This window comes from Dromaius novaehollandiae, chromosome 5 (assembly GCF_036370855.1).
Source record: "Dromaius novaehollandiae isolate bDroNov1 chromosome 5, bDroNov1.hap1, whole genome shotgun sequence".
Taxonomy (NCBI): domain Eukaryota; kingdom Metazoa; phylum Chordata; class Aves; order Casuariiformes; family Dromaiidae; genus Dromaius; species Dromaius novaehollandiae.
Genome location: NC_088102.1, coordinates 47,654,305 through 47,798,483, shown reverse-complemented (window position 1 = coordinate 47,798,483; position 144,179 = coordinate 47,654,305). Strand labels below are relative to the sequence as shown.

General features: G+C 40.5%; 2 protein-coding genes and 1 long non-coding RNA gene across 3 annotated transcripts; 2 read left to right on the top strand and 1 right to left on the bottom strand.

Moving 5' to 3' along the window:
• Positions 1-63,615: 63,615 nt before the first annotated feature.
• Positions 63,616-80,592, top strand: API5 (apoptosis inhibitor 5). Its single transcript, XM_026093227.2, has 14 exons — positions 63,616-63,882; positions 67,434-67,595; positions 68,538-68,631; positions 69,658-69,723; positions 70,083-70,234; positions 71,595-71,801; positions 72,313-72,417; positions 73,109-73,198; positions 73,817-73,998; positions 74,220-74,313; positions 75,780-75,836; positions 76,264-76,340; positions 76,694-76,830; positions 78,473-80,592. The coding sequence occupies exons 1-14, from the start codon at positions 63,814-63,816 to the stop codon at positions 78,550-78,552; spliced, it is 1,572 nt and encodes a 523-aa protein (XP_025949012.1). The 5' UTR covers positions 63,616-63,813; the 3' UTR covers positions 78,553-80,592.
• Positions 80,593-80,979: 387 nt separating this feature from the next.
• On the bottom strand, positions 80,980-81,963 carry LOC112979232 (uncharacterized). Its single transcript, XR_003258133.2, has 2 exons — positions 81,763-81,963; positions 80,980-81,427 (listed from the first exon to the last, which is right to left on the bottom strand). It is a non-coding gene; the product is annotated as an uncharacterized LOC112979232 (long non-coding RNA).
• Positions 81,964-81,971: 8 nt separating this feature from the next.
• On the top strand, positions 81,972-143,896 carry TTC17 (tetratricopeptide repeat domain 17). Its single transcript, XM_026093214.2, has 25 exons — positions 81,972-82,179; positions 95,513-95,602; positions 97,209-97,378; positions 98,391-98,502; positions 99,684-99,815; positions 100,507-100,616; positions 102,330-102,474; positions 102,845-102,984; positions 103,228-103,388; positions 103,685-103,797; positions 105,428-105,568; positions 106,017-106,132; positions 107,310-107,484; positions 108,010-108,087; positions 110,359-110,583; positions 112,704-112,890; positions 130,248-130,421; positions 131,680-131,933; positions 132,732-132,894; positions 135,306-135,426; positions 135,766-135,925; positions 136,409-136,492; positions 138,318-138,437; positions 140,656-140,799; positions 142,838-143,896. Exons 1-25 carry the CDS (start codon positions 82,021-82,023, stop codon positions 142,967-142,969), a joined length of 3,606 nt encoding a protein of 1,201 aa, XP_025948999.2. The 5' UTR covers positions 81,972-82,020; the 3' UTR covers positions 142,970-143,896.
• The last annotated feature ends 283 nt before the right edge of the window (positions 143,897-144,179 follow it).

Sequence of the window (144,179 nt, the reverse complement as noted above, 5' to 3'; positions counted from 1 at the left end):
GCTGGTTAATAATACCCCATGAGGAATGAAAAAGCACCCATGTTTCTAAACTCAGAGTATTTATTCTGAGAATCTCGATACTGTTAGTAGAATTTTGTGTCTAGCCACTGCTCTGAAATGTCAATAGATGACTTTTTTAATGGTAACTGATTGCTGCATGTCATAAAACATGCAATACAGCTAATAGTAATTTTAGTCCTGAGATTCTTCACAAGAGAGACTGGGGAATGCAGAATGAAACTTGCTCTATTGGCTTATCTTCCTTCTGAATCCTCATGTACTGAGCAGTTATTTAGGCAGCTCCAATAGCTTAAGTATTATTTATTTCCTACATTTAAATAACATGATTTTGGCAACTGCCTTTTGCTGAATCCTTGCCTAATGACTTAAAATACACCTCCATGTCTTTTTATACGATTTATATATGCGTATTCTACAATTTATATATAAATGCACACATGTTAAATACATCCATACACACCCTCACAGAGGCATGGTACAAATGTCGGAGGATGGTAAAGACTCAAAAGTGGGATTGCTGACTGTTGACTCTAAAACTGAAGTGAAAATTTCATCCAAATCTTTCAGCTTTTAGTATTTCCTAATTCTGGTTGGCAAGAAAGATGGCAAAATATCTAGTGTTATATGCTCAGGGCTACAAAAGACAGAGCATCAAATAGGCCAATAAGCCCAAAATTCAGACAGCTGCTGTTGCAGCTGCTACTGCTATCATCCAAAAAGATGGACAGTGGCTGGGCTGCTTCGAGGCTCTGTGCCGCTTCGAGGCTCTGTGCCTCTGCAGGTGTAATGGGACCAGCCTGTCCCACCTCCACCCTCCCCAACAGGCCTCTGCTTGCCCCCTTCCAACCGGTGGAAGAGGAAAGAGATAGCAGAGGGCAGCAGTGGCTCGGAGGAGCTTGAGAGTGGGCCTGAGGGCTGGAAGAGACACCTGGAGAGGTTAAGGAAGATGGGCTACTTGCCAAAATGACATAGACTCTAATTTCCCAATGTAATAGCTTTGGTTACAATTTCATTTGTAAGAATTGCTGCCCTTACCCTCACATCCCATTGTGCCACCCCTGATTACACTGACACACCTTTTTGGGTGCCTGCACTGTAAACCAGATCTACAAAACCCATCTGATATAAAATAACCCACTGGGACAGCATCATAGGCCTCCAGCCCAGAAACGGGAGGGCTCCTGAAAACCTGTGCGCAGTGATTCCAGTCAAGGCACCTCTGTGCAGGGCACTGCACCTGGAAGGCAGGATTGGGAAGAACTAGTCAGGCAGCAAAAGTTCCTTCCAAAATTTCTAAGGAAGGTTAGAGAGGGTAATTTATCTGTGATATCAGTCAGGGAAAATAGTCCCTTGGTCACCCTAACCTTGGGTCCCGGTACTGAATAAACTTAGCGCAATCAAAAGGACTTTTGTGGAGCAACACTGAGTGTCAGAATGGGGATTTTGTTAAGATTTTTTTCAAATTATACTCAGGCTAGAAGTTCAGTTTATATCTTTATATCTTTTTTGATCATCTCCTAATACAAAAAGCTATCTAACATAAACAGTTTGTACAGCTATGACACAGGAAAAACTGCTGATGTGTTATGCTCATGCCACACTGTATGTGGCCATATACACATCTGTAGACCCCAAATTTGAAATTCACTCAACTCCCTAACACAAGCATTTTTTTCCCTCTCTTACCTTTGCAGAGTTCTTTTTAATTTTAAGGTAATATTTATCTTTTAACCAATTTCCCCAGCTTAAGCTTTTCCGATGACATAAAAAGTAGTTAATAAAGTGATAGTCAGAAGCTATTGAGTAATCTGCCCAAGGCATTTAGCAATAATTTGCTTGTTCTATAACCTAATAACCATTTTAGCTTCAGGGTACAATAAAAAAGAAGTGATAATTCAGTAGTGTTAAAGGAAGACTAATTATACTGAGGAGGACACAACCTCCTCTGAGCTTAGTCACTTGTGACCTATTGTGAAGCTACCAGGGAAGAGCCAGGCACTCTCCTGTGCTGAATTATTCATGGCCTTATCAGCTTCCAGGGGTTGATGGCAGCATTGCTCACGCAGTTACATGCAGCAGACTCCAGCTGCACTCTCCTCACAACACTTTAAGAGGAAGAAGTATTCCAGTCAGGAACATTCAGACAGGGGGACGCAGATTCGTGTTCTATGTCATGTTCATCTGATTTTCCAGCAAGTCAGAACATCTCCCTGTAAATGAGAAAGAGTGTGTGAGAAAACAATGAGAAGGAAAGCCTCATGAAGGAGTGGGTCTCTAGGTTATAACTGGAGGCTGGTAAGAGGAAACAACCTGTTCAGCTACAATGGGGAACCGAAACCCCTCCTCACACCACGATCTACCAGTGTGTAATAGTCCCTTCACTTTAGGAGCCAATTGCCATCAGCATTACAGGAATACAAGGACTGTACAAACCAAACAAATTTCTGCTGATATTGGGTTCCATACAAAAAAAAATCATGACCATCATGCAGATGAAAATCCTTTTAGTTGAGTCAGCAGCAGGACAAGATTCCTCCACATACCACCTCCAGATGGTGCACTGCAGGTCTTACTTAAGACATGAGAGGGAAATTCAGTCTCTGCGTGTTCAGTTCTTGACTTGGGAGCTGAAAATGCTAAGATATGTGCAGTTTTGATTTATTTTTAAGAGATGTGAGCTCCCATCAACATCATTTCAGATGGTACCAAATGGCCACAATTCAATAACAAACTTAATTACTATGAGCCTTAGATGAAGTTGAACCAGCAGCAATGAGAAAGAAGGCTCTGTTGTATTACACTGTGTTTAAGCCATCCAGACTCAATTATGCAACTTTATTCCCTGTAAAAATTGAAGCATAAGAAAGAAAGGAACAGTTATACCCCGATGTGTCATAAATCGCTGTACAGGACTTTCAGTTTTGGAGTGACTGGATTTAAGGTCTTGACCGTGCAGGATGATTTAAAACTAGTGAGCTGCATCACATTTTTATACACGCTTGCATTTGAACAGGATGAAAAGTGCGGGGCATATGCAGATTTTACATTCTAAACCTGTTAACACATTGCATACAAGGATTTATTGGTGCTGCCATCTCAGGCATCACACTCCAGTACAATCAATTCTTACCACAGACAGCCTGAAGTGAGAGCTAGGCAGGAGGAATGGCCTGTTCCTTTCAAAGCTCACGTGCTTCATTGAGCTGTTGCAATGAAAGAGCCATGTGTTTTAATACATGCACAATTCTTTTACAAAAATATCAGCCCCAGCCATGGGGATAAAGCTACAGAGTCATTTCTGAAGAGAGCTCCAAATTGAATGGAAAACCAGTGATCAAAAATACTGTGACTGAGCCAGCGCTTCAGAATAAACTTTCAATGTTGTGACACAGAGCAGAGGAGAAGACACAAAATGGTTAGAGAGCTTTCTACAGTGCATCAGCATAGTTCTGAACTGGGGAGAAGTAGTGGGGAATGGAAAGCAAGAAGGAAGAAAGTGTTAGCATTGCAGAACACTGTGGCACATGCTGGGAACCATTCCTGCTTCCCTGGACTTCCTTCTATGACTGTGGGTATTTCTGCAGCAGCATCAATACAAGCTTACTGAATTCTTAAATAAGGCTTTAAAATCACAATTAATAAATAAACAGAGAAGCACTGAAGTTATCTGTATTCTGGTACTTGAGTTTAAAAAGATCGTGTTTTCCTGGTACTAACTGGAATGAAAGGAGAAGGAAAGAAGGACTCTGAGACTCTCATATAATCACCTAGTCCCAACAGCTGTATATGCTTATACACAGAGGCATAATATTTATATACCACAGTGCTAGATTTGGCAACACCTTGTCTGGGTTGGGCAAATTTGGTCTAAGACATCCCTCATCTCTAACAAAAGAGATGAACTCCTGAGCAGTTGTATATGCTTATACACAGAGGCATAATATTTATATACCACAGTGCTAGATTTGGCAACACCTTGTCTGGGTTGGGCAAATTTGGTCTAAGACATCCCTCATCTCTAACAAAAGAGATGAACTCCTGAGCAGTTGTAATCATACAAATTCAACATTTTGAGTGTCACCTCATGTTCCAAATATGAACATTTGGACTTACTGTTAGATCAGAAAAAAAGCTCAAAAAAAAAAGGGATTTCTACTAGGTATTGATGTGGCCTAATACGCACCGGTGCAGCAAGCCAATACATACATACCAGTTTGACATACCTGTCTGTCAGAGCTTACCTGCACTCCACTGTAAAAGCATTAGAATTCTTCCTTGTTGATTTGATTTATTAGTTTTGAATTTGTCCTATTAATGGATTCTCTGTCAGCCTCATGATGAAAAGCTCTCACTAAGACAACCAGTGGAGAGTTTCTCTGTAAATTTGTCAGAGCAATGGAGAAAGTGGTATTGCAGCGAAGAGCTGCTTTCAAATGATGAGAGAGGAGAGCAGGTGCTTCCTTATGCACGTAACTCTCATGAGCGAAGGCAATGGTGTTTTATGAGGAGATCAATAAAGAAGCCGTGGTACAGAATAAGGCAGGGAATGGAGACCTCATTGTTAATCTGTTTTTGTCCACCTCGAGTGACAAAATGCCATCTTCATTCCTGGACATTTGTGTCAGGGGTAACAAACCAATGTTATGGCTTTGTATCTTGATGCCATACCGTTACAAATAAACACAGCGTCATAAAACGTGGATGCTACTGCATTGTATTATTTCTCTGCACAGTGAGACTTGCAAGGCTGAAGCTCTGCCATTACCACAAAAGTGGGGTGAGTGAAACATGAGGGTCAGAATAGAAAACCAGAGATACATGGTTCATGCTTCAGTGAGTGATGCATATCCCCTTCCTTTGAAGCATCCAGTGTTGGGTATTGCAAGGTACAGATTTACCTGAGAGGATAGGCTATACAGAGATTGCCATCCCATCTGTAAGCAGCAGTATAGCAGATACTCACATGTTACATAATGCTGTCACAGCCCTGTAGTCCCTTACTTAATCAGAGGAAGAAAACACAATGGACAGAAGCATGAAGGGACATGATAAAGTCTGTCTTGCTTCAGCCTCTTTTAATGCAGAATCTCTTGAAAAACTAGTTAGCACAAATATTCACCCTTATTATGAAAATCCTAATGAAAATTCCACAGAAAAGTACCTATATACAGGGATAATATAAAAGCTTCAGATCAATAGTCCTCATGTGAGGGAAGAGACCCATGAGATCTACCTTGCAACTGAAAGGATGCTATGATTAGAAATCTTTTGTAGTCTTATTTGATCTGTGTACGAGTTTACGTCCCTTTCATCTCTTCCCCTAGATGAGCGCTCTGCAGCTGGAAGCTTATCTATCCATCTGTTTCAGTAAACACAAAATTAACTTTATGGCCAGAAAGTGCCAAGCACTGCACATTTAGAACGAAGGTAATGAAAAGCATACTAATGCTTCCTCTGTCCACATTGGATATTTAACTACCACTGTCAAAATTCATCTGTCATGATTAGTGAATGGTCTCCCACATACTCATGGTTTTGAGGTTCCTACTTCCAGCACCAAATATTTTGTCTTTAACTGTTATGGATATTTCCAGCATGGTATTGCACCTTGGTTGACTCTTTATGTTGCTATGTTATAGCCCTTTAGAGTAGGTCAGTTCTGAGTATTTGGGCAAATAGTCTATCAGATTCCTAGATTTCCTCTGTTTCTGCCACTCCTGTTCTGCCATTGTATCTTAATGGTTGCACCTGCATTGAAGAGTAGGTTGCTGTGTAGTCTGAATGTCCAGACGAAGGATCTTATTGGAGTAACCTGAAGAGCCTTCTCTACCTTTAAGCATGAGTTTCCTTCCAAGGAAACAAGGGCCCAGGGTGAGTTCGTGTCCCATGTCCCTCCCTGGCAGGCAGAGAGGCTATAACTGCAGTGCACGCTAGGGACCAGATTCGGGCTGTGCTGCAGAAAGCATCACAGTGTAGGTAGTATCTTCTGATACCATCAGAGCTCATATTCAATTCCCCACATGCCTCTGAGGTACCTCAGCCTCTCCAGGGACCTGCACCTCCCGCAGGTCCCTGTGCAGCTCTTACAAAGCATCTCTCCTTGACCTTGCTGTGCCTTTGCTGTCCTAACCCTGCTGCCACCACATAGTCAGTCCTGCAAATGTACACCTGAGAGAGCTGTGAGGACGTGTGAATCGTTCTGAGCGTTCGTTCCACTTCACTCCTGTGAAGACTTGAACAGCTGAATTTTGTTTGCTTTGTTAGGAATTTATATTTTTCTAAATATGGACAATTTTGCATGAATGAAAATACTGATATGTGAAAAGCTGCAGCTGTATAACAATTTCTTGTTCTAGATATCCCACAGAAAATAGAAACCATATCATATAACTCAGCTGACCAGTCAGGCAGTGGAAATTGTGAGCTCTCTGTAGTGAATACTCTAAGGAGCACTTGTTATGAACAACCTAAGCAGCTCGCCAGCTGAATTATGTCCATTAAGACAACTCCTCCTCAGAAAGAACAGCTGAAAAGAACAAAAGCCAATCAGTGAAGAAAAAACATCTGGCTATGTGCAATTTGTAAAAGAAGAGAGAACAAATCTAGCATCTCACTTCTGCAACTTTTCCACTTCCTTCCTAGACAGGCTGATCTGTCTTGACTTGCACATTGTGCCAGTCAAACCCTGTTCAAAATGTAGCTAATGGTCTTCAGTCCTGAGCCCTGACTTGCCTTGTGGGCATTTATATTGCAGTATATGCAAAGAAACAAACTGTTGTTGTTGTTGTTGTTGTTGTTGTTGTTGTTGTTGTTGTTGTTGTTATCAAATGAACTACCATTTGTTTGTACCGCCATTGCTTTTAGGAGCTGTCGCCATGTATTACGACCCCATTGTGCTAGCTTTATCGGGTCACCCAAAGCCCACAGTGATAATCTCCTTGGCTTGTGGCCCTATTTACACCTGTGCCTACCTCTGCGGGAGTGGGATATCGGGGGATGGCTGCCTTCCATACTTGGTTCCCCAGAGAAACAATGTTTTCCTACTTGATTCGAGAGTCAAGGGGGCTCTAAATGTTGGTGAATGGATCTGGAATGAATACCACGTGAAAATCTCGCTGTAAATCCTTCACAGTGATGAACAGACCAGTATTTTAAAATGTCTGCGCTAACTGCAACCCTTAATAAATTACAAAAGGGCTGAACTATCCAGAGTTGTCACTGCCAACCTGCACACTAGCAGAAGAAAGTGTTTTATTGCCAGATAAATGCTTCTGTGGCTGTATTTATGTAAGGGGACCATGGCACCCTGTGAGAAGTAAATCAGCCATGTCTATCCCACTCCCTTCTCTGTTTACTCTAAGACAAGAATAAAAGGAGTCTCAGAGCACCAAGTGGGATGTCAGTCCCTGTCAAACTAAGAAGGCTTTGGGGTTGCCCAGCACCGAAGTTAAACAGAGTAACTCGTATCAGAGAAGACTATAAAGATGAAGCCTCTTCCCAGAGGCCCTTCATCTTATGCCATCAGTTGTAGTCCAGGCCCAAAGTCTTTCCCTGAAGCCTAAGACTGTGCTGTGAAACAAGGAGTTCCCACTCGTCTTGTTAGGCTGTGCTTCACAGGTGTTGGTGGCCTACACTTTCACTGCTGCTGACAGTCCAGAAAATGGAGGCCAGCCCTATTGCACACAAACCTGGGAACCTCTCAGTGAGAGAGAATATGTTAAATTTCTCTGTGATTACAGCAAAGTTTGCTGTTGCAAATGCCAGATCTCTGGGATCAACAAATTAAAATGGGAGTTTTCTTGTATGTTTCCCGAATTCATCTTAGCCATTCTGCTCAATTTTGACCTAAAGGACAAATGCACCAGTTACAGGGTGTGACATAAACCTACAGTTAGCAATTCGCTGAAGGGTGACCAACTTCAAAGTACCTCACATATACTTTGGGCTTAGGCATGCATGTGCATAGCTACTGGAGAAAAGCTAACAAGCTTTTGTAAATTGTGAATCCACATCATAGAATTATAGGCCCATAGGATAACACAGGTTGGAATGGACCACAGGAGATCTCTAGAACAGCCTCGTGCTCAAAGCCAGGTCAGCTATGGGGTCAGACCAGGTTGCTCAGGGCTTTACCCATTCAGATCTTGAAAGCCTCCAAGACAGACACAGCACAACGTCTCTGGGCAACCTGTTCCATGACTTGACTGTTCTCGTGGAGAAAAAGGTTTTCCTTATATCTAGTCTTAATTCCTCTTGTTTCAGTTTATATTCCATTCCGAGCCCAATCATCCAACTAGTTTTTCACCCATGCTGTGGTCCACCCATTCAGACTGTAACATCCCAACTTAGCTACAAGAATATTATGGGATATCTAGGCTTTAACCTTGCTGAATCTGAGGTAATGACATCCACTGCTCTCCCTTCATCTATAAATCCAGTCATTTGATCATAAAAGGCAAACAGGTTGATCAGACATGATTTACCCTTGGTAAATCCATGCTGACTGTTTGCAGTCACCTTCTGCTCCTTCATGTGCCCAGAAATGTGTTTCAAGAGGACTCACTCCATCGTTTTCCTAGGGACTGAAAATCTGAAAATCCCAAACTGAAAAGATCCTTTTGCTTTCCAGCAATTTGTCCATGAGGCTGTATACTTCTAGACTCCCAGGATTTCACTCTCCTAGGAGATTCTTAAGCATTCTTTGGCCTGGTTATTCTGGAACACAGATGAAATACGTCTGCGTTCAATCTCATGAGAAGTAAATCATTCTGAATGCATGGATACAGCAGAGGAAGCAGCATACCAATTAAGATGCTAGTTAAATGTTTTACATTTGGATTCTTATCCCACATGGACAAAAGTAAAACTACAGAGATCACAGTAAATTAAACTGAATGTTCAAGAAGTTTTCCCATATCATATATTGTCATGCAGTTCTGAACTTTCTGTAAGTCTGCACATTGACAGCATTCAGCAAGGATCCATAGCCAAAGAAGCTGAGAGTATAAATCAGCAGAGGCAGAACATGATTCTTCTTATCCTGAATCCTATCATAAGGATTTGGTACACTAATTATAATGAGTGTAGCCCAAAACATACCCAGTACACTAACTCTGCTGTTCTTCAGAACAGGAAAATCAAAGGAATTGGGAATCTTACAGCAGAAAACTCTCCCTGCATGGCCCCGTGAGCTCCCTGGCCCAATTCTTTCAAATGTGCCATCAACCTGACACTTTCCTACTTCACGTCATAAGCCATAATAAATGTTTAGTGTGCTCACACCCTTAAATGAAAGCACTGTAGAGATATAGTACTGCTGATACAGTTTGGGGAATGGAGCGGGGCTGGGACAAAGACTGATTTTGTTATGGAAGAAAAACACAGCCACAACACTAGGAAAAACCTGAAAGAAAACAGAGAAAGAAACAGACACGTTCATCTATCATGGTGGCCTGGCCTGTCTCCATTTGGAAATGATGTACTTCGCAGGCATGTATTTGACTCCACTTTCTAGGATATGCACTAGCAACAAAATCTTTTTCCCTATTAAATGACTGCGAATTTATGCTTCTCTACAAAATGCTTCAATAACATAAACCATCAGCTCAGAGAATCTGTGACCAGGATACCTAAACACCCTCCTCTTTGATCTTCATAATAACTTCAAAGCTCTCTCCTGCAGCTCTTGATAAGCAAGAAAAGGGCCATATGGCTTTACCAGTGGCCGCTTACAAAGATTAGGAATAGACAAGGGGAGACAAGTAGCCTGTTCATAACATGCCACGCACACTGGGGCAACATTTCTACCATGAGAGGGGAACAGCTAGGTTATATGACACAAACACCTTCCTTTCTCTTCTTTCTGGATGCAGAACACTAGGTAGCCTGGTACCAGCCTGGTAGGTATTGCATAAAACCACCTGGGCAACAGTGAGCATGTAAAAGTCAACTAGTGATAAAGCGCAGAGGTGACATTGCTTACTTTCCTCAAGAAAGTCCATATTACAGGATACATTTCACTTCTTTCTTCTCAGTGATCCTGTTGGATATTTTGAAATACCTCAGTTTTAGTTTTTATGATGTCTTTCATCCCAAATGATCTTCAAAGGCACATCCGGCTGCAGAAATTTTTGCATCTTTGTAAATGCATCTTCGTTTGGTCTGAGATTCTGCAACTATTAAACAATATGTACAAATGATGCGACTGCTCAAGGCAGGAAGCCATGTCCTGTAATAATTGCCAACAAAGTGTGATTAGGCAGTTTAGCTATTTCTTTAAAAGTTTAGAAGTTCTTTCTGCAACATCTTCAAAAGAAACCTTTGACTTTTGCTTTATTAGCAAAGTAACCTTCTATTAAAATCCCTTCTCTGACTTTGACTTTAAAAGGTGTGGAGTAGGTCGTGGATGGACAGTAAATATGGATTTAAGTCTTTATACAAAGGTAAATTTCTTTAACTTCAACATCTGGTAATACAAAAAGGCATCGTGTTAAGTATTTGTTAAACCACATGGGCTAATCTTGTAGAATAATGCAGTTTCTGTCTGGATCTCAGTTAAGGGACCTCCCTGACTATCTCCAGCCTGGCAGATCAGACCCCTCAGAGTGCCCACATGAAAGCTAATTCACATCGCAGATACCTGAGAGATGAGTCAGCTGGGTCTCCCATATCGTATCACTTAACCCATTGATACCTCTATGACCAGGCTGTGTATTGCTGTTTGGGTTGAAAGGCTTTTTCCTCATAACTCAGTAATCAAGCATTTTACCCACATATTATCTTCTCTCTGTATGTACATATGTATTGTATGTCTATTAAAATAGACTAAAAATATCTTATACTGATAAGACTTCGATGTTTCTGAAAAATCCCAGTTAGCCCTCATGTACATCTTTAGGCATTTAAGCATCTGGACTCTAGACACCAACACACAGAGATACCAAAACCAGGTAGGAAGGATTTAACAGTACTCGTAAAACCTATTCCACATCACACTTGTTAGATTTGTGTTCTGATAATCAGAACATTTGCTGCCATTATGTAAATAAGATAATGAATATTCATTGCTATGCAAATTAGGGCAGCCATCATTTGCATTAGAGTTCCACATTTCTGCACCTTTCGCATGGATATGTATCTTTTTGCTGATTTTGTGAACTGAAACAGTTTGTTATATTTTATTCTTGGTAATCATGCAAGACTAAAACAGTTTGTGAAGATCATTCATAATAGTGCTCTACATATACTGTAGAATTGTTCTGGTTAGCAGCACGCAGGCAAGCACCAGCTTGATTATCAGATCTAAGACTTAGCTTTAAAGCAGAGAATTTTAAAATAATAATATGGATTTGTCAGCTGAGAAGATTTAATTTGGAGTTACAGAGATGTAATAAATATAGAACTCCAAGGTGATGTTTTAGGACATTTTTTGGGACTGTATACTAAAAGAGAATATTTTCTAAGCACCTAAGTGTATCATAATATTTCTTTTTTCACTGAGTTACAGACAAAGAGCAAGTATTTTGCTATTTAGCAAAGTATTAGTCTTGAGCAGCCTTAGCAATTTTTTCTTTGTTCAGTTCATGCAGAGTTGGTACACCCAGAAAGTGTCATTTGTAGGTTCTAAAAGCAAAGCAGAGCCAGAAATATCAAATGTTGCAGTCTGAACCCACATTTCCTCAGTTTCTCCCAAAAGTCTAACTTTTCAGTTCAGTTCACAAAATAAGGGAGTATGAAGAGAAGGAATGTGTCTACAAGAGAGGCCAGAAGACTTAGCAAGTGGGTCTCCGAAACATGGGTGATTGTGTTAGGAACATAATTATCCTTTTAAAGGTTATCAAGTAATTACAACTCTAATTTTGTTTGAATGTAGATTAATTCACTCTGCTGAGATCCACGAGAAGAGAGAGATCCCTGGAGTTCTGTAAAAACTGTTGGAAGAATTTTAATTGCAACAGATCATGTGCAGATTTTTCTTCCCACAGAATAAATAAAACAGTGAAAAGTTAGTACAAATTTTCATGCTCGTTTAGAAGGATATCAAAGGTTTGCCCCAAGAGAGTCACTTTGGTAGTTATAAATGCAAAAAAAGATACAGGTTTTTCTAAGTAGGTTGTTGTATACATATATAGCCAAAGAGAACAATCTTACATATCCTAAGAATAAACAAGACAGAGATACTGGAAAGAAAAAAACTGTTCTCATGAGCAGTCCAACACAAATGTACATGCTTGAGAAGTTAAAATGAAGATCCAGACCAAGCGATCCCACCTTTAGGTTGAATATAATCCATAATTACCTGGGAATCAGTTGTCTCTGATTTCAGTGAATTAGAATAAATAATTCATCACAGATACATCTGTCTCTAGCAATGAAGTCCATAACATTTGACTGTGGAAAGTAAGAAGAAAGTACAACAAAAAAAATCATTTTTTTCATTTAGACAGTTAACCTTCAGTATACTTTTTAAAGATTTTCCCAGAACCAGTAAATATCTTAAGGAAAGAAAACTAGTCAACATGTATTTCATTTTAGCATCACTGAAATTCTCTTGGTTTTCTTTCTTGAATGAATCTGGGAAACCCCCTGACAGAGAAGTCAGACACTTTGGTTGTGCATTTTTAAAGACCTGAGCTATTTCATTACCAGCTCTGTCATTTGTAGACCAGCATGTTGCAAATAATCCGATCTCCAGTGTGTAGAGTACAGATCAGTCACCAAAAGAATTTCCAAACTCTGGTACAGGGTCTTATAAATTACTACTTGTCTTGAATGAAGTGAAAAAAATTTTGTGTGTTGATTTTTTTAGTTGGTTTTGTTTAGTTGCTTTTTCCTCGTGTTAAAGAATTAAACATTTGTCATTGCTAAAATTAGCATATGTGGCCTCTCAGGGCAATGATCACACAAGCTATTCCTATCCTGAAGAGGGAAAGAGTGACAAGTAGGTCTTTTCTTATTATACAAGAAGAAAATATTTCCCCTCTGTAGTGGCAAGAAAATTCCTTCTCCCTTAAAAAAAAAAAAAAAAAAAAATGCTGGTTGGGATTTCCCATGCATAAGAGTATACAAAAAAAGGAGTCTCTATTTCTGAAACATTTCAAGTAGTTCTTCAGACATCCAAGTAACAAAAAAGATGCTCTGTCTGTTAATAATCCGATTCTAATTAGACACTCAATTCGCAACACTGGAATTGCACAAAACATGTATAAATGAAGCAGCAATTAACCTTTAGTTCTGAGCTTGTTTTCTTCCACTCAACATGGGTCAGTTACCATAGAGATTATACCTACATGATCAGCAGATGTGACTCAAAAACGGCTGGAGTTTCCATCCCAGCCACATCTCAGTATGGCACCAGGATAATTAAAAATCTGCTAAAAGAAAAATGAAAGTTTATCTGAAACACTAAGAAAAAAAGCCAGTGAAAAGGAAAAGAGCTCTTGGGGAAAGGACTTTGAAACTCTAGGAAATAAGACTCCTTTCATCAAGAGAAAATGTGCTGGCCAAACCCTGAGAGTCTCCTCTGGAAGTCGACGTGCTGAGAGCGTTCAGCATCTTGAGTGGTTCAGGGGCAGTTTAGACCCCAGCATATAACGGTCACCTGGTCCACTCACTTGCTGAATTCGGTGTTCAGCACTTTATAGCACCAGATGCTGCACCACACACCGACCAGTTCCAGCTGCCTCTGATGTACAATTCTCTACAACTGTCCAGGAGCACATTGAGGCTCTAAATTAACTGCTGTAGTCAATGCCTTATAAAGAACATATTAAAATTAGTTGGGAAGGGACATCATCCTTTCCAGATGAGATTCCTTCAAGGGCTTTTCAACAGGCTCCAGAAGCAGCTGAAAAGGGGCAAAATTGTTATAGGAATGTGATGCAAGAAATCAAAGAGAAAAGGAAGCTTCAAATTTTTTATTAACCTACTCATTTTCAGTAGGGTTACATTTTGATTACACTTCCAGAGTTACCTATATAAGCATTCGCATGACGCACTTGCCACAGATCAGCCATGATTTTGTACATCTTCTAAATGGAATAGCTTTGTGCATAACTTCTTTTAGACCTCATCTGAGAGGCTTTGTGAAAAGTTCTTTCTGCACTGTGTTCTCAAGGAACTTTGGCTGCACAGCTTTCACCTATCTTGCGTGAATATTTTGTTGAGATAAGTAATCTGGGCCTTCAAAGAGTGAAGAGTGCACAGACGGTTGGAAAACACATGTGGCCTTTCCCTCTGTAAAAAAAATGCACACACGTATATGAAATGAAAAGTAGTGTTCAGATCCCCACAGTCTGGACCATGTAGTAATGCATGTCATATTTTTATTGAAATCATCTTCATAAACTTTATGTAGCATCACTCATGTCAATGTATCACAAAAAGCTTTACAGATGGAAGAATGTCTAGAGAATTAAATAAATCATGATAATGGTAACAGGAACAAGTCAGTAGAATATTTATGGAGCCCTCTAGGAGAGCTGTGGATAATGCTACTTGGTATCTACACAGTGCCTTTTCCCTGACAATTGCCCCTTTGCATGGACCGTGAAACTGAGGCATGGACACCTTACTGCTTTCACTCCAAAATAACTCAGTGAGAAGTACAATCCACATTACCTAATACAGCCAGTGCTTCTAACCAATGTATTTTATTGCCTTGAAGTCAGAACAGGAGAGAGGAGGGGAAAAAAAGAACTGAAGAGATAAAAGCATAGAAGAAGCAGAGGATTTTCATCTGAAATATGAACAAAGATATCAACTCAATTAGACAGAAAGACACAAAGCAGAATCTTTGAGAAAAAGCCTGATATATTTGGCTTTTGGGGAGAGAAGATGAGATAATAGTGTATCAGAAACCCAGAACTCCAGAAATGTTGTTTGGTATCTTGAGGAGCAGGAGGCAGTGGAGCATCCCTGCAGCATTCTGTAACTGCTCAGGTGATTCTTTCACTGTGAACTAGTATTTAGAGCCACCAGAGAGCAACACGGAAAGGACTGATTACATGGAGCCTAACAGATCCTTCCTCAGTTTGATTTCTGAGATTATGATGAAACAAACTCTTAAGACTTAATGTTTGTACAGTACTTGGGAGAGGTAAATCACTGTTCCTTTATAAATACCGTGCATTATTAATTGTATCATCCCATGAAACTAAACATCTTCATTATACTGGGCAAAATGTGTGGAAATTAATAACCAAAAGGGTAGCATTTCTATAACACAACAGCACAGTTCTCTCTCTCTTTGAAATGAGGCCAGGAAGTCATCCCAGATGGAGCTGAAGTACATGATATGGGAGGGTGAATATCACTTGTGCTACCATGCTATGTCTGTGAGCAAGACAGAAAATGCCATTATCTCCACTTGTGTGTGAAATCCTATCCAGAATGTTTCAGTGATATGGATAGGAAGGGCAAACCTGCCACCCTGGATCCCTTAATGAATGCTGTAATTAACATCACCTATTAACTAATTGTTAACTTGTCAGAAGACAATGAGAAGCAGCTAACCAGCTTGCCCGTGTTGTCCCAGATGACATTTTGAAGCTGGAGGATCTTCCAGCGTAAGTGTTAGGACTTCTTTACTTTATGGTTTGAAACTGATGGCTTGATGTTTTTCCTAATACATCTGTTCTTAACTGAGTACCAGTCCAGTACCAAATCCCCATCTCCCTAGCATCAGAAGAAGCACTGCTGTGAAAGACTTCCAACGAAGAAATCTTTGGTCTGAAATTGCCAGAGTTCCAACCCTGATGACACTTCTGATTTAGCTTGACATTTTTCTTCCAACCTCCTACTTTCCCACAGAAAAAAAACAAGTTGAAAGAAATTGAGATGAAGAAGAGATTTTAGAAAGGCTGGTCCAGGTGGAGCTTCGGGGAAGTCCTATATCCTAAAAGTGATGATGTCTTTCAGGAGCAACAGATTGTCAGACAGTTCTAGACTATGAAATCAGCTGCTATGAAATTATGACCTGCCCAAGGTGCAAAGAAGGAAGCTGTGATCCGCAGGTCACCCATGAAACTGCTGAAAGAGCCTGCTAACTCTTTGACTGTACTGGTAACAGGCTAACTGCAGAAGGGTGCTGAGCACCCACTACTGCCGCACCACCGAGACCAGCCTGCTCCTAGGGACCTGCTCCAGCTCCCTGGAGTCCAGGGGAATCTCCCAGGCCCTCTGATATTTATTGCTTCTTAGACCCCAGTCCAAATTATACACACGCATTGTAAATGTAAATGTTCTCCAACGTTCTTGTAACAGATGGGTTTACTTTAACTACAGCTAAGCACAAGTAAATTTCACAGTAGCAATTGCCACAATATGTAGTAATCTGGACCTTTGCCATGAAGGTATTAAGGGAGACAGCACTTTATGAGAAAATCATTAGGATTTGCACCTTATTTCCTTCAGATTTTCAGCAAAATGCACATTTATTTCTGAACGAATAAATCATAAAACGCTGGTGGAAGTAAGGAAATGCAGTATTAGTAGATAGAATTAGATACTCTTCCTTCAGCCCCTAAATCTTTCTTCCTTACATTTTACTCTGGCACACAAGTCAATCAAGGAGCCTGATCCTGCCCTCCACAACTTGGCTTTTTAATCCTGAAACACCTCCACTGCTCTGCTAATCTCTTCACAGCAGCCTCCAATGCTGCGGGCCTCATGTCCCTCCCAGAAGGCTGTCAGTTTTAACAGTCTGGATGACTCTGCCTGGAAGTGTTTATTTATTTCTATGCCAATAGTCCTTCAACACTTCCATGAGGAATTCCAATGGTTCTAGACTCCCTGCATTTATGTCACACAAAAAAGATAACTTCTCTCCCAAAATACTTACAAGCAGAAAGATGTATATCTCTGAGAAGCAAAGGAAATTTAGAAAATGGTCTAAAATGTTAATTACATTCTCTCAACCAGCCTATTTAGATTATTTCTAACTTACTAACTCTGTGCAATGGAGTGGACTAACATTAAGTTTAAATTTGGCAAACCTTCAGTGATACAGTGGACAAAAATCAACGTCCCAGAATGTTCAATACGTTTTGATATGCTGAATCTAGTTCTAATTATGTGGCAGGGATATTTGCTGTCTGCAGAAATCAGTGTAGCATACAGAAACCTGAGCTAGCTTTAAAACAGCTACATTAAGTACCAAAAATAGCCTAGCTATGGCAATACAGATCTCCATTTGTGCCAACTTGCACTTTACCCAGGCAAACCTTGCTGCAACAGGATCACCCTTTCTGATGCAGCAAGCTTACAGCAACACCGAAAGTTGCAGTCTTAGGGAAGAATAACTAGGGCCAGGGAGAGCTAGAACAAAATGCATGTTTGAGAGTCCTGACCAGGCAAGACTTTGCCTCTGAAGTGATGGAGGCACAGGCTACTGGTGGAGAGTCACCATCCTTCACCCTCGACAGCAGGAGCCACCAACTGCAGCCCAGCTGCCCCTCTGGCAACAGCCGCAGCCTGCCCGCTTTCTGGGGCTCTTTGCCTTTGCAAAGGAAGGCAGTGGGGGACGTAGCTACTGCTAGTTCCAGCTGTTTGCAACCTAGGCCACAGCCTGTCCTGCTGGCCTTACCTTTTGGTTCCTGATCCCTTACTGCCTCTATTTAAAACCCTGTCAAGTTCTTTGTGCTACACTACAGTCTGACCATAGTCTTGTCTGAGTCAAAGTCTGGCCCGCTGGGCCCCAGCTCATTCAGCACTGGAACTTCCTGACATTGCTGCCAACAAGTCTTATCCTGAACATATTTGATGTTTGCACTGAATCATCAAAACAAGGTGACACTAGTTGATTCCCCTGCTGGCAGTTATGCTGGAGATTTCTACTTTGGAGCGGGCCATACAGCACAAACAGCCTCTCCTCTAGTGGTGGCTCTCCCAGGCATGCTGGCAGGCAAGTTCCCCTGATCGCTTCCAGCTCTGCTGTATCCACACTCTGAAAAACTGCACATGTGAGTCTTCAGGGATATCAGATAAGCTAGTACCTTCAATTAGCATCACAGTTGCTCAAAGCAGTATACAGTAAATGCCTTTTGTAGGATTTATTCTTAAGGGCAATGAGTTTTACAGACTTTAGAATTCTGTTATCTACCCTTCAGCATCTCTGTGTGACCTATATTAGCAATTTCTATTAGAGAATGCACATTCTGATGTTACCTGATTTTTACTCCACAATTATAATAATAAATAAAAATCCAAACCACCTAGCTGTGTGCCAAGAGCACGTCATCACTTATCTTTTCTATTTCTCAGTGTAAGACTGGCATTTTTTCATTGCCTTAAGTACTTTTGCAGCTTATCTAACTTCAAATGTGCTTTGAAATACAAACCTACAGTTTCACAGTAATAACTTTGTCACATATTCTGATTACTTTGGGGAAACCAAAACTGAAAATCATTAACATTTTTGAATTACATCTTTGGGTCTTGTGCTCATGCAGTGGAATTTTTAGCTGGGTCTTCAGGAGGTTTGAATGGGACAGGACACAGGCGAGCTGTTCCATGCTGTAAGATACACGTGGAGGACAAGAAAGTAGGAATCGGCATAAGACACTTATCCGAGGGAAACTGATAAGAGGTTGTAGGAAGGAAAGGTAACAAAGTTTAATATAAAAGGTTATGAAGGGAGACAAGATTCAAAAGGCAACAAAGTTTAATATAAAAGATTATGAAGGGAGACAAGATTCTTAAAGTTCTTATCCTTTGCATTCTGAGCATCTCAGATCAACAGATCCCAAAGTATCTCAGATGATGGAGATTATTATTCCTTATTCATACTCAGAAAGGGCAAGCAGTCACATGTAATTTGGCTAAGATTGCACAACTAATAACAAAGGCAAAAAGGAACTCAGCAAAGAAGAATCTATAGCAAAGACATCAAGTGTGAGGGAGTTACGGGCAGAATTTCCTGACTCCAAATCAGGTGTTGTATTCACTAGGTCTCTCTTTGTTCCCAAAACTCTTCTGTTTCCTGAAAAAAATAGCTGCTAGTTGGTAAGTAGCAACAGGTGACCTTGAGACAATTGAGACCTGTTTCAGAGAAACAGCTCCTGTAGGAGTGGGATTCTCCTGAAAATGTTTGCAGATATTCTAATACTGAGATATCAGAGCTCAGATATTAGGTGATGAGTGTTGGTTAACTAAAATGGATATGTAGGTACTGAACAACTTAAGTAGCCAGCCCTTTAACTTCCATTCATGGCTAAAATGCAAAAAAAAAAAAAAAAAAAAAAAAAAAGTCCCATTTTTAAATGCAAAAGTGAATGGCAGCTTTTGTAAGTAACCTTATTAAGTTTTCTCCATTCTTCCTTTGGGCATCCAAGTACAGTAGATCACTCTAGGTTTGTGCATACAGTCAGTATAGCATAGCTGAACAGTCTTTATTTTCAGCTTCTTCACTGGGAACTATCAAGGTCAATCTACTAATCAGTTTATTTTTCTCTGAGATCCACAAGGGTCGATTACCCCAAGGACATCACTAATTAATACTCAGGGTTGAAACGGAAGCCAGTTAAGCTTGATGCTAATTAAAGCTGGAGCCTTTCATCCCCAGGAACCCACAATGAAGTCGGTTTTAGTGTTAGGATATGTATTGTACGAGCTATTCCTATTACCTTTCACCATTTCAGAAATTTCTTCTGGAATCAAATGTGCCAGACTTTTTCTTTGCCCAGTTTAATGCTCTGAGCCACATTTGGTTAGCTTTAACTATTTCAAAGGTCATCAGATACCTTATGTATCTTTCCCTTCATGCAATGCAGAGGGAAATTGGTGAGCACCCAGCAAACTCCATGTCATAAAGCATCCAAGACACACACATTCTGCTTCCTCTTGCAGCTTCCTCCTTCACAAGCAATCTGGGTTGGTATGAGTGAATCTGGAGGATCAGAAAACTTTTCTTTTGCCTCACCCCCTAAGAACTGGCAGTGATATCCCAAATACACATACCAAGTTCACTGAAGGCCTCTTCTAAACCCTGTGAAATTACTGGGAAAACTCCCACCTATTTAAAGGGACTTTGGATCACACCTTTAAAAGCCATGAAAAATGGAAGTTTGATGTGTCCCTAATGTATATTCATATTTTCAGATCTCTTTACCTTATGGAGTTCCTGCCATTCCTCATTTACCCCCAGATATATAGAATAATTACTGTCAATACACTTCAGGAACTATCAATAGCCTATTAACTTGTCATTTCCAGCTGTATACACAGGGCGCTGCACCCTCTGTGCCACTGACATCTGATGTCCTGCTGTTTGCTTTTTTTGATGGGGCCAGGGTCTCTGGAGTCAAAGGATTGGAATTAATGTGCTGCTCCCATTAAAATTAATTGCATGCAAACATTAGAAACCAGCCACCCATTTCAGTCATGAAATATGGATAAGGATTTGCTGAAAGCCATTTATATTAAATTACTTTTATGATAATATTTAACTTTTCAGTATTAAATATTTAGTGCACCTTTACTTCCCCAATGTGATGAACCTTCAAGCTCCCACCTTTATGACAGAACTGCAGAAATTGGCTCACTAGTACCTTCAGCTCTTGTCTTTGCACCTACAATGTGATTCTTAAGAGCAGGGATAGACCAATAAGCCCAGACCCACGAGCACCTGCACAATCCAGCATCTGGACTAGGTGCCAACCGGTCTGGATTAGTATAATGCATACATTACTTGTATACACTTCATCCTTCCTCAGAGGATCTCAAAGAACATCACTAACATACTAAGTTATCTTGCACAACCTATCCAAAAGGTAATTAATATCTCTCATGTCCGTGCGGGTAGACCTTTATCAGCAAATAAACCTTTTCCTGATAGTGACGGAGTCAAGAGCAGACCCAGAGCCCAGTTCTGCTTCCCCAGATCCACCCTCAGTCGCAGGGCAGGACCACAGTCTCTGGCTGTACTCATGTGTCCGTAGCACTACTCCCACAGTTGCTCACAGCCCAGGAGTTCTGCTCAAAGCTCACTGAGGGGATTTGCCTTCTTTTGGAGCATGAGATATCTGTGGCCAAATGCAGGACATCAAACATCAGAGACCAGCTCCAGTCTCACCTCCAAGCCTAACCACAGCCAAGAAGCTGATACAACAATGGCGCCATCTAACTCAATGGGGAGCTCTTGCTATACTGGAGCCAAGGGTGGGCTCCTCCTTACAGCAGAAAGATTTCCCTCATTGCTTTTTTCCCCCTTTCTGTTCCACAGTAATTCAAAGAAAAACATTCATCAAAGGCAGTTGTGCATCTCCACTGCACTCCTCTTCCCAGAATGTACGCAAACTTGGTGTTGACTTGAACTTCTTGGTTAGTTAGCATGTTAGCTCTCTGTGTGCCAGCTGCCTCTGCTAATACGATGATCAGAACCAGTAGCTCAAGTTATGTTTCACTAAGAGCAAAAGGAATACTTCAGCTGCTCATAAGGGAAAGACTAGAGTGGGATCAGCATTTATGATGTTGAAATATTGGCCTCCGAACAGCCTGGAGTGATAATATGATGCACAAAAAAGCACCCAGCTGCTGGTTGTGAACAGAACCTCAAGTGATAGACCATGCAAATAAAACCCAGCTTACCACAGGCTGTATCAAAGATTATAGAAGGAACATTCACTGTGCTACATAAAAGCTGCTCAGTCCTGGGGATGCAGAGGAATTAAATGTAGTAATATTAACTGACTGGAGGAGCTAAGAGTACTTGTTCTCTTGCTAAAGTGTATTTGACTAGGTGGCGGAAAAGCAGGCCAGAGCAGTTTAATCATGCCTGTGGCAAATGTATCGTCCATAGATGTCTATGCTGTAGTTCACATTTAATTTCATTTAAATGAGAAACTACTGTACAGTATTCAAATACTAATTTAATATTTATAGGTGTTTACCTAGCATTAACAGCAAGCAACGGTGTGGAGTATATATCATGTGAATATAATGTGGTGCTGTGAAATTAGAGGTGAAGCCAGACTCGGTATGGGTAAAGCCATCTCAAAGTGGAGTCCTTCTTCTATTTTGTGCCTTTAGGGCCTCAAGTAAAGAAAGAACCCCTCCAGCTGTATTGCACAAGCAGGCTGTAAGCTCCTCTTTTCAGTCTCAGAGAGAAGCCACCTCCATTGCTTGCATCAGAATTAGTAGTCTGCTCCCCCATCTACTCGTACTGAAATAAAGCATCAGATTCCTTCTTCTTCTTTCCAAGGATTAGGAAAAGCTGGGTACAGCACTAGTGAGTGCTGTACTACTTGTTTCAAAGTATCCAGCATGTTTCTTTCATTTGCTCAAGTGCTTCAAGGAGAAGTTAGACAACACATAGAGACCAGTTGCTGTCAGCAATAATCAGAGGATCAGCTCTATTCTCTCTTTGCCACGTCCAACCAAAGCTCGTGGATGAAAAACAGGTGGTTGAAACTGTATTCAAGCAAATTAGGCCAACTGGCAAACAGCGCTGTTCATGGAGCTCACAGTTATGGTGCAGGCTCCTTAGGCTATTGATGTAAAAGCACATTTGGTCAATGCTGTGCATAGATAAAAGGACTTCCTCAGTCTCAGATGCCAAACTCTCACAGAGCTCCTCAGGAATATCCAGTTAGTGAAGAACGTTCCAGTACATTACCTCAGCGACAGGGACTGTGGCAAGTGCATCTACCAGTCTTCAGCTCTGTACACTCGCATCTCAGAGGACATGGAATTAAGTTCTTAGTCTCAGTCTCTATCCACAAGATGTTCAGTGGCTTGAGGCCAGAATAGGCTAGAAGCTAGGCACCCAGAAAATGAGAAACACACGCATGCTGCATTTGAAAAAAATGGTTTAAATGACTTGTCAGCTTCATAATAGAAGTCTCTTATGAAGATCTTTTCACAGTAGATGAGGAAATGCAGAAACAAGCATACAGTCTACGTCTCCACTATTTCAGTCAGCTGCTATTCATAAGAATTTCCTTCTCTTCCTCATACTCCTTCTCTTATTGACTGCACATTTTTAACTTTTCCAACATATGACAGAGAGATCTTACATGAAATGGTCGCATACCCCATCTAATCCTGACTCAGTTACCAGGCAGGGCATTCACGCTGTGAATGAGGCACAGTTACATGAGAAAAAGTATGCAATTGCATCACCAGAGAGTTACATTGTAAAATGTAAACAAACAGCTAAGATTTCAAGGGCAACTTTGGTCACATCTACATTGCTTTCTGGGGCCAAGACTTCACTATCCAAGCTGTCCTACTTACATTGCCAGGTGGTTTAAGGAATTTGAATAAAGGAGTCAGTGAACACAACTAGTTTGGGCTGCAGTGTCATCTAAACCCCTGATCTAATGTAGAAACATAATCTTAATACACCATTTACTGTTCTTTGGCTAGTTGAGTTCACAGTCTTTATGTTCTTTCCTGTTTTGTGTAAAATCTCAGGCTTTTCTCAAAACACTGTTACCCAAGTGTGTCAGCTGAAAACCAAATTCTCACTGATACCTTTGGAGACAAGGCCAGGTTCTAGATGAGACTGATGACCCATCAAGCCTGCTAACCTGCTCCTAAGACATGAAGCATGCACCTTGACCTAATCCATTCAGTCATTACTCTTGTTCTCCTGCAGATGCCTCTTCAGGCATCACTTTGCACAGTATAGAAAGTATATTGTTTGCTTGAATTTTTTTAAATTATCTTGAAAGGTACAAACTCTGCTTGCTGCTAGTGGATAGACTCAGAGGTTCCTGTTCCTTCTATCCTCTGTCACTTGTTTTCCTTTGTACCTTCTCTGGCGCATGTCAGTGCGTTCATAGAGCAGAGAGCCCAGAATGGCCTCAGTTCAGGCTGCGATATCTCCAAATTCTTATCACAGAAATAGGAGATATTTTTACACCTCTGTACTCACTGGGGCAACTGAGTCCAGGGAGATCCACTCATGGAGAAAAAAAGAAAGTGCTTTGCTCCACCCTGTAAAGAGTTTTGTAGTACAGTGACATTAGAGACATTTACGAGAGAGGCTGTTTGTACCAAATCAGAGTATAGAGTAAGCACCATTTTTCCAGCCACTGGGCTCAGGTGTTGACCTGTCATTCAGCTTGCTATTGGTAAAATACAGCAATACTCATGTACAAAGTCCCACTCTCAGAAACTTTCAGGTTATGACCAGCTGTTCTGCCTAAACTCTGCCAGATCCTAGCAGCTTCTTAACTCTACTACTGCATGGTATTTCCTCATCAGATGAGTGCAAAGGTGCTGTAATTCCCCGGTCCTAGACTACTAACATCCATTGTTAGACTGAGAGCAAATGTTCCAGTGTATGCCCAGCACTTGCAAAAACATAACCTTTGCTTGTAATACAGTAGATCACTTTGGCTGTATGTGGCATGTCTTGGCAGAGAAAATGCCAGTCATTGGAGGGTAGTGACATTTGCCTGCCACTAGGTACAGATGCTCACTTGTTACAAGTGCATGTTGCAGTTGTCTCACGCTTTGTGGTAATCAGCCCTTTGCTTGGATTTCAGTGAAATGGTCTGAAAGGAACAAGGGTTCATGGCATGGGAGCAGCAGCTTAAGAAGTGCTTTTGATGTCTGCCCAAATAGCCATTAGAAGCAAAAGAAATGCCAATCCAGAGCTGGCATAGTGCTTTGAGTGCACACGGCTGCATGATAGAAGTGACAATCAGGTGATGCCCAAAATATGATTTCTTATTGGGAAAAGCTTAAGTGCAGAGTCATTCTCTAGGAGAAAAAACTATCCTATGGTAAGAACAGTTCTGTCTGAGGGCTTGAGGGGGTACTGAACAAGTCAAAACTTACTTTAAAGAAATCATTCATAACCAGTGCTTTCATTAAAAATTTCTAGGGGAAAACGAAGCACATCAGGAAGGCATTAAAAGCACAGACATGAGTTTAAAATCTCTATTGGGGGGATAAAACAAACATTTAAAGATTTTCATACCTAATATAATTCCATCTTTTCATGTAATCCAGCCCCTAAATCACATTGGTTATCCCAGACTCCAGAAATGGATGAGAGAAATAATTTTTTACTCTTAGAATAAAATGGTGTTTTCTAATCAACCTATGGACCTTGCAGAGCAGAACGTTCCAATTACTATTGTTATGATTAATTGTTCTAGAACAACTCATCATTTGACCTGGTTATCCAGAAAGGCTACTTCTTGAGCGAGTCTTGTCAAATCAAGGCCTTGTACAACTATTTCAGCTCTTCCGTTGAATCTGGCAAGCTGTTCCTGGAATTGTTGCCATCTCCACTGAACTCCTCCAGTTGTCACTGTGGAGCCCTCCACAGTTAATGGCAAAGGAAAAAAGGCCCACACAGATCCTTTCTCTGTCTGAGGGAAGAACTATGTTGCTATAGGCACAGCTGTGGATGGAACATACAGGAGGGATGGGGATGCTCTGACTTGATTTAATATTGCATTTTACTGGGCAGAAAAATATCTCAGTGAAAAATGTCTCTGGCAGAACCTCACTCTGCAATGACAATCTCCCCTTCCATCCCCCACAATCTCAAATAGCTGTAGTGCTCTCTCTGGTGTTACTGTAATGCCAAAATGCTTGCTCACGTCACAGAGAAAAAAGCATGTGTGTGTGTGTCTGTGTGTCTGTGTGTAACGATTCTTGGATTATCTCCCCTACTCTCAATGGAAAGGCACCAGAAAGGGAAGGATCCAGAATGTCTGCAAGAACTGGTGATTTAATCATCTCTACAGAAGAAATGTATCTGCCAGAAATTCTATTCTTTTACACTCCACAGCCCTCTCCTTCCCGTCTCATGTCAGCAAAATGTGCTTAATGGATCATACTGAACCTTTGCAGAATAGCAGCTGCTCATTTTACAGAATATAAGAAATTAAAGGCCAGATTCAATGGGATATGAGTCTCTTAGTGCCAGAAATGAATTGCTCCAAAAACACGTACTAGAGCAGGGCTGTTCTGTGATCTTCTTTTTCCCAGACTGTAGGCCAAGAACTCAAGTTAAATAACCAGCCATGGCAACAGTGAAATGAGAATTTGTCAAAATCAATACAGAAGGTGCAACATTTGTGAGCCAAGGTCAATAATATCATTTTATGATTCCATGGATAGTCCAATTTAGAAAAAAAGATATTTGCACTTACTCAACAGAGGACTTGTAATTGTATTATGGCCAGTGGATTTCAAAAAAATAAACATTGCCTGAGAATTGTCTGAGGCTCTCTGATTATCCACTATTGAGCTAAGTTCTTAGCCATACAAGTCGAGGTGAAGTATTAATGGTCTTAGTTAAAGGAAGCACTCAATCACATCCCTATCTTTGATACTGTAACTAGTCCCATTGGAATTAATTGCACAGCTCAAATGCTTAAAGGTAGTGACATGTCTAAGTACTTTCCTGCCAAAGTCTTCCAAATGAAGAGCTGACATGTATAAACAGGAGACAAGGCTGAGCAAAAAGCAGCAAGTGATCCAGGGCAGACAAAAATGAAGATGAGTAAATGCAATTCCAAAGTGTTTCCAATTAAAGAAGAAAACAGGTATAGATTTAAGTGATGCAGGATGTAGCTCTAGATATATACATCAGATATTGTACATGAATTGTAATACTGAGTAATAATGCAGCAGAAGGACAGCTTTCCCCAAATGCTTGGCCATGACGCTGCTGCTGAGGAAATTGATTCAATTAGATGAATAAGAATATGAAAGTCCCCTTCGCAAACATAACTGCTCATATACACACAAATGCAATTATTTTGTGTTTAACTGACAGGATAAATTTGTGCTTGAAATTAGTAGAGAGAAGAACTATTGCAAAATAAACAAATAGCACAGGAAAGTGCTAACTGCACAGTCAATGCAGCAAAGAGCCTACGTTCTGTCTGTGACTCAAGGAATGAAATGGAAAAGTTAAGAGCTCACACTATGAGCTCCCAGCAGCGTGACTGTTTATGTGCAACAAAAGGACTAAATAAATACAAGGAAATGGGAAGAAAAAAGTTCCATCAGCAATTTTTAACCATATGTTTTCTAAAGAAATAACCTCTCATGGAGCTTTAGCTCCACTTACTGGCTGTAAACTAAAGTCCTTATATATATGCAAAGGGCAGCTCTCAAATGATTTTACTGCTGTCCATCCGATATCCCTCACCATCCAGCTGAGCTATCGTGACTGACATTGGTGCAGCATAAATGAGGCCCAGCAGTCAGCAGAAGTCAGTGAGGTCCACATGTCCAGCCAAACCAGAATTCATTATCTTCGCAGTGCTCTGAGCTCCCCTGCGCACTGCTACCAAGTGGATCCACACCAGGAAAGGCAAAAGAGGGTGCCTGGGTATGTAACAGCAAAAGCAAGGCAGGGTGCATGTAAGTGTGATTCATGAAGCGGAGACATTGTGTACAAGTCCTCATTCAGTGGCAGGACTTGAGAGTTTATCTGTAAGAAGTGGTGGCCCTACCATCTCACCACAACCAATGTCTTTTAAAACACACTACAAAAGGTGCATGCCTCAGATTACAAAGCAGCAGAGACACTGCAGTGCTGCGTGCTTATATGGCTCACCTCCTCAGCATCACAGCCGGATCTGCAGGTTGAATTACATTAATCCTCCTCAGTCTTGCCATGGAGCATCTCTGTAGCATGTCAGTAGAAACACTTACAAAGAATCAGTTATGCCAGACATAAAATAGGCTCCTGTAGCCTGCAGTGGATAAGGCATCAGTAGACAGCCACTGAGTCATCCATACTCTAAGGCCAATGGCAGACCTTTAGTAGGAATAGGTGGTGTTAGCTCATCAGAGAAGAGCGGGATAGTCTGAATTTATAGCAGCAATAATTGAGTAATCCCATCAGTTAACCCATTATTTAGGCATAGGAAGCACACATGGTCCAAAGAGCTTGAGAGGAGCTCACCAGCAGAAAGAAGACAAGTCCTTTTGTGAATTAGGGAGACGTTCATGTGGTACCAGTGGTCTAGGTATGAGCATTGCATTGTCCTAATTAACCCTGAACAACAAATGGCAAAAAAATCCCTTCAGAGCCAGAAAACAATGTAAGGTGGCCTCAGAAACCCACAAGAAAACAGTCTGCCAAAAAAGATACCTTCATGATACCTGTAACATCAGACCATCTTCAAGAATGGAAGCAATGTGCTTAGCCAGCCTCCTGCTCTTCAGTAGCATATACTCTGGATGTGTATAGCTTTACAGTTGCCAATTTTCATAAACTTTTTCTTGTCTTCAGTGGGGTGAAAGAGCCCAGGGATTTCCTTACAGACACACAAGTCATGCCCCAATTCCCACGGGAGATATCTAGTGTGAATTAACCACCTGCTGTTCTTGCTCACAGTCATATACTTCCCTCAAGTGCCTGACACCCATCCTGATCTGACATGCTGTGGTGGTACGTGCAGGCAGTGGTAAGGCAGGAGCACAGGCAGCAGAAAACACTGCTGCTATGAACACTCTGAGTCTGCAGGGAATCCAGGCTACCTCTTGACCTGATCAATTGAGGTAAAAAAACATTGCAACACAGCTATACAAGCGAAGCAGTCATCTTTAGGTCAGAGTTAACTGAACACAACATGACCTTACTTCTGCTCATTTTTCTAGCCTAGAAAAACCCAAAGGCGTCATGCAAAGTAACACGTATTAAGAGGGACTACCTTAGAAAGGTTACCTCTTCATTTAATCATACATTTCAGTTACTGCTTAATTAACATATCATGTGCATTTTCATCCCTCTATTACAGCTGCTGTATCTTTAGACATGGAGCTGTAATGCTCTGTGCCAGGCATTTACTGTTATCTGTTCGGATAGGTAAATAATTTTCTTTAATGCAGACTGTCAGCATGTATCCTTCCAAAGCAGAGGATAATTTCTGTGGTCTTTTAGGAGGGAGTGTGCCAGGCACATACTACAGTGAGAGTGCCCTTGCTTCTCCCCAGCTCCCTATATGCACTAGGGCTGGTAGTATGCCAGGTGCAGGACCCAAGATGACACTGCAAGATCCCCACTTCTCGGGTGTCCTGCTCATCAAGAACTTTGGTCTCTGTATACCAGGTGGCACCTAACTTCTCTGCCATGTCCACCAATTAGCATCCAATACAGCACTTCAGAAGTCTGGCAAGAATGATCAGGAATTTCACAAGCAGACTATCTCTATAATAGATCAAATTATCTCTGAGCAGAGGGTGCAAGGTTTTATTCATTTATTCAACAGCTTGTCACTATGACTCCATTTCACCATACATTAGAGCAAACACATGCAAAGAGCTCCCCCAGGCAGGACAGTCCAGCACAGCTCCAGAGAGAATTAGCTACAAGTCATACTGAGTTTCTTGCTAAGCTGATTATGCTGCTTTTAGGACAAAAGCCAGCATCTGCACACAGAGCTGTACTGCCCTAGGTATACATACCAGCTTACTCACGGGTAATGCAGAGATTTTTGCCCCATGCTCCAGTGCAGTGTAGATGAGCCTTGTGTTGTGCAAGTTCCCAATGAAAAGCATTTACAAGCACAGCAAGTGAGTCAGTTTTTGTCCAAAGTGGACTCTGGCAACATAGACTGCTTTTAGTGCATCTCTCTTTTGCCCCTCCAGATGACGCCACTTCAGATTCAAGCTTTACAAGGTCATACTACAGCTACTGCACTGGCTGCTTATCACTGTAAACTGCTGAATCTTAAAATAAGTGTTACAGAAAAGCTGAATCAGGTTCAAAACAGGAATTCCTCTATATACTGTTGTGTCCTTTCTCTGGCACAAGTGCATAGGGAAGAAGCTGCATGTTAAATAATGGATGCACACTGGTGTAACTACTTTGTACAAGCAACTACCAGGTTCAGACTTGCAAAGCGGTTGTTTAACGCAGTTGATAAAGTTGAGATTTTGCTGTTCTGGGGAATGGAAGACTAAAGTTCATGTTTTCATGGCTCCATTGCAGAGCTCGAGGCCTATGTCTTACTTCATTTTTCAAGATGGGGCACAGAGGTTTTACGCTAGCTATCTCCACAGGAAAGAACTCCTGGCAACAAAAGCCATGAGAAAAAAAACCACAATCATAAAAGCCCTTTGAACAGAAATATATTGCCATAAAGGAGAAGGAGAAAAAACTTTGAAAATGAAGGCTTTGCTTGGCCAGAAACATTTAGCCATTTAATATAAGCCCTCAGGAAGGAAATGCAATAATCTCCCATATTATCACTGAACTGCTATATTATCTAAAGTGTACATTTAAAAAGTCACCCTGCTGTGAGACAAGAAATGATTAACTTCCTGATCTTTAGAGTAGCCAAGTCCTTCAAGGGATACTTACTATCAAAGCATAGCATATCTCACTTCTTTCAGCTGAAATGGCTCTGTACAAACTATAAAAGAAAAACAGGCCTTACTTCCATTAAGCATGAAAGCTGAAGACCAGAACAGAAATTTTTGATCCTCCCATACCTCTGAAATGGAATAATTAGAGAGACAGAGCAGCTTCATCAAGAAGTTGTTCATCATTTTTCACAAGATCTACTTTCAAACTGTTTGGAATATCAGTTTCTATGATTTTTCATTTTCCCTTTTTTCCCCTCATTCTCTCTACACTCCTGCTGGTGTTTCAGATAAAGTTAATAGCAATGAAAATACACCCAATAGCCAGAACAGCTCCTGAAATGAATGGATATGCGCTTCCCTAGGTGAAAAGTGAGTGAAAAAGATTGTGGGACACACAGCTCACAACTTGGAATCCATCAGAGCCAGGGTGTCATTATTTAGAGTAGGATACATCTTGTCTGGAAATTGAGCTCAACATCTTTGTATTGCTTAAGTCCTTCAATGAGTTTTACAATGGTGTAGAGGCCTTGATGTGGCCAAATGTACAGCTGTTCATTTTAAGTAGTGAGCATTTTCTAAAAGCAAATGATCCACTGGACTAATGGCAAATCCAGCTGAGATCTGTAAAGTTTAAGGGGTTAAAAATCAGTTGGTCCAGCCTAACATTTAAAAGCAAATTTAAAAGTAATTCTTATCTGGTCCAGAGTCTGAGTGGAGGAATAGTAGCTGTGGTATCAGGAGTCACAATCCTTTTCTACTTGCCAAGCATGGAAAGAAAAATGCTTACTGCAAATCAGTGGCAGTGCTACTGGCATCTCTCTTCAAGAGCAGGTAAAGATACAAAGATTATGGGAGAATACCTAGTCCCTATCTTTTATCAAACAGATATATTCCCTTATGAGTGGGGAAGAGTGAAGGACACAGACTTCTGAATGTGCCTTCCTCTAAACATTAGATTTCTCACCGGCTTCCCTATCCCAGCACCAGGGGCTGCACCTGTGCTTTAACCACTAGGCACACTTCTCCCATGAAACAACCTAATGCATATGAACGGAAAGGAGAAAACAGGATCTAGTATGAACTGAGGTCACTATTCCATGAGGGTTGTTTAAAAATGTCACGATTCATAAAAGGATATTGGTGTTGTCTTGATTATTACTACTCATGTGGGAAACACTGCATGAGATAATTCACTAGCACACATCTCAGATAGTCCAATTACAAACTGACTGAAACCTTAAATCAGATTTGCAAACATATTACTGTTTTCACAGAAAACCCTCCTCCAGCATGATAGTAAGAGATATCCATTAAAACCAGCAATGCAGTTTGAATACAGGGAGTAATACAAAGGCAGCTTGAAAGGAGGATTCCCACAGCTCAGCAGCTGGCATGAAGGAAGCCTGGACCATGTTTGGGTCCCACCTGACAGTGCAGCGGCTGGCAGCCACGTTCCAGACTCACCATGGCATCAGGAGTGGCATTAGCTAAACGTGGAGGATCTTTTTCTTTCTGAATGCTTCATCGTGCTTACGGCTACTGTGTACCTCTTGCTTCTGCAGGCTGAGATCTGCCAGCCAAAAAGGGCTATTGGGTGCATTTCACTGCTCCGTCTGCTTAAGTCTCAGCTAATTCTTCAGCTGTGTCAAGTGGTACTTGACTTGAGTGGTACATAAAGTTTGTAGTGGCTCTCTGTAAAAGAATGAATTTTACTCTTTGGTACTGTATAGTTCACAGTGGCTGATCTTACCATTAATCTGAGAGATTTGTAACAGAAATATTAATACTGGAAATACTAATATTGGTATGAACGAGGTATGAATGGAAATGTGGGTATATGAAAGTACCAGAAAAAAAGGGCAGAGCAAGGGTCAAAGGAACAGTGGGGGTTAACTGCTGCAGAACACCGTATGTGTGATTTTATGCAAATGAACAAAGAAAGGAAGAAAAAATTGACCAAAACATAAGGTGAAGACAGAGAACAGGCCTGGAGCCATAAAATACTCAGATAAGGACAACAAAAGAAAGGTGAAATTCATGAGTTTTACCTAACACCTGTAAGGGGGGAAGACAAAATGTGAGGCAAAAGGTCCAAACAGCATGCACTCCATATAAAAGGCATATGTATTTCTTACATTCCTCATTTTTAACTGCAATAATCTATAGCTACAAAAAGGTTTCAGAATGAGTCTGTATATATTTACTTCCTTCTTCATAAATAGATCAGTTTCTCCATCCCTTTATTGTCTGGTCTCAGCCTGATTTATCTGCATCTTCTCTTCCTGGGATGTCGAACAGTGAAAGAAGTATTTGCAGAGTTCTTCAAAAGTTGTGCCTTCTGACCTACTTGGATAGGTGCTAAGTTTGTTGTATGAGTCATATAACAAGCCATGTGGTTCGCAGCAAACAGTGCAGAGGGGCTTTGTTTGCAGGTGTAATATTTCTTTTAAAAAAAAAAAAGTTGTGCTGTAATAGAAGAGTTGATAGGTTCTTGCAACTCTGTAAAACATACTGCATAGCCTCCAGAGTGACAGGCACTTTTGCACTACATATGAAACTTGCATTTCATATTTTAACACTGGAGAGACACCTAGGACCGCTACTGGTCTTTACAGTATTTGCTCTCCAAACAGTAGCAAAAGACTTTGGCTGCTGCTATGGGAGGATTTATGGGGGCTCTCCCTGGCCCTGCCACAGCTCACCGTGAGGTTTTAGGTGAGCTATGGACCAGATCGAAGCACAGAGTAGACCCCTGTCACGAGAGCTGACTGATGATAGCCGGACTGCACTGTGGGCGATGAGGCCCAGTTTAACTGTGCCAGAGTAAAGCATGTAACGTACAGCTCCTAGCTGTGACAAGTTTAGAATAAACACCGTTGATCCAAGAGGAGTGAGTCTTCCTTTGGTTCACATGGCAGGACAAATGTCCTAAATCCAAGTTTCAACTGGGGTGAAAAGGAAAAAGTACACATGATTGGTGGGTTATGCTGACCAGCTGGCAGGGACAATGCGTTTTCATGACTTTTATGACTCTAGTTTAGTAATAGCAAACGGGTTTTTCTCACCTCAGTCTCATCTAATCAACAGACTAGCAGCCAGCTGCCAAAAAGGTGGAGGGAGGAAAAGCAGTCTGTTTTCCAGCCTCATGCTCTCCGGGCATGTTGAACTACGCAGGAACAAATGTGCACATGTAGCTCGGTGCAATTCGCTGCCCAGTCCTTTGCTGTCTTTGGCTAGCACTGGAGCAGCTGAAGAATTAGGTCCCCTTAAAACAGTCAAGTAATGGAAGGCATACTTGAGTTTCTTTTAAAGATGTAATTGAAGACAGAGTGGGCTTGGCTGCCACATGAAACAAGGTTCATGTAGGAGAGGAACTACTTACCTCCTAAATGTCACATTATTCTGGGCTGTGAAGGAAGCCACTTACTAACTTAATGAAAGAACAGAGGGAAAGCAATGGGTTAGGAGCAAGACAGAGCATGGAGGAAAAAGCAGGAGAGATTAAATAGAACAAGCAAGTACAAGTCCTGAGCTCTCTCGGCCGCCACCGCATAATGTCCCATTACTGCGCCTGATCGATTGAACATAATGTCGTAATGCTAATGAACAGACAGCCGAGGCACCCAGGCCCTTTCACTCGCTGCGGCTGCTGCCGTAAATCAAGTTTCAACGTTGCGGTTTTCTTTCCTCTTTCTCCGCCCAGACTAAGCCAATGCAGAGCCAGGATGTTCCTGCAAACTAGCAGGGGGCAAAGCAGCAGATGGGGACAGGACTGTTCATCACTAGTCCTGCTATCCCCTGCATGAAATCATCTCCTGCGCTTTGCCGTGTGCTGCTAACAGTCCTGCAGGCAAGGGAGAGAGGATTGCTTGTGACAGGAGCACAGTATGCGAGTCATAACTTTTGTCTTTATTTCTAGCCCAGATCTCTGAATCACAGAATATGTGTTAATTCCAAAATGAGAAGATATTCCTCAACTGCTTCAACGGTCACACTTTTTAAAAATGAATCTTTTATTTCCTCCATCAGTTCACGGCTTCAGTCTGCTTTTAGTTTTTCTAATATTCTTGTTATTGTTCAAATCAAGGCACCAGATTTATCAGCATCATAAAATGGAAAATCGACAGACAGACTCACACAGAGTATGCGTCTCCTACGTTCTGCAGTGCCTGGGCTGGACTGACTGCAGCCTCTCAGGAATAAAGGCTGGATTTCTTGCTTTTTTCAGACCTTCTCCAGTGCAAGGTTATACAAAGTGATACGCACCACCCTGTTGCAGTCGTTCTCATGAAGAAAGCCCACGTTGCATACTGTGGCACGATCTCTGTAGCAATTATCGATGCTGCTTCCACATCTCTGCACATTTTTGGTGACACTAATAAGATGGTAAATCAAATGCGACTACCTTAGCTTCTGATGCATTCGAAACACGAGAGTTTTGCTGCCTAAGCTTGCTCCTTTTGTACACTTGAAGATAGTTTCTTCTATTTTATTCTGGGATATGCAACAGATGGGAGAACACCAGATGATTTGCCAAATGGAGAGGAATGAAACTGTGCCAAGTGCTATCCGGAGTTTACTCACAGACACATATGCCCATATAACTGTCTCTCTGCAGTATTTTTTCCACCAAAACTAAAAATGGTGTTAGATGCATTATTGTGCATTTCTTCATCAGCTACAGGCTTCCTATGTATTCAAATGCCCCTGTATTGATAATTTGTGCCCGGCCGGTTTCCCTTTGAAAAACATGGTGGCATGGCAGAACCCAGCTGATACCTATCAGCAGCGGAAGTGTTAACACATCAGATACAGTAAAGCTTCAGGAAAAACAGCACCTCCACCAACTAAGGCTTATTCCTTGGAAGGCAAATAACTATGTTTTCTTATCATTTTAACTTAACTCCTCGCAGTTCTCCTACAGTTCTGCTGATTTTTTACCCCACATCCCTGGGCCAGTGGTTCATATGCAGTGGGCACCCCTGTGTCCTGCAAACAAAGCGCATTTGCAGGTCCATAAGTATATTAGGGATGGCTGGGCTTTCAAAGCTGGGCTTGTTCGAATACATTGTCCACTTCATAATTGACTGTCAGCTTGATTTACAGTGGCAGTCATGATGGGTTTGGAGATTTCAATCCAAAAGGCTCTGAAATAAATGAGGGGAAAAGTCAATCCAGTGAGGCAACTCGATTTGCTAATATCATCAAAGAACAGGGAAGGGTTTAGGCAACGCATCAGCCCCAAACAAAATGCACTCAGGACAGAAGCAGCCCAGACGGAGGCAGTTTATAAAACAAATCACAACAGCTGTAGGAATTATAGAAGCAGATGGAGGAAAGAAGGTCAGAAAGGGGAATAAAAAATCAGTCTATTCAGACGTGGAGCAAGGAATGGGCAATAGCAGTTAAGTCCTGAAGCTTTTGACCTTTGAAATATTTTATATCATTTGTAGAAAAATAAATCAGAAACAAAATCTTATACTCTGGGCTTAATTGATAGCATTCTGAATCTTTCACCACAGTTTGCTTCAGAAATACTGTGCCCTAGATTTTAGTTAAAAATAAAAATAAAAAGGAGAGAAAGGAGAGAGAAAGAAGATGCTGATGGAGACCTCCATGTTCCTTACTTGCTCTCTGGAACAACAGCCCCTTGTCTTCGCTTCCAGGGCTCTGAACGCCTTGCATTTTGCAGCCATTGCCCTTCCATTTTTAGGTGACCAGAGACACTTCAGATGTAGTAAGGTTACCCAAAGCAGAGAGGACAAAGGGAAAACTTGTTTTCCAGCTATTGCACGATATTGTCAAGAAGTGGAAAATGCTACTCAGCCTTGCTTTCCAGCCCCAGCTTTGTCAAGTCGTATATCCTGGGCTTAAACTAGATTTCTTTGTTTGGACTAATAATCCTGAGATTTTCTCTGAATTAGAACCAGTCATGGAAATTTTCGGCCATGTTCAGATCTAGTAAACAGCAATGAAGAGTAAGGCAGAGCTGGCTTCAGAACCTGTCACACATTTTATACAGAACTGTACATGTTAAAATAGGACCGTTCTTGAAAAAGACCAAACATTAATATATGAATCATGATCTTGATCCTTCACCTAGATCCAACTGACTGATTTGAATAGATTATTACTTTGCCACAGGGTTCCTCCCAACTCTTACTTCTGATTAGAAGATCAATGACGTACAGATCTCAGCTTCTTTTACTTTCTGCGTATTTAAATTATTGTTAGAGAAATCATCTGAAGCCACTTCTGTAGCAGGATGCTAATCATTTTGTGCTCTTTAACACTTCAGATAATTTTTGTCAAAAGCCAGGAGGGAACTTAGACTGCCATTCACTCCAAGTTCATAATGCAAGCAATTTCTCCTTCTCGGATCCTACAGTAAATTGTTGCCTGATACATCTGGATGAAAGCAGCCTTTCTTTATGAAGACTGCTGAAGGGTATTTTTACATCAGTCTATCAAAAAATAAGAAACTTGAAATAAAATAACTCTAGGAAGGGGAGCAGGGTTAACTCCAAGGGTTTTGCTGTAAAACCTACTAGAACTGGATAGGTCAAACAATCAGCCACGGTAGCAAACAGCTGGTTGGTAATAATACCTGATGCAGGCCAGTTTTGAATTTGACATTGCAAATGGCAAGTGTTGTGGTTTGTGTTTAGGTGTATCAAACTGTCTGTCAGGCAGGTTAACCCCTTTGGTAACTAGAGCTTGCACAGGTAGACGTTTGGTTCCAAATAACAAGTTTCTCCCAAGTGAACTACAGAATAATTCTCTATTTATTAATGCTGCGACAAAGTCACCTCTGTCCTCAGGCCATGAAGAACAAGGACTTTTGAATGCTTGATTCCAGTCAGCGGAGGCCATATACATATACACATTATCCAGGCCAAAGTCCCACTCCAAGCGCTCCAGTTCCTCAGTTCCCTTGCATGGCTTCTTCACTGCTTTGGAAGGCTTAATTATTTCTACATTTGAAACCCATTTTTCTCCTTTCTTTTGACTCAAACAGGTTGTAAAATTATGTCCATATTGTTTTCAGTTAAACTGTTTACATAAAAGTTGTTTTTTCAGCTAAAAAATAATATCTTCTTTAAAGAATATCATCCTGTTCCAATTTCTGTTGAAAAATATTTTACCTTAGAAAATCAGAGCAAAACACAAACCAAAAACCCAGGGAAAATATGCCTCAAATGAAGCAAAATACAAAAAAAACAGATGGTGCTTTTCATCAACCTCACTTCTCTTCCTTTACATCAGTTTCACTCTTGTGTTCTTCATCTCCAGAGCTCTCTGCAGGGTCATTCAAGATATATCACCATCCTCTACCCATGACTTCTTTCTCCTTGGCCTCACCATTGAAAACTCTCTTACCTTTCCATTCACGTGCATCTCCTACTCTCACATTGATGCCTCTTTCCTGTTTCCCAGTATAGCCAGGCTGCCTTTCAAAACAGACAAAAAGCAGTGTTTTAGCTTTAAGGCTGAACTCCAAAACAGTATCTCCAGGCCAGTATCTCCAAAACATATCCGCTGTGACTGTGCTCTCTGTTATACCAGGTCCATTAACCAGCCATTTTCTTATGATTCCCTTGCCTTAATTCATTTAATTCTGTCTTTGGATAGTATCACTTACCTGGCAAAAACCTGTGGGGTCTCATTATAATTCCTTCCTTCTGCCCTTCTTCCCAAAAGAGAAGTAGGACAGCCATATTAATAACAATATAAACAGCTCCCAAAGTCTCAGCAACATTCCCCGTGAGGCACGTGCTCATAAAATTCCATCCGCTCACGTTCCCCCAGGATCTGGCTTTATTTATTTGCCTGTCAGCAGCCCTCTTGGGGTTGCTGGCTGGGGACTCTGTACAGGGCAAGGGAGGAACTGCTGCAGTTGCATAATACTACTGAGATAAATCTGTTAGTAGATTGCTGTATACAACTACTTTATCAAAGGCATTTAAATAGGGACAGAGTGGCTGAAGGAAGGTGCAGAATAAAACCAAGATGAACACGGGATTTGACAACTGCAGTCTCCAAGGCAATGTTACAGACTGGGGCAATCCAAAGGAGATTCAGGCACGGCACTTTGGGATGGTAGAGAAAGATTAAGAAAAAGTATTAGGGAAAAGGATAGGAAAGAAGATATAGCTACAACATAAGTTTCAAAATGAGCATACCAAACATGATAGCATTCGTGTGTTGGGATCCATGCATTGATTTAGATTAGGTGTAAACATAAAGAAGTGGATGCTTCCTCCAAAGGAGTCATTCTCCAGAATCTCAAAAGAAAAAAAGGATTGAGACAGGAGAAAACATAAAAACCTGGAGCCTCCTGAAAGATGGGATATGGTGAGAGAAAATTTCTCTGGGGAAGCTTTCCTGCTTCTTAACGTAGAACTGCACTCTCCAGGAAAGTCCGCTCCCCAGGACTGTCAAACACAGAGCCTGGCCGTGCAAGTACAGGTGCTGCTTAAAAAGTAACTTTCACTCTGATACTAAGAAAAGAGGTGGGAGTTGCTTCTACTTTGTCCATGCTATTCAAAAATGCAAAGACAATGGCTTAGCCAGAGCAAAGCTCCAGTGAAACAGTCCAGGATTTCAAAGGATAGCAGAGGCAGACAATGTGAGAAGGGACGGATGCCCAAAGCCAGAGTTCCTCACAATACTGAAGCCCTGGAAATAAACTTGGAAAAAAACACTCAACAGGTTTGGTAGCGTTAGTACGCTGAGATCTGTATAGGCAAAATCCGCCTGCGAGTTCTGTACCTCCTTTGGATCCATCTGCTTCTTTAATACTGAATCTGAAGACAAGTTGTTACTTCTGGGCTAATATTTTAGACACTGACAGGAAGATGATAAAAAGAGAGATACAAACTAATGCAAACTAAGTTCCCACGAACATAAAGCAAGGAGGACTGGGGGCCAGATACTGGCTCAGTGCTCAGGAACAAATCCAAAATTGTGCCACTGGCATCAGAGTAACTACTCCAGGTTATGCTCCTGTAACTGAGAGCAAAATGCTGCTTCGCTCAGTGCTGGTCAAAATTTGTTGCACTGTAAATGTGTGTGCCACTTCTGGGTGCATCCCGCATCGCTGCAGAGAGTATCCACCTGCACTGTGGGATGCCTGTTCTTGGGACAGCAAACTAAAAACTAATCCCCATGAGAGGTCTTTGAAGCATGTGTTCATACACTGTACCTCTACAGGAGTCACTGTGCTCTAGCTGAGGTCAGACTTTCACAAATAAATGTGAGCCAGCAACCTATTTTCTCACCTTCTTCTCATCTTTCCTTCTGATTATCTGTGTGGAGTAGGAAATTCCAAATGAGTGAGCAATACTAAACAGACTAAGAGTGAAGTGTTCGCGGGGGGCCTTGAAAGTAAGCCCTGGGAAACTGGGCCAGTGCCAAATGCTGCAAGAGTCTCTCTCCAGCAAGTGAGCAATGTGGCCGGGAGGCTCTGGATACCCGACTCCAGAAAATGGCACACAGTAAATGGCAAGAGTTGATTAGGTAATTTTTGCAGATGGGCCACAATAGCAGTATTTTGTCCACCTGGATTCAAGTTCAAGTTTTCAGGGGGACAGAGGATCCCAGCTCGCTCTGAAACGCCTGAGAGAATTTGCAGTGGTGGCAGTGGCCGCGCCGCTTCCCAGCCAGATGCGCCGGAGCAGAAGTTGGCCCCCGTGGTGGGTGCGCTGCCCTGCCACCCGTCGTCTGCCAGGACAGGATCTCTCAAACCCCCGCAGTGTGTGCGCTGCTCTGCTCCCCGTTGTCTGGCTTGACAACATTTCTCTAACCTACGGGAGCTGCATAGCCAGCGCATCCTCCAGGTAAGAAGCTGCTGGAGAGGGCAGGGGAAGGAAGCTTGTTGCACCTGCCATTCTTAAACAATTTACCAGGTGCTTGCTTGATTTCAGAGCTAACTTAAGCCTTTTTTTTGGTTTTTGGCTTAATCACTGAAAACATTCTTATTCCTTTTATAAATTAGAGTGAAGCTTATTCAGCTCTAGTGAAATTCTATTGACTCATGCTAGAGATAAACTTGCCCCTCAGGACTCAAAAGTAAGCAATCGGAGCATTCTGGCAAGCGAGGAAACGCGCCTACTCCTAAACTCCTTCCTGGGGTAGAGCATATTCTTCTCGCCCACACAATCAGCAAGTTCTGCTAGCTGCTACAGAGGAGGAAGCAGAACAATATCTCTGCCTCTTCTTCCTCTCACCTCGCTTTTTTCCAATCACCATCCCTGCTGACGGTATGAGAGCTGCCTGCTGAGTGCTGCTCAGCCCTTCGCGGACATGGAAAACAGGATGGAAATCTCCTTATCCTCTCCCTCTGCTTCCTCCAGCCCTGTCACTTGCCTGAACACCACCAGACTGCATCTTGCCTATAGACTATAAAATCTTTGAGGCCCTCCCTGCTGAAAGGGGCTGGGAAACGTAGCTTGAATGTTAATGGCCTCCTATCGGCAGTATCTGGGATCATCCTTGCTGCCCACAAGCATTTACTGAGGTCAGTAAAACCACTCTGACATTTATGTGTTGTTTGCAGAAGGAAAGGGGTGGGTAAGAGACTCACATTGCAGGCTAAGTCTCCATTTTATCAGGAGCTATTTGAAGAGTCCTATTTGAAGAGTCAGACTAGATTTAGCAAAATGGTTCAGGAGGGATCAATGGAGCTTTATTTCATCTAGTCCCAACTTCAAGAGCAGGATTGCTTTACCTCAAATTTCTCTCAAGCTGTTTCTCAGCAGAATACATGTGGATTTTATGTGACTTGCCACCATCTTCTCTCCTTAAAACCCTTTAGCTGATGTCTCAAAATTTCAGCCTTTGAGGATATGTTATTTGACTTTTACAAGGCCTCCTCTTTGACGCCTTGGGGTACACACAGAAGCCTGATGGTTGCAAAAAGCTTCAAAGCAGCAGGATTAAATAAGCACAAAACCCAGGATTTTCTTTGGCATATAAATAAAAGTTATACAATCTCCAGAGAGATGTTACCATCTTTATTTGGCTGCCAAACAGTCTGAGTAATGGCAGCCCTTATCAAATCACTGTGGCATTTCACAGTACGAGGGATAACACTGCCACTTTGGGCCACTGCTGGAGAGTAGCACCATCAGCTCAGCAGACTGGTTTCAGTCACAGCAGAGGCAGCTCTGTGAGGCTGCCCTGCAGCCTGCTGGGGCCCGAGCACCGCGCAGGATAAACCTTCTCCAGCCTCTTCTGTCTGACGGGATGTGACATCCAGTCATTTGCAGTGCCTCGGAGTGGCTACGCAAAGTCAGCCCGGCCTCCTCATCTCATCAGTGAGGTTCAACAGCTTTGCCTCAGCCCCAAACAAGGAAAAGGAGGAGGATGAGGTCCCTACTGCGGGATCACATTTGCTCCTTCCCCCCTGCCCAGAGGCCCAGAGAGCAGGAACTGGGACCTCACATCTAGGTCATCTGCTCTGAGTTCTCCAAAAGTAACAGCTGGGTTCTTACCAAGGGCTGGTAAAAGCCCTTTTAACTATGTGAGGCTTAAAAGATTAACTCATTGCTGAGATCAGGCTGTGACTCTCCTGATTGAGAATTCAGTGTGCCTGGAAGTGCTTGTAAACATCATCACGCGGTGCCTACATGGCTGACAGATGGAGACAGACAGAGTGGTGATGGCAGGGATGGAGGGTGCAGTATTTCCTTTCCTTTTTTGTTCCTCAGTCAAACAAATGGCAGCCTAATCACACCCTCCAGACTCCCCCATCTCTGCAAGTTTGTGGCAGCTACAAGATGTAACATTCATAATTCAGTGGTTTGCAGTGTAGCTCCAGGCTTGACTGGTATTTTTCCTGTGGAATGAGGCAAGAAAATATAATTGGAAAGCTTGGTGGCTGCATGAGCCCTATTTCTTATTTCTTTGATTGTACCTGAGAGTTAAGTGTGCAATTCTGCATTACAATTCTTAAGTTATGTTATAGTAACAGTCCAATAAACCCGACCATGGAGCTTTTAAAGATGCAGAAAACAATGAGCTCCCGGTACTCACTTGTAAGAGTACTACAAGTCCTCCTTGCAATTAGCAATTTTGTACTGGTAAAAAATACCAAAGTGAGAATCTTGGAACCCGAAGTCCACTAATCAGAGAACCATCACAGCACATGCAGCAGCAACACAATTCCTCCATCTTGCATTATTACTGACATCTGCTTTCTCCTGATGCCAGAGAAGCAGCAAAGCAACTTGTGTCCTTTGTTTGAGCCATACATATCTTCAGATAGGTCTTTGGGTGTGGAGTGAGTAATGCCAGGCTTGCTCCTTTCTCCAGATTGCCTCTCTTTAATGCACTAGTTTTTTTGGATCTAGTCTCTGCTGGCCTGTTGTCTACCTCCTTTTGATTCTCCATGCTGAAAGCACTTGCTATAAGTGGCTGAAATAGCTCCATATGCCTTTTTTTCCTATACTTCTTAGTTGCTACAATCTTCCAGCTTCTTCTACGTATCCAGGTATCTATTATCATTGACCCTGTCATTTTCTATATTTCATTCACTGTGAACACCATCATACAGTTATGGCAGTGGTGCCTCTTCACATTCAACAGCTGCATCTCACCCCAGCAATGGCTGCATTTCTGCAATCTGCATCTATGAAAAAGCAATAGTAATGGACAATAATAAAAATTGTGTTGCTATCTATAGTGGGCTTTATATTCTGTCCTTCAATGGTGCTTCTGCTCCTGAAGAAATTGTTTTCTTTGCCTACTTGGAAGCCAAAACTTTGCTATTTTTTACAGCGTTTTCTGCTTAGCTCAGTAATGGTTGGTTGTTATTGTCCAGGAGGGAGCCCCAGGTGGGATCTAGGGCTGAGACATCAGCTGTTTAAACAAGTGGAACGGCTGTCATTAATCTTTGCTTCTGGAGCTCATAACAGGAAAATGGAGCAAGCAGGGAATTGGTTCTCAATAAAAGAAGTGTCCTTCAGCCTCGCACAGTTTCATGTCCAGCCACTAATCAATATATATTGTTCCCATAGATCACAGCAGCGGCAGGTGAGAAATTGCTTGGACTAGAGGCTGGTGTAGAGTGGACATGTGAGGATTTCCCATGCACACTGCAGACAAATCAATCTTGTAGAATAAGGCTTGAAAGAAGTATCAGGAAAAAGTGAAGATGATACTAAGGATGTTTGGAAACAGATCTTTTGGGGGGGATATTTATGACAGGAAGAAAGTCTGATTATTGTCATAAGGGTTTTCTTGCACCGTAAAAATCAATACAAATACTTTAGAAGATATCTCTTGGCAAAATGATTAGTAGCTGAGCACTAACTGAAGTGTCACATGACCGCACAGCGAAAACTCTCCACCAGGCCCTCCTCGTCTTAATGGCTCATTCTCACTAGCATCTCAAGCACCAGTAACCTCCAGTCCACACAGGGCACATCTGTCAATATCGCTTCTTTGTTCCGACCACCTTACTCTTGCCCCATTCTCCTCTCTCTACTCTCTTTGCCACACCAAGCCTGTATTAGTGAGTAAAAGGTGATTTTTCTTGTACAGAAAAATCCCTGAGTGCTATATATATGCTGAGCCAGCCTCCCTTCTGTACTCTTGAACTGGCAAAGCAATTGCTACAAATATAATTTACAGCAGACCACGAGAGTGGCCCCAAGATCCAAGAGGTGCACGTTGGCTTTGGGCCTTTACAGCTTAGATATAGGAATGTAATCTTCAGATTACTGCTATTTGAGTCCACAGAGCTGGGTTCAACTTGGCCGAGGCATCACACTAGAATTTGACAGCAAGTCAGAAGATCCCACCATGCTCCTGGTTTGTCGTGAACAGGAATCAATACTCTGGATTTTCAGGACTACATTTCTTACTAGAGGCTTTGACAACAAATAAATCAGATTTTCTTCAGTAACAAAGAAAAACACCAGCAACTGGCTGTGGTGCTCAAACTCCGTGCAAAGAATATTATTATATGGCCCATCTGAATCTTCTGCCTTTCCACTGCTTGACAGGAGTGCATGTTAGTTCTAGCATACACTACATTTAGCATTTCTGAAGGAAAGGTTTAATGGGCTGGACAGATGTCTTTTCTCTTAAGAACACAGTGTGCCTTACAGTGTGCCATGATGGGGAAGGAGAAGGTTTTAATGCCCAGTAGGTAATACAGCCCCTGTGTTTTCAGCTGCTGCTCAGGAGAGGTTAAAGCAACAGGCATTTGAATTCCCAGAAGGAAGAAAACACTTCTGGTTATATTACCAAGACAAATAGTGCGGTGAAATCAGTTCTGAGAGACAAGAATTGGTCCTGAAAGACTGACTGAGTAAATTTTGAATACAATTCAATTCATATTCTCCTTTGGTACTTTCTATTTTTTCGTCATAAGCAGGTGGTAGGCAGCACAGAATGTGGCAAGCTCTCTTTTTTGTGATTGATGGTTTAGACTCTTCAATTAAAAGCGTGTTTGCATGTCTGAGCAAATCTCTGTGATAAGGGAGCAGAAGGAAGAGCTCTCTGTGTGTAAAGGAGAAAGTCTTATCTTGTGTGTGTATTAAAGCCTCCTCTCCTGTTCTAATTCTGTCATTATTTGACCAAGGGGGTAAAGCACCGCCGCAGACTATCAGTGCCGGGAACTGTGATACACAGCTCCTTTCCAGCCCAGTGTTTTCACCACCCTGCCAAGGACATCAGGAAATCTAGCGTGAGCTGGGAGCTTTGCCACTGTCTGCGACAGGAGTGAGACTGGGTGCTGTCGTCACGCAAGGACTGAACATGCTGTTGTTCTCAGTTCTTTCTGTTTCAGCAACACACCGGTCTTCTCGCTCTCTGAAGGCCTGGTAAGAGAAAGACAAAATCAGGGAAGCTGTGCGTCACTAAAGGTCTAAGCCATTTTAAAAAAGTGAAAAAAAGATTCTTTCTACTCTGGCACATTGTCATCCAGTTGCCTTTTTCTCCTTGAAAACACTGGGAATGCACAGTGCTAGTTCATCTCCTTCTGCAGGTTCAGGAAGCCCCTGGTTGAGGAATTCTCTGCCCCAGTGTCCCCGCCAGCGGAGCTCTCTGCACAGACTGAGCTGTTACTCCTGCATTGCTTTCGAGCACTGGGGCTTCATGCACATGCTGACTCCTTTTTGCAGATTTTTGAATAAGCACAGAGATGGGACACCTTGAACTGCTAGGGCTGTGTTGCTAAAGACGGCCTGGCCCCTCAAGGACGTTTCATTTCAGCTGTTTTTGCTAAAGAAAAATGATTCTTTGAGGATGACGTACAGTGAGTATTCAGACATCCTGGAATTTTTAAGATAACTGAATTTGCTTATCCTATAAATGGTAACCTGTAACATGCACTTAGCACATGGTTTTCATGGGATTCAGTAGCTTTGGTACTTGGATATTTCTTTTCCCCTGTAAGAAATGAGATTTCAATTGATTGCTTCTATAAATGGCCTTTTATTATGGTCATGAATGCTGAGAGTGATTGAAAGAAAGATTTTTTTTTGTTTTCACTAATTGATTGCAAGTTACACTAAGGAGCATCTCATTGCAGAGCCAGTATTTCCAATGCCTAAACAGCTCTGTGATGAAACGTACTTGTTGTCTGCCAGCTGTGAGGAAAGGCAGACTTCTGTAGCCATGCTGCTATCGAACTGTATTCTGAGCTGGGAATTCACTGCCAGTTATTTGCAAGGTACTGGAAAAGCACTGAAAATTGGCTTGGTTCCAGCTCTACTTTGGAAGGAGTGCATCAACAGTGCAACCCATTCAAACACACCGAATTTCAGGGATATGCTTTTGCTGGAAATCTGGAATATAGAGCCATGGTAATAGAGCTATATGGCTTCTGCACTACAGGTGTTGGTTCAGTTAGCTGCTATGTCCCAGTTATCTAAGGGATGTTCCTACAAAACCCCCTCTCACTAGCTAAATCTGAGTTGTCCTCTGGAGGTGCCTCACTTTCTTTCCATTGATATGAATGTCTTAATATATTTTGGTCCCTCATGGAAAAACCTGACTCAAACATCTCGGACTGGATTTGCCACTGAGAGCCGTAGAAGTTGCTGGTACCCTGAGACAATCAAAGAGATTAGGACTATGCCATTTTTTAGTATGATTCCTAAAGCAGGCAGCATATATCGTGCAGGATCCACAATTTGGGAAGCTGAAAATATTCCCTTTGCAACAAACACTATTGCTGGGTCAGAAGTGGCTTGACTCTCCTGTATTATCTTTAAATATAGAGAACAAATCCAGTGAGCAGTCCTTTGTATTGACTTGTGGTATCTGGGGCAGGAAGGTGTTTTAATCAACAGAGGTTATCGTGGAATATATGCCACATTGTTGCATCATCTCCACCAACTCCCAGCCCCTTGCAGGGGATGGATTGCTTCTCAAAATGGTGTCGGTGGCCATAGGCTGTGCTGTGGGCTGATAAGCCTGGCCTTTTCCTCTCCTGTTGTCTGCATCGACTTAGGTCTGAAACGTACATGCCCAAACCTAACCCGAGCTTCCCTTTACAGTAGCAAAGATAAAACCTGAGACATGCAGCAAGGACACTGCATTAAATTATTTTGACAGAGCTAAGATTACTTGCCCAAAGTATCAGTCAGGAGCAGGCAAGAAGACAGCATGAGAAGTACACTGATAAGACAGCCAAGCTTGGAGTCCAGAGAAGCATCTTTTGAGATGGAAAAAGCAGCAGCCTGGGCAGGGAGTTTTTTGGAAGAGGAAGGCCAGGTAGCATCTGCTATCCTGTGCATTGAATCCTGCAAGACTCTGAGCGCACCCCTGCCCTTTGAGTGTCTGTGAACACTGGGGATAAGCAGGACATAAGCAATGGCACTTAGCATTTCTTTCACTTCTGTGTGTAGTTCCCAATACCATGGTACATACAACAGTACAGTTGTAATAAAACATTATTATTTAACAATGACCGAATCAGCTCTTATTTGGATTTCCTTTCTCTCTTGTGGTTCCAGTGCAAACTAAGAAACATTGTTCAAATGGAAATAAGTCTTAAAGGAGCATCACAAGCAGCAAGTGAAAAAGTTCCACTTAATTAGTCTGGCTTAAGCTCTACCTGCATAAGATCATTACATCTTTTTCCCAAAAAGGTCATGCGGGACTGACACTTGTGTTTTCAGAGGAATAACCTCACAAAGTAGAGGGTGCCTATTGTGGCCCGTGAAATTACTAGCTGCTTGTAACACTCCCATAATAAGCAGGGCATTTTAGCCAGCCTTGGCTTCTGACTGTTCACTTGTAATTTATATGTCATGCCTTCAGTGCCTCAGTGATCAGTAGTTTCTTTGTCCTCCCCTGGATAGATGAAGATGTGGAACTAAGAGGCTACACATATATTTTTCACCTGTTCCTGCAGTTAGAAATACAATCCATAGCATTACCACTAGAATAATTACTTATTAGATTTGTCATTAATTCTAGTTCTTTTTAATTTATTAGCATAGAGTCTGTGAAAACCAAGGGAATGGAAACATTGGAAGCCACTTCTCCTCACACCTCAATGAAATAATAAAACACTATGAACTGAAAGAGGAACATGGGCTTAAAAGAACAAATGGCATCTGGAAATTTTATTTATATATCAAAACTAATTATTGCAAGTTCCACCTCGGTAGCACTTGAGGATTTCATTACAGGATCTAATTGGATTTATATGTGCTGTAAAAGTTTTTTGTCTTTTAACTGGTAGCAGAGATCAAAGCAAAGAGAATGAGAGACAAACTAAGTATTTCTTCCATAAACTCATCTTCTGGCTTCATTTGCCTTTACACAGTTCTTTGGAGCCACTCACAGCACAGCCCTGTACTAGCATGCCAAAAGGGAAGCTGCTCCTGGTCTTTCAGCTCAACGCTTCAGAAATCCCTCAGAGTTATGCAGCCAGTCAGAGCTTAATTACCAAAGGATGCTACTTCGAGTCAGCGCTGAGTATCCTGAGCCTTCTCAAGCGTCCCTGGAGCATATTTGGGAAAAACACAAGTAGCAGAAGTTGTGCCATTTTACTGCAGTATCCATGGTTTGGATGCTCCCAAAGGTGTGTGAGTCCTTGGGACTCCTCATCTGAATTAAATGTGTGGGGCTGGACCATAGGCCTTTCAACTTCCCCCAGCTTCACAGCATGAACATTTTTGATTGATTCTACCTTAAATGCAGCCAGATTGAAACAGCTCCTTCAGAGCCCACAGATGTTAGGAATGAGAATGAATGAAATCTCTCTGTACTGCCCAATGCAGTTTTGTGCAGTGACCCCCACTTACTCCAGCTTAGCTGGCAGCAAAACCAGAAGCACTATAGCTGTTCTGTCTGACTGGCATGAGCTAAAAATCATGCATATACAAGCATGAAAAGTCTGTAGGATTCTCATCCCCACCACTATTTTTCACAGTACCATCCAGCAGTCAGTGGAGCTGAAACCACTAAGAATTAGGGTAGGTGAAACATCTCTTGAGCTGGTATGGGGACACTTACAGAGACAGTGATGTGGAGATGCGTTCTTCCAGTTCAGTGAATCGATAATATCTAAATCCATTAAGACTGCGGTAGCAGTAGCAGCAGTAGTTTTCTGTGTGTTTGAGCCAATTTTCTGTTATAACTGTACGAGACCTAGACTAGTACTGACTACCCAGTTTGGGAGAAAGGCTGTATGTTTTAGAAATGTAACACCTCCCAACCTTTCATTTTGGATCTGTGAAAGCTGCCAGTTCACCTTTCTCGTCCTCCAGCAAAAACAGGGTAGGTTTTTTTCTAAACCTACAAATAACTGGCAAGCTGCTTTCACCCGAGAGAAGGAATCAGAGAGGGCACCAGAACACAATTTTCAGAGGCTGTTGACCTCCTCGCTGCCACTTGGCTCTGTCACCTTGCAGTGCTTCACTTTGCCACATAGAAAAAGGAGCCCACAACATTCACCTAGATTTGCAGAGGGCAGGAAGGCTAAGCTGACCTTTGTCAGGCGCTTTGGGAACCTTCAGAGAAAGGGGCTCAAGAAAGGCAGATGATGATGATGACTGCAAAAGCACCATCAGTTTCTCTATCAGATGGTCCTGGGATGTGTCCTCCACTGAAAAAACATCCTACTCCCCATGGTGCTTAGACGTAAGATGTGTATTAAAGAGGAAGTCTTTCAAGAAGCTGCTTTATTTCTTTTTCTCCAGCTCATTCTAACTCTCACCCTCTCCTTGAAATGGCCCAAGGGCTTCAGTAGTAGATGCTTCTCTTTCTGTTCCAGATATTAATTAAAGAGCTCAATCTCCAATTCATTTTTATAATAAAATAGTCAAGCAGTCTGAAGCAATCTAATTTTCTCTACCCCACAGAGGCCAAAAGAATGCCCACTTTGGGGCCTTGATATAATGAAAGAGCTGAAGAGTTATTTATGCTGAGGATTCACATGTTTGAGTTGGTCATGGGTGCTTTATTACACCCTCATCCTCGCGAAAAATACTTATTTTATAAGGCCAGGTGAGTTTCAGGGTTACAGAAAACAACCAAAGCATGCTTTATAAAGCAGCTATAAAAGTGAGTAAGACGTCATAGAAAGTAGGTGCAGTCCTGTCTCTAAATTCCCCCCCAGCTAAACAGCTGCAAAACTGATTGTGGTTGTGACAAGGATACTTGGAGTGCACAGCAGCACGCTTGTTCCCAGATTGTATGACTATGCAGCGCACCAGGCAATACTAATGGACAGGCAGGAGGAAAGGTTACAGCTTCCTTCTGCTGGTAAGTTTGCCCTGGGGGCAACGCTGGGAAGTAAATTTTGCTCTCAAATGGTATTTTACCCTTCTGAGAAAATGAGAATTTTTGAGATATAATCATCCTCACTCAACATTAGATAAGCCACATGGTAGAAAGCTGTCTGAAAAGCCTCACCTGCAACTTGTACCTCACTAGATACTAGAAAATCAACTGCAATGCACAAATCCATACGAAACCAGACTTCATTAGCTCCTCTGCTCTCAGAACTGCTTGTTTATTTACTATGGTAATTCTCTTGCAAAGAAGCTCTTCATTGCATGAAAGTTCTCCTGCACTCATGATCCTCTGCTTGGAACGTCCTAATCCTCTGTTTGTCAAACAGATGTCTATACTTTGAAGCATGAAACCTTTGAAAGAGGACACTTAACAGACTATCAGCCCAAAAATCGCTTTGCAGCTTTGGTGTATCAAAATATCCATTGGTGACTGATTGCACCCTGCCTGGGTAATCATTTTACATCTGTGCAAAATGAACTTCAAGCTTTCCCATTCTGATCCAGTTGAGTTTGACACCCTTTATGTGTTAGTTTAAATGACAGCATAAGCAGCAAGACAACAGAGAATCAGGCGCTATGGTACAGAAATGCCAGCTCAAAGTGGATAAAGCAATAATAAAAGAGATTAGCAGTGCATTTTTCATGCCAGCAATCCTAATATAATTTACATACTCTACAGGAATCATAGGAAAATAGGGACGCAGGATTGGCAGGGACTGCCTAGGTCATTCAGTCCAGTCCCCTGCTATTGCAGGCAACCATGTCATATAATCCCTCTCATAAATCCTTTGACTTGCCAATGAAATGCAGCAAACACTGGGGAGACCACTGCAGCTGTTCAGAAGAGCACAGAAAAACCCACAGCCTGTTTATGATAAAATACTCAATTGATGTTATACAGCGGTTTAATAGGGATGAACAAAAAAGTTTGGTTTGCGTTCATTTCTGACTCCAAACTTTTCTGGCATTCCAGGTGGGAAAGGATTATATGTGAATTTCTGATACCAGAGATTCCCTCTTTCACAGTTAACAAGGGAATATGAGAACTGAGATTAATTTGAATACTAGGATTGTCAAAAAGTGCCACTGGATCTTGAATGCTCAGGACTGGTTGGAAAATCCACTTTATACATCACTTGAGGCATATTCAACATGACATTTGGCTAGGTTGCTGGTTGGCTTCAGGAAAGGTTAAACAAATCCCGAAGGGAGAACAGGCCAGGTCTTTAATTCCTGTTTGTGCGGGCTATCAGAGGCATTCATCTATGGCATAGAGAGTCCTGAGAAAACCACAGGTCTTTCCCAGAAACTTGGAAGTTTCTGCTGTAGTCATGATTCAGACATTTACTTTTGTCTTGCTTCTTTGCAAGTTACTTATAAATAATCCAGTAACAGAAGGGCCAAATTCAATGGCAAAAGAAAGGGATTAGCTGGAATGGCTCGCTGGGACTGGTAAGACTAATGAGGAAACAGTCAGTATTGTTCGCGTCTATAGAGTGCATGTTAAGCAGTTTAACCTTTTGCTGTTTCCTTGCCAGTAGCTGATATTTGCATCTGTATCTTAATAGGGGAAGCATAGGTCTCTCTTTCAGAGTGCTTTGTTCTCCAGGATGTATTATTAGCTGAAATACAAGCAGTAAATAATCAAGACATTTGAACCCATGCCAGAAGCAGAAGCTCATATTGTTCCCTGAGCTAAGGAGTCCTGCTCGCTCCCTCAGGGAGGCGATTCTCAGCGCCGTATTGAACAACCAAGGGGAGAAAAGGAAACCCACAGTCACCTCATCGAGCTTGTTCAGCCCGGACTGAGAAATGGCTGTGGTCAGCACCAGGTAAAAGCTGAGGAAGTGTTTTGGTGGCCTCACATTGTCACAGTTGGTGTGGAAAGACAAGCAAGTAGGTAAGGAGAAAAGTTTAGTCAGTCCACAAACTTTGCCAGTGAAACGCTCGCTCTCAGATTTCTGCACATTAGTCCCTGGTTAGTATCCTCTTTGAAGCACAGAGGCAGATGGAGGCTAATCCACTGAGCCTGTTCCAAACTGCTGTGAGATAACAGGATGCCTGTAATGTTGTTCTAAAGTAAATATTGTACTTTTACTGTATGTTATGTTCAGTTTTCCATACTGTATGTAAGATTATATCGTAATTGCAGATTTCTGTTATGAAAGGATATAATTAAACTACACAACCTATTGCTTGGGGTTCCCTAAAGGATGCAGAGAGAAAAGAGGCGTTACATCAAGGAACTGGTGCTGGCTAGGAATATGTTACAGATGAGATGTCCGGGGAGAGAGAGAAAATTGTCAGTTTATGGTGTTGAGGTACCATTCTGTCAGGGACGCTAAAGATAACCAAAGGATTTATAAAAATGAGCTCCTCGAGCCTCTAAGCTACAGAAAAGAGGTGTGGGAAACAAAGCAGGCACATGAGGAGTAAATTAACAGTTAAAGCTTTGGTAGAGGATAGTAACTGAACCACTTCTAGCCTGGTTTCAGCAGCTTTTACAAGGCAGATATGCCAAGCAAAATGATGGAAGTGGAAAACTAAGGGAATAAAAGAAGTAAGGAAAGTGAAGTTTACTGCTAAACTCATCTGGAGTGCTCCAGTAATGGCACGACCTACCAGGGAAAGCCCTCATATTCATCTTGATCAATTTATAGACTGCTGATATTTCTTTATAGAATGCTGGTATCTCTGTGTATGAGTGTCACAGTCATTTGTTGATATTTATACTCAGTAGACTAACCTTTCTGCAACATCCCTGACTACTTCTGAATGCTAAATTTTAGTGTATTTTCTCCTGGAGATGAACTGGACTGATAGGTAACAGTTCCCTTGCATGCTTCCATGGCCCACACAAAACAGACCCAAATCGTACATGCACAAACATACGCTTTTAAGGGAGGTCAAGAAATGTAGAGGTGAAATACACTCTGGCAAGTATTTCTAAAACAAAATGGCATGTTTTTATCAAAGTGATTGCAGAAAGAAAATTCTTGAGTGCAAATGCACAAGGAAAACTTAGGAAAGGCTTTGTCAGCAGGCAAACCTATTAAATAGTCACTTTTCTTTAAGAAATCCATGAAGAGTTTCCTCTTAAAATTTTTTCAATATAAGGATTTTTGTTCTCACTTCCAAAAGTTTGCTATTAAAAGTTAAGGCATCCCCTTGCCTTCACCAAGATGTATTCATCAGATAGCCCATAAAAGTCCTTTCACTCCCAAATATACATTATATATATATTCCCTATATTTCCCTATCACTTGATTAGGTACATAGTTTAATTATTTCCTTGCCTTTTAAAACACAGGAAAATTCAAGTCTGTACAGTGATCATAACAGTATCACAAAATCTTCACATGTACCAGTGTGTATCTCTAACAAGTGAGTGTCCTGTAACAGCTACATCTTTACAGAAATACCCTGGAGATACCAGTCCAGATGCTAACTGGCCTTATCTTTAACACAGGATTTTTTAGATTTCTTTTTCCAGTAATGCTGTGCTGATTCTCCTAGTCATTACAAATGCCCTTAATGTCTCACTACCTGATGTCAGAACAAAAAGTGGAAGGAAGGAAATGGGTGATATGGGCTCATCACCCACGATGTGATGAGGTGAGGGAGGGTGAGGCAGGACTCATCACCTCAGGCACGTGTGGTGATGGGGCGAACAGGGACTGCACAGGCTGGCCAGGTGATGAGCTGCAAGGCACTGCCCTGAGGAGTCCCGAGGTCCCGACAATATACATAGATGTGAAGGAACATCTCAAGCACAGTACCTTGAAATACAAGAGAGACAGCAGATAACCTACACAGCATTAGGAGGGGACACAAGGATGGGCCACTCCACACACGGGGCAAGTATCATGGCATAGCCCTGCCAAGGGATGGCAAGGCTGCTGTTTCTTGAAGCCAGGGCTGATACTTCCTGAGATTAAAGGCAGGGGAAAGATAATTTCTAACAACAGCAACAACATTAAACAAAACAAAACAAAACAAAAAAAACAAGGAACAAAAGAGACAGTAAGAGATAAGGTAAGGAGGTGCTTGAAAGAAGGTTCAAGCCAGAGTAATGCAAGTAAGCAAATCAAAGCAGAGAGAAAAGGATCAAATGCATTCACACATATTCATAAAATCAGGGCGAATGTTCAATGCTGCCACATTTGGGGGCAGAGAGAGTAAAAGAGTAAGGGGTAAAAGAAATAGTAGCTAATCACAAAGGGATATACTTCATGCCTCCCCCTCCAACAGTTATAGCTGGGGCAGTGACTAACCCTCTCCTCATCCTCTGCCAGGAGAGAGGAGTCCTGACAAAAAGCACTCAGGTAGTGAAGGGTCCCTGGTGCCTTTCTTGCAGCGTGGCATCCTCTATCCACAAAAAAACCATATCCCACATCAGTCATAGCAACGACACGCTGTGCTGTTCTGGAGGGAATGAGCTGTCACTTTGGTCTCTGGCCCATTCAGTCATCAGCCTCCCTGTTCAGTGTTCTCATAAATGCACTCGTTGATACTAATGGGGATGGACTGAGGAGAGAAATGAGTCGTTTCTTTCCCAGCTTTCATCCTTTGCAGCAATGCTCACCTGTGTGCGTGACACGCGTGCAGCCTGCCGATGACTGTCTGAAGCCTACCTCCTGCTGGGCAGAGCTCCTTTGTAGCTCGAGTACAAGAGCAGAGCATATTGCGACTGTGGAAATGTCACCAAATTACAAAAAGGTGAGCATTTACAAGGGAAAAAAGGCACGCTAGCCAGCAGGCATTTTCAAAGCATGTTAACAAATCCAGCTTATCTCACATGCCAGCTCTCCCCTGCCCCATTCCCATTCCCACTGAATAGACACTAATTGAAAATTATGTTTTCAGTGTGAAGCCTTTTTCTAATTTGGTGTTGTTTAGAAGCATTTAAGGATCCTATGGTTTGTTGTATTGCTGAAGTGCTTTGCATGAATTCCTTGGGGAAGCCAGCAAAGGGCACTGTCAACATTTTGCTGGCAGACAACAAGGGTTTCTGCTCAGCACAGAATATTCACGTGCTCTAAGGAGCGCAGATTCTTGGGGATAGAGCAAAGAGCTGAGAGCTCCAGCACAAAACATCTAGGAAAATGCTGTAAAATCTGTTCCTCTCCAGGGTGTTTTGCACTCCCTGAGGAATCCTAACTTCACAGGTAGGCACCGGAGAACTCTACTGAGTATATTAAAAATGTTTTTAATGGGAAACGTAGGATTGCCAATGCAGTGTAGTTAGTTATGCTCACACAAATGCTTTCTGGACTTTAAGTCACATGTATGCATCATGTTGCATACTCTAAAATCTTTGCACAGAATTATATACACTTCTGCAGAGTCTGACAAAAAAGCATACAAAGTCTAAGGCACTTTGTATTTATCCAACAGAGTATGAAATCATGCACTCAGACATGTATTACACACACGCCTATATAATTGTCATTTGCATGCCAGACATTTTGTGCATGCACACGTGTGTGCGCTGCATTATACATGAGTGACTGCACAGATCACACAAGGCTCATGATCAGCCTGCACCTTACAACATGCACCTGCAGGCTCTGCACACAGCCAGCCACACCAATAAAGTTCAGATCACTTAGACCTATATGCATTAACAAAATCTCTGTGTTTTACTGTATCTGCCAATCTGTACCTGTGCAACCCCTGCATGTACATTCGTTTACTTAATACTGTATGATACTGAGGAAAAGAAACCATTATAAAGGGGAGTACAGTCAAGTCTTCAAAAGATAACTTCTTAAGCAGAAAGACCAGTTCCTATTTTTACAAGTTTTCAAATTAGTGCACGACATAGTCTGCATGCAAAAGTTTCACTGTTACGCAAAAGTTTAGCTAGGTTAAGAACATAACAAACTACGCCCGTAATTGACATCCCCATGACAACAAAAGTCTGAGAGCTATGCTGGCAAAAAAAACTCTTTGGCAGATTAATTTTTCTAATTCAAGAAAAGAGAAAAAGGAAAAGAATATTTTCCTTCTTTTTTAGGGTAATTTGTATCTCCTATGTCTGCAGGTGTAGACATAATGGAACAGCTATGCTATCAAACTTCCTCCAATGTAATAAGGGCCTGAATCAATTTAGGAAGATTTTTCTGATTAGAGTGGCTCAGAGTGTTAAAGGGATATTATTCAATTCAAATCCAGTCAAGATTAAACCAGAAAGAGCTTGGCTGCTCAGAGATCCTATTTCAAACTATGATTTGGGGCACAATAACTGCTGCAGCCTGTGGTTTCCATAGCCACGTTTACACAGCCTGCTGTCGTCAAAAACTATTTCATCCAGGTGGCAGGGACCTTTTATTAAGTTTTAAGAATAATTTTGAACAGATATTCCATGTATTCCAGTTATTCCACCCCCACTGCTGGGATTTTTCTGAAGTTCCTCTGGGAAACATTGCCCAAGGCAGCTAGATGCAAATCTCAAATCCTTATGAGTCTTCTCTCTTTTACCACCATCTATCTCCTTTTGTGTAGCCAGTACCATTTTTGCACTCTATCAGCCAGCAGAGATGAAAACAGTGCTCTATGCCATTGCAAATGCCACTGCAAATACACAGAAGCTGTGGAGATGTTTTCACAGCTTGCTGCCATGTGGCCTTAGCACTGCCAATCTGCCACCGTGCCGTGGAGCAGCTCTCACAACAGTTTTGGAAGCAGCACCAACATCTGCCTCGCTGTCAGCAGCCTCAGGAGAACGCAGAGGCAAAGGACATCAAGCAGCTCATCGTGGGAGCACTTTGCTGAGGTCAACTTCCCTGGCTGCAGAGCTGCTTCTGAAGTCATGAAACAAGAGTCAAGCAGTGGGGAAAGTCCTCGGATGAACTGAATTTCTGGGTGAGACAGGCCGAATTTCTGGGCATCTGCACAGGATTCCCTCGAAGTCACTGTTCCTTCCTCCAGCACTGGCATTCCTGTGTGGATATGTGTCATCCTCAATGGCCCCGGCTCGGCGTTGAGCTCCTTTGGTGCAGACAGGTTGTATACTGGGCTTCCATGCTGGAAGGGGAGAGTAACTTGAAAGAGGTAGTGCCGCAGATATTATAAGGCTCGCCAAAGTTCAGAGCTTATTCGTGGCTTTGTACACACGAGGTTCAGAGTCAGAAAAGAGAAATGTTGGACTTTTATTCTCTATCCTCCGCACAAGGTGTCAGTCTCAGCAGAGTCTTAGTGGTTTTAGAGTCAAGATGTCAGATTAGTAGAAATGAGTACTATCGCATCGGGCTGCAATACCTGGTTGGGCACAATGACGGACTTACTAATATGAATGCAGACGGTCTAGAAAGTTGTGATTCTCGTATTGCTGGGCACTCACAAGGTCGTATTCAACAAAAAGAGGTGGTTTCTTCGCATCACCATAGCAGACATTAACACTGTTGGTTACTCTCCCTGTAATTCTGGAGACCCTGCTCATCCTGTATGTGTGATTAAATCTTTCACTTGATAACACTGATGCTGATGAGAAGAGTTATTCAATTATTACTAGCTAGAGGATGACATTAGAAAGCATTTCTGAGGGTCAAAAGGAGAAATGTCATTGCCTCATAATAAGCGTAAAGGCCATGGAGCACTACCTGCTGCTGTTGTAGGCGCTGAGTTTTGCCCAATGCTTGTGAGAAAAAGATGGAAAGCCGCAGTGCTGGGAAGAAGCAACACAAAGTCTTTTCTTCTCCAAAGTGACAATTGCCTGGGACATACACTCAAGCATGACTTATGTTCCTGCTTTGAGGACACGAGCTGATTTTAATGATTTTATACTTATGTCTAAACTTGTAGCTGTGATATTTTCTTTTTGCTTTGTGTAACAGTTCATGAATACCACTACAAAATTTCAAGAATTTAACAAGGTATGGGGAGAGAATACTTCACGGAGGGTAGCACAAATTTTATGAAGTTTCACGATGAGCATTTTATATGGTCTGATGTGCGTTTATATGTCTGATGTGTTCCAGAGTCCTATTTTATTCAAGTTGTGGAAATATTTTGTTAGAATGGCAGGAAATATTTCATGAAATATTTTATAAATATTCATATGAAATTGCATGAAAACTTTCATGTCTATCCACACTGTAATGTTTGAAAAATACGTTTTTATGGAACTTTCTTTTGAAACTTTCCTAAAAATCTGACTGTCACTGTTCAACTGTGCTAATATTTAATGTAAAAAATTTTCAAAAGCAGTAACTTTGTTCTTTAATGATTGTGTAGAAGTGAAAGGATTTTTTTACAGGAATGAAAAATTATCCTGGTCCCTCATTTAGTAGTTCCTAAACATCTCCTCCCGGCTCTCTTCTCCAGGGCCTTCTGAACCTCCTCCTCTCCCCCGAGGGCCAGCAGTCCTGAAACTTGCCATGGCCCCTGGCAAGGCAAAGGAGTGAGCAGCTGGGCTACTGCTGGCCTACCCCAGCATACTGCCCCTGAAGCATCAGCGTGAAAATACTTCAGCAAATACCTGGAGGCAGAATTCGAACGATGAGATGACACCTGCCCTCGATGAGCCCCGAGGAGTGAAGTGCACCAGACAGGCCCAGTCGGCAGAAAGGCTCCCGATATGGCAAGTGCATAACTACCACACTAACAGAGAGGAGCGGTGCGTACAAACAGACTTTAGCCTGCAGAAAATTAACATAATAGTAATTTTATACCCTTTCAAAAGGAGGATGGAGTACTCATTATCTGGCCCATTAATTTGCCCTAACCACAGCGCTGTATACACCTGGATCTTTTCAACACAGATAAAACAAACTCAGTGTAAATGCCCTGTCTCCCTTCCATAGATGCCCTTCCAGCTGAACGATTTATTGATGCTACTTCCATTCTTAAATCTTTTTGCCAAATATTGTATTTTACAGTCACATTTTTCTACTCTTTGAGATGCTTCCTCTCTCTTATTGCTGTGTTAATGTTCCACACAAACAAGAGAATCTAATTGACTCTGGCAAGGGTTGAGTTTTCAATCTTTACACAACCTTGTCTGTATGGGGAGGCACACAACATTATGGGCTCCAAGTAATAGTGCCAATTAACTATAGTTAACATGCAAGGCACAGATGCTTTGTCAGGGCTCTGGAAGCTTCTCAAATACAAAAACAGTGAGGATTACTAATAGGCTCACAAATCATTTAAAAGGATACTCCACAATTCCCACACACCACTGCAGGGTAAACAGTCAGACTGAGAAAATCAGACTGCTCTTATATGTACAAAGGCAGCAACCTGAGAAAAGAAAAACAAAGATTTTCTTTCTCTAATCTCTTTGAACTGCTGAATTTGGAGATGTCACTTGAAACAGCCTAGGTGTAAGGTTTTTTCGGACAGAAATGATTCTCAAAACTGCAGAGAAATCATTTAGTAAAGACGTAATGTTGTTTTATTTATGAAAGCACATATAACATGATTAGATAACTTTTCTTTCCAAACTACAACGCTGAGTTTCTGAAGTGGATTTATTCCTGGCAGGACGAGAGGGGCCAGCCCCAACTCAAACGGTGGTTTCAGAGTGCCACCTGCCGGACTGGAAAGCTGCGGTTCATGCACTGCAATGCACTTGCACGCACCAAATACAGATCTACCCGAGAGGTTGTCACACATGTAGGAAAAAAAAAGAATTGGGCATCCTTGTCAGGGAGGAATTTTGCTCCTCATGCAAGACAAATCAGGTTATACCAGAAGGAATCCAGGAAAAGTGAACAGAAGATAAATATGCCTTTACATGACACAGCTTCATCCTGAATAATGCATGCACTGTTGGCCACACTGTATTGAGAAAGGCAATATAAATAATGAAGAACCAGATAAGGGCTATGTGTATGGCAGAAGACAGCAGTTCAAGGTAACAGATGGTTATAAGCATGCAAGATACCTTTAACATGTGCCGACAAAAGGCTTACCTCTCTAAACATTTGTCCACATTCCCTATATCCCCGATAGCTGGGGATCTTTTTCCCGAGAAGCCTAGACATTTTTAAAAGACCGACTGGAGATTATTGCTATATCCCTTCATTTCTTAAATGAAGCTCTCTTAGTGACCAGAGCCCAATGCTACAGAGTGAGGAGAGAACAGAAAATTTTAAGAATTCAGGACCAGCTGCTCCTCTGACGCAAGCTGACAAATGGACTCGATTTTAGCTACTTTATATCCACTGGGGATCTGGCCCCCAGAAACCTCCGGGACTGTGTCCAAACTGAGGGACTCAGGAGAATTTCAAACCTTTCAGAGATGGCTGCATTTAGTGCACCGCTGCGCGCCAGGCTCCTGCACACACACAAGTGCCATCTCCTGAGCCTCACGCAAGCAAGGCAAGGCAAGGCAAGACTGCTGGGAAGGAGTGATGGTGTGCTCTCAGGTCCTCAATAGCAAAGACTAGGGAATTGGAAACTGCAGGTGAGATGCATTATGCACCTATGTTGCAGTCTAATCACAGCCTAAAATGAAGGAAAATGGCTTTTCTGTATGAATGTTGAGTTTCAGGTTTGATAGCTCAGGATCCCTATGATTTAGCCACTATTCATGTGTGAAATTTTAGTTAGCATGTCTTCTTTTCCTCTCCCCACATGGTCATAATGTAAGTGTCTAACTGGCATTGTGTACAGCTTTGTCTGAAGTTTGTCCTCCACCAATGACCAGGGTAACTGGGGGATAAAAATACTAATTTCTTCCTCTGTGGCAAAAGCAAAATTCAATGTTTTCACAAGTTAATTATTTTTCCTTTGAAGAATCCATACTAATGCTAAAGATTAGTGGGGATTAATTTTAAACATTGTTTCATTTAAAAAAATATTTTGAATATGAGTGAGGTAAAAACTGCAGACTAGAAAATGGAAATTGTTATAAGGCGAGAAAAACAGAAGAAAAGAATGATGTAAAGCAACAAGGAACTAGGCTGGAAAAAAAATATAAGAAGCATGGAGGACAGAAAGGACAAAGGACAGAAATAGTATGAGCCCCAGAGAAAACATTTTCTTAATGTTTTGCTACAGCATGTCACTCTTTCCTGGAATGCACACAACAGCTTTCACATCCACTTTCATTTATGCCAACTTGTTCTCTTTTTTCTCCATTTTTTTCTCCATGGCTCTCATGGAATAATGTATAAATGGTACATATTGATCTGATTATTAATACGTTTACAACAGAATATAATCACAGTTTAATAGCATGCTGTTGAGAAAACGAACAAGAGGAGATAATGGCTTCAAATAAGGCACCTCCATCTAGGTAAACATTTCAGAGAGTTTAAGAAGCAAATAAATGTGAGGCATATTTTTCCTCCTTTTCAATCAAGCTGTAAAGCTTGTTATGGCAGTGCTGATAAAGACGACTATAAAGAGTTTAGGAATCTACATTCAGAGGATATGCTATCTGGAAGATGTCTGAGGGCAAGAGATTGACATCTCTTAATATCCGCCGGGCTGCCTGAGGAAGCTGCCCCTTCTTAGAAAATGAAAGGCTCAGGTAAGCTAGTCATGCATGTAGCTCCTTTGATGTTTTAAAAATATTTTTCTCTTGTGCTCCATTTTGTTCCCACTGCTAAGATTAACATATTCTTTTAAGACATATTCTTTTAAGAAGACTACTTTGGATAAATAGGATGGTCACAAACACACCTAGGGTCACACCATAGCTGGTGCACTCCTGGACTTGACAGCACCCACAGGGTTCTGCCCCACATTATTCCCTCTGAGGACATGTACAGGCACCAGTCCTCAACTCAAAGAGAATTAGGAAATGGAAAACTTAGAGAAAGGTAAGTGATGTAGTCTTTGCTGTTACTTGCTAAAACATTGCAAGAGCACATGAACAACAAAATGAAGTTAAATGATTTAGGCTGTTGCACATTCCTGCTGTGTGTGTTGAAGCTCTGGAAAGACACCAGTGCTTCAAACTGCTCAGAAAGCAGGCTTCGTCCTACTGGAAAGGATGTGAAAGGCTGGCATTGTGAGGGGAATCCTCTTTCATTTTAAGTGCCTGGGAAATCAGCAGGATGCCAAAGCATCCTGAGATCAGGGGAAGCTCCTGCTGCAGCCTTTCACCTTTTGCTGCAATTAACAGGGCATTTGAGCCTACTGCATGCATGCTCCCTCCATTGCCTACACTAGTTGCGTCTATCCTCCAAGGTCTACATTAGTAGGCATTAGTTGCAGCTACTTGTGTTTCTGTATGTTGGAAAATTAGGGGGCAGCTTTTCTCTGAAGATGCAGCTTACCAAATCAGGGGAAATCAGTCTCCCTCTTGCACCGGTAACTCAGTGTACAATACAGACACTTCCCAAAAGTCATTCGTGGTATTCAATATACGAGAGCTCAGAGAGAGAAAAAGAGGTGTTGAAACAAGAGGTAGTGCAAAAAGAGTAACTGAGGGAAGAGAGAAATCGGGAAAACAAGGAGAAGTGGGAAGAAAAGTGACATGGCACAGAAAAAAAGAAAGGCACCAAAAGGTATGTGACATTACACATTTGTGAGCAAACACATAATCCCCTATCACTGCCAGGAACAGGGAAAAGCAACCGAGTTCTGCGCCTGTAGATGGGGACCAGGGACAGGCAGAAAACCACCACCTAATTTTGAAATATTTTAGTGCTACACAGTTGAGAGGGTGAATTAAGTTTTGTGCTCTGATTCAGAGAAACTGCAAAAGAAATGGAGTACAAAGGTAGGAAAGGAACAAGCTAATAAAAAGGATAAATATGGAGAGCAAAGAGCAAGGTGGAAGGAAAAGAAATAATGAATAGCAGCAGCATAAAACTGGAGCTCAGGGAGACTGAAAGGCTTTCTCATGAAAATCAAGAAACAAGATGCTACACACAAGCCAGGGCATTTTGGTGTGAATTGAATTGCCGTTTGATTTCACCCACGTGGCAGTGAAAGCAGATTTTATTTTTAAACAGTTTACGAACGCAGACTGGTTTCGCAACGCCAAACCATTCGTCAAGGCGTCGACCCAACGCGAGCCCATCGGAGAGGTGGCGACCAGGGCGAAGGCCTCCGGCCAAACTCCCCATCCTGCTGCCTGACACCAGATTATTTGCCCTGTTCCCGAGGGGCCGGTGCCCCGGGGCCGGGGCGGGCCGGGGCAGGCCAGGCGCCCCAGGGAGCCCCACAGGGACCCACAGGCCCAGGGTGTCCGCACCACGCTGCCGAGGCTGAGATGGCGGCACCGCCAGGGGTGCTCGGTGCCACCTGACACAGCTTAAGAGCAGGCTTGGTGTTTTTGTTTTGTATTTCCTTGAAGAACGGGCTTTGCGTTTTCGCTTTGTATTTTCATTTTTAATGCGTTTTTGCCATTGGAACGGCCGATTTGAAAAGCAGGGCTCTATGAAGAGAAAGGGGGAAACACGAGAGGGGGAATCACACAATTATAAACGGTTAACGAAGACAGCGGGGGCCATGCCGCCCATCCCCCGCAGCGGGCGGGCTGCCCGCGCCCGCGCCCGCTCCCGCCCCCCGGCGGCGCCACGGGGCTCCCCGCCCCCGGCGACAGGGGCGCAGCCGCCTCGCCCCGCCCCGCCCCGCCGCCGCCAGCCCGCTGGGCCGGGGGGGCGCTGCGCCCAGCCGGCAGCGCCGGCCCGCGGCCGCTCTGGGCTTCCGTCTCGCTGGTGCTGACGGCAGCGGCGGCCCGAGCGGCGGCGGCGGCCCGAGGACGGCAGCGTCGGCGGCGGCCCCGGTTGCAGCGGCGGCTTCGCGCCCCGGCCCTGGCCCCCGCCGCACCATGCCCACCGTGGAGGAGCTCTACCGCAACTACGGCATCCTGGCGGACGCCACCGAGACGGCGGGCCAGGTGCGGCGTGGCTGCGGCCTGCCAGGCCTCGACAGGCCTCGGACTCGAGTAGCGCGGCGGCGCCGCGGGCAGGGCCGGGCCGCGCCGGGCCGGGCCCCCGCGGGGCGCTGGGCAGCCGGCGGCGACTCTTCCTTGGGGGCCGGCTGCGCTGCGCCGTGCGGCGCCGGGGCGGGCTGTGGGGCGAGCGCGGCGCCTTGCGGCCTGCCCCTCGGCCGGCCGGGGTGCCGCTCTCCCTGCGGGCGGGGCGGCGCCGCGTCAGGCAGGAGTGAGGAGCGGGAGCCGCGCGGTGGTTGCGGGGGCAGCGGGAGGTTGGGCCTGGCGGGCTCGGGCCTCGCAGCGGCCGTCGGTAGGTGTCTGGGTCTGGTGTGGCGCGCCTGCGTTTCTAGAGGGATGTTGGCAAGATCCCTTCCTAAGGGCTCATCAGGAGATTGAGCTGTTGGGGAAGGTAAACGCTGTTGTGGCTTGATAACTAGGTAAAAGCGCTTTTTTCCCCCCTTTTTTTCTTTTTTTTTTTCTAAGATACAAGTGCAAGGTAGATTTTTACAATAAAAGGAGTTTTTACCAGTGAAATCCTGGCAAGGTACCATTTGTACCATTTCTTAATTATTGAAAAAAGAGGAGGACTTATTGCATATTACTAATATAAAATATTGTGCTTATTTAAAGCTGAACTTTGAGAATTGCATGATGCTGTCATGTTATCGTGGCTGTCCAAAAAAACAGCACAGATACCTTGTGCGTGTGTGTCATAATTTACATAAGTAGGAAAATTGCTTTACACATACCTACCTAGAAATGGATTTTCAACTAGATACTTCTGTACGAGGTTATTTGGACAGTTCTTTTAGAAAAAGCTTGTTTTATTTCTATTTCAGATCTTCTCATGGTGCTTGTATAAGTATGCCTTCATGAAAGAAAGCACAATTACAGATAGTCCAATGAAAACATCAGCCCAGTGTTAGCCAAAAAAGGCAACTTTTAAGAACTTTTGGCAAATTTTAAGAACTTTTGGTGGAAACATACAGGAAAATAGATGGTGTCAGTGTGCCATTATACAAACGTGCAGTCTGTCATTGTTTTGACAGTTGTGGGTAGCTCCGAAATATAGGAATGGCTGTGTTAGTTAGAAAAATGCCTGTGTAGTTGGGCATGCTGCCCCGATCAATAACAGAGACCTAGGAAGGAGCATACGAACAGAGCAAGGACAAAATGAGGGTTCCAGGTGCGCTCTCCCAGCTTTGCCTCTGTACAGCCTGGGAGCTTCCTGAGGCAGAGAGAATGTCCTTGTAGTTAGTATGGCTTGCTGGATTGTTCCTCAGTGAACTTCTGCGGTGCTTTTTTTTAACTGATTATATTTCTGGCTTCTAAATGCTCTGTGACAAATTCATTACCCTTTGTGAAGAAGCATCTCCTTTGAACTTGCCACTTTATAATCTTATTTGATATCCCTAATATTTGCATTCTGAGAAACCGTGAGTAATTGTTCTTTATTTGTCAGTTTTATGCCATTTACAGTTTTATTATCTCTATAACATCCTTACAAAATGGATCTGTCACTATAAAAAGTTATAATCACTCTGTCTCAGTAAACTTTGAACATGAGGGGAAAAGCAATGGGGACAAGAAGTATTCAGCTTGCAAAAAAGAACGTGTCAGTTGAAGAACGGGAGTAGGGTGTGGTAAGTCTGCCTCCTGAGCGGAATGCAGGTGAGAGCTTAAAGAAATTAGCAGGAAGCAGGCTTAAAATAAAGAGGAAGAAGTACTTTTCTCCATTACACATTGTGAATCTTGTCACAGGATGTTACAGCATATACATCGGTTCAGGAAGTCACTTGGACAAATTAATGAATGATTAGTCAATTGATAGTTATTAAAAATGGTGGTTGGAAGGCTGTCTCTGGCTTAGAACGTTCCTGTGTTACAAATTGTGAGGAGACGTGTGAAAAAGCAGGATTACTCTTTATATGGAATTTTCTACTTTTTTCTTTATCGTGTAATGCTGTCAGATACAGGGTAAAACAAACTTCTAGTTGAAGTGCATCAGACTGTTCTAGCTTAAATGATTATGGGTAGTTAGCGTGCAGGAATGCATGGAACACGAGTTACTCTATTTCAGTTGCTGTATGAACACTTTTTAGATATATATTAGGTTTAAATAATGTGTTCCACAAAAAGTCATTCTTAATGTGCAGTCTGAGAATCAAAACTATAATATTATATGTATTTCTGTGTTAGTTTGTGCTGGCTCATTCCTGCCTGTGCTGTTAAGCTGTGTTGGTGCAACTATAGAACAAACTGAATGGGGGTGTTGATCAGCTGAAAGGCAATCGTTTTGCTTTTGGGGGTTATTTTTCTTCCAGATCAGTTTTCCAGTCCAGTTCAGAATCTGGCCACATAGACGATTACATGGCGTAGGGACTATGTAAGCAACACTGGTACTGAATGTTTAAACACAGCTTACTTTAGAGGGAATTAATACCGAATAGTATTTTGTAAAATCATATCTCTTATCACCGTGGATGTACTTTTTTGTGGAGGGAGGGTGATGATACTTGTGGCTCCGGGAAATTTAGTGCAAGTTGTAAAGCAAAGTGTTCTGTGCTGTTGGTGTTACTGTCCATAGTAGGATATGTGGGGAAAATAAAAGATAAAAGATTATGTTTTTTGCTAGCATCTTTAGAATGCTACCTATTATTTCCCAAACACATAGCTAACCACTGCAAAGACTTGTGTTTATTCTAAAGTTTCAGTCCTGCAGGCACAAAATCAGAAATGCCTGTGTGATTCTAGCTGGAGCAGGTAGAGAAGTTCATATGCTCTCCGTGAAGTGTTTGTTTCTATATTTTACCTGGAGATGAATTTCTTTTCATCCAGGCTCTGTTAACAAATCGCTTAAGAACTCTCATTTACCTCAGTATCAAGTCAACTGCTTGAATAGCTGCCAAAGGTGCTTTACAGCAATGTAGGTTAAAAAGCACTCGTGACCCGTTGCAGTGGCACAGCTGTTGGGATAGGTAACCTCTACTTGAGAGACAGCCAGAAGGCAGACGCTCCTTGAAGACACTGCCTCAGTTCAGTGAAGGTGATCATGCAGCTTTCTGAGTCTGTGCAAAATCTAATTGCAAGGAGTGCATAAGAGCTGTGAGCCTTGTGGCTGACTATTTGAGCTGTAAGCACTTGAACAAATAGAGGAAACAAAATAACAGCATGAACAGTCAATAGGGGCAAATATCGCTAAATTAGTGAAGTTATATTGGCTTAAGAGAAAATTTTACTTCTTGGTATAAAGCTTATATAATATAGTTGACTTAAATAGATGGTAATGCCATGCTTAAGTAAGAGAATAGTGTGTCATTTGTGAACATTTCACCAAATGTAAAATTAGAAAATGGAGAGACTACTCGCTGACTATGTCATCCTCACATGCAAATATTTTTACGGGTGTTTCATTTTATTTGTAACCAGTAATGTATGGGAGAGAGAAATTCCTTATTTGTCTTGGGAATACCCCAAGATTTTTCTGTTTATGTTGTTTATCTTTCCTCTTTTAGCATAAGGATGCTTACCAGGTGATCTTGGATGGTGTGAAGGGAGGTGCCAAGGAGAAGAGACTTGCAGCCCAGTTTATTCCTAAATTCTTCAAGCATTTTCCTGAGTTGGCTGACTCAGCTATCAATGCCCAGTTGGACCTCTGTGAGGATGAAGATGTTTCTGTAAGGATGAGACTGGAACTTTGTAGTAGCAAGTTGATACGTTGATTTATATATTTTTCCCCCTTCTTGTAGGCTATATCTTTTGGGAGGGGAGAGGAGGGTTGGTTTTTGGAAGACATAAAGACTAAAGCGTGTGTAATTATATTCCTGCAGTAGAAAATTCTACTGAGAGATGGTATGGGAAGATAAATCAGTTTTTGTTTGTCTTTTCACTCCCCTCATTGATCAAAAAGAATAGCTCTCTAGCAAGAACCTTAGATACAGTTGCTTTGAATATCTATTACATTTTTCTTTTCAAAGCCCATCATGGGAATTGGTTCTAATAAATCCTGCTGGAAGGCAAGGAAATTTCATTCACACTTGAGAACCATGAGGATTTGATTCTGAATGTGTTGTACCTGTAGAAGTCTTGAGATGCTTCGTGCGGCTTCTTTTGCTTTGAAAGAAGCTGTATCCCTGGTGGTCAGATCTTAATGATTTGCAGAGGTTATTCAAAGAGTTTTGGCAAGGCTGGGAACAAAACCTAGAGTTTATTTCTCCATGTGCACTCTGGTAAAATTATTCTCCCTGTTAGCAAATAGGACTCCGTATAATAAATTCCAGCATTTCTTGTTTGTTATTTGGAATGCTGATGAAGTGAATTATTTTGTGAATGGAGACGCTGTTTGAATTGGCTTTCCTCCAATGCTGCTAGGTCTAAGACAAAAATACTTTCTTCTACGTGAATACATCATAGTAGTCCTATAGCAAATATAATATTTGAGCTGCCATTAATGTCCGACAGTTGAATATGGCCTTCTAAGTATGATACTCATGTTAAAAAAAAGATATGGTCATTTCTTTCTCAAATTTGGGTTATTGTTCTTTGTCTAGTAGCTGAACTGCCTGAGTTTTTTGTAGTTTTTTTTAAAAGTTTTCTTCTCACAATGACAATTTTGACAGATCCGACGCCAAGCAATCAAGGAATTGCCTCAGTTTGCCACTGGAGATAATCTTCCTCGGGTAGCAGACATACTGACCCAGCTTCTACAGTCAGGTAGGTGGTGTTGGTAGTTCAGGCACACCTGAAAATGTATGTGATGGCAGGTCTGTTAGGTGAGAGAGACTGTTGTGTAAAATGTTTTCATTAGTTTGTTACAGAGCAGTCTGTCCCAGTGTCATTCATGTCCTGCTTTAAACTCTTCTTTTTCCCCTTTCATATTTGCTGTACAGGTATGCTACTGCTTGTCTTGGATGGTTGCTAGTTATCCTAATCTAAACTGAAAATCTTTTTTACATATCAGAGAATTTTTCATTTCAACTTCTCTGAAAGCATCTACAGGGGGAAAAAAAAAAACAAAAAACCTCCAATTACAGCCTGCAGCTGATTGCCTTCTGAACAAGAGCTATCAGATTTGTAATCTTGGTGCTCTGGAACTTTAAAAAAATATCTGAAAGCATTTTCCTTGATACAATGCATTTTTTGTTCGAAACATCTAATAAAATTCAGAATGTAATATACTATATATATATAAAAACCTCAGAAGGTTTATAGAGTGCTAAATATTAGATGTTCAAAGTTGTATTATAAATGCATGTTTGAGTCTCGCCAGCTTGCTTCTGAGAAGAGACATGTAATTTTCAGGGGCATACATACTTCTCCATTTAGTTCAGGAGGAAAATAACTTGTTTCCCCCATCTAGAAATACTGTAGATCACTTGAGTTTTAAAATAAATTAACTATTTATTTTACCTTCATTTAGTAAAGGTCAGCTTATTTACTCAACTGCTCCTTAAAATGACTCAACTACTGAGTTACAACTTTCCTTGTATCAAGTTTGCAATATTAAAGCTTTTATGGGGGGAGGGAAGGGGGATGATAGCTTTGGTACCTCCAGCTATTGTAATCATGGCTTTCTACTTCCTTGGTCTAATAGTCGTTAAAAATGCGAGTTGTGCTGTTGCTCATAATTAAATGCCAAGAATAGAATCCTCCTTTTATGATACTGGACTTCTTTCTTTGTTTTTGTGTGCTTATGCTTGTATTTCAAGGATATGCATATAAGATTTTTTCTCTCCACAGATGATTCTGCAGAATTCAATTTGGTGAACAATGCTTTGCTCAGTATATTTAAGATGGATGCTAAAGGTAAAGGACCCATTTTTTCTATAAGTGTCTTTTATTAATATTTCCTAGTCCCTAGTAGGATGAGAACAGGACCTGAATTGATATCATCTTAGTACAGTGCAGAAGTTGGAGATGCTAACTGTTTTGTGTTGCAAACGATACTGAGCTGTTTGATAACTGTGAGTCTGAATTTCTACAGACCAATAAAAGAATGCCGTTTTGTACACCAAGCTACATGGAAGTTGTGTTCTTCTTAAACAAGTTAATATAGCAGTTTTAAAATGTCATGGAGCCTTACTCTATGAAACTTCTCTCTTTTGCATAGGTTTAGCGCCTGAATTTTAGAATAATATGTGTTACCTGATTTATTCTCCATTCAGGGACTTTGGGAGGCTTATTCAGCCAAATTCTTCAAGGAGAAGATATTGTGAGAGAAAGAGCTATCAAGTTCCTCTCTACAAAACTTAAAACCCTGCCTGAGGAGGTGATGACAAAGGAGGTAGAAGAGTTCATATTAACTGAATCTAAGAAGGTGAGTGTAGTATTTCACTCCAAACCTAAGTATTATTAAACCATCCTTTATTACTGGCATCATTTTGGAGGTCTGTGTGTTTAAAAACTCATACAGAATTAAACATTATACAAATTACAATTTTCTAGTTACCATACTCTGCTACAATATAAAGTTTGCGGTATTGTTTGTGAGAATGTTAAAATAACACTAAGTTTTTCTCATTTGTGAGAAATACTTCTACTAGAATGATAGAATCATTCCATTTGGAAAGGGAATTTGGGAGATCACCTAATCCATCCTCCTGCTCAATTGACTTCAGCTCAGATTTGTAAGGACTTTGTCCAATCGGGTTTTGAAAACCTCTGAGGATGGAGATTTCCCAGCCTCTCTGGGCAATGTGTTCCAATGTTTACTTATCCTCAAAGTGAAAATTTTCTTCTTTATTCAGTAGGAATCTCCTCATTTCAGTTTTGTACCATCATCTGTCATTCTCACCCCATGCACTTCAGTAAAGGGCATGGTTCCATATCCCTGGTGACCTGCTGTTAAGTATTGGAAGATTGTGGTTAGGTTCCCCCTCCCCTCCTTAAAGACTTTCTCCTTTAGGCTGAAAAAGCTCAGTTCCCATAGCCTCTCCTCACAGGTTATGTACTCCAGACCCTGATCTTGGTGGCTGGACTGTCTCAAGCTTACCAGCAACTTCCTCATACGGGAGGGAGTGCTCAAAACTAGATGTAGTATTCCAGATGCAGCCTAATAAAGGGGAACAGTTACCTTCCTCGACTTATTGGTTGTGTGCCTGTTGACACAGCCCAGGACACTGTTAGCCTTCATCACCCAAGGCATGCTGCTGGCTCGTGGTAGCCTACTGTCCCCCAGGACTTTCAGGGCCTTTTCAGCAGAGCAGCTCCCCAGCCAGTTAGTAGCCTGTGCTGGTGGGGGGGTGTGTGGGGGGGTGTGTTATCCCATGTGCAGCATTTTGCATTTGTGCTTGTTGAATTTCATGTGATTTCTATGCATCCTCCAAGCTGAGGCAGACGCAAAAAGTGTAAAACAATTGATAATAAATAAATGCTCATTGATCATTTATTCTGCCTGAAACATACAATTTTTTTAGATAAGAAATTTGATTTTAAGATTATTCAAGAAAAATAATGTTTCCTCTATGCTTACCTGGATGGCAGTTATTTTAATCTGGAAGTGTATGGAGCTGCACCACATTTATTTATTTGTACCTTTAAACTTGTGTTTTTAAATACTGGAAGCTAAATTTAAATGTTTAGATAGTTCAGCAGTTTATGTTTTCCTATGAAGCAGGTTTGACTTGGAGGTTTGCAAATTACCACAATGGACATAAAATTTTTGGTGTTTTATTAAGGTCCTGGAAGATGTAACAGGCGAGGAATTTGTTCTATTCATGAAAATACTATCTGGATTAAAAAGCTTACAGACAGTAAGTGGGAGACAACAGTTAGTGGAACTGGTAGCTGAACAAGCTGATCTGGAGCAAACGTTCAATCCATCTGATCCAGACTGTGTGGACAGACTTCTGCAGTGTACTCGACAGGCAGTGCCACTTTTCTCGGTATGTATTTATTTGCTTTGTGTATCACGGGAAGTTAATAGCTGCAGCTTCACTTTGGTGTTCTGAGTGATTATATTAGCATGACTGCACAGCAGTGCTCTCCACCTTTAGCTTTTGTTGTATTAGAACATTGGAGAACATCCATGTAGCCTGTGAATACAAAGAGCTTTTGTGTATTCTCTGTTCTTTGACATTTTATTTCAAATGTAAGAGTAATGACAAAATTCTCAAATTAAGTCCATGTATGTATGTGGCTCAAGTCTTGTGCCAGGCAATTGCAGCACTTAAAGGCCTATTTTCAGCTTTTGGCAGTCTCGGCCAATGTTACAGAGACTGCCTTTGAGTTTAAGCTACCTGGAAGGATCTCTGCATTGTAGAAGTTAAAGTTGAATGAAGCTTTAAGATGCAGCTGTGTGACAGGCACTTGTAAGGGAGGCAGAGTGAGGTGGGAAAAACACTTAACTCATTCAAACTCAATGAGTAGCCTGAATAATGTGTGGGTGTTTTGCAGAAAAACGTTCATTCCACAAAATTTGTTACTTACTTCTGTGAGCATGTGCTGCCGAACCTCAGTTCTTTGACTACACCAGTGGAGGGTCTTGATATCCAGTTAGAGGTAAGCCAAAGCTCTAATGTCTTATAAATCTTAAAAATATATGTCTTAGACAGCTGTTTTAAAAAATGAATTCTTCGTTCTTCAGTAGTTTCTAGTTCTTGAATTGAAGGCAAACTAGCTACACCTAGAAAAAATTTTTACTGTATTGAGAGATAACTGAATGTTGCCTTTTAAAGCATGTGTCATTTGTTCTGGGCTTTTGAGGCAAGGATAGAATAACTAGATCAGTGTAGTCATTTGTATAGTGCTGTTAATTATTTTTAAGCACATAGCATTTACTGAAATGATTATTGCATGGCTTGTGCTAATTTAGTCTCCTAAGGGAGTGGTTTAATATCTGTGTAATTTTGCTTACATTAATCAGTGCTGCAGCTTCAGTTAGATCTTTGTGAATCTCAGTTTGAAGATGAGCTGTACTGCAAGAATGGAAGACAAGGTTTTTGCTTAGTCGTTGACTAATGATGCCTGTTGGGGTAGGCACAGAAATACATGTTTCTGTTTGAGGACCTAAAGAACAGACCAGGCATACTCCTCCTCGTATTTCTTCCTGATGTTCTGGGTCTTTTTAATTGCAATAGTTGACCTCTACTGACCAAATCATGATGATGTGATAATCTCTTCTTGATTTGAAAGTTAAGGCTTTTTGTACTTCTCAGATAACACACAAAAACCCAGCTATCCTTATGTGTAGGTTTTGAAGCTTCTTGCTGAAATGAGTTCATTTTGTGGTGATATGGAAAAGCTTGAATCAAACTTGAAGAAACTGTTTGATAAATTACTGGTAAGACTAATTCATTTTTTACTGATATAAAACACTAAAAAGAAAAGCCTTTCATCAAAATAAGTGATTTTTTAGCCATTAATCTACTTCTCCAGAAGAGGGTCCTTCATCCTTTCTTTTTCTAAATCTAGTAGCTATTTCAGAAGTAGCTCTATCCATGACATAAAGACAAACATTATTTTGCAATTCAGAGCCCTTCTTGATATAGAGAGATGTTGGCTGCACAATGTTTTTAATGCAGTAAACTCAAATGGCTTTGTTCTTTTTAAGTTTTATAGTCATGAGTGACTCCTGTTGAATAATATCCAAGGCTGCATCTGTGTTGAGAAGTTCAAACAAATTCATCGCTGATTCAGCAGCACTGATACAGTGCATTGTTGTTCTCCGTGGTAGTTGTGCTACTGTACTATCTCCTCTCATTGAAAGGTGTCAGGTAATTTAAGTGTAGGCAAACCATCTGTACCAGGGCTCTGTGCAGCAGCTCATCACTTTAGTATAGGAATGGGGAATACTTTTAAGTCAGCAGCATAAATAAAGCCTCCAGCACAAAGGCTGTAAGAGAACTGCCATGCTATGTGAAAGTGTCTCAAATAGCTGTTTTCGCATTTTCTTCGTTAGGAGTACATGCCACTTCCTCCAGAGGAAGCGGAGAATGGGGAGAATGCTGGCAATGAAGAACCCAAGTTGCAATTCAGTTATGTGGAGTGTTTGTTGTATAGCTTCCATCAGCTGGGGCGTAAGCTTCCAGACTTCCTCACAGCCAAGCTGAATGCGGAGAAATTGAAAGATTTTAAAATCAGGTAATCATCTAGGTGCAGATGTTGGAGCTGTGTTGGAAAGGCCAGTGTGAAAGAATTACTATTATTAGGATGGTGGACAAACGCAAGTCAGATTTGTGGAAGAATTATTTTAAGCATTTTTCTTAAAGGAAAAAAAAACAGATTACAAATTCTTTTTGCTTATGCTTTTATTTTATAGAAATGTGTAAAGTGAATTAAGCACTTGCTTTTAAACTTTTTAGGCTACAGTATTTTGCTCGAGGATTGCAGGTATACATTCGACAGCTTCGTCTAGCACTCCAAGGAAAAACCGGAGAAGCCTTGAAAACGGAGGAGGTAAGTATTTTTTAGGAATTCTGATTTTTCTAACTGAGCCTACTGAAATAACTGTCAAAGCACATAGTAGTGGTGTGCCATCTATTTTAAGAGTGCAAATAGATTAAGGGAAAAATAATCCTAACAGCTATTGCCATTTTTCCTTTAAACACATTTAAATTGTTTGTATGTTTTAGATGATTGGTATGAACTCAGCTGACAGCTAGTACTTCAGAGGATAAAAAAGTTACTGTTAGGCGGATGTGGAAAATGACAGTAGCGTTAGTTGGCAGTTTACACTTGTGCGGCAGTCTTACTTCATAAAGACTTGGTCGTATTTCCCTGCAAATGGGTTTGTGGCTAAGTATTAACATTTGATTGTCATTAGTACAAAACTACTAAACTTTGTGTTGGTGGGTGCTATCAGATCTGAAATAAAAGATTACACTTCAGGTTATTATTCAAGAAGCTGGGAAAAGTTGGTAGGTTTTCGGGACTGTGATAAAAGATTAATACCTCATTGGTAGGCTTAATTGGGGTACGGCAAATTGGCCAGGTTCAAGATCATCAAGAATGCTATAAATAATACAGAAGTTCTATTAAAGCTACAGTTGGGAAGCTGATTGAGTACCTGGCTCGATTATTGCTTATCCTCTGTGGTCAGTACATTCCAGAGCGTTACTCCTACATTATTTTAAAATAATACATAAAGATCTAACTACAGTCTGACAACAGAAGAATGCACTTGTTATTCCTGATTTCATAGGACAGTCTTTCAGATCTCTAAGTAGGAAAGTTGTAGTATCAGCTGCAGATTTCCGAACCTGTGTTGAACTGAAAGTGAAACAGACTCCAAGTGTTAGTCTCCTGTACAAGACGCTGTAATGTTGCCAGACTGTGCCATGTGTGTTAAAACTACAAAATAATAAATTCACCTACAGAAGATTTTCTTTGGGCTGCAAATACTGTGTTTGTGCTCATTTTATCTATTGGCTGTCAGTTGTTTTACAGACTTGAGTGGCTGTCAAGCTGTACATGCTGTGGACACATCACTACTAATGTCATTCTCCATGTGCCACTTCTGGAGGAGGGAACAGGGAAAATTCTTAATGTGTAACCACATCGTACCTGATGCTGGGTCTTGCAATCTAAGAGGGTCTTTTAGTTTCTGGTAGTTTTGTTAAGCTGCTGTGTGTGTGCCCCTCTATTTGGCTTAACTGTGCTCTGCATTATGTTACGAAAAAGAAACTTTAGGTGGGAAGTACATGGGAATGTTACAATCAGCTGGTTGTTTCAGTATGTGTAAAACTGCTAAAAGCCTAAAAGTTATAATGAAATCTCAGCAGTGCTGCACACCTTTCACTGTTGCCACAGCAATTTACAAGGAAGAGCAGTCAGCTTAATATTGTGACTTCATCAAATGCAGTTGATGTAATTTTAGGCTGCTAGAGTGGCTGGCATTCAGTGATGTTTCTTCTCTTTTACAGAACAAGATTAAAGTGGTTGCCTTGAAAATAACCAATAACATTAATGTTTTAATCAAGGTAAGTCTTAACACTGTGAAGGAGTGTAAATCCACACAATAGGGTAACTTGTGGAGAAAACAGGAATGAAGAGATGTGAACCAAAATGTATTGTATTCTTCAGTTAGTCATTGTCAGTCAGTTCAGGGTTGCTGCCTGCTTTACTGTTTCTGAAGAGACATGGATCTGCTGTTCATGCAAGTTGTTGATTGCTGCCTTAGCTGCTGCTGCTTGGGTGGCGGTGTTGAGGCCCTTTCCAGCAGCATTTTAATTTCCAAGTAAAGTATATGGACTAAGTTATCTGCTGCCTTCTTCTCCCTCTGCCATGGGGTTTAAAAAGTATGGAGTTTAAAACTGTTGAAAGATAACTGGGTAGGGAGCTAAAATTTTGAAGTGTAATTGACACGGATTTAGTTGTAGAATGAACTGTCCAATTTTGTCTCTGTAGGATCTCTTCCACATTCCTCCTTCCTATAAAAGTACAGTTACGCTGTCCTGGAAACCGGTACAGAAGGCAGATGCAGGGTAAGAGTTTTCCATTAAAAAAAAAAAACTGTGTCTTTAAACATTTGGTCTTTGCAAAATTAGGATCCCAAACTGTGTGTATACAGAATATACGCAGTACACAAATTTCACAAGCAAAGATAACATCTATCCTGAAAGGAGTTAAGGCTGTGGAGTCATAATCTTAGTCTTGCTTTGGGGATACAATAGATTGAATCAACTGGAGACTAACTTATTTCCTCTTTTGAAGTATCATTCAGGGTATCTTTATTAGCTGCTGCTAGGTTCTAACTGTTCATCTTCGAGGCTGAACTGCTGTTCCTGTACTCGTCACTGTAGGGGTGAAATGATCTCTCTTTGTTTTCTCCTGTCAGTCAAAAAAGAACAAGTGAAGATACAACCTCAAGTTCACCCCCGAAGAAAGCTCCAGCAGGACCAAAAAGGGATGCCAGGCAAATATACAACCCTCCCAGTGGAAAATACAGTAGCAACCTGGGTAGTTTTTCTTACGGTAGGTAAGGCTGCTTGGAATAGTTTTGTCCAGTGACAAATAAGCCTTTGGAAAAAAGCAAATTAAGCAATCTTTTTGTCAGATTCTCCAAAGATCAAACTGTACTGTCATAATTTTTGCATGTAATGGTCTCTTTATAGTTACTGATCTATTACCATGTTTTGAGTAAGCGTGCCAGCCTACAAACTGTAGGTCATTTGCAATTTAGTTTTAGCAGTATCTTGGGAACACTGGTGCGTTCCCATGCTATGTTTGAAAGAACTGACCCCTCAAATTTCTCATGGGACAGACCAGTTTCTTCAAGTGGCAGAGGTAGGCCACCTCCTGCCATATGACTGGTCCTGTTGTGAATTCCTATTACAGTTAGTGCTCATGTGCAGATCTATTCCAGAACTTCTAGAAACTGCCAGATTTACTGTGCATGCAACAGTTTTGTCCTTACATGCTCCCAGCTGGACTGATTCTGCCTCTCTCAGCAAGTCCTGTTTCTGGGCAAAATGCGAAAGCAGTTGCAGGCTAGATGAATAGGCCCAACAATGACAGCAGCTTATTCTCGTTATCTTCCCTGTAGGTTCATTAGTCCTACCTCTGTCAAGTAAGTGGCCTGCTCTGATAAATTACTGCCCATATGCATAGGTAGAAAGCCTCTGATATAAAGCACTGTCTTACATATGAATAAAAGAAAAGGTCTTCTGTGAATTTCTTATTGCAGACTTCAGATGATACAGCTATGTTGTTTAAGATAAGCTTGTGGCTCTATAATTCTAAAAATTAGAAAGTTCTCAACTAGAAAAGCCTTACTGCTTGCTACTGTTCCTTGTTAGTGAGGGGTATTGTGTACTGATCAACTCTTGATTTCTGTACTTTTTAAAATATGTACAAGGCTTTCTTTGTAGATTAATGTAACCTGTATTTTAAAAATATGTGAAGAGAAAGCATAGAAGAGGAATGAGACAGTTTGATGTATTTTCAAACAAATCTAAAGAAACTTCTAGCAAAGTATTTCTTGTTTCTTCCACCGTGATCAGACTTGTTCTTAATGGAAGGAAATGAAAAACTTCTACAGTATACAAATACTTTGTGTGGTGTCCAGCTATGTGTAGGATCCTTAATTTGGATACAGTAAAATACTAGTCCAGAAAAAAATCCTTAAGTATGCTGGGGATAACTTAATGGTGAGGATAGTAAAGGACAGATAGACTGACGAAGTGGTTTTCCATCACTTTAAAATTCATCTGGAGCAATTTAGACAAGCATGTCAAGACTGAGGTAAATATGGTCTATTGTGTTGTCAGACAAAAGGATGAACTAGATAGCCCAACAAAGTCCTTTCCAGCCCAATTTTCAATTCTGTCATAATGCAGTAGCCCTGATACGGTTTTAAAATAATGAGATTGTCGTGTATGATAGCGTTAGTACTCAGGAAGGCTAAGTTTAGTTTAGAGACACTAACTTTCCTGATCTACAGTCAGTGGGGCGTATTTTTCATTAAAGTGTTAAGTCAGAGATCTCTCATGATAAGTAAGCAATCAGCCTCAGAGACTTAAGTCAGCCTTCAATACCTCCACTTACTGTAATTTAGTTTTAATCTGTATGCAACCTAACGTGTATATGAAAGAAATGTTTTGGCTTTTATTTTCAGAGCAAAGAGGTGGTTTCCGAGGTGGACGAGGAAGAGGCTGGGGAGGACGTGGCAATCGTAGCAGAGGAAGAATCTACTGAATAGACCATTACATCTTCCGTGGCCCTGATGGGCTAAAGTGAAAGTACTACTCAGCAAAAGATTGCCTGGAGTATTGTTCCCTTCAAGGACTGCCTTCCACTAAGACTGACTTAAATGTTCTTTATACCTTTGTATGTATGATCTACTTTTCTAACGGACTACAACTTGTCCATAGTGAAACTACAACTGTATTTTTGGATGCTTACGGTCAGCAGTTTTGGGTTCTTATTTTTGAAGTGTCTTCAGGAGTTATTCGAAATTGGAAAACAGCATAGATGTTTTATCAAAAGCTGCATCTTGACAGTTTGTATATTAACCTAAAAATCAGCTACTGCATAACTGAAACTATGTAATTGAGTTTATGTATTAAATGATGGACAGGAAAGGCATGATTACAGAGATACATGTCAGATAAGCTTAGCAGCTGAAGTAATCCTTTCCTCATCTGTAACCATATTTTGCAATATGTGGAGAAGAGTATCATTGTTAAATTAGCTTTTATTTACTTTTTTTTTTAATAGAATTGACTGAGACAAATGCTGGATTTCTAAAGTTTGCAACATGGGTGGAAATTTTTTTTGCTTGTAGCATGTAGCAGTCCTTTTACTTAAGAGATGTGGAGAATGTGGTGTTTTTTGTTTTGCACATCTTACTCTTCTCCGTGCATTGTAATGCAAAAGTGATGTTTTGCAAATGAATTTTTAATGTTTAATATGAATATGTGCATATACTTATGCCGTGAAATTTCAGTAAATGAACAGGAAAAACAATAAATGACTAGAATTATTCCAGGAATGGGAAAAGACTGATGCAGTGATTAAGCTTCAGAAGCCGGAGCTGGATCATAACAGTACCTGGCTCTTTCCTGTGTATTGCAGATTTCTGGGTTTGTTGGCACTAGAGGCTTTTTTTTTTTTAACCAATACAATTGCATTTAAAAAATATATAAATAAAATTGTATTTTGGGTAACATTGAAAAAATCCAGCTATGTAGTTTAATTCAGGTGAAAAATTAACAATTCCATGCTATTTTTTTTCATAGCAACTTGGGATTCTTATTTACTGGTGTACACCCAGAAAATACAATGTAAGAGCACAGTGCTTTGCCTTTTTTTTTTTTTTTAATATGTATTCTCACCACTTAAAATTTTTACTTCTCAGGTCATTGAACATTGTAAAAAGTTAGCTGATAGAAGTGGGGGCAGAGGAAAAGAATTTTAATAAGTGTTCCAGGGTGCATTGATGTAAAATAGCTTAGGCTTTAGAGGATTGAAGATTTTTCATATCCTTCTTTTTTTCTCCAGCCATTTGATATCCACACACGAAGACAAATGCCTGAAAGTGATGTTTCCCCAACTAGTTTCATTGTATTTGTGAAGAATAGCTTGTGCCTCTGACTCTGGTGTCTTCATTAACACTCTGATATCTACCATCAGAAGGACAGAATACCAAAATGATGTCAAAGTTAGAGAAGTTGTTGACTCTAATTTAGAACTCAATTTTTGCTGAACTCTGGAGCAATAGGCAGCAGCAAACTTTGGACATTCCAGGGCATTTGAGCTGACTTTGTATTTCTGATTACAGGCCAGCTGCTATACTCAGATCTGTCACTGAAACCAACAAACTTGAAAAAGAGCTTTCAAGTACAAATTGACGTGATCAAAATGTCACTCTGAAAATAGGCACTAGATGGGTAATAAACTTCCATTGGAAAAACTGGCATTTTGCACTTGTGGCTATAATTTGTGTTTTGAGAGAAATTTAAAATTGAATCTCAAAGCCGAAATGTAGCTATATTTAGATTAATAACTAGGTACTAGCAGCTTTTCTCACTGAATTTTGAGTAAGTTTGCTTTACAAGACTCCTGTTTTTCAGAAGTGATGTGCAAAGTACTTGTGGCTTCAGAAGTAGTTAGGTTTTTTTTCCCCCACTTCTTTCAAACTTAATGCAGTGAGTTCTTGTGGAGACACCTGTTTACCATCTTGTTGAATTGTAAATGTTCCCTTACGCTTTTGGAATAAATTCATTTTGTAATTTTGTTTGGCTCATTGTTTCACAGTTACTCTACAACATTTTGTGATGTCAGTAAAAGGGTACTGTGGTACCTTTTCTTTGAGTGACTCACTGCTTAGATTGCTTTAGATGTATTACAAGTTGTTTGCTGCTAAGAAACAGTCATTATACAGACTGGATTAGCTGTTTCAACTCTTAGATAATTCAACTTTTAAATACAAAATTTTGGGTAGAAATATAAGTATCAGCAGAAAACGTGTGAAATAGATCTGTATTATTTTAATGGGGAACATATCACGTGAAAAGCAGTGGCTTACCATGTTACCTAACCTCCTAGATGTAGACTATAGAGTACCAAAATTTGTTAGTATCTTATGATTTTAAAGATCTGTTTGAAATAAGGCTACAGTGGTTTGGAGTAACAGCCTGTTTTATTTTGGTGAAATTTGTAATATGCTTTATGTGCAAAGCATGACAACAGTAAGGAACTGTTGAACTTCAGGGAGTATATTCTGAATCCTTACAAAGAATGAATCCCTTGCCTTAGTTAACCACTGTAACAACATTTATAAACTGTTTTTCTTATTTCTGTTTACTGCACTTGAGTTTATAGGTAAGTTTTATTGTTTAAAAGGTTATGAGAAAATCTGTAAGTCTGTAAGAAGCAGAAGTGTTACCTCTTGCAAACAAAAAGCAAAAAGGCAGAAAAGACAGAAGGCTGAATTTAGCAACTGTTAGTCAGGACTGGTAAAGCATGCTGCCGCTGCTGAGTTGGTGTTGAATATATCTAACAGGTGTGGATGCAGTCAGCTGGAACAGGAGGGAGAACCAGCAGATTCTTCTTTGTAATTCAGAAGTACCTGAAGGAAAGACAAATAGTATGTATTTTGCAGAAGCTATCTTCAACGGGCTGGTTGGTTATCAAACTGGCATTAACTGTGGTTAGCTGAAGGGTTTGATTTGATTTAAACGGCAGTTCATTTTTCAAGCTGTGATGGCAAACTTTTCAGTGGACACCAGACAAAACTCCTAATTTTTAACAGAGAGCTTGCAGCGCGGCAGGCCGCCGCAGGCTGCTGCTTGCCATGTGATATCGGCCTTGAGGAGGGCTGAGGATATGGGTAACGGGGCCTCCGCTGGTGACAAGGGGCTCTGCTGTCCGGGCGCCCGTCTGAACAGTAAAAAGCACCGGTACCTGGACCCAGGGCCCTGGTTGGGGCCGATGCTCGTGGCGCAGCGGCTCTGCAACGCTCCGCCGTGGAAGCGCCCCGGGGCCGTTTCAGGTCGGCGCCGCGGGCTCTGCGCCGGCTCCTGGTTCCTGGCTCCCGGCCGCGTCACGCGCCCCCAGCGGCTACCCGCTGCCCTGCCCCGCCCCGCCGCGTCCTCCCCCTCCCAAAATGGCGGCCCGCGCGCTTCCGGTTCCGGGTGGTGCGGGAAGGCCGGGATCGGGAAGATGGCGGCGTCAGGAGCGTCCGGGTGGGGCGGTCCGGGGCGGGCGTGGGTCCCTTGGCGTTGGGCTCTGGGTCTGTGCTCGCTGCTGGCCCTGGGGCCGCGGCCCGCCGCTGCCACCACCCACTGGGTGGTCACGGAGGACGGGAAGATCCAGCAGCAGGTGAGCGCGGGGCGGGCGGCGGCGCTCGCCGGCGGGGCTGTGCCGGCCCGAGGCGGCGGTGCCGGGGGCCGCGGAGACGAGCCGCCCGCGCCCGAGCGCCGCTTTAGCCCTGCGGGCGCACGGGGCGAGCGGGCTGCGGCTGAGCGCCGTCACGGACGCGCGCGCGTCGGGCGGCGGAGGCTCGGTGCAAAGCGTCGCCTTTCCAGGCCCCGCGGCGGCGGGGGGGGGGGGGGGGCGCTGGGGGCTGCCTCCCTGCGCGGCCTCCTGCGGCGGGCGCTCGGCCCGCGGCGCCCCGAGCCCCGGAGCTGGTTTCCCTGCGGTGGCGGGTGGATGAGTGTGCGGTTTTCGTGCCCCACGCCCCCATCCCGGCTCCTTTTCGCTGTTCCCGGGAGCAAGAGGGAGAAGCAGCGGCGCGGGTGGCCGCGGGCCCTGCTCCGGGGGGCTCCCCTGGTGCGGCCGAGGTGTCTGGTTTTGATGCTGAGCCCGGCCGCTCTTTCGCTGGGCGGCTTAGGTAGTCACTAATAGGTTCGTGATGTTTGGGCTTTTCCTTGCGTGTTTTGCACCCTCTTGGTTGTTAGGGGAAAGGGGTGAGAAATCTACTTTTATGTCAGGTGTGCTTGGATCTCGAGCACTGCTACCCAGTCTGTTTTCAGCAGGAACTGTAGGGGTGATCCCTGCAGAAAGCTACGTGGCCTACCCTGTCTTAATTGTGATTAAAAACAGAAGAATAGGGAGGGATGGGTGTCCGTTAACATGCATTTTCTCCTTTTTTGAGAAGTTGTGGTGGGATCTCCGATCAAAAAGCATCGTGGTCCTTAGGGCAAATGGACTTTCTGGGAAGTGAATCCCTCTGTCTCTCAGATTTCAAACACTGTCTTTTGGATTCCTGCTGTCTTATGGATCTCAAGCACTGTCTTATGGCCCTTATGCTGTCTTTAGGGACCCAAGCACTCTCTCACCCTAGTTAATGACAAATTAATGAAGGGTAACACTTCCAGTGTTATCTCTCCTCCTTTTTCCACTTTATGTGGTGGGGAAGTAGTGAGAGCTTATGATAACGGTCTGGAAGCATCTGTGTGAGTGTATTAATTATACATTATCAAATCTGCATGAAGTGTTGATTAGTGTATGAAGAGCAGCTGTGACTCAAAAAAAAATCTAATTAGCTAGAACAACCTGAAAATCTGATTAGCTCAATCCAGCACTCATCTTAAGAAAGGGCTTTTCATGATATCAGTTAACCGATGGTACATGTAGATGCTTCTGCTGTACCACTGCTATGCAGTAAGTTACACAGTTATGGTCAAATACCCTTTCGAAGTAGGGGCATTCCCATGTGTCAGGTAGTCAAACTGTAGCTAAGATGATAAAATAATGTCTGTGGAACAAGTTAACTTCCTTTACCCACATGGTCAAAATAAATTCATCCTTTCCCAGCTAGGAAACTGACTTAAGTTCTAAGCTTGGTGTATGAGGAGCTGGATTCTCTTGCAGAGACTGCGATTTAACACTTCTTCATGAAGTGCCGTTAATTGTCCAGTGCGTTTCTCATGATAAGATCTGTTTCAGCACCTATTCTTCTTTCTGTGGCTCTTGAGAAATCAAAGCTTAAATTTGTGGCTGTTGGCCATTATCATCCCTGCAGAGCACCTCTGAATTTCATTTTTTTGCTTACTGGAAATTTTGGGAGTGAGAAGAGTGGACACTTTCCAGGATGAACGTCGGTATTGTTTTAAATGCCAAAGTATGGTTGTTTGTGCTGTTAACTCTTAGAATCGCAGCAGATAACCTCTGCCATCCAGCAACAGAAAGAGTTATCATCTGTTCGCTGGTAGTGGGATGACTGATAATTGTGAACCATTGAACTGATAACAAACCAATGTTTCAAAGTATTTGAGTTGTTTTCCTCTTAATACGAAGACATATCTACTTATTAACAGAACATAAACCTAAAATTTCTCTGCAGAGCATCCCTTTGCCTTAATTTTTCAGAATATTCTTCATGAAGCTGATATTTATCATGAGGGCTTGACTTTTTACCAATACAGTTAGCCTTTCAGTCATTCTTTCCAGCTGCTTTTGCTCTGTGCATTTTCAGTGGAGCTTTTCTCTACGCTTCTCTTGCAAGCCCTTTGGCTGTGCAGCTTTTTGTGCTTGCCTGCAGTGTCCGGCGTTTCAGTTTCTCGGTGTTCTCAGAGTGCTGCCAGTCACCTTCGCAGTTTCTTTACCAGTTGGAGTTAATCTGTTGCTGTTTTGTGGACCAAAGTTGCTGCATCAGTTTTTTCCATAGTACTTTAGACTCTTCCTTCAAACTTAAAAATATCAATCCATTGTACTAGTTACTGTTGCTTCAGTGGCAGCCCATGTTTGAATTTTGGTGCTACAGCCTGCTATGCAGTTGGCCTTCTTTGCTGCAGCAGCACGCTGTGGACTTGTCGTTAACTATTTCTCTGCCAGGACCCCCAGGCCCTTCTCTGCAAAGCTGTTTTCTGTTCAGTTAGCCACAAGCTCGCTGGCCCATGGGGTTATTCCATCCCAGATGCCGGATTTTGCGCTTGCCTTTGTTGCCCTTAATGAGGTTCCTGTCAGCGCACTTCTTCAGTGGTGTCCCTAGCAGCAGCCCTACCCTCCAGCTGAGGCACCGCTTCCCCCAGTCTGCAGAGGACACCAGGCTTGCTGAGGTCTCTCTTCCCTGTTGCTTAGATCATCACTCAGCACATTAAACAGTATTGGCCCCAGTATTGATCCCTGAGGGACGTTGCTGGTAACCAGCCGCTGTTTGGACTTTGTACTGCTGATCACAACCTTCCAGACCAGCAGTCTCAAACCAGAAGTGGCTAATACTACCTGGTGACTAAGAGTGTGCATTAATTAGCACTAATTTAATTTTAGAAATATTAGCCTTCTCGGTCTGAAATGCATAAAAAAAGATTGCCCCTGTTTTGTAGAAGGAAGGATTTAATCTTCACTTGGGCTACCTCAGGTTACTTGAGGGAAGCCCAGATGATTAAGGTGCGGGCAAAGCTTAAGTGATAGCAAGAGCCAGACACTCCCCATGCTAAATGAGTCACTAACCATGGGTGTCCAGATAAGCATCAGGGACAAGTGGCTCCTTCAGCTTGAAGTTTACTACTGTGAACTGTTTTCCTTGTTTCCAATGTGCACTATGGATCAGGAGCTGAATGCAGAGGAGCTAGACCCTGACCTCTATACAAAATGCAACCGCCTGAATCTGTTTGAGGGAGAGAGAGGAGTTTGTATGCTCACACTAAAATGTCCACTAGCTGTTTTGTCCTTAGAGTGCAACAAGGTGCAGGCCTCTGATATGGGACTACACTCACGTGAGAGAGAGATTCCTGTGGCATAAGGCAGCGGTTCCCTAAGATTTCAGCGGGAGTTCCCACTGTTACAACACCCTGACAGAGGTGGCAAAACTGAGGCAAACCTAACAATTTTAAGTATATCTTCAATATCTCCTCTAGTAAAAGGGAGTGCTCGCTAAGTAGGCTCTGCCGTTCCAGTTTCTAGTAAGCATTTCTGAATGATGAAACGAATTAGTTCCCAGCTGTGCATGTAGCGTGTCATTGTCTCAGTAATGAGAAGGCCATCCAGCCTTATCTATTTTGATAGCTGTTTCCAGGTCAAATTCATCGCTCTCTGAATCAGTTAATGTATCTTCTTTTGGTTTCAGTCCACCTTCAGATGTGACTTTCTGCAATGGCAGGGTCAGAGTAATTGTGTCTCTCTAAGGGGATTATATCTGCTCAGTGCACGTTCATAAACCTCTTTATTTCACGACCCCTGCTATAAAGTTCAGACTAATAAATCACTGAGTTTAGGCTGTCCTTGTGAGGTAGCAGGGGAGCTAACTACTCTACTGAAGTGCCAGTGTACTTCAAGAGAAGAGAAAGCCTGGGGTAAGAGGACGACAAAGAAGTGACACAGATTACATATACTGCAGCAAACAATTTTGGTGGTCATTTGTGGCTTTGCTGGTGAGGGCCAGCTGCTGTACTATAGTGGAGGGATCTGACTTACCAGAGCTGAGGCTGAGCCATTCTAACGATCCCGTGTTGGGACTTTATGGAGACAACTAAAGGCAAGCAGGCTGGGAGGAGTCAAAGGATTGCCATGTGCATGCTGGGCTACTAGAAATGCTGAAGAAGCTGGTTCTGAGGAACTAACCTGAAAGAAGGGAAGAAACCTCCTAGACAGATGACTGAAGAAGGGCTGAGGAAGTGTTGCCAGGAGCAGAGAGGCTCTGACAAGGAATCTGAGTTGGCAAAAAGTTGTTTTGTTTCTAATGTGCTGTTGTTTGTATTGAAATTTGGTAGAGATGATCCAGAAAAGAGAGTGAAAGAGCAAGGCTTTTACCCTATTCTGGGCTGAGGTGACTAGCTGCTCAGTGATGGTGGCAGCTGAATTTCATGCAGGGGAACATTGTGTTTAATCCTTGTTTGGTACGAGTAAAGAAAAGAAACGTTACATGGCAGTTGTTCATTTGGTTAAGGATTTGAATGCAGGTGTGCCCCTAGTTGCAGCAAGGCAAGGCAGGGTGATTCATGGATGGCTGTAGAGCTAGGTAATGCATTACTGATGCCTGACTAGCATGTGACTGTATGTGTACCTTAACAGGTTGAGATGCAAACATGGTCTGTGTACCCAGACTAGAGAAAAAGCTGCAGTCCAAGATCAAGTGACTATAGACAATCTAGTGCAGCCAAATGAAAAGTCAGTTGTATGTCAAAAACAAAAAAAAAATTCCTACTGACATGGATAGCATAGCATGTCTTTCCCAAAATAATCTTCCACAACAGTGCTTCTAGTTGAGTGTGTGCAAAGAGGCTGGAGGTTGGTACGAGTCTACCACTGTTTACTAGAAGTCATCCAACCTCAGGATGAGAAGTTGAAGCATGAAGTTTTGAAGTGTAGGTCAGGGTCCTAGCTTATCCTCTGAGAGAGGGTAACTTGTTTTATTTTTAAACTTTTCTCCTGGTCCCTGGAAGACTCTGGGGGTTTGGCCTTTCTTTAGGGCAAAAACTAAAAAAACTCTCTTCACTTTAAGTTTTCTGCCTTTTCATAAGTACATCTGAAAAGCTTCAACCTGACCCTTTTTTTACTCCTGCCCCTACCCCCCCAATCACCCTCTACCAGGTAAGCTTATGTCAAATTCTGACTGCTGACAACAAATCTTTAATGCAAACATGTTCTGTTTGGGCCAAATCCAAACAATATACACGGAGAGGGTTCAGTTTGTAGGTGCGGAAGGTGCAGCTGTGCTTCTTGCTGTGTGTAGGCACAGAATTAGGCACAGGCTGCTCTTCGCTCTGACTTCAGGTGAGGGTCCACATGGCTTTGTCCTCTGGGCCACAGTGTGGTTTCCAGATCCTGTTTGTTTTAGTATCCCCATCCTTCTTTTTCCTGGCCCCTTGTCCTGTTTCATGTTATTTTTAAAATAAATGTAGGGGAAACTAACAAGGTGATAAGAATCAACTTTTCAAAACTGATTTTTCTATGGTGAGGGCTGCACTTGGTGGCTGGCATGTTTTCCCCATATTGTGAGCTTTGTAGCAAAAGGATAGCCTGGAGGTAGCCCAAGCATGTGTTTGCATGAAGGGCCCATCAAAGCCAAAAAGGGCAAAGTCAGCAAGCCTGTAAAATCCAATGCCTTTTCAAGTAGCTGAATCCCTACCTGTTGGTTTAAAAAAAAAAAAAAAAAGTTGAGAAATGAGAACCGTACTATAAAATGTCTACTCTAAAAATACATCACAGCATAAAGTCTTTTCCTTTAAAGGTTAACTAAAACCCATTGGTTTATCTGCTATTCACTCTATTTTTGTTATCATTTGCTGAAAAAATAACGATCCAAGTTTGAATTCTTTAGGTATCTTATAGCAATTAATTTTTATCCTTTTCTGGGATTTGAACAGGAGAACGCTTAATATTTTTAGGATTTGGCAATGAGCAGGCAGCAGGAACTGGACTGCTTTTCTTCTGAAAACAATTACTTGCTTATTACGGGCGTACAAGAGCGCTCTCCCTGTCTCTTGTTTGGATTCAGCTGAGTGTGCATGGCTGGCGTCTCTTTGGCTACTGTGGAAAATAAACCTTAGCTAGAAAGTACACATTAGAAATTTGGTTTGAATCCGTAAGTATGACTACCAATACGTTGTAACCTATCGGTGTTGCAATCCGAGTGGTGCTTTCCTTTGACGTGTTTAGCTCTATTATCGACAAGATTCATAGCTGATGCCCTCTCCTGAAGTGAGCTCTGTTGAGCGGCCTGTTGTGTAACGCTGAAACTTTGTTCAGTGGGACATTTGAAGCACTACAATTGTTTAAAATTTCTGTTTTCCCTGTAGTTCAGCTCTTAACAAAACAACTAATGCCTTTTTTTTTAATGGACTCTGCAGCTGTAAGCCTTCAAATGACTGGCTATCTATTATAAAAAATCAGTTCAACACTATCTTGGAATAAGAGTCTTCTGACGCTTCTGCTCGTTACCTGGCTAGGCCAAGGTGCATATGTGCCATTTCAGTTTTATAGCTCGTCTTGCACTAAATCATATACAGAATTTTCTGCAGCTTTTTCAGAAAAGCCATGGTAGTATCCCACTTATTTAGAGTGTAGACTATCTCAAGATAGCCAGAATATACCAACAGGGAAACACAGTTTTTAGATCCTTCTGCCCCTTAAGATTTCGAAGAGTTCTGGTCTGTTAGACTGGGAATTGTCAGAATCTCGCTAGTAAAGTGGCAAAAATCCACTATGTAGAGTCTGTAAAACAGGTACCAGGGACACATTGTGCACTACAGCATAAATTAATGTGATGTCTTTCCCGATTTCTTTCTGTCATTATCTACTTCTGCACGTAACACAAAATTTTTAGGGCATGCACAGGTACTGACAACTGTTCTGGTTTTGGTGTTCCTGTTTCTCAGTCAGCGGTGAGATTTCCACAAAAGGCCTTACCTAAAAATATTTGACTGAGACATTCATTAACCCTCATTTTTAAAAGTTACTTCCTAGTACAATATAACTAAATTGTGAGGAAAAAATATAGCAGAAGGTTTCACAGATCTCCCAAGTTTAATTATTCAGAGACCTTGAGATATGCAGGTAACACAGGAGACTAAAAGGTTTGAGTCATCCGCTCTGACTTTCTTTGCACAAATTCAGTGTGTTTCTTGCTGACTCTGGTTTTTAGTGTACTTTGTGACCGTGAATAAATTTGAACTGTGCTTTATAAAGAAACTTTCACCTTCGGGCAAAGTTGAACAGAGAACACTTATTCTAAAAGTGGTTTGCTGGCAGACTTTCTGCAGTGTAGCTATAGTAGCCATTTGAGTTTCAATGAAGGCTTTTCAGCACTGTGGTTTTTTCCTCTGTTTACTATGTTTGAATTGAAGTCAGATTCTTGCATTTCAAACATTTCATCTTGAATGTCACTGTTTCAGCATTTTGGGGGAAGAGTAAATGAGCATGGTGCTCTGCCATAGGCCAGATATTTAGAGTTAAAAATAAATAAATTGGAAGAAACATCTTTTTCTGGCTCTCAAGTCTATGTTGAACGCGAGGCTTTAGATGATCTGCAAGCTGACTTCCTTTCTGTTTCATCCCAGAGGAATGTTGTGGAGAGTTCCTAAAACTTTCCGAAAGACAAGCTAAATCGCAGCGCCCCTTTGGTTTTTGCTGTTCTGACTCCTGTGATCAGGTGGCAAGAGACAACAGACTTTGCATGAAAGGGTGAAGTATTGGCATGCCGCTCGCCGTATTGCATAAAAGCAAAGCTGCCGTTTTTGACAACTATTTGGATTTATAATAAAATCCTCAGCTCTTGCCTTACAGGAAACGTCAAAAGTGATGTGATTTTGAAACTTGCTCTGTGTGTGTGCACGCCACTTTGGGGCAACGTGGCACGCTGCAGTGAGACGGTGCGTCCTGCCTGGCAGCAGGTTGACTCCTGTGGTCCAAAGCCTCTTGGAACACGTGGGTGTTTGGTTGCAACTGTTGTGGCGTGTAAATAAAACATGACATCTCTGAAATAACACCTGCTCCGTAAGAAGATTTGTGACTGCTGATGGCAGACCTGTGCTAGTTTCCAGTGCAAAGTTGTATTTTTTTTTCTTATTAGTCAATTCTTTAAGAACTGACATAGGTATGAGCTACCCCACACATCTTTTGCAGCGCTTGGAGCAGATACAACCGTGTCTTCCTTCCAGTAGTGCTAAAACCTTTTCCGCGACTCTAGTGAAGCTGAGGCGGTAGGACCCCCGTGTGCGCTTTGTTTCCCAGCGGGAGGTTGTCAAGCCACAGTTGCTTGCAAATACTTGCACTGCTGTGGAGGTGGGGGGCTGGATACGCACTAGTAAATACACACCACTTGTGCTATGAGATAACATGGAATCGTGGGTTCTGCACCTACGTGGATATAACGTGCTCTTTCCTCAAAATGTTCCACTTCTGGTCATGTTGTTTATTGTTTTCTGTCTAAAGAAGTGTTTTGTCTAATGGGTGCCATGAAGATTTAGATCAAGTGTGTAAAGGCAACAGACACAATGAAAAGAGAAATCAGCTGATACTTCATGCAAAATGTCTCTGGTGGAATCAGTCCCACTCTGCTGGTTTTGGAGATGTATATATGTGTGTGTGTGTGTATATATATATATTTTTTTTTAAGTTGGAGCTATTCCCACAATGCAAACAGAGATAAGTCTTCTGGGTGACTATTAAATCGGGGAAGCCTGTGTGTCAGTAAGAGCATAAACATGACATGAGACTGAATTAAACTGATATCTTCTAAACTCTGCAGTATTTTCATAGTATTTAGAGTATTTTTTTTCCTTGTGAAGAAAGAGGGGTATAATCCAGAACAGTCCTCCAGGTTTGTGTGTGTGTGTATATATATAAAATATATTTTATTTTGACTATATATTTTGTGAATAAAAAATTCTTTGACAGGTGAGCAAAGTTTTGAGTGTTCTTTTATATCTTTGGTTTGCATCGTCGTATTTTTTTTTCTTCCTAAGTAGCAGCCCACAGAAAAGTCCTGAACTGTTTTATATTTGTATTCACTGTACAATTTTGTACTTTATGGGAATGACTGCACTGAAAAGTGAGAAGGCAATGAGTGACGCTAGCACAGGCAACACCATTGGTGAAGATATAGTAAGGTTTTACAAGGCAGATCATGAGCACTGCAAGATTCATTTCTAGCAGGTGCTATTTGCCCTCTTATCTGTACCTCTGTTGCTACTGTTCCACCTGCTGTGCAGATTACGCTGAAGTTATACCTTTGTGTACTACCTACTTGGTGTGCTCAGTTCATCGTGAGGTGGGGTTGTGGCCTTGATGTCAAAGGTGGTACTGGTGTTCTGTACAGGTGAGATCAGCTTTGTGTTTTCCCAGCTGTAGGAGCAGTTGACGCTACAAAGGAAAGCATGTTTAATCTGAGGAGGGATGGTGTGAAAAGGTGGATAACAAACCAGAGGTCTTGATAATATTTTTGGCTGGATCTGAGAGGGGAAGGTTGCGTGTTTAGTGGCAGCTCCTGAGCCATGTGATTGTGGGTGTTGAGAAGGGAGATGATGAAATGCTCACCTGAGGTCAGTTCAGACTAGCTTGCTGATCTAGCTGAAAACTAATTGTTTAATCTTTTCTCTGTGGTTATTCTGGAGCCAGGTTGGCTGATCTGATTCTCAGTGGAGCTATAAGATTGCAGGTAGTGAGAAAGAAAAGGGAGGATTCCCCCACTTGGCAGTAGGGTGATTTTGGATCAACCTAAGCAGATCAGGAAATTGTACTTCAAACTCTATGAAACCATGAGCACCATCATCCTCCAAATTGATGTATGTTGAAGGCCAGGTTGACATGATTTTTCTCATTTGTAGGCATGGTGCCCTGAGATCTCCTGTGGTTTTCAATTAAGAATCTCTTCTGCTTTGTGTCATGTAACCATTTGCTGTAGAGCTGAATGCTTTTTATTTCCTCAGTCATAATCTTGTAATCCCTTCATACTGTAAATGTATAAATTGAAGAGTATGAGGACGGTAGGTTATATTCAACTCATCTTTATGAGGTGCCAGAAAGAATGCTTTGGATGTGCTGGTTTGAGTTTCCTTTGCAAACCTCATACATTTGTCCAGCATAGATGCTTGTTTTTTCCAATCAAACTCGCTTTCAGAAATGGATTTTTATTTCTAACAGCTAATAATAAAGTCTTTACTTTGATAGTTTCTTAAAATGGAAGTCTTGAACTTCTGCTGTCAGAAATGATCAAATCTAAATGTAAATCTAAGGTCGGATTCACTATTAAATTTTTGGTTTTGGAGCTTTTTTTGTTTAGGTACTGCATTGGTCTTAAAAAGAGATAATGGTTGCTAAGGTTATTTAATAATATCATCTGTCTAATAGGTTGGGGGGTTTTGTAATCATTAGAAAATGTTCATTTGCTGGGGACAGACTGGGGTCAGATCTGGAAGTGAAAACTTGAAGACTGAGGAAAAATACGGTGCTCGTGACTAAACTTGAAATAATTTCCTAGTGGATTGACATAACCTTATGAATAAACTCAAGGGCCTTGCTCCTTGATTGCCACCATCACTTTGATTTCTTTTTGCGCTAGCATGCTATCAACCATTGTTGATAGGAATTTGGAACCACTTGTTACATGTCGCATTGCTTCCCTGTCAACCCAAGTGTTTTGGATTGGTAAAATACCACCCCAAATACCCAAACCCTAAATTCAGAACCACCTCGTATGAAATTATTTTATCTCAAACTGTAAACAGAGGCTATATGGGAATATCATTTTGTTTCTGAATGAATTGCAAGCTGAGACCCTTCAACTTGCAGAATAAGGCTTTTTAAATGGTGTTGCCTGAATAGCATTCTGCAAAAAAATCACTCCCCAGATGCAGTTTATTGCTGAAAGTGGAGCTGATCATCAACTCTTAAATTTTGGTCTCAGTGACTTTGTTATATCATGCAAGAAGCCTTCAACAGTCAGAGGAAGGGTGCTGCTTTGCAGTGTGTAATTAAGTGCTTTAAACACAGTCAAATTTTCCTGTGTGTTTCCTTTTTTTCTTGTAAATTCATATCTCATTCACTTGCACATGCCACAGCAGTTTCTCTAGCAAATGAAGTATGAACAAGTGCTACATTAATTACATAAAACTGCTTTATGCACAACCTGTTCTAAATGAGGTGAGCCCTGTAGGAGAAAATATGAAATATGACTGTAAGTAAGATGCTGTAGACTTTAATACTGCAACTAACGATATCATTAGTTTTTCTGATATGGTATTTTCTATGCTTTTGTAGACTATCAGGGTGCCAACTTTTACTGGCAACAGTTAAATCCGTAATCTCCAAATTCTTAGTGTAAAAATAAACTGGCATCATTAGCACCTGATATTTTCTGTTCATCTGGTGATACAAGGGAATCGATTGGAGAAGAAAATGAGTTTTGCGTGCATATCTGGACTCTGTATGTAGCCACTCTCCAAAATGTCTCCAGCCTAAGAGAAGCAATTCAGCTTTTGATTTGAACGCAGACATACTTATTTAGCCAAAAGTGACGTTGGTTTGTGGGGGGATAACAAGGACAGCCAGATACTTGCTTTCATTGTAGAGGACAGAGTCCTTGCTTAGTAAGGAGGCTTGTGAGTAACGTAGACTTAATTGTCAGTAGTCAGAAGAAGGTAGATCTGAGCTTCTCGTTTGACTTGCAGTCAAGAGAACCTGTCCCAAGACTAAATCTGTTGACAGGTCACATTAAAATAAGCAGCACATGTGTCTGCAGTAGGACTATGGCAAATTGCAATTCTCTACAGAAAAAGAATCTCAGAAATGTGTCCGAGTTACTTGGAAAGCTGGAAAAGAAGAGCAAGAGTTCAGTGGGTTCTATTGCACATGTACCTAGAGCAGACTTCTTCAATAAAAGATAATGTGACCTAATCTGGACAGGTTTCCTAAAGGCAACAAGCCTTAACGCTCCGGTTAGCCTTATAAATTAAAGAATAAGAATGGGACTATGGTAGATAGTGGTGGACAGCCATTGTAGAGGTATCACTTTTAACACGTAGTGTCAATGTCTTTATACAGTAGCTAGTTCTGTTTGCTGAAATTTTGAATGGAAACTGAGCCCAGATCCAGGAGCATCTTGGTGTCAATCATCTGCTGTAACAGTCTGAGGTACAATTCCATAAAATGCAGTGAGCTGATCTACAGTACTGTTGAAATGGGAGAGCCTGCTTTCCTTCCCCACATCCTTTCCCTGTCATCATGTACTTCTATTTCCTAGCTTTTGTTCTAGTACTCCATTGGATCCTCCATAAGCTAATTTAATTTACTAGCTCAGTTATAACAGCTAAGAGGGCATTGCGTCTTGTAGAGATAGTGCATTTGAATTAGCTCACAAAAGAGCTCAGTGGGCACCAGAGCAGACGTGAGGGGCTAATTGGTATTGCTTGTCTAGCTCGGAAGGCTGGGAGTGAGACCCTTTTAGTTGTTGAAAGCCTTTGGATCAGCTCAGCTGTTCGTGGAGCACCTTCTTGCCTGTAATGACTTTCCCCCATCCAGTCAGGCAGCAGAATTAATTTGGCATTAGGGCAAGGTTGGGATTTTTCAGCTTAAGAATGCAGTGCCATAGCTTACTGAATCCATTTAGGAACCAGTAAAGGTATGGCATATAAGCACTCTTGTCTATGACTTACCCATAATGTTGCTATTTATTGAGCTGCTAGCTCCTGTGTATGAGCTATTGAGGCCATAGCATGGTTTTCTGTAATAGGGCTTTTAATGTTTGTTTGCTTACTTCTTCATTTTGTTCATTTACTTTCTTCTTAATCCTGAAGGCAATAGATTTTTGGAAGTCTTAACACCAGGCTGGTGCATTAAGTTGGTGGCATGGAGAAGTTGATTTGAAGCTGAAGTACTTTATGCCTAGTGAGGGACTTGACAGAGGAATTTTAAAGCTATAAAAGGAAACAGATTTTTGCAATTTTGATTTAGGGTATCTAGTACCTCAGTATTTTGCTAATAAATACTCCTAATGTTTTTGAATGATGAATTTACTTGTCTGTTATGCTTAAAATTCGTGTGCCTGAATAAGCTAGAACAGGTTTGAGACCGAAGAATGGGCTGAATTGGATTCTCCACCTGCAGTGTTATTAGAAATGCAGATTAAACGTGTGGGCATGTTATGAATGCTGAATGGACATAAAACTTCTGAACAGACAAACTGTAGCTGAATGATGTTAAGTTCTTATCTCTTAAAACTGATCTAGTATGGAGATTGCCTAATCTGATGGACTGCTGAATTGTCTTGCAGGTGGATTCACCGATGAACTTGAGGAACCCACATGATTTGGTAATACTAATGAGACAAGAAACAACAGTTAACTACCTCAAAGAACTGGAGGTAAAGCTAATGTTAAGTATTAATTCATATCTGAAGATTCAAATCCACCTCCTCCTTCCCCCCCCCCCGCCCCAACTCTTTAGTGACAGACTTTATGTAGGAAACGGAAGTCATCACAGGCATAATTCTGCTTCAGTGAGAGGATAGAGTTCTTCACACATCTCCAGACTTTTGTGCCTCAGGTTTGCTTAACTGGCTCTCATTGTCCCCAGTTCCGTTATTGCCTATTGCTATCCATAAAACTTAACATTTTTAAGCAAAGAAGAATCACTGAGGTATTTGATTCTGGTGCTGACTACTGTATTCTGTAATTACTTACAGAAATCTTGTCTTAGCTTCGTTACACAGTGGTATTGCTGCTACTTCAGTGTTTCCTGTAGTTGATGAATTTCCCTGTGCTCGCCTCTCTGCGTTTGTCAGGCCGCTCTTTCCATTGCTCTGTTTAGGGCATATGAGGGATCAGGTTGCTTTTGTTTTTCTTCAAGCCCCTTTATTTTTGAGTGACCCTTCTGAAAAGAGCTTTAATGAACTTTGAACTCATAACCATGTTCTAAACTGCAGTTTAATTGTAGTATGGGCTGGGCAAGCTAACAGCTCACAGACTTGCTTCTGACCGTGCACTTCTCTTGTGCCAGCTTTGATTTTGTCAGGTTAGTTGAATTAGCTAATTGAGAAGTTAGATGAGCACCAGAGTTAACTTTAGGTGAATGGGAGATGGAGAAGGGAGAATTGCCCCTTACATGAAGATATTAGGTCAGCCTTTCTCATTGAACTATATCCATATTTTTGTGGTAATAGACATCTTAGCCATGGATAGAAAACTAATTGTAAGCTCTTCAGGGCATGGACTGTGGGTTTGTAAATGACTAATATACAATTTGTAGCATAAAATGATTTGGAGTGGAAGTATCTATTATAAGATCCTTGTATAAGATGCAATTACTGTATATATCTGTAGTATTGCATAATAGCATGCTGTAGAATGTGTATGGCTTTTGTTTTTTTATTAAAAAGCAAAGTTGAAGGGCTATGTTCTCTTCCTATTTCACATATACAAATTCTTCTGATATTTATTGGGTTTTCCATCTGCAGATCTAGGTGAGAATTAAATATGGTTTACTGTACTGGAGCAGATCATTCGTCCATTGACTGCTAGTAGTGATCAATATCCGTGTGCTTTATGAGGTGAGGGGTAGCCCATAGTGCATGTCTTAAGCTGATTTACAGGAATTATTTTCAGTCTTGATTCTTGCATGGTCCTGCAACCTCAGTTATACTTGACATACTGAATGGCTGTTCTTTAAACTGCGTACAATGAATTTGGATTAGTATTTGCCCTCTTTTTAGAAACAGGAGGAGAAATAAGGGTCTGTTCAAGTAGTATTATTGCTACTGAAAGTACTTATCTTCCATCTAAATGAAAAAATTTCCTACAGATGTTAGAAAATTCAGGGAAATACTTCCAAAGTTTTAAGAGACCTTTTCACATTTTCTTCAAATGGACTATATTTTATATAGGAAAAAGTTGAATTGTTGAGCTCCTAGCAACTGCACAGCTTGCTTTCATCACTATATGTTCTTCTGCTTTCTTTTGTTATTCCTACAGAAACAGTTAGTTGCTCAAAAGATTCATATAGAGGAAAATGAGGACAGAGACACAGGGTTGGAACAAAGGCATAATAAAGAAGATCCGGACTGCATTAAAGCAAAGGTGCCTTTGGGGGACCTGGATCTATATGATGGAACATACATCACCTTAGAGAGCAAAGATATCCGGTAATGAGACTCTTTATATTTTGAGATTTTTACTGAATGAAAAAAATTTGCTCATGCAGTTAAAACAAAAATCCTGCCAGGTGACTGTTCTTTAGATAACAGCTGCTTTATTGTGTGTTAATGCTGAATGAAATTGAAACAGTGCATTTGCCACTAATTACGAAAGGGTACAGTATGGAAATATTGCCGGCTGTCTCCCCCAAACTAATGCATGTTAGCTGTACCATGAAACACCTCTGGTCTGTTCCCAGGCTTCCAAACAGTTATTCCCATGAAGCTCTGTAACGATATGAGCAGATGTATGAATTAAACCGAAGTGTATCATGCGGAAGGGGCTTGGATTTGCTTGAATTTTGGCTCAGTCACTCTGGTGTGTTTGGGGATTTTTCTGAGATGCTCTTCTTGTAGTGGGAACTCTCTTGATTTAAAGTCCAATGAAGTTCAGTTTTTATCGGTCCTTCTGGTCAATTTTACCCCTTGTAAAGGTACCCTTAGCGAGTAAAGGTTATGTGGACAGTCTGTTCAGCATTCAGTTTTACTGGTAATTGATCTTTAGGGCTGACAGTTTTTTCTTCACGTAATCAAATGAGTACTTGCAGCTGGAAATGACTAGTTTTAGTAGTGGGTAGTCTTCAACTACCTTCATTTGGGCTTCTCACTTATATTTGGGTTTTTTCAATTGAAGAGTCTTTTAATCTGCATGCATTGTCATTTGCTGTGCAGACAGGTGATTTAACCTAGTAGTAGTACACTAGGTTGATGGTGATACATTTTGGAGGCTAAACAAACATTGATGTCATCTCTAAGGCAGATTCCAATTTATCTTTTAGTGATGACAGCCAGCTACAACTCAAATCTGGGAGGACATCAGAAATGGTCTAATGTGCTCAAACGCAAGACTTTTCTGTAACTGTCCATCAAACCAGAATACTATGTGCCTGTCTGCTACAATAGTGTCTCTTAGGAACTTTAGCAGTATTTTAATCTGGATTCTGTTATGTTGTGTTCTCAGCCCTGAAGACTATATAGACACAAAGTCTCCTGTGCCTCCAGACCTGCAGCAGCCAGACTGTACAAAAGTTCTAGATCTTCCATACAGCATTCATGCTTTTCAGCATTTACGGGTAAGCAAGCAAAGGCAAGATGTTTCTCCTTTCCCCATCAGGAAGAGGAACAGAAAACTCTTGTTGGCAGTTCTCAGTCGAGGTTGAAAGATATCGTAATATTTCAAGATTGCTTTGGACTTGTTTAAAAACACGGTTGTGCCCTGATTAAAGTACCTGCTTGTGGGAGGACAGTTCCATCGGATACCCAGATCATTTGTCCTTTCTTACTGTTTGCCTTATTTTAGAGGGCATTTTAGAAAAACTGAGTACTTTTTTTCGTAACACACATTTCATCAGTATGAATGGCAGCTTTCATGGGAAGTGCTCGTATTTGGTAACTTGTTTCAGTTCAAAATTGGAGAGTGCTGAACAGGTTCATTAAGCTACATGAAAATTCATGATCAGAAAATTGTTTACAGGCTGGTCAGTAGCTCATAACATATTCATCTGTCTCTTTGATATTTAAATGCCAAGTTCTAACCTGCAAGATAAAATAAATGTTCTTTACCAATACAAACTTCATCTACTCTAGCACTGTTACAGTGGAAGTTTGGTGCAAAAATTGTCTTCCCCAAGAATATTATGTGAGCAAATTTTCTAATGTAGGCCTGGCTTTAGTGCTTATCTCTTGGTATTTATTTTATTACAAGCCTTTAAAATGTTTTTTCATCTAACAGTAAGGATTTTTAGTTAAAAAAAGAAAAAAAAGAAAAAAAAAAAAAAAGAAACAGAGACGAAAGCTGTGTTCCCGGGTCTGGATGTAGCTTTGAAAAGAATTCGGTTTTTTTTATTGGGGAAGAAAGAGAGGGAATAAGAGATGCAGGGGTGCTTTCATAGTGTCCAGCCTGACTGATGTGAGTTAAATACTTCAGTCCTTGTTAGTGAAATTAATAGCTGCCAAACATTCAGTGCCACCAGAAATCAATACTTAACCTATAGCACTCACAAGCAGAGGATGCCTTTGCAAGTATTGACATTAATGACTGCTTCTAGTGTTTGCCTATCTGTAATAATATATATTATTCATCCGTCAAAGATGACATTATCCTGTCAAGTCCCTAAGATCTTGATAAGCAAGGATGATAGGAATGTAGAATAATCATACTGCAGATTTTCTTGGAAGTCATTTTCTTTTGTGCATTGCTTCCATAATTTTAGTGAAAGTGTCAGCAAATCCCTGTGTTCGATTTTTATTTTAGGGTGTTCAAGAGAGAGTTAATCTTTCCGCACCCTTGTTACCTAAAGAAGATCCAATCTTCACATACTTATCCCGGAGGCTGGGAAGAAGTATAGAGGAAATAGGTCATCGTATTTATGACGGGCTAATGAAGGTATGAAGCTGTAAACTTACTGTACGCTCAAGAAGAATGTTAGAAAGGTCTCACAAGATTAGATGTGTCTGGTACATGCAATCAGATCCAGTACTAGTTCTGCACATATATTTTGTTTTAGATTTTGATTACAAAAGGCAGAGTTTCAAATAATGTTTTCTACTAGGCAAGCAGAGGTATGAGAAGCCACCAGCAAAACTAGTAAATGGATATCTAATGTCATCTTCAATGACTCATGTATTTATGTGATTTGGCAAGCCACATTCATTGCTCATTCAAGGTAATAAAAGGTTTTAAACAAAAGTGCAGGTACTTAAAGGGCAAAGAAGAAACAACAGTACCAAAATGTATGCTTTTAAGTGCCTTTATGCAAAATATGTAAACTCTCATTTAACTTCCAAACTAAGCCACAGATATTTAAACTTGTATCACTTCTCATTTCATCTCATTTTGAATTTGCACCTGTATGAAAGGCAGAAATAAAGTTTGGTTTCGCTTTGATGCATTTATATGCTGATTTGTTGTTTCTGAACATTCATAGCTACTGCCAAATGGCAGCCCTCCAGAAGAAGAGGATAACTTGGAGCAAATTCAGTGCTCAGTTTTCCTCTGATGGTAATTAAAGCCCTGATTAGCCTTTTAGTTCATGCCTTAGTTGTTACTGCAGTTTATGTGTTTCTGTTTACTGCAGAACTCTTCTTCCTGGGTACTCTATAATATGGCTTCTTTTTACTGGCGAATAAAGAATGAACCATATCAAGTAGTAGAATGTGCCATGCGTGCCCTTCATTTCTCTTCAAGGTGAGAATTGCTGAGGTTTTAGTTTTTAAAACTGTATGTTAAGAAATAATTCCTGTTATTTGTTCTTCCTCTTTATGTGCTGTACTAGGCAGCAGCACTTTCAAGAATTGCTTGGGAGTATTTTAAGAAGTTCATTATTTGCATTAGAACTTCTTGGGGGGTAATCCATGAACCTGAAAGTAACAGGAGAATAGCCTAATCCCATTTCTTATTAGGGACCTTTGTAAAGGGGATCCAGTTACTATGTTATTTTCTTGCAGAATACGCTGGAGAATGTTTGGTACCTTTAGCTATGAATGTCAAGCAGATGAACTGTAAATGTTTTGTAACAGCCTTAAGACTGACGATGGCAGTGGCAGGTTCATTGTGGCTTTTAGGAGTCATTGGCTGCTGTTGTTGATGGGAGTTTAGCTGTTTAAGGTAAATCTGTTAGCTTAATATAAACTACTACAGTTCTATTCTGTCAGAAAAGTTGTGCAGTGAATCACTAAGACCTGTGGTCAGCAATGCAGATCCTGCTGCTTTTAATGTGTTGGTACTAAAGGGAAAAAGATAGGCTCAAAGTTGCTGTGAAGATCAGTTTTGAAAAGACACTTGTGTTTCAGAAGAATATAACTAAGAGTTAAGCTGACAGCAGTATGAGAAAGTAGATTGATTTATAAGAGTTGAAATATTAATTTAGCTGTTTTCAGCTGTAAATAATGTGCATTTAGTGCTGTGTGTAATTAATCATAGTATTCCTATTGCATTTGGTCCAGTACAGTCAGCACCGAAGAAACCTCTTCTGTGCCACGGTGGAATAATTGCATCATGATGGTTTTCTTTAAAAGCTATAAATTCAGTTTAATTTTTACCTTCTCAAGTACAAATGGAAATCAGCTGTATGCGGCTGAAGTACAAGGGCTCTTTTCACAACTGTACGTCAGCTGTATGCGGCTGAAGTACAAGGGCTCTTTTCACAACTGTACGTAAATATGATTTGCCTGACTACTGCAAGAATCTAAACACTACTTGTTATGGCTTATGATTTAGCTTTCAGAAGAAGTCATCCTAGAAAAATGGCCTTGTAGTTGAGGTCTAGTGTAAGATGGGAGATCTAGGTTTGGTTTCCAATTCACAAAGATGGATTCTGTGATCCGAAAGCATTTATTGTTTTGCTCATCATCCGTGAATAAAATAGGAATAAAATAGGAATAAAACTTGCTTTGTTATTTTATTATCCAATCACTATTATGAGGAAAGAAAGATTTGCATGGTGACTATGTAGTGGATTCTTTAAGGCCCCTAGGTAGTTTCTGTTGTTGTTGTGTAGCTTGAAAGAGCCTTAGTTCACTGAACAAAAATGAAAAATACCTGTATTGCAGAAGATGGATATGTATATTTAAAGTAAGGAAAATGTCTGTTCCTTTTTCAGGAGAGCAAAGCGTCAGGACAATCAATACGTAAGAATATTAGTTTCCCTTTGTTTGAGCCTCAGTTTTGAGGGGGTGAGGTGTGACAAACTAGTTGGCTGCTGCTCTTGGCGTTTCCTGTCTGGCTAGAATGTGCTGTAAGGTGTGAAGTCAGTATAATTTAGACATCTGATCTTTTTTTTTTATTTCAAATTACATATTTAATGTATGAATATAGAGTGAGTGTGTCCTTACGCATGATGCTTGCCCAGTCAGACCTTCTTTTAATGTCTCTTTTTTTTTTTCTTTGTTTTTCTTTTAGGCAGAATAAAGATATTGCATTGGTAAATTTGGCAAATATTCTGCACCGGGCCCACTTCTCTGCAGATGCTGCTATTGTGGTCCATGCAGCTCTGGAATACAGCGACTTCTTTACCAGCTATTACACTTTGGGAAATATATATGCGGTAAATACTATCTTTATTTTCCACGACTTGTATAAAACCAAATAATTTTTAATCATTCTGGCTAAACTTGTTATGCTTTTCTCTTTTATGATGTATCTTGTGTTCCACATGCATTTTATGCTTAATGTTTAAGGTTCTGTCATGATATTTTCATCCAAAAAGCCAGTCTTTCAGCAAGCAGAAGTTTTATCGGCACTTCGAAATAAATCCCAGAGAAATTCTCCCACAGCCTCCTGTTAGCAGATGCAGTGGCCTGTCAGAAAAGACAGGCTGCTGATCATAACAAATTAAAATTTTAGTTAGTGATTTAAAGAAGAAAATTAGAGATTTTGTGGCTAATTCTCTCTTTTCTTTTCTTATCATTCTTCAGATGCTTGGGGAATACAACCACTCAGTCCTGTGTTACGATCATGCTTTACAGGCCAAACCAGGGTTTGAGCAAGCTGTAAAAAGGAAGCATGCTGTACTATGTCAGCAAAAGCTTGAGCAAAAACTGGAGGCTCAGCATAGGTAACTGAAGAAGCACCCCAGTGCAAATTCATACAATCTCATTTTTACTGTTTTTTTCAGTAACTGCTTATGTTTCTAATAAAATCATGATGTTTAACTTTTTGTATTTCTTTTGCAATAAAATTATTCTTAACAATACTATAAGCAATCCAAAACAAAGTTTAAAATGTACAAAATTATAGGAAAAGGTGTTATTTTAAAAAAAAAATTGAAGTAAACTTTTTCTACTGTCCAATTTTCAAGATCACTTCAGCGAACATTAAATGAACTGAAGGAATATCAGAAGCAGCATGACCATTACCTTAGACAGCAAGATGTCTTAGACAAGTATAAGCTCATCCAGGAGGAACAAATCTTGAGGAACATCATTCATGAGACACAAATGGCAAAAGAAGCTCAATTAGGTACCACTTTTTTGAGTTCATGCTCATTGAAAGAATGAAGAATTGCACATATTTGGATTAATGTAAAGAAGTAACTTCTTAATATATTACTGTGGCCCTCAGTAGCAGTTTCATTTTGCTTATTAAAACAAGTGATTGTGATATGTTCTTGAACAAATATTCCTTCAAAAATGGATTTTCCTCTATGCTCATATACAAAAAAATTCTCAACGTTCTGGGGTTTTTTGCTGCGTGATGCTCTTGTTTCCTCAGAAACCTCAGTTATATCATAGAAAGAAATGTTTTGTGCTCTGCAGGGAACCATCAAATTTGTCGACTGGGCAACCAGCAACATAGCTTGCACTGCCAGTGGGACCAGCCTGTTCGATATCACCGTGGGGACATTTTTGAAAATGTGGAATATGTTCAGGTTTGTCTGTGAATTTATGTCGCTGCTTTAAGTCACATCCTGTCTGTCTCATTTAGCAAAACAGTTCATCTTTTTGAAGCTTGAAAAAGTAGGCACATCTGGGGCGTGGTGATTACAATAAGAAATGGTATAGTCCCTTTATCAGAGTTTAAGGTACCTAGTGCTAGTTTGGCTTTTTTTGCTTGCGGTACAAGCTGGGATCCACTGTGGATTATGGAAGTTTTGAGTGTTACTGTGTAAGGCTTTGGTGGCTTTTTTGTTGTGTTTTTGGGTGCATGGCATGTGGGTTTTTTGTTTTGTAGTTTTTTTTGTTTATTTGAATTAAAAAACTGTATTCTTTCCAGGCCTTGGGTTCCTATGGGATACCAACTACTTCCATATTGTGTCCTCTGCTTTTTCAGTCTGTGTGGAACAGCCAAGTGTCTCTTTCTAGGAAATACAAAAATCAAGTGACTTGAGGAATACAGCCTACTCTTACATAAACAAACTAAATTTCAGGCATGAAACACTCTAGAAGCATAACATGTTCAACTTTCAAATTTAGTTTACTTAAGAGGGCAGTGCAAAGCATTAGGTCACTAATGTTCATGAAGAGGCAAAGGATTTCTAAGGAGTTAGTTTTCTTTTTTAATATATGTGTGGTATGTGTAGTGAAAGAATATTCCGATATAACAGCTCAAAGAATGTTAAAATAACATAGTATTTATCGCTTTCCATCTCTACAGCCTTAAAATGGATTGTAACTTCTTTTGTTTATCATCCTGTCATATCACTCAAGCTATACAACATCTGCACACTACTTCCAATTTAAATCTTATTTGTGGTAATACACTTAATCTCTTTTTTCCTACCAGGAGGAGCACAAAACTGCAGCGAGCAATTTGCAATAGAAGGGCAGAGCTTATTGCTGATAAATTGAGTGCTTTAGCAGCCTTAAAAGAAGTTGTTAGTCCAGTTTCATGAATGTTTTCTAATTTAAGATACTAAATTAGCAAGTGCATCAAGAGAATCTTAGGAAATGATCTGTATGATAACACTGAAAATCCAAAGCTAAAGCCAACAGAGCAACACCACTGCTGTGTTAGAACTGTAGATAAAAGGTCATGTTTTGATTTATTTTGTATAGAAAATGTTCTGGAATTTTTCAGTAACTAGTTTAAGAAAGCAGGAATAATTGTTTTTAATTATGCTTTGTTTTTTTGTTTTCTTCTTGGGTGTTTTTCCTATTGTAATAACCATAAATTCAGATTATCAAGATAATTTTGCAAGCTGTGAGTGTTGGTAAATCTAACTTGAACTAGAGACATGCTGTCTAGAAACGTATCTTTTGTTTGTCTGGGTCTGTTAGAAATGTTTGTATGATACCTTTTAGTATTTTTTGCTGATTTACACTTTCGTTTTCATTGCTGACTTGTTTACAACCCAACTGTTACTTCTTCCTGCTGTGAGTGGATCAAGAGGCTTAAATTTCCTTTTTTTTTCTTTTTTCTGCTACCTGTATTTCAGCTCATCAGTGAAGCTTAACTGCATAAATGGTGGGGGGAAAAAATAACGTGCAGAAATTCAGCGAGTGGTATATGATCTCTTCTCCTTACGAGATATTCTTATTCTGCTTATCTTTTATTTCCAGTTTGGTGAAGACTCTTCAACTTCTAGTATGACATCTGTGAATTTGGATCTTCACGCAAACCAAAGTGACCACAGCCGATCCTTGCAGTCTTCCCCTGTCGCTCGTTCTATTGTTTCAGTTTGGAGTGTAGAATCCAATAGAGTGAGTGAATGGGATAAGCTTTCCTCCTTCAAAGAAGAGTTGTAGAAGTGTGCATCTTGTCCTTGTTTGTGTAAAACTTCTTAGCGTTTGGTAGCCTGGTGTCAGTGTGTGACAGCACTAAGGAATCTAGTATTCTAAATTTCTTCAGTGTACAAGTTTCTGTGTAGTTTCTCCCTACCAGTTTCCCATTATTTTGAACTCTGCTGCAGTGCAGATGGGGTGGTTCTTCTTTGACTACTTTTGGAAACATCTGCAAATAAAGTAGTGTAGCTGAGTAAAGGTAGAAAATTGAACTGCTGTTGTTTCAGAAAAGATGGAAAATAATTGTTTTAAAGAAAGATCCCTGCTCTCTCTTCCTCCAGATTATTCCTAATATTCTTATTAGCTTCATAATTAGATGATTAAAAATGATGAGAAAGTAATCAAAAATAATTCCTTTTCCCCTTAGGATAAACAGCATATTCTCTGGCCTAAGAGATTAGAGTGCATGAAATCTTTCCCCAAAATTCCTGATCCAGAAGAACTACCAACTTATTTCCTGCCTCCAGAAAATAGGGGATTCAGGCAAGTGTTGATTTTAATAAATTGATATTTGTAAATTTTGACACCAGTGATGTAGTTACTGTCAATCTAGTGTCTTAATTGTGCAAAATGAGCATTTTCTTTCTGGAGGGGATGGATGCCATTAGTGATCAACAGCACAGATCTATTCATTTTCTCTGGCAGTTTAACAGAAGGAATTGTTTTACTTTAGTGTCATCTTTGCTACAGCTGTAACAATCAGGAGACCCAGTTCCATGATTATTTCCTGCTTTTTATTATAAGGTGAATACATGAAACATCTACAGTATTACTAAAAAAAAGAAAGGATTTATGTGTAAGCTTGAATGTGTTCTAGAGTATGTTTAAAAAAAAATGAATTGACCTATAGAGAGAGAAATAAGGTAAGTATCAGTTTAATAAATGTAAATGTTGTAGGCTGTATACATTTGCCTTAGGTCTAGTTACGTTAACAGAAGATTGTGATGAGCAGAAAATACTGAAGAAGGGTTAGGACTGGAAAGCTTTGGCTCATTCCTTCTGCACAGAGGTAGAAAACCAGCTGAGTTGTAGAATAGTCAACAGTATTTGTTATTACATAGGGTAAGATAAATGTGTCTGTGCTGCAATATCTACCTTACATAGGTCCGGGTAATTTCATAATAATCCTATTCACTTCACACTGTAATAGTGATAGTAAAAAAGGCTTCTTCTCCTGGTCAGTATAACTCTAGTAATGAACATGCATTAAAGCAAAGGTTCCAATCTGCAAATGTCCTGAAACTTCCTTTGAAAAAACAGCTTTCAACTTATTTGGGAAGGAAATCCTATTCAATTCGGCTACTTATGTTCTTAAAAGTTTAGTTTAGAGTACTTACTCTTTTTGCGTTTCTTTCACTTACCATTTAATCCTAAACGTTATACAATCCCTGTTAGCATAATGTAAGAACCTGCTGTGTCTTCTCTGTCAAATTGGCATTTATTCACAGGTGTTGTGTGCTTAAAAATAGAAAGTAAAAACTTTTTCTATTAATGCCTTTTGAGGGAAGGGTGGTCTTTGAACTGTCTTGGTTTCCAGCTTATGTCTCATGGGAGTCCACAGTGTGAGACTTTTCAGCTGATATGTAACTGATTCTTATGTTTAAATATCAGTGACATGCAGCATATGATACTGATTTGTCTTGGTTCTCCCTATTGCTAGGGTCCACTCAATCCTGAGTGTCCCAGGAGAAGCTGTTGCTCATGGAGAAACCCAGCCACCAGACTGTTCCTCCATTACTGATGCTCGTAACAATGAATCTCTATACCTACTGGTGAAAGAACTTGACAGTAATCTAGATTTGAAATTTAAGATGCCCGATGATCAAGCAAGACAAGTAAGAGACACTGTTTCTCTTCTGTTTTAAATTTCTCCCTTTTACTGCCTTAAAATTCTTGCTCATGACTTGAAAAATATTGATACTGAAAAGATAACTTGGTATCACAAGCCAATCAGTACTTCCAAAGAAGGGAAGCAAATGCTTTTTAGCACTGCTGGAGAAAGGGAGAGGTTGTCACCCAGCATAAAACTATTGTCTGATCTCTCTTAAATGGTGACAAAAAGCACACAGAATAAGAAATTTAAGTTATTATGAGAATTACTTTCTTCTAAAACATCTGCCAGTCATTTGACACAATACATCTTGGGGTTTCCAGTAACTATTGTATTCTATAAGGCTGGTAACTTTAGGTTGAAATTAGTCCTTTGTGTTGCTTTCTGTAGATTGGCTGCTTTAATAGTTACCTGTTCACTTCATCTATTTAGAACAAGCTTTTTAGGTTTTCTACCAAAGGGAAGACTTGGGGAAATGAGACTCGGGTGACTCATATTTTTTTTTTTTTTAAAAAACTTTGTTGTCCAGATCTTGCATTCTCGTATCAACAATCAAACTATTACACAAGAGAAGATAGGAGCGTTTCTCAATCACGCCATCAGAAAGGTATGACAGAAATTGTTAGCATGAGGTAAATGAAGAATTTATATTTGAAACTGGTTTCTACACTTCTTCAGAAGTCAGTCAGTGATGTGCAAGACGTAAGCTTACTTGGTAGCTGTAACTGAGGTGAAACTAACTTGATAATCTAGGCTGACCGAAAAAGCACAAGCATATAGAGAAGCATCCTTTTCAGTTAGCTCAGGGTAGGCCAAGCAGCCCTGTAGCTATTTGTTCTTATCGTGACTGCAGGACGTTGTGAGCAGCAATGTATTAGCTAATCCTGGCAGCCATTTGCTTAACTGAGCAAAATAGCTTGGAACTACTTCAGTGTTCTGTATTTCTTAATTTTCTTCCATCTTTCACCTCTCCCTGCATGCCTTCTTTTTCCTCTTCCTACTCCCCCCCCCCCCCCCCAAAAAAGAAAAAAACAGGAACCAACCCTCTGTCAGTCTTCTCTGTCAGGATAATTAGCACTGTGGGGCAAAGAGTGTACAGCTCTGTAACACCCTGCAGAATGCCACCTCCATCTTGCGTGGGGCCTCGCAGTGTCAGCACAAGACAAATGACAGGAAGCATTGCAATAGAGGTTGACTCTTTTTGACATGTCAAGCTGATATTTCTTAAATTAACTCTCTTGTACAACTTATGTCAAGGCGGTGTATGTATGTATTGTTTTTAGTCTAAAACCAATACCATTTACTATGTGCATCTGTCTTACCCAGAAGAAGAAAAATTAATAGTAGGAGTTAATTTCTGTTATTATGCTGTTCAGAACAATCCTATAGATACCTAATGTTGTACTGTTGCAGTGCACAGGTATTTTAGCTATAGTATTCTGTTGCCTTCATGCTAAAAGTCTGAACTTCTTGGTCATTTAGATGCTGGTGCAAGAATACTGTTATGTCATGCCTGTTCTGCAACTGATGAACTTTCTAGAGCAGGAGTGCCACAGTTAGCATTTTTGTCTTGGAAGAAGACAAAGTGTTAATAGTTTGCCAAGGATTTAGTATGAGAATACATTTGGAGACCTGTGTATGGAGAGCAATGCAGTGAGGAGTTCAGTATGGATAATATGCGAGTAATGTTACGTATGTGCATTGCAAAACTGAGGTGTTAACAATCTATAATTGTAAGAATATTTATGTAAGATAGTCCAAACAAAAAGGTAGTATAGCCTATTGATATCTTCCAATGCATCCTGAAGTACAGGTAAAACTATTCTATGTAAGGTTGTTTTTAAAAACACTGAAGAAAGTCATTGTACCCATTAACTTTTTCAAGAGCATTACTGTAACAATAGCTGTATTGTGTTAATGCAACACTGCTGTAAACTTTGTTTCTCTAACTTCTTTAAACCTAGCTGCATGTTTCTTAGTCATGTATGCAGTTGAATGCAGTTGAGCTTCAGGTGTGGAGGTTGGAATGGACATTAATTTCAGTTGTTGCTTTTATACTTTAAACTCCTGACATAATTGGGTACCGTGTGATGCTGAAAATATTGACATCTGGAACAGAAGTGTTTCTAAACTATTTCAAACTGTTCCATCTGGAAGAGGATGTTTTACATAGCTCTGTCAGTATTTTGAAATTTTACTATTTCCTCTCTAGAATGAGCATGTGCTCTTTCTTTTATAGGTCAAAGAAGTTAGGAATATTCAAAGTATATATGAATGTTTCTTCATTTTTCCATGTGCCCTCATTTGTTGCTTGCTGTTTTATATTCTTTAAACAGCATCTAGTACATGTTACCCTGTGTCATCTGTCCACAAGACAAATAACTAGATATCTAAATTTAAGAAAAAAGCAATTCTGAAACCTTAAATTGACAGGGAATCTAGATGTTGGCTATAGGATCTAGAAGCATATCTAACTACTGTTTAAAAACTGGCAACGCTTTTTACATAGACCTGTGCTGGTATACTTTTAAGCCTGAAGCGACTAGCAGATGCTGCTTCCTGAAGCCAGCCGACCATTATCACTTGCATATTTTAAGGAATTTTGTGGTCATGATAAAAGGCAGTCATGAGTGAAGTGTGAGAGTAGCAACTTCTGCTAAATTACAGATCAGATAGCAAGTTGCATTAATTTGAATTTCACCCAGATAGGGTAGGTGAAGCAATCTATGAGCAGTCAAAGGTAATTTTTGTCTAGTTAATAAGGTAGTATGCAGGTGCTTTTTTTTTTTTTTTTTTTTTAACAAAGAGATGAGCATTCATGTCTTCCTGAGACACCTCTTTGTGTGTGTTTTCATCCTTTTCTCCAACTCTTCTATAGCCAGAAGATCCACTATGGCTTGTGCTTAATGAAGCTGGATTGTACTGGCGTGCAGTTGGAAATAGCACCTTTGCTATCGCCTGTTTGAAAAAAGCATTTAATTTGGCTCCACATGAATATCAGGATATCCCTCTAGTCAATCTTGCTAACCTCTTGATTCATTACGGTCTTCATTTGGATGCCAGCAGGCTCCTGCTAAAGGCTTTAGCCATCAATACCTCTGAGGTAAGAAGTTGTTTTTTGTATTTGTTCAGTAGTGAATGTCCTTTCCTTTACTTCATTAGTTCCTGATTGCATGTTACTTACTTGTGCCTGCAGTTCAGCTTCCGGTTTGTGGTTTGGAATGGATGGTAATTTTCACTTAAGTTCTGGAGCTAATTGGGCAATGCTGGTTGCTGAGAAAATAAACTTCTGGAGCAGAAGTGCTTCTAAAATAGATGGCAGACTTTTGCCTCCCAAAGACAGTAATATCAACAAGTGGCTCCAAGGACTCCAAATCTGATATCGTGGTGGTAATCCTCTAAAGCGGAGATCCATAGTGCTGTCAGCATTCTGTCTGGCTTTTTTAAACTTCTTAAGTAGCAGATGTGTCACTAAGGTCTTTGGCTTCATAGACATCTTCTTGTGCCACTTGGATTGTTTCTGTGCTGTTTTATTTGTCCCTAGATTTCATCTTCATATCCAGAAGAAAAGCTGTCTTCTAGGTGTGTTGATGAAATTTACTTCCAATTGTAGATTCAAAACAGTTTTGTTTTTTTTTCTCATGACAAATATAAACATTTTGCAGATTGCTGTCTATCTCATGCAGAAAGTAGCTATATAAGCTATATGAACTATGGGACTGGGCAAAACAATTGTGAAAAAGGAAAGGAAGGGCTGAGAAAAATAAGGTGGAACCTGAAGTTAGCCGGTACAGCTATTGTCGGTGCAGTTGTTGAAAAGGAATCTAGCCAGTTTGGGTTGCAGGTACAAAAAGGACCTGTAGAAAGAACTGTTCTTATATGATGTGCCTTAAGAAGAAAACTTGAAAGCACGAAATTGGAGGCTTCCTTGGGATCCTTAGGAGCAGACTGCACGAGTAGGATTTTTCTTTAAAAGTATTGGCAAATCCTACCTTGTTACAATAATGCCTGCTCCCATTTTGTCCAGGCATTCCCGGTCCTGTAATACCTATTGTATCAAGTCTGGCAGGAGAATTTGTACTTAAATGGAATTTCCTGTAATGTAATGGAAAGTAAATACAAATCAGAATTACAGCTACAGATAATGAATTATGTGCTATAATAGCAAAAGCTTAAAAAAAAAGAAAAGAAATAATGCAAAATGCAGATCATAAGAAGGAAACAAAACCTGCTGATCAAGGTTAAATGTAGTATCAGACTCAATTCAGCAGCCCTGTAAACAGGAAATTACCATTTGGTGAATTTTGCAGCATCATCCAGTTGCTCAGCTTACACCTTTTTCTGAATGACGTTTAATACAGGCTAAGATCAGTCTGAAAAATCTTAAGCTATTGATTGGTCTCTGGACTTTCAGATGATGAATTCAGAATTCTTTCAGTGGAAAAAATGGCTGCTGAGTTCTACATTATTATAGTCACTATTCTGGCATTATATTGTTATTTGCAGCAAATTTCCTTGTATAAGTGAAAAACTGTTTTGAAAACAAAATGTAATTCTTTGCTGTGTACCGGTATTAAACTGCTGATCAAATTCTACCCAAAGAAAAAAGTGTTTAAAATCTGTTCTTCCAGAATTTTTTAAATATTTTGGGGACACTAGCCAAAAGCAGTGGACAAAAATACTACATTTTAAAGAATAGAAAATAAGTCTAAATGTACACCCCTAAGTTAGTGTGAAATTGGCATTTTGAGTAACCTAGTTCTAGTGGAGTAAATCCTGAACATTGTTGACAAATCCAACGCATCCCTACTACCAGAAAGCTAGTAATACTTTTACATTTTTTGCTGACTTTCAATTTTACTAAAAATATCCTTAAACATTTTATTTTAGTTTTTTACTACACCGTGCAGTGAGCATTTATGTTCATTATGGGTTATAAATAAGTATTTAATCTTCATCTTGGTGCATGTGTATAGAAGTAATGTTTTTCATCTTAGAAAGCTGGAATTCTAAACATAACCCTTATGTCAGAACAGCTTTCCTTTAGCATCAGAGTATCAAGCTGTTAGTGCTCCATTCAAGGAACAGGTAGGCCATATCACAAGTGCTTTCTAAATGCCTGTCAGCCAGTTCTGGGAGTGTGTGGGTTGGCAGGGTTTTTTCCGTCTCAGTTTCAGATTGTGAACATACTTGTGCTGAGGAGTGTTGCTTTTCTCTTTGTAGCCTCTGACTTTTTTGAGCCTAGGAAATGCATACCTGGCTCTGAACAACATTAGTGGAGCCCTGCAGGCCTTCAGACGTGCGCTGGATTTGACTACGAAGTGTCTGGAGTGTGAAAGCAGCCTGAAGTTGATCCGTTGTTTGCAGTTTTACCCTTTTCTGTACAACATCACCTCTTCTGTATGCAGTGGTAAGCAACAGCTGAAAGATGGATCTCAAGTGAAATAATATCTCTTTGCCTTCAGTATCACACCTGAAATTCATTACTGTGCTGTTTTTCCAAGGATCATCCCTCTTGCTTTATAGTGCTTTCTCCCCATAAAGACCAAGGTTGACTCAATTCCCCTTATAAGGGGGAGGTTATGGTCCATTGAGAAGTGCTGGACGACAGCTTCTTAAATGATTGGAGGGCTGCCATTGAGCACAGCTTACTCTGAGTGTGTCTGTAATACCTTAACAGCCTCACCCTATCTTTTACTGGTAAATGAGGAGTGATGGATTCGGTATTTATGGAAGTTCACAGCTGCTACTGCTAGGCTACTCAACAGCTCCTGTATAATTCCCTTAAAATTTCACAAATGGACACATTTGTTTTTTTAAAACTGAAGAATTTGGTAAAGATCAGCTGTAGTTTTAATTCTTATCCTTTCAGTGATTTCAGTACTTTGTGAGGTTTCTCCCCCCCAGTCTTTATGGAATAGACTATGTTGTGTCAACATTGTTTTGTTTATATGGGGTCTGTGATCACTGCTCTTATATCTCTAAAAATCTGTAAGGAAAATGACTTTGCTGTCATCCTCTCCCAGCTGAAATAGTTAAAAATATTTAGGGTATAATGTTTTGTAGTCCTTGGTGGCTACTTGACTAAAAAGCAAACAGCTTTTTGAGACCTTTTTTTTTTTTTTTTCTTTTTTGTTTCCCTGGACCCCACTGGATATTTCAGCTGTCTTATCCTTACTTGCATATGGCTAATATGTTCTTCCGAGCAATCTTGAAGAACATTTATGAATATATTTGGTAGTCCCTTTTCTATTGAACTGTCACCAAGGGATATTTCTATTTAATTTTTGTTTTATTTTTAAATGAAAACCTCACGTGAGAGAAGTGCTTTTGATTTTTAGTATTACTAGGACTTTCTCTGAAGGATTTTGAATTCTACTTCTATTGGAAAAACATGGAAAAACCTCCTCTCTGATCTACTCTCTGAAATTATGCATCCTAAGTATAGACTAGAGGCCATCATGCCTCCTGATATATTGCAGGTGTCACACCAATGTAGGCAATATTTCATGATTGTGCCATTCGAATAATATGATTTCCCAAGTCCTTATGCCTTTTTGCTCTGATTGACAGCACATCAGTTTTGCAGAGAAATGAATACTGTTTGGCTAAGGGTATTGTAGCAAATGGTGTTAGAGCAAAAATGTTGAGTGTCTCACTGACTTCTATAATACCAACTTTTACACTGGTACATTTCATTGAAGCTTTGAATTATAGGACTGCCCTTCCCTCAGACATCCCAACAGATACTCCAAGAAGGAGTGGTACTTCAACATTTCGTTGCAAGGGTTTTTTTTTTTTTTTTGCTGTACTGGAGAAAAATTTCAGTGTCTAGTTTTTACTAGGGTCTTTAAAAATGGCTGTAACTCACAAGGTTAAAATTTTTCCACTCAAACCTCAGTGATAGTAACTGTATTTTGAAATGAAGCAGAAAGGATAATTTAAAGGTATATTCACAGACTGAGATGCTAATAATGTCTGTATTTCAACCACAAAACAATCTCTTGTGTTGTTGTTCTTTCCTTTTTTTTTTTTTTTTTTCCTCCCCTCAAACTCATCATAATACTTAAAATCATATTGCTGTAGTTTGGCTGATTCTTGGCTGCTGTTTGCACTGATTCCTGATCTGGGATTTTAATTTTAAGTACTGTTACTGTTGTTACATATGCTATTTTTGAAGTTCGTGATTCTTCAGTGTGAGGAGGAATCCCTTTCAAAAGTGCATATGGAAAGTCTTATCTTGCCCTTTTTTGCTAGCTTGGCCACAGGTTAAAGTGAGCATGAATATATTCATCTAATTGGGTTTTTTTTGTTTTTTAGGAATCTATAAAGCCTGTAATCCAAAGACCTGAATACTATAGTGTATTAATTTGTTCATTAAATATCAGAACTCCGATCTTTAGATATTTTACCATATATGTGTTGTTGCCTTTTTCTAAGACTCTTCCAGTCTTGATATTCTTCTCTTTTCCATTTCTATCTATAATACCCTTTAGGTTGTCTTTTGTCTGAGTGCAGGAAACCTGAAAGTATGAACCTGACAAGTGGTGTAAATGTTCTTTTTACTTTCTTCTTCAGAATGTAAAATAAACATGCTGGTTAATTCAACTCTGATGATGATTTGTGCTTTAAATCAAAGTTCAGAGTTCAAAAATGGAGAGGCGGACCTGCTTATCTTGTTTTCATAAGTTTCGAGGAATTAATTTCTCCACTGTAAACTTCAACTGGCTCAAGAGGAAACTTCATAGGCTATCTGAAAGTTAGGTTGAGTCTCCAAGAATAAACTGTTTTAAGAATGCGTACCCAGAACTCAGTTTGCTCTTAGAAGTATTCTGATGTTTTGGGAGTCTGTTGTGTATCCTTCAGTCCAAAGTAAACAATTGAAAAGTGATTGAAACTTTAAATTTTGACCTTACACACTTACTACAAAGCCTTTGACAAGAATTTTATTAGTGTATATATTGAACTGCTATGTAGAACAAAAAAAAATGCAGACTCTATGTAGATGCTAATACTTAACATTACCTGCTGACCTTATAGCACTTGTTACCATATTAATATCATGTAGACTTACAAAATTAATTTATATATTAAAAAAAAAAAAACATAATCACTGCAGGTTGGCTCCATAACAAACTGAAATGCACGTTTTTATGACAGCATCCAAACAGAATGATACTTCCATACACCTTTCTGAATTGGAGTTTAGGTATAGAGCCAGTGCAGCACATCGGGAAATACTTGGATCAAATGTATACTTGACCATTTCAGTATCACAGGATCATTCCTTCAGGAGCTCCTTTCACAGCCTTTTGAAACATGCGTTGCTGCTTGGGACATCTGATACTGAACGAACTTTGTCCTCTTGCTGTTACGCACTTGATGGCACATCATAGTTATTGGAGATGTGTCAAAACTAAAAAATAGCCATCTAGTACTACCTGATGTGCCGAGAAATCGACCTAGCAGTTGGAAATTCAGATCTGGCCTCGTGTTTAATGTCTTTCTTTAAGTAGCAGTAGTGGGGCTGCCTGTGCTTTGGCTTGTGCGCACATGTGGTATTTGTCTCTCTGCTCTGCCTGTCATTTCTTGTCTTGTGAACTGACCTAACTAGCAGGACAGTTGAACTGCCTTTTTTTGTTACCAGGAATCATTAGCAGGATGGAACAAATGGGCAATGGTATGTATACATTAGCGTGGTGTATTGAATGGGACATGGGGTCAAAAATTTGAATTCATAGTCTGACTCCTGATTACAGTATGCATCTCATGGCCATTTCAAATAGGTGAAACGGGAATTTTCTGAAGACTTTTGCTGTTAGTACAGGACTTCGGAAGCATGCTACACTAATGCTGTCTTGCTGGATGCTTGCTTATATGCTCCTACACTGCTGCTTGGTCCTTCTTTTCTAACTGCCTCTGTTTCAGATAAAGATGTATATTTTAAACCCATATTTGAAATATATGTTAAGTATTCATGCACATGAGAAGAGGAATTAGAAACCTCAGACCTATGCTTTATTATTTAACTTTTACTGATGAATAGTTGGCTCCTGTCTTAAGGTTTATAGAAAAGCTTGTTTTCATTGTAAAAGAATTTCTAAATCTGCAAAGGGCTTTGGTGATGTTGTGGGGGGTTTTGTGGGTTTTTTGTTTGTTTTTTACCTGGAAGGTGCAAAAACTATTAAATAAAACTTTATCATATATGAAACACATTTTAGGCAACTGCAGGAATTCAATCAGTTGTAGTTAATGTGGCTACGACAGCAGCAGTGCTGTAGTACTAGGTATGCATCTGTACCTTCCACCAACAGACCATAAGTCCATTATTCCCAAATAACTGGGAAAACAGTCAGAAGACTTTGTTGTTGTGGGAAAATCCTGTGTCGGTCCTTCTAGAGGTGACTTGGCAATAGTGATAAATATGTTGCTATTGAACAATCAGCTGTAACATTGCTGGCAAGTGAGTTTCTGAAGCATGTTAAGTAGCAGAAACTGTGTGTTGCCTGACAGATATCTAAGCAGCCATATCTGATGTACAGGTAATAGGAGCAAAGAAACCTTATGTAACAGGGTTAAAAGTAATGGGAAAAATATGGTCAACTTTCAGAGCTGCAGAATTGAAATACTTTGGCTTTGTGCTGCTCATCAAGCCAGTAGCGAAAGCCATCAGAGTTTTCATGTGATATTGAAATGATGCCTTGCCAGGATTGGTATTGTACATTTTATGACATAAATAATTGTCAGTGGCTTTTATCATGTGGCTCACTTTGGAGAGGAATATTCAGCTAGTGCCTGAAGGGTTATTCGCATGGCACTTTGTTGCCTGACGTGAACATTCAGATGTTGTGAAGCACTCTTTGCCATTTAAAGAAAAGGAATTACAGTATAGTAGACATATTTTTAGTGATTGCTGGTCAGTTGACTGCCAGAACATGCCAGTTTGTTAATTGCTGTTGCACAGGGCCTTCTCTTATCTGTGTATAAATAAAATTGCTGCTTGGACATGCAGAACTCACTTGTACCCAAAATATTTTTCTCCAGCTGTAAGCATCTTCCTCTGACTAGTAGTTCCAGTTCTTTACGAGCTTATGCCCTTCAAATTCTTGTAGACAAGATCATAATTCAAAATGGCAAGCTTCAATTAATTGATTGATGGTATTCCAAACATGAAACATAACATGTTTTAAGCTTTTGAGTATCTTTTGTCTCACTGCCTTTTGCTACTTGGCAGAATAGTGCTTTTACAGAAAAACTTGTATTGCTCTGTTGCAAGTAGAGGCAGTGTAAGTACATTACAATGTATGTTCGTACCACCAAATCTCTGAACACTTTTATATAGTGAATATGCATGTCTGCAAAAGCAGTCCGTATTTCCTTACGTTACAGCTTTGTTCTGTGATGTATATATACAGTGATAGTTTAATGGTTGACTTTAAGAATGCTTTTAGTGCCCTCTTGTGGTACAAATACCATATACCATATGAAATCAAGCCTTAGTTTATTTCATCTACGTCCTCTTAAAATAAAATATGGGGAAAAGATATATGATCTCTGAAGTGACTGCATTTTCTTTTGTCGTCCCCCATTGCTTAAATTTTTACAAAGTTAGTAAGCTCAGACTTTTAAGAAAATTGACCTGAAAAGGAGAGGTTGACCCAAAAGGAGAATCTGCTTGAAACTCTGATAGTAAGCTTAAGGACAGATTAAATGAATTGCTTAAAACAACATCACAGTTAAACCTCTGATGCTTAACTTAATAGCTGCAATCTCTTCTAGTTTCATATAGCTAACCAAAAGCACTGCATACACCAAAACAAACACATGTTTTCTTTACAATAATGTGTGTTAAAACATAGAGATATGAAATACTTGGGCTCGTTACATTAAGCATGTTTCACTTACTCCGCGATCCCTACGAGCTATGACTGATTGCATAGTCTCTGGTGAGAGGCTGCTAAATGTTGTTTCCGTTTGCTGTAGCATGAGGTCCTTCTAGGCACTTTTATACTAGCATTTTAGTTTCCTCCTTCTCAAGGTGCTGTATCTTGTTTCTCCAAGGAATGCTCATCATTTACAGTGTTAGGTGAAAAGAGGGGATGTTTACTCTTGGATGGAGGCTGTTGAGGTTAGCTCAGAGTTTAATCTTGTTTTAGTTGGAGCAAAAAGCCAGAATCTGCATCAATTGCATGGGATTCTGAACTGAACAGCACTACACGCTTAAAATTAAGCCTTTTCTTCCTTTGACTTTCTTTTCAAGTGAAGGTTTTTAAACAAGCAGAATTGTATCAAGCATGTGAACTGCTTGTCAGAGCTCTCAGAAACACGTCATGGCAAAGCTTTGCATGTTGTCGTCTAATAACCGAACAGTAGCATGGATAAAGTGGGTTCTGTCTTAAACAGCAGCAATTCTAAAATCACTGTTGTCATTCAGAGTGAAATATTCAGTTGATTATTTTTGCTCCCTCTACTGTCCACGCTGCAAGTTTCACCTGGGATCTGAAAATCAAGCTGGATTCTCCCTCCCTAAAGCATCCCTGGCAGCAGGGATAGTCTAGTGTCGGTCCTGCTGAAAGATCTGTTGGTGCTGCACAAACCGAATCTGGGTCACCTTCTTTAAGTTGTGTTGGGCTCCGCAGTTCCAGAGGAGCATGGGGAGGTTAAATTGTACTCGCATGTAGAGTGAGAACATCTTATTAAATGCAGACAGGGAGGAGATGCAGAGAACGAGGACTGCTTTTTCTCTTACTGGAGGTAGATCTCCCTATGTGGTGGTGGTGTCTGAAACCGGCAAAGACACCCATGGAGATCATAGAGAAATCGTGTATGGGAATGTGTTCTCTGGGAACGATGTTGCTCTTTCAGTTTTGTGCTGCGGTGTCAGCACTACTAGACCAGGGAGGGAAGAAGCAGTTCCTACCATCTAGCTTTGCTGCAATGCTTATGACATTCCTAGAGTTTATGCTGTGATCTGGGGGGTGGTTGACTAGATACATCCTTGTCACAGGATGACACACTTTTGATTTGGTGTCTGCTATGTTAATCAGATCTCTCCATGAAAAGTCTTTCTATCTAGTGTCTGTTGTGTTGCTGAAGGCAGTTGAAAGTGCAGAACCTTCCAAATAAACTTGCCCCAATAGGAGAGTGACGAGTCATTTGAAGATCACTTTGAAAGATGTCTTCCCTTTCTACTGAAAGCTATGTAGAGATGTATAGATTTAGAGACGCTTAAATTTAAGAACCAACGAATGTAGTACTATATGTTAAATACTGCATTTTTAGCTACTCTTATACATCAACACTGTAAAGGTGGTGCAACCCACTGCTTATACACATTGCTTCCAAGCTTCTGCGGCTTCTGAGAAACTGTTATGCCTCTTAAAGATTTCTGTAGCCTGCAGACAAAACATGCTGTTTTAAGAATAACTACTGCTTAAATGGCATTATCTTTTGTATTTGCTGAGTGTGCTAATGGCATGAGTAAACTTTGTTTGCAGCCTGTTCTGATGCTAACATTAGATGATTTCTTTACATCATGTGAAGTCTGTCTTGCAGCCTTATATACTTATGTTCCGCTCGTTTACAGCATACCTGACTGTTCCCAGGTCCTCAGTCTTGCTTTGCGTTGTGCTTTGTTAAGAACTGTATGCCTGCAGTATTTAGTGTTCTTTATTCATTCTGTCTCTTCCCAGCCTCAGAAGGCCACAGGCCAGCAGCAGAGGGAGGGAAGAAAGGCATTGCCTCAGCTGCAGGGGTAATGAAGGAACAGGGTAGCATGGAGGAAGGGAGCTCTGAATTCTAGGAGAGTTCAGAGAAAGCTTACTGATGCAAATTTATTAGTGTAGGAAAGAAAAGTAATACAGTATTAGAATAAATATAATGAGGCATTTCCTGTCATTTATCTGTGAAAACTAGTGCAAATGATTCTTCATAATATATTAGCTAGAGCATTGAGTTATTCAGGATACACATGCTTGTTTACTAGGAGGATCATGAGAATTACAGTGGAAGAGAAAAGGTTTTCTTTCAGAATCAATCTTTCAAAAGCTGATACCTTCAGTTATCAGATATATTAACATTTCTCTGCAATATTTTTTGGTGCTTTCTGTGATAGGAGGGTAGAAAAAATGAGACACACTTGCTACTGTCTTTGTTTTCATCTCTTTTTAGGAGGCTGCTTTTGCAGGTGGTGATTTCATGCAGGAAGTTACTAAAATTTCTTCCTGAACCCAAATAGTGTGCACTGCTTAGAGCTGGAGCTTTTCAAAAAGGCTGAAAAACTGTATAAGTTCAGTAGCCGTTTTCCAGGAAATAGTAGTTTCCCAGCTACATCCCCAGGAAGATATAATTGCATGAAGAACTTCGTAGTAAAGTTGCACAGATGGAATTGGTGGCTTGTTAAAAGCATATTTGGAAGAGAAGGAACATGTGGCCCCCATGAGTGGGAGAACTGATGATGCATTGTTTAGTCTCATTAATAACTTGCCAAGATCTTGAAAGCTATATTCATTTGGCTTAAAGTTGAGAACTTGTAAAGTGGTGATGTGTAGCCTCATCCTATAATAAGTCATGTTGAGATTGTCTCAAATCAGCATGCAATGCCATGTGCTCAGATTGAAATGAGCACTGCATGCTGAGCCATGGAGTGCCAGGCACTTAACTACCCCAATATGTCTACTTTATTGATTTGTTTTCCCTTTTAAGGTTGGCTGCCAGTTCATGTGAGATTTTGTTGTGTTCTGAGTGTCCTCAAAGCTTTAAATCTATCATACTTTCTGGCTACTAGCAACTGAAACTAGGACAATTTGAAATTTCCCTAGGGAAAGAAATTGATGCTTCTTGAACCTAGCAATTTTGGGGAAACAGAAGATTCTTCCAAAAATCCCTAGTCTTTCTGCAGGTACTGTTTTATAGCTTTGTGGTGATATAGCAATAGGAGGAAAATGTTTTCGTTTTGCATCGAGGGTGATTGGCATTATTGTCAGCTTTTGCTTTCTGCAGTGATTTCTTTCTTGGACTCTAGAGAAGGATAATCCAAGTTCTGCTTATTATTCATCACTCCCTCAAAACTAGGATTGGTTCTGTCTACTTTTTTCCTAACAGCGGTAACTCTGATCCTTCATGGACCTGTACACGGATTTTTACACGCTAAGCATGTAAAAGCTGTCGTAGTCTAATATGGGGCATACATAGTCTTAATATGGGGGTCTGAGTAGTTAAGACATTGTTTTGCTGTTTGAATATGTCAGTCTCTGATCTGCTTTGATCTTCAGTTAGGAAGAAGACTATACAGATATCTATCCAAAACAAATCTATAAAGTGTCGTGGATCAGATGTGACTATTAATCTGTTCTCACTGAGCAGTGTAGCCTAGCCAAGAGAAGTGCTATAGACAGGTAAGCATAAATACAGGCTGTCAAAAATGTTTTCTTAAAATAAAATAAGTATGAAATCAGGTCATCGTGGAATACTGTTTCAATTCCACTGTGTGTGCAAACCTTACAGGCAGAGTGATAGTTCAAAGATGCACACATACAGACATTACTTGGCATCACAGTGCCGTTCTGTATGTTGAGAGAAGTAAAAGGCTATCAGTAACTCATTAAGGGATTAGTTAATTATTTTAGGGCTCAGCTACGTGATGCCCTTTCTTATGGATGGGTTACTCTTGTACTTAGTCCCTTTTAAACTAAAGTGTGCAGGCATCATAGGATCCAACAGGCAGGACTGCAAAAGTTTTACTGTTTCGCTTAAGAAGAGGTATGGGGCTTGTGATGAAGGAAGGTTAGAAGGAGAGCAAAACAAATGCTGGGCACTGTTGCCTTCATTTATGATAGTGATCATTAAACTAAGAAATTCCATGCCTTAATCAGAAACAGATTTCAGAAGTGTGCTGCATAAAGTCAGGGAACCCAGTATTAGCCCTAAGAGCTTCATAGCATATATTCTACTGTGATCCCATATAAGTGAGTGTTAGGAAATTAATATCTAGGTATTTTCTTCTCTGGCATATTACAAAAACAAGTGTATAGGAGAAGTCACTGAGGAAAAGCCTCCTAGTCTTTAGAACTTCCATGTGCTTGTTTCTCTTGCTTGCTTTCCTCCTTTCTCTAAAACTTAAAAAAAAGAGGCTATTTTTGAGTCGCAAATGAAAATTCAGGCTGGAGTGCTGCTTGCCTTGCTGCTCTATATGTAGCACCAGAGTATTCTGAAAGAGGCATCAGCAATCACATTTTCTAGTCTCTCTTATCTTCTGACAGGGTTGGAGAGTTTAAACTTAGATGTCTTCTGTGTTTTGGCCCCCATTCCCAGGCATCACAGAGCAAGTTATGGCTTCTAGACTCCGTGATAAAGACAAGCTTCTGTGGTACTGGGTGGTGAGGAATGAGGAGAGTGGGAGCTTTAGACACCCACCTTGATTCTCCTCTCTGGACATTCTCCAAGGTTGTGCCTGAATGTCCCTTTTTAAACTGCATTATATTCCGATTTATAAAGTTTTGTCTTCCTCTTGAATTTTTTTTAATTTTTTTTTTATCGCTTTATATTTCCTAAGGAGAACTGGTGTGCCTGTTCATCAGGGACTGGTCTGTTACACAATGATGAGGTATTTGTCTCTTAATATGAACAAGAAATCTGGTTATATTAGGTGGCATCTCTGTTTTAAAAGGTTTGATCAGAAATGCTGTAATGAAACAAATAGATAACCTTTAAATGTATAGTTAATCCACTTTGGATGCATGTTTTGGCTAGAAATCAGGTTTAAAAACTATTTTCCTGCAAGTGAGAACAGTCATTTTACTATATAATCCCCTTTGTTGGGTTCTCAATTTATGATTTTATGCTTCATTTTGTGTACTTCAGTCTAAACTTAGACAGTGTAAATCATCTTACTGTGTTTGCTCTGTATCAAAGCAAAGCTTGTAATGTCCTGCACTTTTCAGCTACTCACTTTTGAGCATGCCCCTCATCACCTCTGAAGAAGGGCCACTGACAGTTAATCTAAGAGACGAATTTAGAAAAGAGACAGGAAGTTATGAAAATCAGCTTTTAAAGGACTTGATGTTACCTTTCAATATTTGTGCTGTTTGTTTAAGCTTTTATTTTTGAGTGAGCTATGCATCCTGTCATAAACTTTTGAAAATGTATCTGTCCTGTAATTGCCTTTTTTTGCAAAGGAAGGTTTACGTTAAAGGAAGAACACTAAAAATGAACGGTGTTTCCACATGGGGAGAAAACATACCAAAAGCTCAGTCTAAAATTTGAGCACTACAGAAACTGTTCTGTACCGATACCATTGCTGATACTTGACTTGGAATACTTGACCAGGGAGGGAATGGTACTACGCTGGCTCTGTGCTTCACTATTCCAGAGCAGTGGCTATGACACTATGAGGGCAGTAGATAGAATTTTTAGTGATTATCCAAAAGGTTACAACTGCAAAAGATACTGGAGGTACACTTGTATTGCTATTATGAAGCCTAGTCACGCCTTACTGAAACCGAAGATGCTGCTTGTTGGCTGAGGGAGCAGGGCTGACCGCTGCGTGGGCTCTTTTGCTTCTGGAGTCTGTTGCAGGGCTTCTAACAATTTCATGCTGCTGCAGGTCCCCCCTCTGCTTGATACCTTTTCTGGTCCTGTAGTGTGTAGTAAACGAGTAAGACTTGGGACTCTCTCTTCTGTTAAAGATTGGCCTACTAAACATTTACCTGGCAGTACTGCACAAACAGAAAATTGTAACTAAGCACCTCTGTTTCTTGCTCCTTTACTTCCTTGCTTCATTTGTCACTGTATTAATTGTTTTTCACTAAAAATAATAAATTTTTTGTAGAGCTATATTTTTATGCTTTTGAGTGTGCAAAGTGTAAAATAAACTTTGATATTGCTTCTGGAGTATAGTGCTGTCTTGCAGTTCCAGCAGGTGTGGCTTGCGGCATTTCCAGGACATTTCTTATGACAATCCTGTTTAGTTGTAACTGGCTTGCAGTTTTTGCTGTCAAAGCTCAGTCGTGTTTAGGGGTTTTCTGAAGTATAAATATGTATTTTTCTATGATTGAAAACAAAGGAAAATAGTAATAAAAGGACTGCATGAATTTTAGAGCAAAATCTTAATAGAACCACAATAATTTATAAGGAAGGTGAACGGAGCAGCAATAGCTGCTAAAGATAGGTGTCTCTTCTAGTTGCTGCTAATCCTATTGCTTTTAAACTCATCTTAAAATTGACTTGAATTATTTTCCTTACGAAGTGTCTCATTCTGAAGAATGTTAACTTATTTTGCCATCAAATATCTGTTCATATGTAACTGGAATAACATGGTTGCTGTGGATAGTTCACAAGATCTTTAGGAAATAAATTATCATGCCCACCTTCAAACATCACGGCAATGTGGACACGCAGTGTGTAATCGCCAGAGTTAGTGTTGCCATGAAAGGTGTCAAAGCTCATGTTTTATACGTCGCTTGAGGGATGGCCCTTCAGGCAGCGGTTCCCTGTAACACTGGCTTGGCCTGGTGATTTGATATTGAGGTGAAGTCACCATGGTGCAGAAAGCAAGACAACTCTTCTGGTGTTAGTTTGGCCCAAAACCTGGTGACTGAGATTTCTGCCAGAACCATTTTATGTGACTGAAAGTTCTGGTAAGTTCATTAATTCTAAATTATTTTTGTAAGTTCTTTTGAAATTACAATGTCTGTGGCGTGAAACACTGAACAGAACTTGTCTTATAAAAGTGATAGGTGACAATATGCTGCATTTCAATTTAATTTCTATAATGGATATATTTTTGCCTGTAATTTCAAATATGCAGTATCACGCAAGTAGTAAGTGTTCCCCAGAGCTTTGACATGATTCCAGAAGTTAATGAATTGGTACTTATATTCACATGCAAAGTGGTATTATTCCACCTCCTTTAGTTGTCTGTGTCTGTCTCTGTATAAGCAGTGGCTAGTGAAGATGAAAAGACTCCTGTTTATTGATATGCTGCTCCTGAAGTTTTTACAGATGAGACTATCCATGTGCATACAGGCAATAAAACTATTTCCATTGAGCTCTGTGATATGTCATTCTTGCTGTAAAAGTAAGAACTACCTTTACTAAATTTTGTTGTGAGGAATACTGATTTTGAGAATGTATCAAAATAAGTTAATTAACACTTTTGCTGCTTGGTTTCAGCTTGTTCCATACTCTGACAATTCAGGTATTAGGCTGACTTCCAGTTCCAGTAGATAGAGCTCTGTTCACGCTGTATAAACATCAGGGCACATCATTTAAGTGACACTTGTTTCCAGATTAGTTGCATTTTGTGTACGCATTTTAAGTCACTGACTAGAGCAAAGCTCCTGTAATGAATCCAGAGAGAATCCAGCTCTGCTTACTCCAAGTGGTGAGAAGAAATCAGACCCTAAAATTTAAATAACTTTTGTTTTGAAGCATTTTTCTTCCATTGTTATTGCTAAATGTATACCCCCAAAAATCAAGGAAATGAGTTTGTCTCTTTATATGAAAATAAGAGCCAAGAATTTTTTTTAAGTCGACATGTTGGAACATAGAGTCTAGAGATCAGAGTTTGGGAATACTGTGGTTTGCCAGCACTGCGCTGACAATCAGCCAAAGAATAAAAGTCAGTTCGAACTCTGTGCTAACCAAAGGCACTTGAAAGAGATAATTTTATTTCTTATTTGCAGTATTGCTGTTGACACCAAATTCTCTCTCTTATGTTGGTAGATAGGAATGGGATGGCAGCAGTGCCTAGCCAGGTCCTATTCCCTCTGCCAGGAGTGCCACGAGAGGGACAAACAGCAATGGCAGCTAATTTAGAATTTCAAGACAGTCAATTTCCTCTTCAGTAACCAAACTTAACTACTTTCAAGACCTTCCTCAGTATGCAGCATTTCGCTGTGAAACCCTGGGGGCACTGTTTGTTTTTCTCTTTTTTTCCATACTTTTTGCATTTTTTTTCCTTCCCCCAGATAAGTGGTTTTCAGCCCGAGGGTGTGGATTTACATAAATTGACAGAAGTTTGCTCTTTAAAAAAATAACTAAATAAATACAAATCTATCCCAAAAAGCTTCACTGAGCTGTCATTCTGGCCAGTTGTGTAGTACCAAAAACGTTTAAATGTAACAAGGGAATATTGTAATTACATAGAATTGTGACCTTTCTGAGAAATGTGGCAATATGAAGTATGGTTCAGAATAAATAGTTGTTACCCCATCATAGATGGGACAAGTCTTTGACCTTGGTTTCTTCTTCACTTTTCCTATTATTTCTCCTTACTTATGACAAATGCCAATACTCTGCATGTTTCTTTCCTTCTATTAATGGTCTTCCAACTTGAGTGTGTTTGGAACCATCCAGGTGCCTGTATAAGAACTGAAGTTTGCTTTTGAACCCCACTGACTACAGCAGGTACTGCACCTCCAGTGGAAGTTCAAGAGGAGTCCTGAATATCAAGCAAAAAGGTTAATAATCAATGGAATGGATGATCTAGCAGATCTTTTCTGCATTTGAAATATATGTTGCACTAGTGCTGTACAAGTGCATGCATGTTGGCCCCCCAAAGTTGCAGAAGACTTTTAATATACAGTAATGTTTGGCTTTTAATCTTTAAGGCCTCCATCCTTCAATATAGAATTTGTGTTTGCTTTTCCTATTCAGTGGATTTGCTTTGCAAGTTAGGAACTTTATTTTTTTCCTCAGTTTCTACGTTAATCTGGTGCAGTCAGACTATTTATGCGTATCTTATTTTCATCACTTGAATAAAGGCCCAGAAGACCACATGTATGCTGTGTCATCTCTTTAGCGTCTTCTCGTTTCACCGCCTGGAACATAATTACCAAGTCTGATAATACACAAGATAGAACAGAACCTAATTCACTTTTCTCTGAGCTTTTCTAGCTATGCAGAATCAACAGGAAAAAGTGGCAGCAGCCATAAAGTGATCCTTCTGAAGTAAGTCTTCATGGTGGAGTAAGCTGAATTGTTAAAAGTACTGTGAAGCAGTTTTAGACTTCAAGTTTTGTAGTTGTAGTGATATTGTGTGAGGACTTTACACCCAAAATTCAGATGTGCGGATCTGGACAATCACAATGTATGTGAAAAGCTAATAAATATAGAACTGAGCATTTGTCTGGGGACTGTATCTTCTGTCCTGTACACAGCTAATGTGTTGTAAGTATTGCAGTGATGCAGTGATACAGGTAATGTTCTGCGGTGAATGTTCCTGGAGTTTGGGGTTATGCTGTTTCCATCCTAGTCTTACACTCCTACCTTGTCATCTTCACAGTTGTTCTTCAGGCATCCAGCAGCTACAAGCTGTGAATTCTGACTTGCAGTGTTTCAGTACTACCAGCTTCATGATCATCTCATCAAAGATCTTAAAATTTCATTGGCTTTTCAGCCAGCTTTTTTTCCTCATGCGACATCAGGCAACTGGAAGCAGTAATTTGAAAAAATGAGGCCACTCAGGTTTATATATATAGCAGCACTCAGCTCCCAAGAAAGCCAGTACTCTCATCTGGTCTGTTTTTAGCTGTCAATGTTTGTAAATTAATATTAACAAGGTTAGTCTTAAGTAATATTTTAAATGTCTTTATCTTTTCTTCTGCTCATTATTTCCAGGGTTTTTTTCCCTCCTTTTGGTGTTTATCTCAAATTTAATTTAAAAATGGTCATCTGTATTATACTCCCCCCTTTTTTTTCCTTTATACTAATGATGAGTTGACCACAGTTCCCTTTGCCGAAGGTCATTACGTTCTTAAGATGCACCAGACTACCATCAAAACCAGGCTGGTTGTGATGTCAGGCAGGGGGACTGATTTCAGCTTTGGCGTTCTGTGCACACCATTTCTTACAAATTTAAAATAAGGATCTCCATATATTGTAGTGGGCTTTTGGGGAGGGGGGTGTTAATGAAACCAATTTTTTATTGGCAGCAGTGGGTGAGATGAGGAGGAGATTAAAGAAAGAGTCAATGACTGGTAGAAGAAGCAGGGAAAGCTAAATATAATTGTATAGTAGATGTTAGTTTATGAAGTTAACTGCTTCTATTTTGTTATTTACTTATCACCTTTGGGGGGGGGGGTTTGTTTAATGCATGCAAACACGCACACAAAATGTGCAGCAGAGAATGGTTGTTGTAGAGGGCTTATGACTACAGGGGTTGTTTTTTGGTTTTGGTGACTCCTGAGGTCTGTTTCTCCTCCCAAGATGTCATTTTGAGTGTTGACATATTTGGAGGACCTTGAGATATTCAAGCACTGCTGAAAATTCAACTAGTGTTCCTTATGCAAAAGTACAGAATATACAGTAAAAAGCTGTAGTTTCACTTCAGTGAGAAGCGCTAGAACAGATTACACTTACATGAGTATTACAGCCACTATCCCTACTGGCCTAATAGAAAGCAAGGCTTAAAATACTTTTTTGTAACATGGGATCATTGTGTGGCAAAAAAAGGAGTCACTGATCTACTTTATTCACATTCTTCATATTTCATGCTGCCAGTTGAAAAAATGCTTTCTGCATGCATTGAGCAATGCAGTTAGCATTCGTGAGGGCAGAATGGGGAGCATACTTCAGCATCGTGCATTTAATTTCAGCTTTCTTTGATTTGCTACATACATCTTAACTCATTTGTGTATGTAAGCGGTTTCCACTCATGAGTGATTAAAAAGGAAGGGATTTAGAGCAGCAGCTTAGTACTCTGAGTATCTATTTTTCTCCCTCACAGCAGACTTCCTCTGTGACGAGAGGCGTGTTCTCAGTCTGTGTCTCAGTTCTGTAGGTGTACAATGAGCTTAACAGCGCCTCCCGGCCTCACACGCGCTCTATGGAGAACATTTCTTTACCAACAGAGTTTGGGGGTGGAGGGCAGGGAACATGTATTTAAACATCTCAGTCTTGCTGTGGAAGGCCAACAACTGATTAATAGTAAAATCTGAGAGCTTCAGTTAAAATGTATTTGAGATCAAAAATACTGTTACAAATTTGCAGCTGATTTAGGTGGCTGGCTGTTACCTGAACACTTAACTGAGAGTGTCACTGAAGGATCTCAGAGGGTAATGTTGTTGTGTTGTAAGACTGATGTATTTTTGTATCTGCTCATTGCTGGCTTTAAATTTGATTTTTTCCAATGTTATTCCTAGATCTTTGGGTTCAGTCGAATTTGAGCCTATAACCTGGCCACTGGGACCAAAATATTCTAAGTGTTGAGTTAAATATTCAGCTGAATAAACGTCTGATTTTCAGCATAGATTACTCCCAGTGGCTTTCGTCTCTTTTCAATGAGTCTGTCTTACAATTTATCGCTGGCACAGAAGGTCAGAGTCTGGCAATCTTTTATCAATGTGGCTTGGTTGTTAATCTCTTCAACGTAGATGCCATAGCACTCACAGTCCTTAAGTGAGGTTCATCTGGCAAGCAACCCCCAGGTATGGTGCAGCGTCACTAAAAACATGCTTTGTGAATGCTCATCAGAGTTGCTACCAGTTCAGGGTGATTTCCTAGGTACTGTGTAACTTTCCCTGAAAAGATGTTTGATTTTTCTTTCATTAGTACTTCAGAGTGTATGCCTGATAAGACTGTTTCCTGTAACTGTTTTAGTGATCTGCCTGGTCAAGAGGCACTGAGCAGTTTTTTATCATTGAACAGTGTCTTTTGATATCTTGCAGAATTATTCTGTTAATCTGTATTTAGAAAAACTAGGAGACTGTCTTGTGTCCATAAGGAACAGTCTTACACGATACGTTTCAGTCAATCTCTCTCTTTCAGGCCACTGTCATGAGAAAAATCCAGATGGCAGTCACGACAAGGAGAAGTACTTTGATGACCCCCATGAATCAGTCACAGCAGTGGCAGGAGGACACCCTGAAGGAGGTACAGAAGAAGATCCAGAGTCCCTTACTCACAGTTCAGTGAGGGATCCTTCCTTCTCAAGGCTGGAAAGTAAGTCAACCCTGCAACATCAGTGGTGGCGGATGAGTCGGTTTCTACATTTTTCAAAATTCACTCCTTGCTGAGTACTTCATAGTTTTGCTATGCGGACAAAATTCTCTAACAACGCAGAAAGAAAAACTTAATTCTTTTGATGCTACTTGATTTTGTTTTTCTACTTATTTCAGGTATCTGACAAATGAAAGGTACCCTAATAAGGCTCAGTAGCCCAAAACTCTGAGTAAATTCGTTAGCTTTCATATATCTTAATCTATGTGGACAGAAAGAGAGGTTGTCCTTTGACTATTCGTTTATTGTTATGTGGCTCAACAGAATGTTTTGTTTTCTAACACTTTTTGCTCTCCAATGTAAAATAAGGAAAGAAACTTTGAAAAGTTTTGTCTCTCTTTTGGTAGTTGTGCTAGGGATATAATATAAATGGGCTTTAATGGAATGGTGTGCAAGTTGATAAAAGTATTAGAGTTATATCTCTTAACTTTTAATGCTCCTCAGGTTTTGAACTCTTCTTATAGTAAAAACTGAGGAGTTTTCCTCCTTTTATTACAATAATGAAATATTGTAGTAGGCAGGTAAGTGCCAAAAGGGGTCTTGCGATTATTTTGCAGGTTGAAATGTTAGCATTATTTCCCTCCAAGAAGCTGCGTTCTTCCCATCTGTCTATAAAGCAACAAGTAACCCTTAAAACTAGTTGCATTCTGTTCACCGTTCTTCTCCAAACCTAACATCAAAATGCATAAAATCAAAAAATTAGAGCAAAGATTAAGGCACTTTCCAGGCTAAAGGATGTAGTTTCCTGCAAGACTTTACAAACACATGTTGTTTGTACCCTGATAATTTCTATATCAGCTGCGCCAGACAGCATATTGAAGAAGTGAGGAAAAGCAGCCTCTGTGATTAAGGTACAGGGAGCTTTATTCCATGTTTCATGCTTGTATGTAAAGAAAAGACACCACCTGTTTACTTTTTCAAACAGGCAGAACTCTTTTCTGGAAAGGACACTCTTGAAAATGCTCTAGAGGTGTTCATTTTTGAACCAAGAGTTGATGCTTCTTTGCAGTGGGAAAGTCTGCATTCTCGTAAAGACTCTCCAGTCCCTCTCTCCATTTGCAGTGTGCAGTGAGTAGTCGGTGATATTTGGTTTGTGCAAGTGGAAAACTTGGGACTCAGAAAAAAACCATCCTTTTTATATGGTTTGTGGATGTAGCAAGAAATGAATTTTTGGTGAGGTTTTTATGGTATTTCCTTTTAGACACAGTTGTCGCAGAAAGCAATGGCTCAGAAGGAGTGGAGGGTTTAGAAGATGATCAGATGTCTGAAGAGATGTTGGCTTTGGTGGATGAATTTGAAAACTCTTGGCCTCAGGAAGCTTTTGAGGGGGCACTGGAGGTAAAAGGTCGTCGGATGGACTTGCAGGGAATCCGGGTCCTAAAGAAGGGATCTCCAGAAGGATTGGCTAGCTCCTGTTTTGGAGACTGCGGTGATGATGATGATGAAGCTGAATGGGTAAGTTTGGCTCAGTTTGCCGAAGTCTTGTACCAACTTACTGTTGTGGAGGGAAAGACTAGGACAGTTGATGGGTTTTGTGTGGGAATATGTAGGGGTGTCCTCTCTGGACCTAAAAGAACTAGGTCATGGCCTGTGTAGTTTCAGTCCATCCCCTAATGGAAAGGCTTCCACATCACTGAAACTGCATTGCAAGCATTGATTGTTAGTAGCAAGAGCTTAGGTGCTGAATGATGCTGGGTACCTCCAAACTTCTTGCTGACAATGAATGGGTTGAGTTTCACTGCTAGGAAACAAAACAGAACTTCACTCTGCTTTCCAAATCTTTGCATGTTGTGTAAGTACAGCATTGTTCTTCAGGTCCTCCACATCTGACTGACAGTTTAATTTTTAAAAAGTTAAAATTTTTCTTCTTCCAGTAGCATGCAGTTGCAAGGGGAGAAAAAGAGTGTTTTACCAAAAGTTCTGATTAGCCAGAAAATAGAAAATTATTGTCATCATGTTACAAACAAAATATATAGTGAAAAATGCACTTCAGTTCTCCAGCAGTTAAATTGGTTTTCTGTTATGTTAGAGGATTAAGTTGTGTAATTTGTTTGCATGGTGTGATGCAGGGAGAGTGAGCAGGCTTAGAGAATGGCTTGAGATGGGTGTGGGAGGGAAGAGGGGGGGAGAGATTTGATCTGATCTGTAGCAGCTCTGAGACTGATTCTTTGGGCTAGAACAAGCAGTATATTGAAACTGGTAATATTTGTGGTGTTTCTTACTGTTAACCTTGCTGGTACTGTTCTTGTCTAGATCACTTTCCAGGTCAAACGTTTAAAGAAACCAAAAGCTGAAAGCTTGGATCTCCAGGAACCAGTTGGGAGAAATGGAGAAGGGACTAATGAAGAAAATGAAAACTTTTACCAAACTGCCCTGGAGATCAGTGGACCAAAGATACCTTCTCCTGGACCAATAGGTAAACTGCTGCTTCTAGAGAAAGCAGGTTCTTTGCAGCTTTTGTATTACACTGTTTTATAACACATGTATCACAAAGACTACATAATAAAGTATACCTTCTAGATGAGTATGTGGAAAAATAAGGATTCTCTTCCATTAGCACCTTCTTCATGAAGAAAAGCATAACTTTATATGCTTAATAAAGAAGCGGTAATTCCCAGAACTTCTGGGGATGAAGTGTTAAGAGTAGAGAAAGAAAGAGATGGACATTGTGCAGAGAAGTAGTAAAAGAGTTTTTCTTAAACGGTATTTCTTTAAAACTGGATAGGCGGAGAAGTTCATTTATTTATCAGATGAGAAAGAGACCTTTGAGACAAATACAGGGTGAGAGCTTGAACTGATTACTGACCAAATGTAAAAGACAAAATTCCCACATAAAAGGCAGCAAATTTGATCTAGTAAAAAAAAATGATGTAGGTATCTTGCTATAATTGGTTTGGTGACATTATAAAAGAAAATTTAGAGACTGTCTTCCAGAAGACTGGAGCTACAGAAGAGTAGGGTTTTGCACCAGCATAGATGAAGAGGTTTGGAGAGAGAGGTAAATATTTTGCTAGTTGAGCAGCAGGACTGTGAAGAGAGAAGATAATCTATTAAGCTAGCACAGGCCAGTTTCACTAGTACCTTCTCAAGTAGACAGAAATCATGAGCCCATGATTGCCTAGGCTGAAATTTGGAGCTCCTGGAACATGATGATGCCAGAGGAGAGAACTGGAGTAGTTGGCCCCCGTACCTCTCATTTCATCTCACCTTGATTTCAACAGATGTGAAATCTAGGTGATCTAATCCTTAGATGGTGCTGTAGGGCTGGAGCTATACCTGTAGGCAAAGACCTGTTCCCCAGTATGTTTTGATAGTTGACAATTTGATGACCTGGAAAGTGACTTCATATTTTGAGGGCTTTTATCTGAAATCTTTAACAAACTCCTTTTTTTAGCAACTGAGGGATGTAAGTTGTTAAATTAAATATTTAAATAAGGAAGTTTGTGTGAAAACAATCATTTGTGTGTGCACCCCTTTCCTCAATGCACCTTCTCTCCCCCTGAGCTACTTTTGTGGCTATATTACATAGCATCCCTTAACTGTAAAATAGTTATCTTCATGACACTCCTGTGAGGTGGGGGTTATTGACATCTTCTTTAAAGAACTAAATCATCAAAAGCTTAAGTAACTCATCAGAGGTCATCCAGGGAGTTGCTAGTAGAAGAGGAAAATTAAGCTAGTTGTCCTGTGTCCAGCCAGTGCTCTGACTAACTGAACTGTCCTTCTGTAACATTATTTCTATATCTCTTACTATCTTTTGCCATAAAGACAAATAAGAACTCATGATCAAATAGTGCATACTAGTGATGACAAGGAATGACAGTTCCTCCCTGAGATTTCTCAGCGGCTCTCAAAGTTAATTTTCCTTTACTCATAGTACTTTACAAAGGACATGGTATTACTGATGACTTCATTATTTTGCAAAATTACGGTGCAAAACAGGATTTACATCCAAATGGACAAAAAATTCAGGTAATTAGAAATAGGTACTGGAATGCTGCCTCCATAGCTGGTGCAGTAGGCTTGCACATTGTTAAATTTGGCCTCCCACTGTGCTACAGTGAATCTTTCTTACATTCAAAACCTTTCAAATGTTTCTGATAAGAGAGGGAAGTGTTTCCTGGCAGTTAAAACAATTTGGTTTCCCAAGACTTGATGCAATATCCACTAAATGTAAGGGAAAGATTTCAGTAGGCTTTGGATCAAGTCTGAAGATCAGATCGCTGTTTCTCCCAGAGATCTATATCTTAACATAAAGCAAGTTATTTAACTTCTCCCTGCCTCAGTTAACTCCTCCACAAAATGGGAAGGTTGAAATTGGTCAGTGGTTTCAGAAGTATTGCTGTCTTGAATGTAAGAATGTAGAGGAAGCTAGTGCCTGTCTTAAACAATATTCAGTGAGAAGAAATTGAAGTATTTTTCACTTGGGATTGCCAGAAGATGCCGCAATCAACTTTTATTAGTTTTTTCAGCAGCTGATGACTCACTTACAAACTTTATCTAAGGATGTTTAAGTAGAGACATAACCTGTAAACAGGAGTGCCAATTATTCTTAATCTTCAAATATTGAAAAAGTATAATGAAACAAGTTTTGAAACTCCAATTTCTAATCTGTCTCATATAGGATCTGATTCTGTCCTTGGATCCCACAAGTTCCATTCATTCCAGTTAGATTAGAATTTTCCTTAAAGAAGCTGCAGGACGGTGAACGTTTTATAATCTAGGAAATGTATCTACTTGTATAAAGTATTTTGTAAATCATCATACTGAAGTGGAATGTCTTTTGCTTCTAGACAGTTTCTTGTATTCTTTTATTTTTGACTCCAGGAAAAAGGCATGATTATCGCAGCCTTGGCTGGCCTAGTCCTGATGAATGTCTGAAACTCCGTAGGGTAGAGCTTACAACTGTAGCCAGCACATGGCTCGCTGTTTCTGCTAAAAATATTGAGTAAGTATCATGCATGCGAACCTTGACTAAGTCACTCACAAAAAGCAAGGCATCTGTATGGCTTTGGGTGTGCGTAAACTGAAAGTTTTAGTACTCTTTTAAAGTAAGCAGGAACTTTGCCAGGATTTTAAGGAATTTTGAAAACATTATATGGTATTTCATCAAGTGACTTGCAAAGAAAAGTGCAACTGCAGACTGAAGATCTGGTTTCTCTTGCTTTCTAAGCTACTCAAATGAGATCCTGCCAGGTTCTGGACAGATACACTCACTAGACAATTTTGTAATGACTCTTCCTTTTCCTTTTTCTGACTGATTCAATTCCTTTTATTACCTTTCTAGCATTACAGAACACATTGATTTTGCCACTCAGCTGCAAGAACCAGCTATGGAGCCCCTTTGTAACCCCAATCTACCAGCCAGTATGCACACTTTGGACCACCTGCAAGGTGTCTCTAGTCGGGGTAGCTTGCATTACACTGGAGAAAGTCAACTGAAAGAGGTATGCCACAGTTAAAGGCTGTCACACAAAAATGGTCATACAACAGCAGATTAAAAGTGCATTTAGCTCAGTGCCCTGTCTCCAAAAGTGACCTTCCGTGAATGAACGCCTAGAGAAAACTGTAAGAGCAATGCAAGCTGTAAGTGCTTATTTCCAGAATGTTTTCCCAGCCTTCTGTGATCTTGGCTGAAGGAAATCCTAAGGCGCTGTTAGTATCTTTGTAGATATAGCCTTTGGTGGTTGAATTAGTGGAAGAAAAGTCCAACTGAGCATACACAAACTTTGAATATTCATAGTATCCTGTGGCATGGGGTTACAACATTGTATGAAGACACAGATGATACTGACTCAAGAAACACAGTGATGTTTAGGTTGGAATGGCTTGGAGTATTTGTAAAAGGCTAGGGAAAGAAGTAATCAACAAATGAATGACATTTCTTATCAGTTTCCATCATCTAAGCTCTTGTTTTTCCTCTTCGCCAGGTGCTACAGAACCTTGGCAAAGACCAGTACTCACCACAGTCATTAGAACAAGTTAGTACTCGAATAGCCAAAGCTTTGGAAAAGGTATGTGTGAATGAGGAAAAGAACAGCATCTGGACTTACTGCGCGTAACTGACTTTGTGGTCAATCCAGTCTCAAATTGTCTGTCTGAAATTCCGATCTAGGATTGTGTTAGTATTTGGATTAGAGATTTGTGTCTATTCAGCATCTGCAGTGCACTTGCAGGCCATTTATTAAGCTATATCCTGTTCTTACGGATGGGAGTCTCGTCTGTCAAATCTTTTGCATATCTCTTTACTAAAACCAAAGCTTGTCAAATTTTCTGGTATTTCCAGCCTTATGACATCACCCCTACAGTGAGCAGTATTGCTGGTTGTTGATACGTATTTAACTATTGTGAGAGTTCTCAAAAGAGCTTGAAAACTAGCTTCTGTTTTACCTTTCTGCCCTCCTCTTTCTTGTTGTGCTACACCTCAAAGCAGCACACAGACTATAACACTGATTTTGAGCTTACAGATAGTCAGAGTTGAGCCATGGCTCAAGTCTACGGCTGTGTTCTTGGTATGCAGCAGTCGGATGGCTGATTGGTGAGGGCTGCCTGTCTTTTTTTACCTACCTCCTTTTACCTTATGCTGTGCTGAGCTGAAGTGGCAGATGCATTTGGACAGCTGTATGACACCATGCGCAAGGCTGCGCTTCCTGTTCTGCCTCGAGAAAACTAAGCTCCCTAGTTAGATGGAGGCTGATAAGGACTTGAGCTGGAGAGAAGGATAGGAACACAACTTTCCCAGGATAGATCTAGGTAGATGAGGATGCAGGGATTGTGTGTTATATGCTTACAGAGAGTGGGGAGAATATTCCATACTATTAGAGAAAAGAGGGCTCGGCCAAACTAGTTTGGTACCATGGGCCTATTCCGAAAGCCTTCTGAGGAACTCACTGGGCTTTGAAACTTAAGACAATATAACTTTCTCATTTCCATAAAGTAATGATGTTACCATTATGCTCACATTATAAGACTTAGTTTCTTTTGACTTCAGATGATATACTGACATTTTCATCTTGAATGCTACAGTTTCCACTGGAGACAGACAGCAAGCTTTATTCAGATGAACTGAAAATTTGGTACTAAGGAGACCAGAAACAGAATTCTCAGTAAGGAGACTGTGTTGGAGATAAAATGCAGTTCTTTGGTATACCAATTTCATTCATTAGTCACAAGAGCTAATGAAACAAATCAAGATGGCTACTTATCTTATTGCATATGTGAGCATAAATATTCATTTACTTTATCAGAGTCCACAGAATTCAAGCATGTAGTATTTTCCTTTTGAATTTTGCTCCAGCTGTCCGCCATACGTAACACGTGGCATGGGAATCAGCCAACTAGAGACACCAAGCTTAATCAGCTAGACTTTCCAGGCATCTGCTCTGAGCTTTGTCCCAGAGAATCCTTTCTCTTTCCAGTGACTACAGAGAGTCTATGGAGCCCAGTCTTCTAACTTAGCTAGCTAAATTTGGTGCCTTATGTTGGCTAATGTGTATGCACATCCAGATGCTCAGCATCTGGCAGCTGGTTAGAAGCTGTTGGGGCTGCTGAAACTGTCATTGCTGTTTAAAGCTTTTTAGATGCTATTCCGTTCTTCGAAAGATGATGTCGCATTTGGAATTTGCAAGTGTTTCATTTGGCAATCTCATTGAGCTGGCTATTGCATATATGCTGTTAGATAAGAAACTATTTTTGCTGCTTTGGAATAGTCTAATGCTATTTTTAAATGTAACATCCTCTACCCCAATCTGTGGAGTAAGCTGAAAGAGAGTGAAAGACAGGAAGACTGTTCACTACAGGTTCGCATGACTGATTTTCTTGTTCTTCTTCTTTTGCCAGAATCAGACTTCATGGGTCCTCTCTAGCATGGCAGCTCTTTACTGGAGGGTGAAAGGCCAAGGCAAGAAGGCAATTGACTGCTTACGGCAAGCATTGCACTACGCACCCCATCACATGAAGGTATGTATGCATCTGCCCACTACTCGGATGAAACAGTGTTTTCACTTGTGACACAGCCATACACAGTGTGCACAGATTATCATTAAATCCAGCCATCATGTGTATCAAGCGTCTGTAATGTACTGAATATTAGCTGGTTGTGGTGAAACTTGAAGATCTTTACTACCTGTTTAGTGTGGGCTGTTCCTTAAAAATTCTGCAAAAGAGTTATAGTGGTATTTCCTGTACTTCCATGGGTTTGACACCTCTCTGTGTAATGCAGGCTTGAATTCCCCCTCATTATGCAGGGCTTTGAATTTTGGTCAGCCTCTGCCTGGACAGGTCTTCTGTCTAAAATGTGGGGAGTATATCTTCTGGTTGTGCTCTCAGAGGAGAGCAGGCAGTATCTAAAGGAACAGCTTAAATGCTTAAAACTGTTTTTGAGCTGTGAATCTCAATTGGTCACTAGTGCCTGACTTTGTGGAGCAGTTTGGTGAAAGAGGCAACTAATCTTCTGTTCAGTGTTTGAGTTGACTGAAGTGCTTTGTGCCCTGCACTTTGCCACACGGTTTCCTGAACATTATAATACCTATTCCTAGACACAAAGCTTCCCCATGCAGCTAATGGTAAATGGGATATAGGCTGCTAACTCAACATTGCAAATTTCACTTTGAGACCTAAACACCAAAATGTGCAGCACTGCAAAATGTAAACCACTTTTCAAATCTGCATCTTAATTCCTTATCTGAAAAATGGGAGACAAAGTAGTTTACACTGTCAAGATATTATTAGGAAGATGTAGTCATTAACTCTAGAAGTGCCTCAACTAAGGCATGTTTATCTGTTCCCACTCCACATTCTCTGCATCTATGTCCTATAATCCTGTCTCTTTGCCATTGTTTGCAAGCAAGATTGGAATCAGGATAGGCATGCAGGTTTAGTACAACCAACTGTTTCTTATTTTTCTGTCTTCTTGTGTAACTGAGTATGGCTCCTCAGAAATAGGGCAGTTAGCTATATGACTTGTAGGCATCACAGTAAGGATTGGAAACTAGTTTATTAAGATGATGGTGTAGCAGTGCTGACTATTATCTGGTAATTTGGCATAGTTTTGCTTGGGACTGGCTCGTGCTCCAAATTTGTGCCTTTTTTTTTGTCCTCCATGCTGCAGCTGCCACCAAAGAAACCTGTGGGTCTTGTTTGTAAAGATACAGCTGCAACTTGAACTTAGTGAGAGTTAGCACTGAATGCGCAGCTATTTAATATTATGTTTTATACTCCTGTATGGCTTATGCACTCTCTCTACTTTCTCTTGCCTTTTCTCATCTGGATAAAAGGTAATTAATTATTCTTGTGGGCTGCTTTTGTGATTCTGACTTTCATAGTATCTGCTTTGTAAACATGAATGACACATACTCCAAAGGCACTCCTTGCCTTGCAGACATCAAGGAGGCAGGGATCAAATACATGCAAAATTCTCGATTGTCCCATTCAAGGCATCTAAGACTTGATACTGAGCAGTATTTTGTTCTTTGTATGTGTGAAGTCCAGCTCCCAGAGATTCTGTTATGACTGTCAGGGCTCAACTGTTTTGTCAGTCAGACAAGGTAACAATCTGGAAATCCAGAAAATAAAGAACATACCATCAGCAACCACTTGTGAAAATTTGATTTGGAACTGTTGTCTGACATCATGCAGGAATTCTGTAGCAGAGGCAGGGTAAAAAACAGTGCATCAGTTGCACTAATGGTTAGTCCCTCTTTTTCCACTTCCCTGCTGTCCTTTTATTTATTCATATTCCTTCCACTTTTATGCAATAGCTGAGGGAGGATGGGTTATACGAACAGCTTGTCTTGTCTCTTCTTAGACTGCATCTCATCTTTGGGGAAGGGTGTAAACTAGTATAACAACACCTAAAGATAAATGTATGTACTAGGACACAAGTGAGTTAGTTTTTAGTTGATTTTCTCTGCAAGAGTAATGGATGTCACTTGTGAGCAGATGCATGTATAGGAGATTTTTTATTTACGACTCAGGTCCAAATGCTCTTTTATTTAAAAAAAAAAAAAAAAAAAAAAAAGTGTGACTCATTGCTTTCAAAGTGACCAGAGTATGAGTGAAGTGACCAGTAACCAAATGGCAGTGACCAGATGGTGGAGTCTTCTGGCAGTCTTCCTGATCAGGAAACAGTTTCAATGGAAAGAACCTACACTGTTCACCGCTTGCTCTTCTCTTCCAGGATGTACCACTAATTAGCCTCGCAAACATCTTCCATAATGCAAAACTTTGGAATGATGCCATCATCGTGGCTACCATGGCAGTGGAAATAGCCCCGCACTTCGTGGTTAATCATTTCACACTGGCAAATGTCTATGTAGCAATGGTAAGTATACTGTCACCCTGTTATGTCCTGTCTTTAGGTAGAGTAAATGTATATATAAATCTTATAAATTAATTTGGAGGAGCAGCATTCAAGAAATAGAGGTAAGGCCAGTAAGAAGGAATTTTCTTTTGAATGTACTTTTCAGAGAGTGCCAAAACTCCTATTACTCATTTAATACTTGAAGGCCAATATTTTTTATAAGCTGGCTTCACAACGCTGTCTGCAAAGCTTTGTTAAGACAGTAGCAGACAATTGATAATTTTGTTTGGCTGCCTGTCTAAACACAGGATATTTTTGTAATATTGGAAAACTGATGATAAACCGTCTGGCCTGAAGAGCTTAGCTTAGCATAATTGCTAAAACAGTTCACAATTACCATGGACAAACACAAGGGAAGTTTAATTTCAATATCTGGTTTATCAGCACACAAAATAATTTATGGCTTGGATTCAAATTTCTTCATACTGTTTATGTATTTTAATCTACAATTTAGTTTTCAGTTACTTACTCTGAGCCCAAGATGTTTATTCCTTTTATCTGACCAGTGCTGGACTGATCCCTGCATGTTTCGTTCTTAACATTAACAGGGCCAGGTCCAATACACTGGGAGGATAAAAGAGGCACCATTAAACTGAGACATAGTTGATATATTTATGTGTCAAAAGTATTTTCAGTTGCACCTGTTCGTATGTATGTCTGCCAGTTTTTTAGCACTTGTCATAGATTCGTGCTTAATGTTTTGCTTCTCTCATAGAGGGGATCACAATGATAACAGGGGAAGGTAAGCAGGTAATTTGTGTATTATGGCTATCAGGATAGGGCTGAAAAGAGTGAAATGCACAGTGCTGTCAGTTGCACAATGGAAACTGAAGGAAGGTATAACTTTGTTCTATTAAGGTATTTCTTGTGACAGTAGTTTGAAAGAAATGAAGTAGAAGCTTGATGGTTGAGTTGCCTGTTTTTTTAAAGTTAGCACATTGTCTATGGATAACTTCATTCTCCCTGGATCTGAGACATTTCTCAAGGCAGCCATGTATTCATTATTGAAATGACTGTAGCAATAGGACAAAATTTATCTTCTGGATCAAATTATACCAATATAAAAAAAAAAAGCTAGCTAATTTATTTCATATTTCATCTGCTGTATTCAAGAGCTAAATCTGACCAATAACTTGTAAAAGATGTCATTTTAATTAATAGTACAGCATTATAGAGGCCAACATTAGTTTGTTTGTAAGGCTTACCAGCCAGTTGCCTTACAAAGTGAAAGCAGTTGGCCATTTTAAAAAGACTGAGAACTCTGGATGGATGCTCTAGAAACTGCTGCTGTGGGGAAGAAACCGAATGGCACCTCAAGGTAACAAAGAAAAGATAACAAAGCAGTGTAGAAAGTCACAAAAATACCCATATTTTGTTCTAATATATTATTGCATGTCAGTGCGCATTCTAGTTAATAAAAAGTGGGGTAGTATAGGTACTTAGATTTCAGTAGTATAAAAATAGATTTATTTCCATGTGAATGTTTCTTTATGCGATTCTGGAGTCCAGCTTGTCAGTCAAAATTGTCTAGCTGCTGTGTGCTCTAAAAGTATTATTCTTTGACTTCCTTTAACTTTGAGTAATCTTCCAATACTAATTTCAAGTTGTTTGTAAAAGTGTTGGCTGTTCAGCAAGGTTCATGTTTTTGCATTGTCCAAGATTTTAAAGCTTTGATTTATGTAAATTGTGGCTGAAATCAGTTTTTAAAAGTTATTTTTAAATCAAGAATGCTAAGATGTACTAATTAGAAGTAAAAGCAAGGGAACTGGTCAACGATGCTCAGTGATGATTGACTCCTTTCATATTCTGCAGACTTGGGTCATAATACCAAGAAAACGTCAGTTATTTGGGGGAGAAAAGAAAAAAAAATAAGGGTTGGTTCAGTTTCTTTTGTGCATACCATACTACTCAACTGTTTAGGCCAGGAAAGGAATAGAAAGTGTTAGTGTTCAGTGTTCTTAGAAACTGACTTCGTGTCATCTTCATTCTTTCTTTATAGGAGGAGTTTGAAAAGGCCATGAAATGGTATGAGTCAACATTAAAACTTCAGCCGGAGTTTGCCCCAGCAAAGAATCGAATCCGCACCATTCAGTGTCATTTACTTATGAAAAAAGAGCGACGGTCTCCTTAGAGATCAGCATCTTTCTCTTTTTTTAAAAAAAGTCATTATTTGCTATTCTGCTTTTAAGTGTGCTAAGATAAATTGATGAATCAATTTTTAACAAGACTCTTAAAAAGAGATGGGATTTGGATCAAGGGTTCTTTTATTTTTCTCAGATATAGGAGCATCTTGGGAAATACATTTCACAGACCATAATTTTAAAACATCTCTGTAAATATTAAACCAAGAAACTTCCATGAGTCCATGACCACCTGTACCATGTCCCAGGCACCTCTAAGTTTTCCTTAATGCTCAGATTGGCATCAGCATCCAAAATAACTTGCTTCATGTTTTATAATCTAAGTCAATGGAAATGCAAAGCACACAACCATAGATAGCAAGAAGATATAATCAGCAATTCCTCCATGAGAAACTCATGCTTTGTCCATTATTGTTCAGTCCATACATATTACCTGCTCCAAGTTAGTTTTTTGGAAGGAGGGAGACAAGATTTCAAATGTTTATAATAATGTATTTTAGGAACATCACACATCTTTGGAATTGCTTATTTTTGTTGGGGGATCAGCAGGAAACGAGGAAGAGGAAGAGCAGGACACTAAAGTCAAAGCAAAAATCCCAATAAGCTATTTTATATTTGTCTGTATATTCATAGCCCTCTGCCTCCCTGAGTCGTTGTTTTACTAATTCTTTCTTCACTGTATTTCTAGCCATTTCAGAATAAGGTGCAAGTTTTATGCTCACTCTGAGCCATAAAGACTTTCAGCTGCTGAGGGGGAGGAGGAGGGAGGTGGTGTCAAGGTATCATCAGCAAATGAGTTAAGTGGAATATTTCCAAATCAGTTCTCTTTGGCTGGTGGAGGACATGATTCTCCAGACATCATTGTTGAATCAACAAGGGCACATATTGGAAACAAAATAAATTGTTTATGAACAAAACACAGCCTCTCATCTCATCTTTCTGTCATGCGCTGTTGGAAAGAGACTGGGCTTGGGGAGCTACAGCCCCTCCTCAGAAGAGCTGGGAGTTGGGAAAGCCTTTAATACTCCTGATTAGATAATGATTTTCTGCATACCCATGGAAAATTCCCCGCACCTCTGTGCCAGGCTCCATTTCTGTGGCAGAAGGAAATAAGGGAAGTTAACTAAATCAGTTGACTGTCATGTAACCTACCCTCCAGCTTTCAATGTCAAACATATTGCTTAGCAATTCTTTTTAAAG

What these genes read in the sequence shown, in the direction of transcription:
- API5 (XM_026093227.2), top strand. Translation starts at nt 63,814, where the DNA reads ATGCCCACCGTGGAGGAGCTCTACCGCAACTACGGCATCCTGGCGGAC. An exon ending in AGGCAGTGCCACTTTTCTCG is followed by an intron (nt 71,802 to 72,312) that starts GTATGTATTTAT and finishes GGTGTTTTGCAG; the next exon opens with AAAAACGTTCATTCCACAAA. An exon ending in AAGCCTTGAAAACGGAGGAG is followed by an intron (nt 74,314 to 75,779) that starts GTAAGTATTTTT and finishes TCTCTTTTACAG; the next exon opens with AACAAGATTAAAGTGGTTGC.
- TTC17 (XM_026093214.2), top strand. Translation starts at nt 82,021, where the DNA reads ATGGCGGCGTCAGGAGCGTCCGGGTGGGGCGGTCCGGGGCGGGCGTGG. An exon ending in TTAGAGAGCAAAGATATCCG is followed by an intron (nt 97,379 to 98,390) that starts GTAATGAGACTC and finishes TTGTGTTCTCAG; the next exon opens with CCCTGAAGACTATATAGACA. An exon ending in CAAATGTCTATGTAGCAATG is followed by an intron (nt 140,800 to 142,837) that starts GTAAGTATACTG and finishes CTTTCTTTATAG; the next exon opens with GAGGAGTTTGAAAAGGCCAT.